Source organism: Capricornis sumatraensis, chromosome 6 (assembly GCF_032405125.1).
Source record: "Capricornis sumatraensis isolate serow.1 chromosome 6, serow.2, whole genome shotgun sequence".
In the NCBI taxonomy this organism is placed as follows: domain Eukaryota; kingdom Metazoa; phylum Chordata; class Mammalia; order Artiodactyla; family Bovidae; genus Capricornis; species Capricornis sumatraensis.
The window spans coordinates 68,705,889-68,850,067 of record NC_091074.1 but is presented as its reverse complement, the minus strand read 5'-3'; the positions used below and the strand labels follow the sequence as shown (position 1 = coordinate 68,850,067).

Here is a 144,179-nt window from a genome sequence, read left to right as displayed (position 1 = left end):
GTCTTTGACAAACCAGGATGCTTGATCACCTTGCCACCAAGTCCAAGAGTCCTCCACCCCTCTGCCTCCATCTCCTCCAAGGCCTGACCCTAAATAGGTCCCTAGAGCCAGCAGGATTCCCACAGCTGAGTCCCCTCTGAATGAGTGGCCCCTCCACTCTTTGGCACTAGGGAAGCCACCTATGTCCCCCTTCCCTTAGTGTCTGCTGTCAACAGGCAGAAGATCCAGATGTTCGCTGGACTGGCTGGGCTGTTCCCACAGCTGATGACGGCACATCTGACTGGGTTCTTGAAGCTTCACTGAAATCAAGTACCAGGCTATGTCTCCTTAATTCCCACTTCATGTTGTTATATGAATTTTGACAAGAAGCTCAATGTTTTCAGGTTCTGCGAAGGTAATAATATTAGCACATTCAGACCCAAGAAAAAGGGTCCATTCCTTTGAAAAGCCTCCTAGCCTTGCTGATCAAGGTTTCTGGAATCCATGTAAGGCCCAAGTTTGTTTAGAAGGTCAAGTTGCCCATGGGCAGAACTTCTCATTGGTGGGGGGGACCCCAATCTGAGGCGCTTATTATTGAACTGGCCAAAGAGTTTGTTCGGGGTTTTCCATACACTCCTACAGAAAAACCAAAATGAACTTTTGGGCCAACCCAATAAAATGCAGACTCCAGACCTTGGCCCAGACTTGATCAATCAGCCTCCAGGGATGGAGGCCAGATATCCGCATCTGAAATAAACCCCCCCGGTGGTTCTGATGTATGCCAAAGTTTATGAACCACACTAGAAGACAGTCTTAGAAAATCTTGTGGCCTCGTGTCACCTTACTCAGATTCTCATGCAGTTGGGCCCCCATTCAGGTGGGTCCAGACACTGGTGCCCCAACCATGGGGACGCTTGACCCGACCCTTGACCCTAGATCCTACCTTCTGGGTCTGTCACTGCTATCCCCACAGCTGGACGGGAGGTATTAAACAGCTCTGTTCCCCCTCAGGGGGTGATGGCTGCAGGACCTGGGAAGACTGCAGTCACAGATCAAGTACTCATGGGCACTGCGGCGCAGAGCCGAGTGCTTCTTTGGCATCTACGGTGCCTTCTCCCAACCAGCTTCACAGGGAACCGGGCTCCCCCTCCTCTCTGCCCCAGCCACCCCTGCCTCTGCTCACCACTTTCTTCCCTCTCCTGACCTGCTGACTCCCAGGGCTCCCCAGTGCACTTCGGGGACTCTGTTGTGGTACTGGTGGATTTTACATGAGAAATGAATACATCAATCTAGATCATCCCACCCTGACCACAGTTCCATCCATGGGGCCACTGGGTCTGGGCTTTGCCCTTGGCTCAGCCTGGCAGGTTGTAGGAACCAGTAAATAACTGGATAAATGGACTATGAATAAATCCCCACATGGCCCTATGAAGCAAGAACTATTTTTATCCCCACTTTCACGACTAAGGACCTGAGGCAGAAGTGAATGATACTGCCCAATGACTATCTGGCAGGACAGAGCTGAAACCCATTCTTTGGGTCCCAGATCCCCAAGTTCTACCTCCACTTCTGAGAGGGTCCAGGAGGAGACAGACCTGGGCTAGTCTGGCAACGGGTTTGCTGTCTGTCCTGAAACCTGGCAATGTCATTTAAAAATCTCCCCCCTTCTTTCTCCTAGATTTCAGTTCCTGCTTCTCTTTCTCCCCTCTCTCCCTTCTCAGACCTCACCTGCCCACGGTGTCCACAGCCTCGTAGAGTCACAAAGACTCAGTGATCTCTTAATGAGGGCCTTCTCTTTTTTTTTCATATTTCTTTATTTATTTGGCTACACTGGGTCTTAGCTGTGACATTTGGGATCTTTTTTAGTTGTGGCACATGGGACCCCTGACCAGGGATTGAACCCAGGCCCCCTGCATTGGGAGCGCAAAGTCTGAGCCACTGGACCACCAGGGAAGTCCCTCTTAATGGGAACTTCTCAAAATGAAGTCAGAGTCATGCTGAATACTGAGAAAGCCCATCATCAGGCTCAGGTGATTCACTAGCCACAGTGAGTTGGAGAAACAGAGGTAAATAAATATTGAAAAGAACTAGTGCTTTTTTGGTTTAAAGTCTGTCCTCAATATGAAAGAAAAATAAATTTTAAAAAAACAGCTCCTGAAGATGAAGAAAAAGAGTATTTGGAAAACTTAGAGAAACAGATATAATAATAATAATTGGAAACTGGCTTCCACCCTTTAAAACGAATCCTGATGAGATGCATCCTGAAGTGTAAACAGATTTGAACAATAAACTTATTGAACCATATACAATTATTTCTGGAGAGAAATGGATGAGCGGTTGGTTAGACAAATGGAAGAGGTGTGAATGATTCTTAACACTCTGATCTGGCAAAATGGTCCTTGGAAATTAATGGAACAAAAAATTATACCGGGGAAGAGAAGCATCATCAGGAGAAGGCACTAAGCATAGGAACCATGAAATGAAAATGCGTTCTTATGAATAAGAGAATTAATGAAATGAATTTAAGAAAAGGTCAAGTCGGGGAGAATATCGGATGGGCTGCAGTTCCACAAAGCCCCCAAATTTACTGTGGCATTTGAAGCACAGGACTTTGGAAGTTCAAAGTCCCAGAGAAAATCATCCATTCCATGCTTTTTCTTTACATGAGGACCTCAGGTCCAGAGAGGTGAATGACTTGTCCAGAGCCACACAGCAATGAGGGCTCCAGTCCTTTATGCTGCACTGATGCTACATGGATCAAGCAAAGTCATGCTTCTACTTACTCTAAACTGCAATTTAGCAACTGAAACTACACTTCAGGCGGTGCTGACAGGCATGAGACAGGCCTAGATGAGCCAGCTCAAGAGTCTCCATGCAGAGAACACGCTCTCTGGAGGCAGAGAAACCTGGGTTCAAATCCTGACTTTACCACCCAACAATTATGACCTTGCAAGTCACTCTACCTTTCTGAACCTCACTCTTCTCATCAGTAAAATGGGACCAACACTGCCTACTTTGCAGAATGAAATGAAATATCCCAGGAAAAGCACCTAGTACTTGGTAGGAACTCAAGAAACAGTGCTGATGTTATAGACATGACCAGAATCCATTGTCTTAAGATTCAGAAGTTCACCAAAAAGTGTGTGTGTGTGTGTGGGGACCTTTAATGGCAATAGAAGGAAAGTAAAGCATCATGACAGATTGTCTGATTCTGCCCCCCTCCCCAAAAAATGAGAAATGGAATGTGTCTCAAAAGCTTGCTAACTTTCCTCAGGGAAACCAAACGGCCCAGGATTGCAGAAAAAATACACTCAGTCAGTGTGCGCCACTTGGGGAAATGCTAGCATCTCTTTATATTTTGGTTCTTGAGATACTCTTGAGGATTTGGACTGCCCTACCCCAGCTCATACCCTGAGGTCCCTCTGCAGAACAGTGCCCCTATAACTAGTGGTGCCCACTCTGCAGGAAAGTAGGGTCATTTGTCAGGCCCTCCACCCCCATCACTGGGTGTGGCTCAGGGAAAAAGGCCAAGATGGGCCCTGATGAAGAGACTCCACTTACTATCACAGGAGAACACCAGGGAGGCACTATCCTCCCAGAGCTGTCTCAGGAGCAGTCAGGAAGGGGCTATCTGGTTAGGGCACAGGATTTTGCAGAGTCAACTTTGAAAAATACCCACAGAGCTCCTGAGGTCTGCAGAGCCTATATGGGACTCCACTCAGCAGCCGTATTTGCAAGGGAAATGTGTGCCTGGCTAAGAACTAACTCCTGATCTATTCCCATGAGAAACCAAGGTGTATTTAGCTAGAATTATTTTCACAAAATGCTGCTATAATGAGTTCAACAGCTTATTGCCCAGTAAACTATCATGCTTTAGCTCTGTACAGATGTGAACCAAGAACTTGCAATCCGCAGGACAGACAGACTCAGGCACTCCAAGCTAAGACCACATGCCCATAGTTCTCTAGATCCTTCAGAGTAAGCTGCCTGTTGTAACTGAATTAACTCAACAGCAATGACATCCAGTTCAAATTCCACCATATTCGTAAAGCTTCCCAGATCCCCCATCAGAATCAGCTTCTTCCTCTAGATCCTGGGGCTCTGTTTTGACCAGTGTCTTTCTGGAACTTAAGAAGACATGTCAAATGACAGCAACTGAGATCAGGACCATCTTTTCCTTCACCCCCAATGCCTTTAGCAGCATCTAGGTGGGTACCTGGCACATGGTCAGGCCTAAACAAGCATTCTAAGAATTAAATTAAATTAAATAATTGTAGAAAATGTAAGGCTGGGCCAAAAGGACTCAGAAGCCAAATTTTCCAACAGCGACTTTATTGTTTTTATTTCCCTTATTCTTGGTAGGGAAATTCAAGGTACTTTATACCAAGGGACTTATAGTAAAAGGTAATGGACTCTGCATTCAGTTATGGCTGGAGAGTTGACATCCTAGCTCAGTGAGCTGCCTAAGGGAGGGCATATATGACTGTTCTTTGGTGATGGATAGACCCAGGGTCAAACTCTGACTCTACTGCTTACTAGCTTGGGCTTCATTTTCCTAATCTGTAACTAATAGATAACAGTGTTTGCCTTGTAGGATGTAGTGAGACTTAAATGTGATAATGTGCAAAGCACTTAGCTCACAGGAGGCCGTAAGCACCATAGTCCCCTTCTCTGTTCATGTTTTAAAGAGACATGGTGGGATAGAAAAGGGTGCAGTCTCAGAGCTTCACTGCCCTGGATTAGGTTTGAAACTTCCCTTCCCCACATGTACTTGTGTGACTTTGAGCAAGTTATTTACCTTATGCAAGCCTCTGTTTTCTCATATGAGAAACACAGTATGTATTTTACGGGTTTGAGGGAAGGTTAAATGAGATTACTTAAATGCTGAGACTAGTGCCTGGAACTTATTCAGTCCTAAACAAGAGGGTGCTATTATGTTCTTAGGCTGGTTCAAGGCATTTATCAGGCCCACAGTCAGAGCTGGACTTTGTGGTGGGCTCTGTGGATTTGGTGGTCCTGGCTGAGAGGGCCTCCCGAACGGCAAAGGATCTAGTGAATGGCAGAAAGCCTCCAATCTGGTCGGGACCACGGACAGCTCCAGGCACTGCAGGCTGGACAGTGGCAGTGCCCCAGAGGTTCACAGTTCCTGACGGTGTCTTTCCAGGGGATAACTTTAAGGGAATCTATCTCCTTGTCCTCAGCTTCCACAGGAAACATTTCCTAAAACTGGTCCGCCTGTGGTGGAAGCGTCATGCCAGTTTGTGCCCCAGAGGTTCACAGTTCCTGACGGTATGTCTTTCCAGGGGATAACTTTAAGGGAATCTATTTCCTTGTCCTCAGCTTCCACAGGAAACATTTCCTAAAACTGGTCTGCCTGTAGTGGAAGCATCATGCCAGTTTTCATTTTCCACCTTCCCTTTTCTATAAAACCCCTTCTACTGTACAGACTCACGCATCTTTTCACCCTGGATCTTATTATGATGCACTGTCCACTGAGTCCCAGCTTCTGGGACATCAAAAAAGGGATAAGCCAACAAATGGTGTTCTCAATGTCACCTTTAATCAAGGCTCTACAAATATCCCTCACCAGGGCCGCCATATAGAGTTGTGCAGGTTGTCCACTGCATAATTTCTGGGGTTGCCGTCTACAGCATAGTCTATGTAAATGGCTCTCCCTGGAGACACAGATTGAGTGGCTGTATGAGGTGGTCTTCCCCGATCCATCTCATTAAGAGAAACATTTCCAGTAAAATTTAACTGTTTAATAATTATCAAAATTTGCAGTATATTCACGTTATTTTTATCATTTGTATTACTACTACTTGAAGTGATAGTTCAGATGAATTTTTTAATTCTTAGAAGCTTATGGTCACAAAAAATAAAAGAATTCAATTTATATACATCTTTTTGTTGCAGAGAAGTATGATAGGAAAATCAATAAAAGACTTTCAAGCATAAAAATACATTACATTGGAATAAAATTCTGTGGAGGAAGTGGATTGGAAATATAATTTCCTACTGTTAAATAAGAGCTCATTCGTGTATTTTTTAAAAGGATGGTCGTGGGTCTCAAATTGCTATGATATTTGTGTTTTACTGGATACATTCAAAATTGCAATGTGAGAGTTTTACCTTACAATGTCTATATTTAAAGTATACCACACATTATATCCTTTGTAATTATTTTTAATTGTTTATTTAAAAGTATTTAAAATTGCTTCAGATATTCTAGATGTCAACTTTTAAATGTTCAGGAAGGGATATAGATTTTTTAAATTATTTTAGGGAGTATTGAGGAAAAAATGGCTAATTCCATTGATGCTAACCCTATTTTAGACACTGGCCTGTCCCAGCAAGCAGATGCCTCCTCTGCACAGCAGAACAGGTAGCCCACTTTGGAAGCACTAGTTCTTTGCTTTTCTTTAGGCCAAGCTCTGGTTCAGGGGCTGGGACACTACTATGTGAAAAGGATGGTGTTTGGCTACCAGACCAGGTTTGCCTGGATGTCTGCTATCATTTCTCTCCTCACCACAGAACTTGGGTTTTCTTCTGCGATTCCAGGCAAGTGTTCACCGTCCTTTGGGTTCCAGCAATCTGGTTGTCAGGAAGGGGTCGATCAGACTCTCAAGACTCATTTGGTTTGGGACTCTGGGTTCTCTTCCACTAACACTCCCTCACTGAGTGCCTGATGCCATACCTGGTACATTGTAGGCTTACAGTTAATATGTCTACCCATGTGACAGCCTCAAATATGGAGAGATCTGCCTTTTCCCAGTAGAAAGTTCCAAAATAAAGCTTTTATTAAAAACTTTAAAAAAAAGTATTGGGGTATAGCCAATTAACAACATTGTGATAGTTTCAGGTGAACAGCAGAGGGACTTCGGCCATATTTATACATATATATGAATCCATTCACCCCTAAACTCCCCTCCCATTCAAGGCTGCCACATAGCATTGAGCAGAGTTCTATGCACTATACAGTAGGTCCTTGTGCTTATCCTTTTTAAATATAACAGTGTGTACATGTCCATCCCAAACTCCCTTACTATCCCTTCCCTGAATCCATCCCCTTACCCCAACCCTCACCAACACCCCCACCACAACCATACGTTCATTCTCTAAGTCTGTAAGGCTGTGAGTCTCTTTCTGCCAAAACAAAGCTTTTGACCTATTTGTATGTATAAACTTCTAGGAATATAGATGAGCTAGCGTGCTACTTATTTAGTAAATTTTAAAATTTAATTTCACAAACATGTAAAGTAACTTACACAAGACATATTACTATACCAATATATTAATTATAAATTAATATGTTAATTGAAAATTAGCACATTAATATAAAGTCTTACAAGTTACAAATATATTTAGAAATATTGTTTTTCCATGTTTACATTTAATTCATGAAACAATTATATTCATTCTCTTCACATACATCTTTGACATTGGTATCTTTGTCACCACTAGAACTACTTCCCAAGTCATCTGACACAGCTTTCCAGAGAACATCATCTTCACTTCCGTTCAAGTCATTTAGGATACAGGCCAGTTTGCATCTTAGGATGATGCTGTCACTGGAAATTATACTCCTAACCCCAAGTACCCATTCTCTATTCATGAGCTCTGCAAAGTAACCACTTAGAGTCTACTGTCTTTTAAAGCAATCTTTAAAAGGCTTGTTTACAACATTCAACACTTGCAATTATAAGGAAAAATGACTAAATCTACAGTTAGTGTTTTTGTCTCCATTTCTGCGCGAGTGACCTTCCTAAGGTCACTGGAAGCACAGCATTGGTTGAAGTTATCAGGAGCTAATATGTCATCCCCAAACAGTGCTTTGTGGGTTGAAATTAAGTGTTTGAGAGTGAGCCCTGTAACAAAAGAGACTTACTAAGGACTTGAATAGAAGGTAAATCTCTCTTTTCTGAGAGGTAATGGGTGAGTGACTGAGTGGTGGGTGAATAACTGGGTGTTGGAGTCTTTGGCTAAGTTCAGTACCCTCTCTCCCAGGTTTGGGCTTCACAGGGGCCCAAGGTCCCTAGAGTCCCTAGAGTCCTTAATTGGAATCTTGCCCAAGACTGCCCCAGCAGTACAATGGGTTCCAGTTTAGGCAGAGAAGCTGACAACAGCCTCATTTTAATCCAGACCCAAGCCCAAGAAAGGAAGCTATGTTTATCACATGATTCCTTGGCATAAACCGCGGCTTGGAGCCTTCTTCTCTGCTACCCTGTTAAGTCTCCCAGCCAGGGTGAGAGGTGGCTGTTTAGCCATGAGGACACTGAAGCTCTAGCCTTTTTAAATTACATGTATAGACACATGAAAACTTGGCCAATAATTAATCTCCCAAGTGGTTACAAACTTAGCCCAGTGGCTCAGAGTTAGACATCCCAGATTTAAATCCTGTTCTTCCACTGAAGAGACATATGACCAGTAATAAAACATTTAATCCTTCAAGGCTTTGCTTTTCTTACCTATAAAATGGGGATAATAATGTCTGCCTCAAAGGACTGTCATGAGGATTAAAATAATGGTACCTAGTCCAGAACCTTGTACATCTGTAAGAACCTCAAGCTTCAAGACTCAAGTTCTTAGGGCAGAGAACATAATATAAATAGAACCAGATGCTCCTTGGGACAACAGAAGTTTTCCCTGGGCAACAAGTGGCCACACTGCTTACCTTTGCATGTATGAAATGCAAAAAAGAAGATAGCAAACTGGCCACCCACCCAGACACACAGTGATTCTAGCAGGGGACTTGGTGTGTGACAACTATGTTAAAAATCATGTTTGCCACTTGATTTTCTTATGACAAAAATGATACAGTTCATTATACAATTATACAGAGGAACAAAAAGAAAATTACAATCACCTCTAATTCCCAGAGATAACATTAGGTATTATTTTGGTATCCTTCCAATTCTTTCTTGTTTGTTGGTGGTTTTTTGTTTGCTTGCTTGCTTTTCCTCTCTTAATTGCAAACAGTGCATCATACCCTCCATATTATTTTGTGACTTACTTTTCTCACTTAACACCCTGTGAACAGCTTCCTATAGGTGGCGCTAGTGGTAAAGAGCTTGCCTGCCAATGCAGGGGACACTAGAGACACAAGTTGGATCTCTGGTTTGGGAAGATTCCCTGAAGGAGGGCATGATATCCCACTTCAGATCCTTGTCTGGAGAATCCCATGGACAGAAGAGCCTGGTGGACTACAGTCCATAGGGTCACACAGAGTCGGATGTGACTCCCAGGCATGCACATCATTTTAATGATAGAAATGGCAACCCACTCCAGTGTTCTTGCCTGGAGAATCCCAGGGACGGTGGAGCCTGATGGGCTGCAGTCTATGGGGTCGCAGAGAGTCGGACACAACTGAAGCGACTTAGCAGCAGCAGCAGCAACCTACTAACTGACATGCTTTAAAAAAGAACAAAAATTTTTTGGAGGCTTTTGAGTTGTTTGTAATTTTTCCCATCACCAAGAAGTCCTCTTAGAATTTTACAGTGCATAAAGCACTTACTCCCATCACTTTAAATCTTCTCATTAACTCGAAAAGAAAACAATGTGATCATAATTCTCTCCACTTGACAGGTGAGAAAACTGAAGCTCACAAAGAAAAGAAAAAATGGCTTGCCCAAGGTCTCTCAATAACTGGTAAAGCAGCGGCCAGCCTGGTTCTTCTGGATCTCCAGCCTGGCCAACCTCCTGACCCTCCTTCCTTGCCTCGCCTCCCTGTGCAGAGTAATGAATCCTCCAAAAGATGCTATGCATCTTCAGCCTCCTCCTCTCCAGGAGCAGTGGGTTTAAAGGCACCACTTCACCCAGACCAGAAACCTTGACCCCTTAATCCAAAGGAGCTCCTCAAAATACTCTCCAGCCTCTCACCCAGCTTTTTTTTTTTTTTTTTTTAATATTTATTCATTTGTCTGTCCTGAGCCTTAGTTGCAGCATGTGGCTCTACTTCCCCGACAACAGACCAAAGCCAGGTTCCCTGCACTGGGAGCGTGGAGTCTTAGGCGCTGGACCACCAGGGAAGTGCTTTACCCAGTTTTATTTTGATTGTTGTATTTATCACTACTCATTATTTTCTTGTTTATTTACTTGCCTTTTATAGAGTTCAGCGATTTTCAACAGGGCAGAGCTAACCCTCAGTGTGTGCGAAACAAGACATGGGTTGTCTCACACCGTGATAGCATCTGAACTTTAACCAGACATCCGTGTTAGTCAAAAATCACTCAGAATTATATAAATCTAGACTCAGGCTCCCTCTTACACACAAAGGCTCGTATGCTTGGTTTAACTGATACTGACTTTCCCCATGGAAAGCAAGAGATTACCTGACTTTCTTCAACTTGGAGTTTCCTCAGTTCAGAAAATCGTGTCATCAGCGGCATTCATGGTATTTGAGTCACTGTTACTATACATGTATCAGTTTGCATTTGTAGCTGTCACATTCAAAGCAATTCTAAGTATATTTACCAGTATCTTTTTTTAGTCCTTGTTTCAAATTGTCAAAAAGAAAATGTCAACACTCAGTTAGACATTATCCCTTTTTTTTTATTCTTAAATTCAAACATTCATTATAAGTAAGTGAGCTTCATGGTGCTTTCTGGTATATCCTTATGATCAAACATTTAAATATTGAAATACATGTTAGTTTGCTTCCCTAGTGGCTCAGATGGTAAAGAATCTGCCTGCACTTCGGGAGACCTGGTTTTGATCCCTGGGTCAAGAAGATCCCTGGAGAAGGAAATGGCAATCCATTCCAGTATTCTTGCATAGACAATCCCATGGGCAGAGGAGCCTGGCGGGCTATAGTCCATGGGGTCACAAAGAGTCGGACATGACTGAGCGACTAACACTTTCACGTTAGTTTGATTAAAATTCCTTCCCTTTTATTTCTCTATTACATTACAGTGAAGTGCTATATTGATTTTTTAAATTATGTGAATAAGTAGAATGTGTTATCTGTGAATTTAATTTCAGAATGATAAAGGAGTCCTTCAAGAGATTTGAGTTCCAAAGAAGTCTTTAGGTCTGATTGCGTTGAGAACCACTGGTGTGGTCTGTCTCCCCCACTAGAAAATCAGCTGCATGAAGGCAGGACCTGGTCTGACTGAATACCCACACTGATTCCCGGCATTCAGAAGAGAAGGGTACTCAATAAACACCAGCTGAATGAACAATGGAAACATTCCAGGCATTATAAAAATTTGGGGTGGGGAAGATATTCATGGGCACAGGTCAGCCTGTGACAAGTTGATTTGGTAACATTTCTGAAATTCTTTTTCTCCAAGAATCAATCAGGGTAGGAACCCTAATCTGCCTGGATGTTGAGAAGATTCAAAGAGATCATGGATTTGCAGCCTCCTGGCAGAGGGGAGGACTGAGTAATTGATTGCTGGTGTTGTTTTTGTTGTTAGATTTCCCAAACAGTAAACCGTAATTCTTTATTCTCAGCTACCTGGCATCCCTCTCTGTTCCAAATCCGGTAGTTGTTATTAATATATTTTCCTAAGAACCTCCTCTTCCTATTCATTCCCTCCCACCTCCCCCACCGCAGGCCTGCACTACCTTCAATAATCTCACTCTAATTGGAAATTGGGGCTGTCAGGATGCCCTTCCTCTCCCCTCCCCAGTTCCCACCTTGCTCACAGATGCAAAGGTCCCTGTGGCTCCAAGCAGAAGCCACAGACCAGGAGGACGAGGAGAGAGCCAGACTCCCCGTGGGCGCCATGGCGGGACAGACCCGGTGCCCCAGACTTCAGCGGCCATGCCGGGCCTGGACCTGCTCCCTCTGCCGACTCTCGGTGATGAAATGCCGCCGCCCCCCGGGAGCCGTCTCCAGCCTTCCACAGTGGCTCGGCGGCAGGTTTATCACACTCGCTGAGAGAAGACATAATCAATTCCCCAGCTGGCACTTTGCGCTGAATACCCACTTTTTCAGCTTGATAGCAGGACTAAATTAGTTATTTAGCAACTAGGCCCTAATTTAGAGCGAGCGAGAGCCTTGACAAGGATCATTGTTCAAGGCCATCCCCCCTTTCCCTTCAGATAGGAGGCCCACAAATCCCCAGAAGGTGATAAATAGACAATTAGAAAATAGATATATTTGGTTAGATCTACAAGGCTCCCTGGTGCTGTCAGGCTCACAATGAAGGGGGCCGGGGTAAATTGGTGGCCAGTGAACGCCAGCTGCACGGCCATCCGTCCTGCAGACACTCAGCCATATGTGGCCATTTACAGGCCGTCCTGAAGAATAGATCGGACCAATAAGACCAGAGGGAACTAAAAATACTTGACAAAGTTGGCTGCTCTTCATTTAACAAGAATAAAATATCTAATGGGGTGTAATGGAGGCCATCAATCACCTACTGCCAGACCCTGCTGTAATACCACACTTTTAACTATTAATGCTACTTTTTTTTTTTTTCTCTAATAAGTGGGACAGGCACAACCACTTTGTATACAGGGTGGATGTTTGGGGAGTGGAAATGAATGGAAGATGCTGGAGAGCTGTGGCAGAGGATGAATTTTGGCTGAAAAACAGAAAGAATGGTGGGACTGGAAAGTGGCGCAGCCATCGCTGAAAACAGGATGGTGGTTCCTCAGAAACATAAATGTAGAATTACCACATAACCCAGCAATTCCACTCCTAGGTTTATACCCCAAAGAAGTGAAAGCAGGGACTCTACCGTATACTTGCACACCAATGCCCACAGCACCATATTTACAATAGCCAAAAGGTGAAAGCAACCAAGGGTCCAACAACGGATGGATGGATAAATAAAATGTAGTGTATAGATACAATGGAATATTATTCAGCCTTCAAAAGGACAGAAATCCTAACACTTGCTCCAACTTGGATAAACCTTGAAGACATGATAAATGAAGAAACCCAGACATGAAAGGGCAAATATTGTATGATTTCTTTTATATCAAGTACCTAGAATAAGCAAATTCACAGAGGTAGAAGGCAAACTGGTGGTCGCCAGGGGCCAGAGAGAGCAGGGAATGGGGTGTTGTTGATTGAGGTACAGAGTTTCAGTGAGCAATGACCAGAAAGCTTCTGAACTAGATAGAGGTGATCATTGTATTACTACAACATTGAATGTACTTAATGTCATGAATTATACACCAAAATGGTTAAAATAATAAATTTTATGTTATATATATTTTACCACAATTTTTCCTAATTTCAAATAGGAAAGGCAGAGCAGGAGAAACATTCTAATTTGCTTTAAGAACAGAAAAATCATGTGAATTCAATTAACCTAGGAGTATCTTTTAAAGTCACCCTGAAAGATTGGTCTTCTCCTAGCAAATCGTGTTTTCTTGGCAGTGGGGGAGGGGAGGTCTTAGTTTCCTTGTCAATAGATAATAGATAACAACCCTTGACACCTCTACTTCCCAGAGCTATTGTGACATCCAAATGAGATAAATGAGACATGAGCATTCTTTGTAAAGTTAAGTGCTGTTGTCTAATTTGTCACCAGTACAGCTAAGAAACACTTCAGGAAACCTACTAAGGGTACTTCATCCACAAGGACTGATCCATCAGTCTGAAAAACCCCATGGATGAGGAAGTCAGATCCCCACAGATAGAGACCAAACCCTGTCCTCAACCCACCATCCACCTGGGGAGGCTCCCCCTTGCCCACTGCTGGTTTCATGCATTATTCAGTCACCAGAGTCACCCTACAGTGGCCCTGATGGTGTCCTTCACAAAGCCTGAGAGTGTCTCCAGGCAGGGCAGACAAGTAACAAAAAGCAGAATGACTTTGAACACACCTGCAGAGAGCAGACGAGCCAGGTGCTGTGGCAGCGTGGGGCTGAGTGCTCTTTGCAGGGAAGCAGGAGAGGTCTGGGCATTAGAGGGGATGGTGACGGCTGCAGAACGGTGGCCATCAGGTATCATGGAGACGCTTGTGGTTTGGGGTTTCCATTGTCTTTTTGTCACCCTCTACCACCAGAATGCATATTTTGGTTTTATTGAAAAGATTCCTTCTGTGTCACTTTTAAAGCACCTTTACACCTTTTAACTCATTTGATCCTTGAAACCACTGTGTGCCTAAATAGATTGAATATTTCTTTCTCCTGAATCTGAGCATGCTCTGCTTGTGTCCTAGTTCACCAAGTCTGAATTCAACTCAGTCCCTCTGCTCACTGTTTTATATACACTCATGAACTCAGAAGCCCTATATCCCCTTTCTTTTTACATCTGATCCATGTTCAATAATTATTAATAATTCATTTGGCAAATTATACTATTAATATTTAGGATTCACAAGAAGCAGAAAATCAACTCAAACGAACTTAAACAAGGAAGAGGAAGTTAGTGTAAGGATTAAAGAGATTCTCATGAGCCTAGGAACAGGAATGTGCCTAGGACCCAGGAAAAAACCCAGAAGCTCAGTCTTGGTCATCACACTTTTCATCTCCCTTCTCTGGTTGGTTTTCTATGATTTTCTCTCTCTCTCTCTCAATTTCCATATCAGTTTTCTAGAATTCTCAGGTTCAAAGAGAAGGAAATATGGTTGCCAACAGTTCCTGACCTTCACCTCTTCTGTGTTTAACCACTAGAAGGAAGAAATCTGGCCTTTCTTCCATCTCAAAGTGTAAAAGCCCCAGGAGGAGGCTTACTGGCTTAGGCACCCACTCCTGGACCGACGGTCAGCAGGAACCACTATGTGAATAGAATAGGGGCAGGGAGCAATCCTAGAAGAAAAGGGTGGGGGATTAGTGCTAGGAAACAGAACACAAGGTTTCCATTACCAAAGATTTCTATGGTCCACCATGTGGGAAGAATTCGTTCATCCAAAAATAAGTACCAAGTGTCTGCTATGTGCTAGCCACTGTGGTAGGCACTGGAGACAGAGCGCTGAAAAAGAAACTACCCCTGTTCTCAGGGGTTGATCATACATAATCATACCTGGTAATTTATCGCAAGTAGGGGCTTCCCTGGTGGCTCAAAGGTTAAAGCGTCTGCCTACAATGTGGGAGACCTGGGTTCGATCCCTGGGTCTGGAAGATCCCCTGGAGAAGGAAATGGCAACCCACTCCAGTATTGTTGCCTGGAGAATCCCATGGACGGAGGAGCCTAGGGGGCTACAGTCCGCAGGGTTGCAAAGAGTTGGACACGACTGAGCGACTTCACTTTCACTTTCACTTTCAGGGGGTATAAAGGAGGAGGACAGGATATATTCATACAGGACATATACCAAAATAGATTAGGAAATATAGATAGATAAAATTTTATATCTGTATACTGCTAAGTCACTTTAGTTGTGTCTGACTCTGTGCGACCCCATAGACGGCAGCCCACCAGGCTCCCCGGTCCCTGGGATTTTCCAGGCAAGAACACTGGAGTGGGTTGCCATTTCCTTCTCCAATGCAGGAAAGTAAAAAGTCAAAGTGAAGTTGCTCAGTCGTGTCCGACCCTCAGTGACCCCATGGACTGCAGCCTACCAGGCTCCTCCATCCATGGGATTTTCCAGGCAAGAGTACTGGAGTGGGGTGCCATTGCCTTCTCCATTATATTATATCTGTATATTTATATACATATATCTTCCAACCTAGTTTGATGGATGAGACATCTTCCCTGAGGAAGTGAGACTGAAGCTATGAAGAATGAATGTCAGTTGTCTGGACAGTCTACTAAATACTCTGGGAAATTTAAAGATGAAGATCCTATCTTCAAGAAACTTCAGTCTAGCAGGGCAATGTTTCCTGAAGAGCCCCACAGAATACTGGCTGCATATTAACAACTATCTGATTTATAAGAAAAGGTGCTATGGTCAAATATATTTTGGAACTGCTGGGTTGGACAGTTAAACTGTTGTCTTTAGTGCAGAACTTGTTAGAGATTTTTATATGCCAAGGTACCCTGAGAGTCTCCAAAGAGATTCTCTTTTCCAATTAAGACAAACCTTTATAAGTAACATCTTCAAATTCAAGCAAAAGTGCTCTGTCAGAAAACTGCCAATTTATGGAGGGTAAGAGACGTGCCCAAGGACACACAGCTCATTAATGATAGAATGTGGATTCTACTGACCTTCCCACTGGGCCTTGCTCTCCCCTGCATGATAGAGGCTGCAAACGCAAGATAACCACTTCCTCAGCCTTCTTTTCAGCTGTGGATGGCCACATAACCCATTTCTGCTAATAAGATGATAGAAGAATTCTGCTTGAAGGCTTGTGAGAAAGATTTTGCTCCTGATGTAAGAGAGACTTAATAGGATGAGTCCTCTCACTGGCTTCCCTTCCTAATTTTGTATTCTGTTGATAGAAGACATGGTGCTCTGGGCTGCTGCAGCCATCTTGTGACGTTGAGGGGAGCTATCACCAATACCATGAGCGTAGAAAAGCATCAAGCAGGTGGGAATAGCCATAGCCTTTGACCACAGTGAGTTGCTATGACCATCAACCACTCCACTTCTTGCCATGACTACCTACTTTAATGAGGGAGAATGTTTTGTTACTTGCTGCCAGAAAAAAATTCTTATCAATTCAATTCTCATCCCTGCTCATCCAACTTGGACTTTTAAAATATATAATGTCTCGTTGTCTAACATTATTCTGGTAGAATGCCTCTTAGAATAAAAATACCCAAATTTCATAAAACATTCATATCTTTCAATATCTTTCAGTCGGTATTCAAAAAGGAGAAAATTTAATTAAAAATTAATCACAAAAATTCATCATGACATTATTAACAAAAGGATAAATGAGAAGTCTCCAGTTGTTGTTTTTTTAAATATAACTGGTAGATCATCAGAATCCCATACAAAATTTTAAAAAGCAGACCAGTAGACAACAAAAAGGAGGTGTGTCTCAGATGGAGTGGCCCTAATAGAAGCCTTGTCATTCTGCACAACTATTAACAACCTGATTTATCATATAATGTTGTAAGCATTTTTACATCCTAATACAATCATTTGTAACTTAAATTTAAACAGGCAGTTGACTGTGTTTTACTTATGTTTTAGTAAAATTTAGTTGAGAGGTTTGGGTTGCATATGGCACATTGAATTTTTTTCCCATTTAAAATGATGGAAAATTAAATCCCAGTTGGTGTTTGTGTGTAAAATGTCTGATTTTCAGGAATGAATTCCTGAAAGCACAGATGTGGTAAGAAAACTGAATTTGAATTGCTTTATAAATGCTTTCACTGAATTACAAATCAATACCCCTCTTGTATTAAAAATCAATATGATAATTGGTTGTATTAAGTGTTTCTGCATCTTCTGTCGAACAGTGATTACTCATTTGTTCTCCTTAAGTGTCTGCACCACAGAGCTCCAGCCTAGCTGTGCCTTAGACGCACCTGGGGATCTTCTAAAAAATATAGGTGCACATGTCCCACCCCAGTTGGATTAAACAGAATCTCTAGAGGCAGGGTTCATGCATCAGTATTTTTTTTTAACATCCCAGATCATTATTAAGTATACTCAGTTTGAGAACCACTGCTCTAAATAACAAATTCTTCCAAGAACTTAGGAATAGGAAAACACTGATATAACAAGACTTATAAAACCTACTAGGGTCCTTTTTATCCTGGCTACCAGGAAGCTCAAACAATTATAGTAACTCTCTTGTCCCTGGTTCTTACTTCAGTTAATTATCTCCTTCCTCCAGATGTTCAGAGGCTGATTCTTTTAAGTCACTTGTATTACAATAAAATCCAAAATCTTCTGTGCTCTATCATCAGAATCCACCCACTATAACCAATCATTCTAGCATATGACCACACATGAACACACACACATAGAGCAGGGCTTAGCCTACTCCAGGAAGCCACACCTCTTGCTTTTGACTTAATCTTTTTTCCCTCTCTTGAAGTTAGATTGCCTTAAACATGTTCTACAGTGGTTAAAACCTTGACTAATCCAATTTTCTATGAATCAGGGTTATCAAATATTAATATCAACCTACTTTCTGTGACTTAAAAAATATTTTACTTTGGGAACAAAATATATGGCCTCATTTATGCCTGAGTTCATCAACCAGTTAAAATTTTTTGTGTTGTTCTTTTCATCAGCTCTGACAAAATGATATGGAATTAGACACCCTGTGAACTGTTTCTTTGCTCTAATGTGTGAGCTGCACTTCACTAGAGGGAATAAAATAATCCACTGTCATTTCTGCTTTTATCATATTCATTTTTTTGGCAGAGAATTTATTCACTCTTCACTATATAGTTATTTATGTGCTACAATCTCGCATTTTTGCATTCCCCAGAGAATGCACCATTAAAACTCTTAATGTGACACCTCATATTTTTAGTAGACTAGAAAATAGTTACAATTTTAATTTAAATTGAAATGACTATGTAATAGCTGGACAAATCAGTTTGAGATCCCCAGAGCTCTTAATTGTAATTCTCCATTGTTTTCTATGCATAAATTTCTTTTCCAAAGTGTTCATTTTGAAATACTCACTCATTTTTTTTCAGCTGTTTCATGCTCATTCCAAACTCACTTATTTAATAATTTTCTATGGTTAACAACTTCACGATTAAACTTTAATGTTAAATATAAATGGTTGAAATAATAAGCTTATTAGAGTGTTTAGAAAAGAGAGAGGATTGGACATTTAAGGAATGATGAATTTAAGTATAAAGTATAAGAATAGGAGAGAAATTCAGTCTGGCCAAGAACAAAGCAGAGACATAGATTTGTTTTTTTTTTTTGGGGGGTGTATGTATACATATATACATCATACAAATATACATGCTGCTGCTGCTAAGTCGCTTCAGTCATGTCCGACTCAGTGACCCCATGGACTGCAGCCCATCAGGCTCCTCAGTCCATGGGATTTTCCAGGCAAGAGTACTGGAGTGGGGTGCCATTGCCTTCTCCGACAAATATATATACATCTTATATATATATATGACTCTTGCAACCCAACGGACTATAGCCTGCCAGGCTCCTCTGTTCATGTGATTCTCCAGGCAAGAATACTGGAGTGGGTTGCCATTCCCTTCTCTAGAGGATCCCCTTGACCCAGGGATTGAACCTGGGTCTCCTGCATTGCAGGCAGATTCTTTACCATCTGAGCCACTAGGGAAGGATATATATATATATTTATATATATATATATGCATCTCATATATATGATATGAATGTCCAAGTCTGCTCCAAGGATTGAACAGAGGAGCCTTCTCTGATGGAATTCAGGGCTAGAAGCAGCTATGAGAGTATATAGCCTAAGCTACCCATTTTACAAAAGAGGAACACAAAGTTGTAGAAAAGGGAATGATTTTTTTTTTCGAAATCAAATGATGTCTTAGCAAGACCAGGGTAAGAGAAGAATCACAAGTGAACTAAAAAAGGGGGTAAGAATTCTACTAAAGGCAGTCAGATAACCTCTTTTCTAGAATCCCCACATCTACCAACACAAGAGTCAGAGCAATAAAGGATATCACAGCCTCCCACTTGCTGTGCTGAGGATATTTCACAGCATCTGATTCTCAGTTTAAAAACACGAACAAAAGACACCACCTGTGCTCCTGTCAGATCAGATTTTATTTTCACTTGGTCTGGCAATGTTAAGAAGGTAAAAATGTCTCCAATAGAAAACTGGTGTAATGCCTCTCAAATAAGCCTTGACAGGTCTGCTCATTATTGGAAGTTAGAACATCTACACTTGTCCCTCCACGTGTGCATGCGTGCTTAGTCGTTTCAGTCGTGTCCGACTCTTTGCAACCCCATGGGCTGTATGTTGCCCGCCAGGCTCCTCTGTCCACAGGATTCCCCAGAATACTAGAGTGGGTTACCATGCCCTTCTCCAGGGGATCTTCCCCACTCAGGAATCAAGCCCATGCCTCCTGCATCTCCTACACTGCAGGCAGATTTTTTTGCCACTGAGCCACCAGAAAAGCCTTTGCCCCTCCATGCCACACCCCAAATCCCTAGGACACACACAGAGGACCTAATGAAGGTTGATTGCTAAGTTGTCCCTTTATTTAATGAAGAAAAATTAAACCACCTAGACAAGAGCCTTAGATAAATTCTGACAGATATGGAATCTAACACTGACCCTGTTACTAACTGGCCATGTGACTTTGGTCAAGTTCATTGACCACACTGGGCCTCAGTTTACTTACATAAAATGAGAAGAAAGTCTAAAGGCCTATCCATTCAGCTCTAATATTCTATGGTTCCATCTGTGTTTAGTCACTCAGTCGTGTCTAACTCTCTGTGACTCCGCGGACTATATGTAACCTGTCAGGCTCCTATGCCCCCGGAATTTTCCAGGCAAGAATACTGGAGAAGGTTGCCATTTCCTACCTACTCCAGGGGATCTTCCCAACCCAGGGGTCAAACCCAAGTCTCCTGCACCTCCTGCATTGGCAGGCAGATTCTTTACCAGTAGCAGCACCAGCTGGGAAGCCCTCATGGTCTTTACTTGACATTTATTGAGTGTGTTCGATAGGCTAGACTCTTGTTTGACACTGGGAATATCAAAGTGAAAAAGACACCATCTCCATTCTCCAGAGTCTCAGTCTACTGGAGTGAGATGAACAATAAATAATGTGGAAATTATTACTATCTAATAATTAATATTATTAAATATTATTAATATGCTAGGACAACAGATCTAAACTGAGACTGTCCCAGGCAACCTGGGATGTATGGTCACTCTGAAGATGGGGATTATAGGAGGAAATAGAGTTTGTGGAGATAATAAGTTTAGGTCTAGAAATGTTTCCTTTTAAGTGCCTATGGGATGGAGAACAATGGAAAGCTGGACATGGGCTGAGGGCTGAGGGCTGAGGAAAGAGGACTGGGCCAGAGATTTAGATGTGGGAAGCATCATGAGCCACAGGACAGAAGAGAACATCTAGAAAAGTGTGAAAAGCAGAAAGAGAAATGGCCAAGCCAGAAGCCTAGAATTAACATCTAAGGGACAGACAGAGGAAGAGGCTGGAAAGAAGACTAAGGAGTGGTAGGAAAACCAGAAGAGAATAGAATCAAAAGCAGAAGGGGTTTCCAGATGGAGGAAGTGGTCAATAGCATCAGGGAACAGGAATAAGGTAGTCATTGAATTCAGCAGTAGTGTTCAGGGGTGGTGTCCTTGGGGACTCTACCTCTGGGCAGTTTCCTCCATAGCCACACTCTAATATCCCCTTCTGACCATAGGATTTCTCTTTAAACCTCATCCCATCTGCTTGGAGTCTATTTGTGGGTATGATAAAATGGAGACGATATCCAAAGACTGTAGAATACTATTACTTAAAAGATCGAATTGCATCAAGAATTGCTATTTGTAAGGCACTTTGCAAACCAGAAATATCATACTGAAATTCTCTTTTTCTCCTACCCAACATCCTTTCTGCCTCCAAGATTCACTACGTGTCCTCATCTTCATTCCCCTTCCCTTGTGCCTTCGATCTTCATCTTCATAGGTCTTAGCTGTCTAGGCTCCACCCAATTGTTCTTGCCATCAAATCCATGAGCATGTAGTCTGAATTTCTTGCCTCTACTTCTCATCAGTGTTCCTGTGGCCCTGAGGTCAAGCTTCTGCCCCACACTCTTGAAGCTACCCTGGTTCCTCCTTGGCAAATCTAACGCCCTCTTCTCATTCCTTAGCGTCCTTGTCCTCTCTGTAGCATCAAGCACCACTGTTTTTCCCTCTTTCAAAGGTCTTCTCTCTTGACTAGAATGGAGATTGTTTCTTCTCCCATCTCTTTTCAATTCCATTACCTGTTTTTCAGAGAAGTAGTTGACAGCAGCTAGATCCAGCTGCAGTTTGCCTGGGGTGAGACAATATCACCCTGAGGCCTGGGGATATGCTGGGCCATTGAAAGGGCCATTTCTTCCTTTCTAAAGCCAGATCCCCGACTTGAACTCTCTACCAAGAAAGCCCTGGGGCTCCCATTCTGCAACATAAATATCAGATCCTAGATTCTCCTGTCAAGAACCACATAGAATTATTGCTTCTCAGGGTTACAAGGGATTCTCAAATGATGTAGTTCAAAAGTCACCAAATGTTTATAATCCTTCCTCCATAGTCCTAGCTGAGGGCTTAGTGGATAAAGAACTTGCCTGCAATGCAGGAGATGCTGGAGAGATATGGGTTTGATTCCTGGGTTGGGAAGATCCTCTGGAGGAGGGCACAACCCACTCCAGTATTCTTGTCTGCAAAAAGTCAGACACAACTGAAGCAATTGAACACAGCACATAGTTCCAGCTGAGGGACTGTCTTGTTTCTACTGGAGCACTCCAGGGATAGGGAACTGGCCATTTCTAGGCAAGCATCTTTCCTTCCCAAATAGTTAAGGAGAAAGGCCTCCCTCATAGTAAACCTATAAGGATTCCCCTGTAGTTCAGTTGGTAAGGAATCTGCCTGCAATGCAGAAGACCCAGGTTCGATTCCTGGATCAGGAAGATACCCCTGGAGAAGGAAATGGCAGCCCACTCTAGTATTCTTGCCTGGGAAATCCCATGGATGGAGAAGCCTGGTGGTCTACAGTCCATGGAGTTGCAAAGAGTTGGATATGCCTGAGCAACTAACCATACATAGCACGTAGCAACTCAAGACCAGCTTCTTATTAAACCTGTGCATTTGGTAGTATTCTTCTTTATACCCAATGGGTCCATCCATAAAAGTTCAAATCTCTCTTCCATAAATCTTCAGATTTCTGAAGATGCCTGTTACATCTCATTCTTGTCTCCATGAAGCCTGGCCATTCTTTCCCCCATTCCTCACATCACATAGCTTCAGTTCCCCTCATGACCCTGACCCACTTATCTGAAAGTAACCATTTCCAATAGTAAAGTGTGTGTGTGTGTGTGTGTGTGTGTGTGTGTGTAAGTGAATAAAAGGAATTTTTTTTAGTTTTCCTTTAAGTAGTTCATTTTTGCAAACATCAGGGAACAATTTCCAAGAGGCAGCATGACATATGATGACATAGGAACAAGGTTACCCAGAGCCCAGCACATCAGACAGTCTGGAAAACCCTTAAGTGAAGAACGCTTGTCTCCATGAAACCTTGATAATTTAAAAGGGACAATGACTATCTGAAGCAGTCAAGGTCTCCATTAAATTCTGCAAAGCTAGACGACTGGAGGGGGGGGGCTTCTCACGCAAGGGGACCCTTTGGTCTTTAGCGACATCATTATCTGTGGGTTATTACCATTACTACAAATACTAATACACTTTTATTAAGCACTGCCAATGACCCAGGGCAAGTGAGTTTAAGTTCATATTATATCCATTTTCATTATCGAGAGAAAAGAGGAGAATGAACAAAGGACTGTAATGTGAAATTCTAAAGTAGGAAAAATGAAAAAAGGTTAATTAAAAAAAAAAACCCACAGAGTAAAGAGAAAGGCTCCAACTGTTCGTGGTCAGGAGTCATGATGGATGGTGGATCTCGTCACCCTGGACTTGTCCCCTATGATTTCTTTCCATCTCTCTCTCTCTAAAAAGAGCCTTCTCTCAGCTAAGGGCATGGCAGGGACAGGGCAAGGGTGGGGAGAAGGCAGTAGACTTATCTCAAGGATCCCTGAAATCCTACAAATCAGTGTTTCCTAATTCTAATGTCTAGCCCGAAACAGAATCAAATTTAACATTTAAAAGACAGTAAAATATAAAAATAAAATGAAAAGATTAAATCCTGAGGGACACTCCCTTGCCTTTTTTTTTTTTGCACCCTTGACTCAAAGTATTCCACTCTCACCTCTGAGTATTCCACTTTCTGTATGGTTTACATTTCTTAGGAAACATATCAGAAATTTCCCACTGGACTTCCCTGGTGGTCCAGCGGTTAAGACTCCAGGCTTCCACTGCAGGGGGTTCCCTGGTCAGGGAACTAAGATCCCAAATGCTGTGTGACACAGCCAAAAAAAAAAAAAAAGGAAATTTCCCATTAACCACCAAACTTTTCTCAGTCTCCTTTCTGTTCTATAACTCTGTGTTTAGTAATTCAAAATACTTTCTGTGGAAGATATTTCTCTCCATCAAGCAAATGCCTGAGGCTTTTTAGAGTGTATAAGTCAGAATGGGAATTCAGAAAAATAAGCAGATCAGCAGAATGGACATCTAAATACAGAGTCAGCATGTTGTCTGGGTCGGAGTATCCTTATGTTTACATCACATGTTGAGATGTTTGTAGCCACTCTGTCAGAGCTACTTTTCCTGGCTAAATTTTAATCCATCATTCCAAATTACACATCAAACCTTGGTGTCAGCTAAGAGGGACCCTGAAAGAGGTCTGTACATCTTTGGAGTCTGTGTTTCCAGGTACATGTCATGTTTATAGAATCAAACCTGGAGACAGACAGTGACTTACCCAAGGTGACACCATTGTGGCAGGTCTGCTGAGTTCTCCCAGGGCCTGAGTCCTAGCATCCAGCGCTCCTCCTGCTAAAGCGCACAGTCTCATAGACAGTGGTACAAATGCCACAGCTGGGCTCAGAGAAGTCTTCACAATGCCTCAGATTTCAAATACTTGGTCATAGCCAGGCCCTTCTAACACGCCAAGAGAAACAGGTGCCTCCTGTAACGCTGACTTAGATGAGGACTGGGCAGGAAGGAGATACCAAAAAGCTGTTGTAAACTTCTATGCATCTGGGTGCTGCCCAGTGTATTTTTCACTGAGACCCTTAGCACCTTGATGGCAGGATAATACATGTATTCTTTCCCACATCCCACCTAGTACCAAGTTCAAATTCAATAAATGTTGACTGAGTAGCTGAACCAAATGAAGTTAAAAGTGAGTCAATATAGGGGGAACCATGTATACCTATGGCGGATTCATGCTGATGTATGACAAAAACCATCACAATATTATAAAGCAATTATCCTCCAATTAAATTAATTCAGTTCAGTTCAGTTCTGTTGCTCAGTCGTGTCCGACTCTTTGTGACCCAATGGACCACAGCACGCCAGGCCTCCCTGTCCATCACCAACTCCCAGAGGTTACCCAAACTCATGTCCATTGAGTCGGTGATGCCATCCAACCATCTCATCCTGTCGTCCCCTACTCCTCCTGCCCTCAATCTTTCCCAGCATCAGGGTCTTTTCAAATGAGTCAGCTCTTCGCATCAGGTGGTCAAAGTATTGGAGTTTCAGCTTCAACATCAGTCCTTCCAATGAACACCCAGGGCTGATGAAAAATTTCTTAATCAATAACGAATATTCAACAAATGGCATGAGATTAACTGGCTAATCATTTTGGGGTGTTAAATTTGGTAGAGGAACAACTAGGGCTCAGTGTATGTATCAGATCTGTTTTGGCAAGGCCACTCCACAGATTCCAGTGAGGAGGACATCGTGAAGCTTGTCTGTGGACCTTTTCGGGGGACCCTGTGCTGAGTTGTACACATATTGCAATCCCTCTTCATGGAGGGCATTGTTTCTTCTGTTTTACAATTGAGTACCAGAATCTCTCAGAGGCCAAGCAGTCGCTCAGTCTCCCAGCTAGGCCATAAACATAGCTTTTATAATGGCCATTTTAAACATCTTAAATATTTTAACATTGCCAACAACTCCAATGCTTCCACTTAATGACACACCCTTATCAGTGTGGGTGTTACTGTTGGCGTTAGCACCTCCCCGCTTTCTGGCAGTAAGAGATGATCCAGACTCATCTTCCATATTTCCAGCCTCAGTCCTAGAATCAGCCAGTCCTCCAAGGAGCCCTGGTTCTTTTTATTGGAGAATAATATTAGGAGCTAAGATTTGAGCCTTAAGTCTGCTTGCTGCTACCAGGTGTCTTTGAAACTTTCTCAGGGGACAGAAGAAATACACAAACAAATATGAACTTGTGTGTTTATATATAGGCTTATATATTTCTATATGTAACCATCCGTATCTATATTAAGGTAAACACTGCATAGATCATTCTAGTTTCCTTCCCTTGTTTATCTGTAAATTCTTACTCCAATGGTGAGAAATCTGGCTTCCACCACCCAAAATCCATTTACTTCAGTTCCAATATCAGAAGTATCAGAGTATCAGAAGGATAAAAAGTGTTAACCTGTTCCCATGAGAAACAACTTTACCATTGAGAGTAGAGTGCCTATGTTTGGTTCCTTTTGCACTGAATCTTACACACTTTCCTCATTTCCAAAGTTACTTAGGTCAGCACCTTTTCCTCCACTCCCTTTAAAGAGGTTGTTTCATACATCTGTAATACAGTTAGACCCTCTTGTCACAGTGTGCATTTCTTCCTGGGTTATCCCACCTTATAAACGATTTTTAAAAAATTCATATACAGTCATGCTGTAGAATGAAGGTTTGTGTCTGTCCCTTACTCCCCAATTCATATGTTGAAATCTAATCCCCAATGTGATGCTATGTGGGGGTGGGACCTTTAGAAGCTGATTATGTCATGAGGATGGGGCCCTTGTGAATGGAATTAGTGCCTTTACAAAAGACCCCAGAGAACTCACTCACTCCTTCCTTCATGTGAGGTCACAATGGGAAGACATTCGTCTCTGAACCAGGAAGCAAGCATCCGCCAGCACCTTGATCTTGGACTTTCCAGCCTCCAGAAGTGTGAAAAATAAATGTTTAAGCCAGCCAGTCTATGGTTCATGGCTACAGCAGCCTGAATAGATTGCAACAAATATTTACTCACTGTGCTGAAAGTTCGATAGATTTTGACAAATGCATATTATGTACCCACCATTAAAGTATCATACAGCAGATTTACCACCCTAAAAACTCCCTGTGCTTCGCCTATTCAACACTCCTTCCCATCACATTGATCTTTTTAATGTCTCCAGTTTAGCCTTTTCCAGAACAACTGCAACCACATGTAGATAGTCTCTTCAGATTGATTTCTTTCACATAGGAATCTATGTTTAATGTTCTTCCATGTCTTTTCATGGCTTGATAGCTCATTTCTTTTTATTACTGAATAATTTTACACTGTATGGGTGTACCACAATTTGTTTATCCAGTCAAATATTGAAGGACATTTTTGTGGCTTCTAATTTGGGGAAATTATGAATAAAACTATTATAAACATTCACATGCAGATCTTTTTGTGCACCTGTTTTCAAATCAATTGGGTAAAGACTTAAGAGCACAACTACTGGGTTATATAATGAGATTATGTTTAGCTTTGTAAGAAACTATCAAAACATCTTCCTGAGTGAATGTACCATTTTGCATTTTTACCAGCAATGAATAAGAGTTACTGCTGCTCCACATCTTTGTCAATATTTGATATTATCAGTTTCTGGATTTCAGCCATGCCAATAGTATCTCACTTTAATTAGAAATTCTCCAGCGATAAATGATGTTAAGCACCTTGTCATGTATTTGCCATTTATCTTTGATGAAGCATCTATTCAGATATTCCATTCATTTTTTAAATTGTGTTATTTTCTTATGATTGACTTATAAGAATTCTTTTATTTTTATTTTTTTATTTTTTCAGCTTCAGCATCATTCCCTCCAAAGAAATCCCAGGGTTGATCTCCTTGCAATCCAAGGGACTCTCAAGAGTCTTCTCCGACACCACAATTCAAAAGCATCAATTCTTCGGCGCTCAGCCTTCTTCACAGTCCAACTCTCACATCCATACATGACTACTGGAAAAACCATATCCTTGACTAGACGGACCTTAGTCGGCAAAGTAATGTCCCTGCTTTTGAATATGCTATCTAGGTTGGTCATAACTTTTCTTCCAAGGAGTAAGCGTCTTTTAACTTCATGGCTGCAGTCACTATTTGCGGTGATTTTGGAGCCCCCCAAAATAAAGTCTGACAGTGTTTCCACTGTTTCCCCGTCTATTTCCCATGAAGTGAGATAGTTAGATATTAATAGCATCCCCGGCTCAATGGACATGAACCGGAACAAACTCCGGGAGACGGTGGAGGACAGAGGAGCCTGGCACACTATAGTCCATGGGGTCGCAAAGAGACGGACACGACAGAACTGAACAACAACAAAACAAATCCAAGGTCATATTTAATCCTGTATTTTTAAAGCATTTTTATCATTTTAGCTTTCACATTTAAGTCACTGATACACTTTATTTCTTATATGGTGTGAGGTAGGATCCAACTTCATCTTTACATGTGAGTATCAAGTTATCTGAGCACTGTTTGTCAAAAATGCTGTCCTTTCCTCATCAAATTGTCTTGACTTCTTTGTCAAAAATCAGTTGACCATTGTGATAGGCAGAAGAATGCCCTCCAGTCAAAGACATCGCAATCTAATTTCTAGAATATATGAAGATGATATATTACATGTCAAAGGAGAATAAAGCTTTCAGATAAAGTTGCCAAACAGCTGGCCCTATAATAGGAAAATAATCCTGCATTGTCTGGGTAGGCCCAATGTAATCATCTTTGTTTGAAGATGGAGGATGATGGCCACAAACTGAGAATTGCAAGCAGCCGCTAGAAACTGGAAAAGGAAAGGAAGTGGATTCTACTTTTAAGAAAGGCTTTTAAATATATAATTCTACAAGCCTGTATTACACAATAGTCATAATTATAAAAATAAACTCTTTAAAAATACATGAAATCACTGTGGAATCCAGAAGCTGAAAGTCATTCAATTCTTATTCCCTTAGTAGACTGCATTCTCCTTACTCGGGAAGACTTTGCACTCGTTACTTTTACTAAAGAGAATCACGTAACACACTCAACTGTAATACACTTACTACACTGTAATGAAGTCTGAAATAGTGGTGTTTTCCTATGTCTTAACCATTTTGTGTAAAACTGCTGCTATAAGAAAGCAATATTTTAATACATAGCCTATATAATATATGCTTTTATTATATATATGTTATATATATATTTATAATATAATCATGCTTTCCTACATGGTACAATTTCATGCCTGGTTCAAATCCAATGCACTTTTAAGCTTTATACAACCTGAAAAGAGTTACTAATTTGCCTTTCTAAGCCTCAGTGTTCCCCTCTGTGAAAAGGGATACCACCTCCCTTGCAGAGTGAGTGTAAAGCTAAACGAGTTAATGTGTGTAATACATGTTACGATGATTTGAAAACATTGATCTAAATCAGGGGTCAGCAAACTTTTTCTGTAAATACTTTATGATAGTAAATACTTTCTGTTTTCTTGGTCATACATCATAAAAACCAATCAACCTGCCACTGAGAAACAAAAATAGACAATATGAGCTATTTTATATTGGCCATGCTCCCATAAAACTTTGCCAAAAAAGACTGCAGGGTGGCCCACAAGCCTGTTTGCTGACCCCTGATACAAATCATCCAGCATAGCATCTGGCATACAGTGGGCACTCAATACCTGACAGCTCTATCATCTTCACTTTGTTTCTCCCTATCAGTCAACAATCTTTTATTGCTCTTGAGATTCAGTCACCATTCTAACTTCCTAACTTCCAAAATATTCAAAACTACCTATAATGATGCTGCAAAAGCTTCTGGGGGTCTCTCTCTGCTACCAACATCCAAACAACTGACTGATTATCTTCCATGATGTTACTGGACCACAGATGCTAAGGTAGACAGGAACTTCAAGACTCTTGGTTCAGCTCATACTTAACTCCCTTCTATGACCCATCTCACAAATAGCTGTCCAACATGTCTGAATACTTCCAATGAAAGGGCAATAGTCTAAGTGTTTTTCTCTTGTCTGGTAGCTTGGAGTTTTTCTGAAAGCTCTTTATTGTGAGTTTAAGTTCAATATGGTTCAGGGACTTCCCTGGTGGTCCAGCAGTGAAGACTCTACACTTCCACTGCACAGAGAATGGGTTCAATCTTTGGTCCAGGAACTAAGATCCCACATGCCACGCAGTGTGGCCAAAAAAGAGTTCAATACCGTTAAACTTGATAAGCATATATTGAGTCCCTACTATATTCCAGAGACTACCACATGCTGGAGACACAAAGATGAATAAGATATAACCTCTACCTCCAACTCTTCACTGGACTTTCTTTGCCTGTTATTCTCACTAAAACAAGACACATATTCTCTCCCCTTGTGAGTCCTCCAGTTTTCAAACTCCCAATTCCTTCAACAATCCTTTACAAATTCCCTCACCCTCCTTTACACTGCCTTCCTCTGGACATAAAATCACACAGGCCCTACAAAGAAGCCCAGCTATGGCTGGACAATGGAGAATAAAGCCAACTTACAACTACATAGATTTAGTTTAGTGTCAACAATCTAAACCGTATTTGCCTCTTGAGAACTAACCCAGCCTTATTTACTTAACTATACCTATATCCCTTTAATTCTCCAAATGGCTCTACAGAATTAGAGCTAAGTGACAGATTTTTAGATGATATGGCAACTATTAACATTTTTTCTTAAAGAAAAGGAAGATTTTAGCCTAAATAGCAATCAGGGAACCTATTTTAACTTGATCTAGTCTGATGGGTAGCAGAACTAATAACAGCATTTCTAGACTGAATTGATCCCCCAAAAAAGATTTTAAATTTTAAAAAAATTTCAAAGGTAAACATACCAAAAACTCCAATTTAAGGATTGTAATTGTTAGACCAGATGTTTAAAAAAGAAAATAAAATATAAAATATTATTTCTTATATTAAGGTTAAGCAGTGTTTTTAAAATGTGTTTATGTGATGGACCCTAAAGCAACATGTGCTTCTTACTATGGTTCATGGTCAGAAGTTTTTGAGAATCACTGTTCTAGACCATGCCATCTGCTATAGAAACAGAAGAGTAATCCTTCTCTTATGTCTTATAAAAATATATAAATTGGGCTTTAGAAAATTAAAACTTCTGTTCTTCAAAAGACACCATCAAGAAGCACAAAGAAAGACAACCTACACAAAAATTAAAAAATTACAAATCATGTATTTGAAAAGGGACTTATATCTAGAACTATAGAATTCTGACAACAGTAAAAACAGCCCATTTAAAAATGGGCAAAGGATCTAAATAGATATTTTTCAAAAAAAAGATGTATAACTGGCCAATAGGCACATGAAAAAAATGCTCAATATCATTAGTCATTAGGGAAAAGCAAACGAAAACCACAGTGAGATACCACTTCATATTACTTTGCAGGCTAAAATAAAAAAGACAATAAGAAAGGCTAGAATATAAATGTGAAAAAATTAGAACCCTCATACATTGCTGGTGGAATCATAAAATGATTAGCAATTTGTCAGTTTCACAAAATGTTAGATGACTCAGCAATTCCAATCCTAGGTATACACACACGAGAACTGAACACCTATGTCCACACAAAAACTTGTACACAAATATCCAGAGCAGCATTATTTATAATAGTTATGAAGCAGAAACAACCAAAATATCCATCAACTGATAAAGGGATAAATATAATGTGATATATCCATACAATGGAATATTTTCCAGCAGTAAAACAGAAAGAAGTCCTAAAATATGCTACAACATGATGAATCTTAAAAATACTATGCTAAGCTGAAGGAAGCTAGACCCCAAAGGCCACATATAAGATTTCATTTATATCAAATATCCATAGTAGTCAAGTCCATAGAGGCAGAAAGTGGATTAGTGGTTGCCAGGGGCTGTGGGGGTTGGGGGAGGGGTTCAGGAATTGGGAGTTACCACTAATGGTTACAAGGGTTCTCTTTCAGGTGGTGAAAACGTTCTAAAATTAGATTATGGTGATGGTTGCACAAACAGGAATATACTAAGAACCACTGAACTGTACACTTTAAAGGGGTAATTTTATAGGATGTGAACTGTATTTCGGTAAAGCTCCTATAAAAAAATTTTAAACTCCTTGACAGCACTCCTTTATCAAAACAGTTTAGTGGAGGCTTCAAGTTCCTTCAAGTTTTTATCTCTTATTTCCAGCTGAACTTTTGAATCCTCATCCCCTGCTATCCTCCCTATAGCACCTTCCACCTGTACCTTGAACACACAAGCCATTTTATCATTCCATGCCTTTATACATACTATTCATGCTGCCAAGAATGTCATACTGTTTTCTCTTTCTATTGAACTCATGTACGTTTCAAGACCAAATACAGTTTCCTTCAAGAAGTCAACCCTTATTCCTCCAGACAAAGTTGATCATGCCCAAGTACTGGTAGATTTAAGTACTGGTTGATTTACATGCATCTGCCCTTTTAATTGGAGAAGGCAATGGCACCCCATTCTGGTACTCTTGCCTGGAAAATCCCATGGACAGGGGAGCCTGGTAGGCTGCAGTCCATGGGGTCGCTAAGAGTCAGACACGACTGAGCGACTTCACTTTCAGTTTTCACTTTCATGCATTGGAGAAGGAAATGGCAACCCAATCCAATGTTCTTGACTGGAGAATCCCAGGGAATGGGGAGCCTGGTGGGCTGTCATCTATGGGGTCGCACAGAGTCGGACACAACTGAAACGACTTAGCAGCAGCAGCCCTTTTAATGGGCTTCCCAGGTGGCCCTAGTGGTAAAGACCCCACCTGCCAACGCAGAGACATAAGAGATGGGGGTTCGATCCCTGGGTCAGAAAGATCCCCTGGAGCAGGGAAGGGCAACCCACTCTAGTATTCTTGCCTAGAGAATTCCACGGACAGAGAAACCTGCAGAGTTATAGCCCATAGGGTCACAAAGAGATGGAGACGACTGAAGTGACTTACACATACACAACCTGCTAATAGACTGAACTTGAGTTTATTAGACAGTTTGATATTCAGTCCTAGAACCTAATGCTTATAAGCACTTAGCAAATGTTTACTGAACAAATGAATGATAAAACATTTCCTCACTACTGACTAGAAACACTGCTGTTTTTTTCTCCAACTAGTTTAACTTGTAAATCCATACAAATATAACTTTAGTGTTGACCTTTAGAGACCAGTAAAACGGAATAAAAAGACAAGTTTGAGGCCAACCTTGAGACTTATGGAAAATTACTATAAAGTAACATTTCATGGGGGTTCATAGTTCAGATACTTATCATTGTTGACTGAACACACTTACTGAAGTCAACACTCTTTTATTCAACATATTAAATGTGTTGTTTAACTCTGGTAACCACAGCTGTGACTTAGTTAACGATCTCAATAAATCCTACTTAAATCAGAGACAGGAAAAAATTATGCAAATGAATTCTTATCTGTTTTTCTGCCCAAGGCATATTTGATAACAGATAAAACATACTCCAAATAGTCTCTACTTAATAGTCAAGAAGCCATTTGAGGTTTTATTTGGATCAAAATCAAATACAAAGAAGAGGAGAAGCCTGCTATGTTCACAAATGATTTTATTTCAGAAAGAAATTACACATTAAAAAGAAGATATAGTTAAGAGCTTACATTCATGTATGGAAGTGACTCTAAGAAAGTAAACAGTTATTAAATATATAAAGCACATGATTTAAAAAGACAGTAATAGATAATAACAGATGGGCTTGCCTTAGGTTCACCCACAAAATAGTGTCTTTTGTCTAAAAACAAAGATATTGGTCTTTGAGACAGCTCTTTAGACATGAGTTTGTACTTCCAGTGGACTTGAAAAAAATCAAACCAATCACACCAGGCTCCACATAGGCTGTGTCATCAAGTAGGATGGAAAACATCCATCAATTAAACCTTGCAGCTAGATAGGATGTCTTCCACTAATCTCTTGTAAACCCAGGCATCACCCTTAAGCCGCTGCCTCCTGATACCCACCACATCGGGTTTTTGAAGCTGGCACACTTCTAGTTCAAACTGCATTGTCACTTTGCCAAAATCTGACTGTGTTTGACACTTCAGTGTATAGCTGTGAAAAACAAGATAAGAAGCCAGTTAGTAGGAGAATCATGAATATTCTGTATAATACAAGAGATTTCTAAGCCTCTAGGAGGCCAGTGGGGAAAATGAACCATGATTTCATATTAAGCAAGGTAGTACTGTTTACAGTTTCCAGATGACCTAGCTATGCATTAGTGATGGAGTATGACTAGTGTTTTCCCAAAAGCTGAAACAGAATCTTAAAAAAAAAAAAAAAAAAAGCTGAAAAGGCTTTATCAGAATTCTCCCTTGCTCCAAAGAAAAGTGCTTTATTCATAGCTATACAAGCCATTCATGCTTAAGAAATCTTTTGGCATCCTTTATGCAGCTCTTTCAATGGAGTAACCTGTGAACATCAGGCCATTTCCAAAATGTTCACAACAAAAGAAAGCAGAAGGAAGATGAAGAATATTTTATTTTGTGCACTTCATCAGAACTTCTGTCTTTCATATAAATTAAGCTGAAGCCACCAACCTGTTAGTAAGAAACACGTTTTTGAGGTTTTTCTAATAGTGAATGTGAAAGTTGTTCAGTTGTGTCCAACTCTTTGCAACCCCATGGACTATATAGTCTGTGGAATTCTCCAGGAGTGGGTAGCCCTTCCCTTCTCCAGTGGGTGGACCTTCTCAACCCAGGGATAGAACCCAGGTCTCCCACTTTGCAGGCAGATTCTTTACCAGCTGAGCCACAAGGGAAGCCCGATTTTCTAACAGTAATAAGAGGTTATGATCATTATAACACTTTAGGGCAGAGTTATAAAATATATCGCTCTTTTTCTTACTTCTGTCCTTTGGGGCTTGATCTATTAAAAATAAGCAGTCGATACCAGAAATGCCATAAGGTATACGCTGTAGTTAAGGTTCCTGATGGGAAGATGAAGCACAGAGCAATGTAGTCACATCAAAGATAAAATGTGATTCTTCTTCATTGGAAAAAGATAGTAATGGAATATAACAGAGATTAGTGACACCACACCACTGAAAAGTTCGTTATTCTGCTTTGTCACAAAGAAAGTAAAAGCAGGTAAGATAAAAAGAAAAATAAGGGATCAAGGCAGACCTTTGGGTGGATCAGGAAGTTCAAGGAACAGATTATTGGTTAGTAGCCAGTTAGTGATCTGACAGATTATATGCTAAAGGAAAAATAATTGAAAGCTTTCTCATATAGATTCGTTCATGAGAGGTTCTGCAACTGTGAATAAACCCCAAGCATGAAGAGCAAGTCAGGGTTAGATGTGTTCTAATGACATCTGAAGAAAAAAGCCAGGATTCACATAAGGAGTGCTTGCCAACACTTAGAGATAGTGAAAAGTAAAATTACTGTTGCAAAAGATTCTTTCTTAAAATCTTCTCTATTGACTGTTCCATTTAAATATTTTTGTTAATTTATTAGTGGCTCTTCTTTGTCATTGTTCAGTCACTAAGTCATGTCTAACTCTTTTTGACCTACAGCACACCAGGCTTCCCTGTCCATCACTATCTCCCAGAGTTTGCTAAAATTCATGGCCATTGAGTCAGTGATGCTATCCAACCATCTCATCATCTGTTGCCCCCTTCTCCTTTTGCCTTCAGTCTTTCCCAGCATTGGAGCCTTTTCCAATAGGTCAGCTCTTTGCATCAGGTAGCCGAAGTATTGGAGCTTCAGCACCAGTTCTTCCAATGAATATTCAGGGTTGATTTTCTTTAGGATTGACTGGTTTGATCTCCTTGCAGTCCAAGGGACTCTCAAGAGTCTTCTCTAGCACCACAATTTGAATGCATCAATTCTCTGGCACTCAGCCTTCTTTATGGTCCAACTCTCACATCTGTACATGACTACTGGAAAAACCATAGCTCTGTTGGCAAAGTGATATCTCTGCTTTTTAATACACTGTCTAGGTTTATCATAGCTTTCCTTCCAAGGAGCAAGAGTCTTTTAATTTCATGGCTGCAGTCATGTCCACAGTGATTCTGGAGCTCAAGAAAACAAAACCTGTCACTGTTTCAATTTTTTCCCCCCCTTCTATTTGCCATGATTTTAGTATTTTGAATGCTGAGTTTTAAGTCAGTTTTTTCATTCTTCTAGTTTAGTGCTTTCATTCTTCTGTTAGTGCTTTAAAAATGAAATTTTAGAGAGACATAACTAAGTGGAAATGCTTAGAAATATGAACATCTTAAGTAACCAGAAGCGTTCTGGCTGTCCAAACCATGAGATCATGACCCAGGAGGTTTTGATGGCAGTTCACTCAACAGTGGGAAAGAGAAAAAGTGACATACTTTCTAAAGAACTGAAAACCAATCCTATCACATAGACATCATAAAGAGGAGTGTATATATATATATATATCCTTGATTTGTTTGAGGTATCTCATAAATTTAGATTATAATTCAGAAATATTATTGTTAAGCAGAACATTAAAGAAAAATAGAAGAAGCAAAAGAAAACTGGAAGAAATTCAGATTTTTCTATTTTGAAAAGTCTATAACTTTGAAAGCGGTGACAGTATGGTCACTTAAAAAACTTCTAAAGCCCATATAAAACAAGAGAGAATAAATTATAAACACAGACATTATCATAAAAGCTTTTTTGGAAAAAATGAGATGGAAGAAATACATATTTTTAATAAGGGGAGAGGGGACTCAACGTATATTTTCTCAAAGTTCAAAAGACATCAAGTAATAGATACAAACATGCTTCTTACCCCTTCTGTACAAAGTCAACGTGCTTCTTTGGAAGAACAGACATTATTTCATTCAAGAGTTGATCTGGATTCACTAATCTGGTTGTAGTCACATTATAGTGAGGCTTAAAAAAGAAAAAGGAGGGGTGAGAAGTAAATCCTTACATCAACACAAAGACCATCCTACCTGATTTAGAGATCCCCAACTCCTCAATATAGTACCATTTCAAGTGGAAATATTTCAAGACAAACAGAATTTACAATCAACTCTTAGTAAGTTGGACTGAGATGGTACTGGGAGAGCCTAGAGAAATCATGTTTATTAGTAATAACCTCCATATCATCAATTTTTATACTTGCATCTTCCTCTCCTACCAGGTTTTTAAATACGTAAATAAATATTGAATAATGTCTATTTCTCCGAGCTCTACCTATTTCCCCCTTCCTACACTGTGATAAAGATTCCTGCAGTGTAAACTGTGAGAAAACAAATGCCCTAGGAACTTTCACTTGTATATAGTTGGATGTGTTTCCTTAATTCTTTCTTGATTACTTAAGGAATTTTATAGAATCTCAGGACCTGATTCTACGAAAATTCTATGAAGGAATGAATATAACAGGTTTTCCTCATTCACTCACAGCATATTTCTCAGAAATAATTTCATTCCTAATTGGTAACTGTCTATCCATTCATCCAGCAACTATTTACTGAAGGCTTACTAGGTGCCAAGCACTGTTTTAATAGGTCCCAGAGACAGACAAGAATCTCTGCCTTCCTAGTACTACCTTTATTGTCAAACAAAATTATACCTTCTATGTCTTTAAGATTTCAGTTCTTTTTATAAATAACAAAATGCTGACGTTGGAAAAGACCCCACTACCTTACTTTTCAAATGAAGAACCTATGACCCAAAGAAGAAATATAAGTTTCTTAAGATGGGGTTTCCCAAAATGTGATAAAAAAAATTATAACTGGACTTATAACTCTAAGTGGCACATGTATACTTTTTTTGGGTCACACTGCATAGCATGCAGGATCTTAGTTCCCTGACAAGAGTTCAAGACTGTACCCCGTGCAGCAGAAGTACGGAGTCTGAACCACTAGACCACCAGGGAAGTCCCCAGATAAACATTTTTACATATTTGTTCCAATCTGATTTAGAAAAATATAATTAGCAAAAACTAATAACATATGATTTCCTTTTAAATAAATACAAGCTTTTAAAAAGTCATCTTGATTGTGGTGGTTTCGCAAGTGCATTCTGCATGCCAAAGTATATGAATTGTACATTTTTAATATATGCAGATTATTGCATGTCAATTATACCTCTAAATCTATTTTAATTCTGCATCATATAATGCTCACTTTGGCAGCACATATACTAAAATGCATCATATAAAGAAAGTATCAGAAAAATTACAGTGTAGATTATACACTGATATGCCGATATAAAGGTGACTGTCAAATGACTGGAGTTCAGGAACCTCAGTTTCAGGTTATAAGAGGAACAAGAGGCACAGCTATGACAAGCTCCTCTGTCTCTTGGTTTCCAACTCAGGACTTTTTCACCAAATTAACTTGGTCTTTTCAAGATAATAACAAACTACACACTTTCAAATCACAATTCAAGTTATTTCTTTTGTAAAATAAAGAAGTGATCTTATTTTATCTATTTAAAATTCAGATTTTTAAAGACTCCTTCCTAAAAGAGGGCTTAACTACATATGGTTTGTTATCTCAAAAAACTAAGGTGTTCTTCGTACCATCTTTTATCTTTTTTTTGCCCCATCTCACAGCTTGTGGGATCCTAGTTCCCCAAGGGATCAAACCTATGTTCCCTGCAGTGGCACCACTGGACCACCAGGAAAATCCCTTTGTACCATCCTTTTAATTTTCTGTAAGTTTATAATTTTTAACTTAACAACCAGGTGGAAAAATGAGGCTAATCTCTGAAAACAAGTCCTTCAGTTCTGAAAAACTTTAAACATTAGAAAGGGTTAAAGATCCAAAGTTAGATAAAGTTTCAGATGTTCAGATGTGCTAATTAGAACTGTGGTTCTGCTACACTGGGGTTAAAATGCTCAAAACTGACAAAAATAATGATACTTGACACTGGAACACCTTATATCAATAAAGCATTTCACATGCAATGTAGCATTTCATACAGTCTTGTTTACATATCCCAACTCTGTGAAGCTGCCAGAGACATCCTCTCGTTTTTACAAATAAAGACATTGAGAAAGTCAGAGATAAAATGATTTAGCCAAGCTACACTGTATGAAGCTGAGGCTATAACCCAGGTTTCTCATTCCCATCTTGTCATTTTTCTCCTACATTCTGGAAGCACTGGGAAATACCTAGAAAGCCAATATCACAGCAGCTCCTACTGAAAAATGCATTCAAGTTCCAAACAATTTACATAGGTGAACATTTCAAGGATGTTATCCATTAGTATTTGATAACTGCTTAGCATCTCAATAATGTATATAATTGGACAAGTTTCCTTAATCTTCTTTATTTACTGTTCTCATAGAAATGACATGTGATTTTCATAATCCCAGTGTCAGGGTTTGAAATATCTCACAACTGTCTCCATCTAGAGAAATCTCAGAATAAAAGGATAAAATATGCCTAATAAACAGTCATATGAAACATAAAACTCCAGTGAAGTATGTAAGTTCTACCAGGTAACAGATACTAATGGAGAAGTCCTATCTTCTCTCACTTTAAGGCAGAACATAAAGGAGATCTCAACATTCTCCCCTGAAGCACCCAGCCTCCCTTCTGGGCCTGTTGCTATTCTTCTCACACACACCACACTCAAAGTTCAAATTAACTTCCCCTGCATTCAAATATTCTGTGAGGGCCTACAAATGCACCCATGTGTCAGGGACTCTTCTGTGTACCAGAAATAGGACAGCTGAGCACAAGTTCCCACCCTTAAGACAGTTCCTCCTACACGCCCCATGCTTCCTCGTCTCCATGTTGCCTCTGAGATTAATCCCCTACCTGGACTTGAATATTTAAATTTTAGTTATTTGTCCACCCAAAAGACCAACTGTATGTAATCTACCTCTGCATTAAGCCCACTGCATAGTAACATATATACTTTAGGTGCTCAAAAAATATGTACATATTAGCTAAACAGATGAATAAGTAAATTAAAAATACTAATCAATTCACGCATTCAGTACTTTGGAAAAAAAAAATAGTACAATTAGCAGTCAGCTTCTAAAATCCATATTAAAGAATTCCAGTCCACCTACCTTTAGTCTTCTTGGCCCATCTTTGACAGAGCCTTTCCTTTTGCTCCTGGTAAGCACTGTGATAACCTTATCCAACCCCTTCTCGAGGCTCCCAAACACTTTGGTTCCTTTTCTTTTTGGAGTTTCCTCTACATGTACTTGGTTGAGATTGAGTTCTACTGAGCGACACCTAAGGGGAAAAAAACCAAAAACCTCATGAGTAGGAGCTGCACTTCCACCTGTTGGCCCCTCACAGAGGTGCTTTTGTCATGCCTGATAGGTGCCAGGTATGCCCAGGCCAGACCATCTTATTCTTCCTCAGGGAGCACGAAAGCCATCTCCCACCCAAATGCAGCCATCACCTGTCCCCCGAGCCAAATGCCAAAATTATTTTTCCCTCTATCTTTTTTATTTTTAATGTCAAATCTGTAGAATAGTTGAGCAAAATACATAACAACCACCCACATATCCTTCTAGATTAATATTATATTAATATTTTGTCACATTTGCTTTCTTTATGTATCAGTTCAGTTCAGCTGCTCAGTCGTGTCCGACTCTTTGCGACCCCATGAATTGCAGCACGCCAGGCCTCCCTGTCCATCACCATCTCTCGGAGTTCACTCAGACTCACGTCCATCGAGTCAGTGATGCGATCCAGCCATCTCATCCTCTGTCGTCCCCTTCTCCTTCTGCCCCCAATCCCTCCCAGCATCAGAGTCTTTTCCAATGAGTCAACTCTTTGCATGAGGTGGCCAAAGTACTGGAGTTTCAGCTTTAGCATCATTCCTTCCAAAGAACACCCAGGGCTGATCTCCTTTAGAATGGACTGGTTGGATCTCCTTGCAGTCCAAGGGACTCTCAAGAGTCTTCTCCAACACCACAGTTCAAAAGCATCAGTTCTTCGGCGCTCAGCTTTCTTCACAGTCCAACTCTCACATCCATACATGACCACTGGAAAAACCATAGCCTTGACTAGACGGACCTTTGTTGGCAAAGTAATGTCTCTGCTTTTGAATATGCTCTCTAGGTTGGTCATAACTTCTCTTCCAAGGAGTAAGCGTCTTTTAATATCATGGCTGCAGTCACCATCTGCAGTGATTTTGGAGCCCAAAAAGATAAAGTCTGACAGTGTTTCCACTGTTTCCCCATCTATTTGCCATGAAGTGATGGGACCGGATGCCATGATCTTCGTTTTCTGAATGTTGAGCTTTAAGCCAACTTTTTCACTCTCCTCTTTCACTTTCATCAAGAGGCTTTTTAGTTCCTCTTCACTTTCTGCCATAAGGGTGGTGTCATCTGCATATCTGAGGTTATTGATATTCCTCCCGGAAATCTTGATTCCAGCTTGTGCTTCCTCCAGCCCAGCGTTTCTCATGATGTACTCTGCATATAAGTTAAATAAGCAGGGTGACAATATACAGCCTTGATGTACTCCTTTTCCTATTTGGAACCAGTCTTTATGTATATATAATAAATATATTAAAAATAAGCCATCAAAGTAACCCATCTGAAGATATCACAACCCTTTATTCTAAAACACTTCAGTACACATCAATGTGTCAATATTTCCTACATAATCACAATCTCATTATATCAAGAAAGTGAGTAATAATGCCATGCGTGCATGCTCAATCATATCTGACTCTTTGCTTCTGTTAGTAGACATCTATACTCCATTGGCAGAAGTGCAGGGAAAGATGGGCCTCAGCACAGGAACCCCGGCCCCAGCCTCCCAGCCGGCTGTATTTTTTTTACTTTATTTATTTAGTTTTGGCTGTGCTGGGTCCGCACTGCGACACGGGCTTTTCTCTGGTTGTGGCGAGCAGGGGCTACTCTCCAGTTGCAGTGTGCGATCTTCTCATTGAGGTGGCTTCTCTTGTTGGGGAGCACAGGCTCCAGGGCACACCGGCTTCAGTAGGTCCAGTTCCCAGGATCTAGAGCACAAGCTCAACAGTTGTGGTTCACAGGCTTAGCTGCTTTGCAACATGTGGGATCACCCCAGATCAGGGATCAAATCCATGTTCCCTGCACTGGCAGGGGGATGCTTTACCACTGAGTCACCAAAGAAGCCCCTGCTGTATTTTAAGTTAAGGTGTCAATCCTACTGCTGATGAGTCTCACAACTGCCCCCTGAGGAAGGTAGTGTCAACATCCTCAGTAATGACCACAGACTATGTTTATACACACATTCCTACAGTCCCTGACAGAATTCACATGCTGGTTTACTTTAATTGGGTTTATCATATATGAAAAAAGGAAATCTGGTTACTTACACTGAAGAGCAAACGAGTCTTAAAAACTGAACACTTACCGCCTCTCAGGGCTAATGACTCCTGTTATTAACTTCTCTGTTCCTGTTGAATTTACTGGCATTTTAATTGGGGTTTCTTTCAGGAACTGGTTTCCAGCTATTAGAAAAACAACAAATACAAACCATATGTACTTTACATGCTATGGTTTCAAAATTTTTATCAATAATGCATGTATCACCTCATTCACTGGCTCAGAAAATATTGTAATCACTTGCCCAGTGATGTCAACGCGCTAATTCTTTAAAGAAGTGTTTCCATGTGATTTATAATAAAAAAAAATCATTTTGCTTTACAAGTGTGACTCTGCTTTTTCTTCACTGTAAAATTGAGGCCATGCTTATGATTTTGTTATAAATATCACATGAAAAATCTAAATAGAGTATATAAATAATACTTTATGATTACTGATTCTCCTTTCTATAAATAAAAGTCAATCTGTATTTATACCTTTAATTGATATATTACTGAGAGGTGTTAACTCAATTCATAGCCCTTTCAACTCCTGTCAGGCAAAGAGAACAGTCCCCTGTGAAAGCTGACAAGTTATTAAAGAGGTTGTGAGCTTTAGTTATTTTTATACTCCATATTCCAGAATTTGGGGTTTTATTCTAGCAGTGTATTTGTAACTGATATAGTTTGCGACAAACCTGCATTAGTAATCTGGCTACTGTTAATTAGCTAACGTTTTGCTCATGATCTAAAAGTTGTATACTGCTTAGAAATATAAGATACCAAGGTTGTAAGAGATCAGGGGTTTTGTTTTATTTATGACTATATAGCATTACTCTCACTGGTTCCCTAAGAACAAGAAAATAAGATTAATCAACAATACCTATGAAAACAATATTCATCTTTGTGTTCTGAGGGCTTCTACTACCATACATAGTTACCCTTCAACAAACTCTCATTAAATGGATTAGACAGGATTCAGAAAAATAAAACTAATTCTTAGGTCAAAAAATGACTCAGAGGGACTGCCCTTTTGATCCAGTTCCTAAGACTCCATGCTTCCAATGCAGGTGGCTCAGGTTTGATCCCTGGTCAGGGAATTAGATCCCACATGCTGCAATGAGGACCCAGAGCAGCAAAATAGTAATAAAAAATAAATATTAAAAAAATGACTCAGAGCAAAAGTAAAATGCAAAGTGCTGATGGAGGCTATCAGTTGGGGCTTTGGCCACTGCTTCTCTTGGCAGCCCTTATGTTTAAAGAAAAATGGCCAAAAATAGCTTCTGACCAATGTAATCTCTCACAGGGACAAGATATGTAAATTAATGACACTTTAAGATTATAAATTCTAAACTACCTATATTTTCAAAACTTTCAGAATTACATAAATTTTTTATTGAAAGTCAATAATAGAAGGGACTATTTTTTGTTTTTAATAATATTTTTTTAGAAAGCCCTGAATGGGTTATGATGAGTTAAAGGTCCATTCTAGTTCCCTACTCAACCTCACAACTCACAAAGGCCCTTGTAGGTATATTAAGAGAAATAAGAGAAGAGAAAGAGATACAATGCAACAGCAGCAATTACTATGTGCAAATATTATCTCATTAACACTCATAAATAACCACAGGCTTTCACACATCACACCAAACCAGCCTTATGATTTTAGGGAAAGTGTTGATTCAACTGGATAATGCTATCAACAGAACTTCCAGCAAATATTCTCACCAAGTGTTTCATAATATCTTTATGTACAAGAAGTAGACTCTAGAACTGGCTATCAGTTAGTCAGTTAGCAAACTGGAAACACAATGGCAGGATGTGGGCAGCCATTCACAAGACAATGTTTCCCAGTGTAGGTTCATTAAGATTTTAACGTAACACAGAAGTAGGTCACAATTGCTGGAAAGAAAACTAATAAAGTTTAGGTGTCATTTCTTTAAAGTGACAAAGACTAGATCACAGTAAATAAAATCCCTTCAGGCTGTCTCTAATTTATTCATTTCTTCATTCAACAGAAATGGCCCCCATTATATACCAGGCACTAGGTTTCCCCCAGGTGGCACTAGGGGTAAAGAACCTGCGTGCCAATGCAGAGACATGAAAGACACAGGTTTGATCCCTGGGTCAGGAAGATCCCCTGGAGGAGGGCATGGCAACCCACTCCAGTATTCTTGCCTGGAGAATTCCACAGAGGAGCCTGGAGGGCTACAGACCAGGGGGTCACAAAGAGTCAGGCAGACTGCAGCAACTTGGCATGCATGCAGGCACCTAGTAGGTACAAGATACCAAGTATGGCTGCAGCTAGGTACTATGCCATGTCACAGTAAAGCAAGACAGACGCTACTCTCATGACACTGTCTCACCCTGGTGATACCTCGTACTAGAAAACTGGATTCAGTTCCAGGCACTATGTTTTAAATGGAGTGACAAAGTAGAATGTGCCCAGATAAGATCAGCTTTGAAAACACTGAGATGTCACCAAGGAAACAGCTTGAATAATTGGTGATGATTAAAATGAAGAGGAAATCAAGGTAAATGAGACAGCTGTAATATGGACACAGCTCTAGGTATCCGGAAGGGCATCAGTAATAGAACAGGCAGAACAGGATCAGACACCAGAACTGGAGCTCCAGACGAGTAAGAAGGGCTCAGCAAAGACTTGAACGGAGTCATTCCATTCGGGGGCAGAGGGGCAAGCAAGGTCTCAGCCAACATGTACAACCTTGGGCAGATCCCTTCACTCATCTGAGTCTCAGCTTCCTCCGTTGTAAAAAGGGTACTAAATCGTTTCAGTCATGTCTGACTCTGTGCGACCCCATAGACGGCAGCCTACCAGGCTCCCCCATCCCTGGGATTCTCCAGGCAAGAACACTGGAGTGGGTTGCCACTTCCTTCTCCAATGCATGAAAGGGAAAAGTGAAAGTGAAGACGCTCAGTAGTGTCCAACTCTCAGCGACCCCATGGACTGCAGCCCACCAGGCTCCTCCATCTATGGGATTTTCCAGGCAAGAGTGCTGGAGTGGGTTGCCCTTGCCTTCTCCGTGCGAAAAGCGTAGGGGGATTAAATCAGCTATAACTTGCCTTTCACCTTTGATATTCTATGATGCTATGATTCAACTCTATAAATGTGGGAAAGAGAAAAACTTAATAACATTTGAGAAAAACCTGAAGTTGATTAATATGCTTTCATTCCAGCTAATGCAAATAACATATGCTTAAAAAACAGCCTGGCTTCTCCTATAATTCCTGAGGGCAATGCTAGCCATTTCTGATCTGCTATATGTTTATTTAGCATGGTAAGAAGAAGGAATTTCGAGATATTTTGCTTCTGTTTAATCTAAACAGCAAATACCTTTTGAGGGTGTACTGTAATGATTTGGTGTAGTGAGTATTTCTCTTTTATACTGGTTCTTATTAACTGGAGTCTTTGGCTCAGGAAATACAAAGCACTCTTCATTCTTTACAGCAGACTTAGGAGTATATACATTTTCTTTGTTCTTTAATTTATTGGCAGATGCCCTGCATAATACTGGAGTTAATGATGTAGATTCCAGGCCATTTGATTCTGTCCAATGCTTGGCAAACTGGAAAAAAAAAAGTTACTGGACAAAGCACACTGAAGAAGAAAAGTCAATTTCTTTACAACATGCCTTAATCATTTGCAAATTACCTTGCACCATTTTTATTAAAATGAAACACTATCAAGAGGATATTATTGGTGATACCAGGAAATTTGAAAATGTATATTCAGTTCTCTTTAGTTAGTACATGTAGATCACTTTAGGCTGTTCTATTGACAGGTAATTTTCAACATGTTTCAAGCTGTATTTAATCAAACACACCCAGATTCTAGGCAATTGAGGATGGCCACAAATAAATCCCTAAGAATTGCCTCCCATATCTAAACTGCCAGTTTGCTTCTAATATGTACCAAGAAATAAAAGTTTAGTCAATGACCAGCATAGAAAAACTGTTCAAATGTTGTAACAGAAATGTTGCATAGAAAATATGTCTTAATCCTTTTAAATTTATGGTTGAGCTTGCAGAAAAGATAGGAAAATCCTCAGAGGTCAAATAAAAAACAGGAGCATGAATGTAGAAATGTGATCAAGTCTGAAACTGTCTGCTGCCCTAAGGGCATCTACCCACTCTCTCGCATAATCTACTGCAGGAGAGGAGACCTATGCAAGGTGCTAAGTTAGAGCCAAAGCTTCCAGGTAAAGCCAGGAGGGGCCAAAACAAAAATGAAAGGGTGAATAAATTTAAACATGCCCTGTAAAGGAGTCGGCAAAAACACCTGTCTGTCCTGGTTATGGCTCTGGTTATGTTCCTTTAACAATTGCTAAGTAACCACAGGACAGTCTTCACACAGGTTTGGAGCTCAAATTCATATCCCAGAAATTTCAGCCTTAGAATTTGATTTAAAAGAGTTCTAGTCCTAAATGGTTATATTCCAGGAACATGACAAAAGGAAACACAATTCCTATCTGAAAGAAAAGCTTCAATCCAGCACAACCCAAGACCTCAACCCTTAATCCAAGCCTCAAAGCATTCCCAAAGAGTTCCAAGAAGAATGAGCCTATTAAAAAAAATCACAAATGATACAAACACCATGAGCAAAAGTCAGGAGAAAAAATAAACAAAAGAAACAGACCCAAAAAGATGTAAGATATTAAAATTATCAAGTACAGAACATAAATATGTTCATATGTTTGAAATAATAAAAAATTTAAAACATGAAAAGGAAAATGTTAAAGCAATTTTGAAAAAGAATAAAAATCCATAGAAATAATGCAATGATAAAAATGAAAAATTCAATGGACATGTCAAATAGCAGATAGATAGAAATGAAAAAAGAACATGAATGTGAAATAAATCTGAAACGATCTAGAATACAGCTTAGAGAGAAAGATATGGGATATATGAAAGAGAGTTTAAAATAAATGGAAGACGAAGCTCTATTGTCTGCTGCTGCTAAGTCACTTTAGTTGTGTCCGACTCTGTGCGACTCCTTAGATGGCAGCCCACCAGGCTCCTCCGTCCCTGGGATTCTCCAGGCAAGAATACTGGAGTGGGTTGCCATTTCCTTCTATGGTCTAACATATATCTATTATATGTTCCAGAAATAGATAATAGAGGCAATGAAAGAGCAGTACTCAAGATATTTTCTAAAATTAATTAAAGGTACAAATCCTCAAATACAGGAAACACAATGAATTGCAAACAAAAAGAAATCCATATCTATATTTGCCAAGTTGTACAACTCTAGAAGACACTACTCACCCAGACAGTACACCTAACAATGAGACTGCAGAACACCAAAAGCAAAGAGAAAATCCTAAAAAGAGCCAGGGAGAAAAGACTAACTAGAAAGCAACCTGACTGACACTGATTCAGTACAGTCGCTCAGTCGTGTCCAACTCTTTGTGACCCCATGGACTGCAGTATGCCAGGCCTCCCTGTCCCTCACCAACTCCCAGAGTTTACTCAAACTCATGTGATGCCATGTGATGGCATGCCAGTCGGTGATGCCATCCAACCACCTCATCCTCTGTATTCCCCTTCTCCTCCCACTTTCAATCTTTCCCAGCATTCAGGGTCTTTTCCAATGAGTCAGTTCACATCAGGTGACCAAAGTATTGGAGTTTCAGTTTCAGCATCAGTCCTTCCAATGAATATTCAGGACTGATTTCCTTTAGGATGGACTGGTTGGATCTCCTTGCAGTCCAAGGGACTCTCAAGAGTCTTCTCCAACACCACAGTTTAAAAGCATCAATTCTTCAGCACTCAGCTTTCTTTATAGTCCAATTCTCACATCCAGACATGACTACTGGAAAATCATAGCTTTGACTAGACAGACCTTTGTTGGCAAAGTAATGTCTCTGCTTTTTAATACGCTATCTAGGTTGGTCATAGCTTTTCTTGCAAGGAGCAGGCATCTTTTAATTTCATGGCTGCAGTCACCATCTGCAGTGATTTTGGAGTCCCCCAAAATAGTCTGTCACTGTTTCCATTGTTTCCCCATCTATCTGCCATGAAGTGATGGGACCAGATGTCATGATCTCAGTTTTCTGAATGTTGTAATGAGGAGTTGTAAGCCAACTTTTTTGCTCTCCTCTTTCACTTTCATCAAGAGACTCTTTAGTTCTTCACTTTCTGCCATAAGGGTGGTATCGTCTGCCTATCTGAGGTTACTGATATTTCTCCTGGCAATCTTGATTCCAGCTTGTGCTTCCTCCAGTCCAGCATTTCTCATTATGTACTCTGCATGTAAGTTAAATAAGCAGGGTGACAATATACAGCCTTGACATACTCCTTTCCCTATTTGAACCAGTCTGTTGTTCCATGTCCAGTTCTAACTGTTGCTTCTTGACCTGCATACAGATTTCTCAGAGGCAGGTCAGATGGTCTGGTATTCCCATCTCTTGAAGAATTTTCCAGTTTGTTGTGATCCACATAGTCAAAAGCTTTGGCATAGTCAATAAAGCAGAAGTAGATGTTTTTCTGGAACTCTCTTGCTCTTTTGATAATCCAGCAGATGTTGGCAATTTGATCTCTGGTTCCTCTGCCTTTTCTATATCCAGCTTGAACATCTGGAAGTTCATGGTTCTCCAAGCCTGGCTTGGAGAATTTTGAGCATTACTTTGCTAGCATGTGAGATGAGTGCAATTGTGCAGTAGTTTGAGTATTCTTTGTCATTGCTCTTCTTTGGGATTGGAATGAAACTGACCTTTTCCAGTTCTGTGGCCACTGCTGAGTTTTCCAAATTCGCTGGCAAATTGCTGACACTGATTACTCAATGGTAACCACAGAAGCAGGAAGACAGTGGAGGAGAAGGAAATAGCAACCCACTCCAATATTCTTGCATGGGAAATCCCATGGACAGAGGAGCCTGGTGGGAGACAGTTCACGGGGTTGGACATGACTTAGCAACTAAACAATTCTTTATTAATTAAAAAAAAAACTATCTCTAGGAGAACGGGGTGGGGGGGGGAAGAGTGGAATAATATGTTCAAAATGAAGAGTAAAATAACTGATAAACTAGAAATCAATATACAGAGAAACTACATTCCAAAAATGAAAGTGAAAAAAGACAATTTTAGCTGATTTAGAAAGAGTGTTTGCCATCAATTGTGACTTCCCCTAAAGGAAATTTTAAAGCATACACTTGAGGAAGAAAAAAAAAATAATTTTAGAATGAAGGATTTGAGAGATAAGAAGGGTAAGTAAATGAAGGGAAATGTGAGTCAATCAAAACAAATATCAATAGCATTACATTCTAAAAATGTAATTTATGAAGTTGAAAATGTATAGAACCAAAAAAAATTGTACCACAGTTATGCAAAATTAACTACTGGAGGAAAATGAGTGAAAGGTCCATGGGACCATAGTATCCAGTGATTTTTGCCAAAACATTTTAAAACTTAAATGAAATGGACACTTCTAGAAAAACAAAATTCACCAAACTGACAGAAGAAATTGAAATACTGTGTAGTCCTATAAACACAAAAGAAAACTGAATCAGTAGTTGACTAGCTTCTCACAGAAAAATTCCCGGCCCAGACAGTTACATAAGCTCCATCAAACACTCAAGGAAAATATAATTAATAGCTCTTAAATACCATTTCAGGGAATAAAAAAGACTATGTTCCAAATCATTTTAAAAGACAAACTATAATCTTAGTATCAATCAGATACAATTAATATAAGATGGGATGGGATGTAAGAACAGGGGAAGAAAGACTTTCACTCTTTATTCAAAATAGTTCCATAATGTTTGAATTTTTTTACAAGATGAATATACCCATGTATTACTTATACATAACAAAACTAAAATTTTCAAAAGGAAAAAAAATTCATTTAAGAAAGAATTGGCCAATCTCACTTAAGAACATAGAAGCAAAAATTCTAAATGAAAATTATTAGTAAACTAAGCCCAGCAACGTGTAAAAAAGATAGAAATACATCATGACAAACTGGGCTTATCCAAAGGATGCAAAACTGTTCTAAAATAAAATCTATTAATATAACATATGCTACATTAACAAACGGAAAGAACAAAGCCAGATGATTATCTCAACAGATGAATTCTGTCTAAGCTTTTTTTCTGCAACTGACATTCTTAATTTTTAAGCAAACCAGGATAGATGAGAAAATTTTCTTAGTCTGAAAAATATGGGGTGGGAGGCACAGAGAAGAGAGAGGGAAAAGGGGGATGAGAGGGAAAAGGGGGATGAGAGGGAAAAGGAGGATAACAGGAAAAGGGAAAGAAGAACAGAGAAAGGGAGGGTGAAGGGGAATGAAAGAGAAAAAACAAGCACCATATTTAATGGTAAAATATTAGAAGCATCATTCTACAGTTGGGAAGAACACAGAATGTCTGCTATATTGTTAGGACTACTAAGTACAGTAATAAAATGACACTAAAGGCATGAGAGTCCCTTGGAGTGCAAGGAGATCCAACCAGTCCATTCTGAAGGAGATCAGCCCTGGGTGTTCTCTGCAAGGAATGATGCTGAAGCTGAAACTCCAGTACTTTGGCCACCTCATGCAAAGAGTTGACTCACTAGAAAAGACTCTGATGCTGGGAGGGATTGGGGGGAGGAGGAGAAGGGGACAACAGAGGATGAGATGGCTGGATGGCATCACTGACTCGATGGACATGAGTCTGAGTGAACTCCGGGAGTTAGTGATGGACAGGGAGGCCTGGCGTGCTGCGACTCATGGGGTTGCAAAGAGTCGGACACGACTGAGCAACTGAACTGAACTGAAAGGCATGAGAATTGGAAATAAAGTGACAAAACTATCATTCACAGCTGATTTTTCATAATATGTGAAAGAATATATAAAGTATAAGAATTTAAGAGTTTATGAAAGCTGTTGAATTTAAGATCAATACACAAAAATCAATTTATCTATACACCAGTATTAGACAGTTAGAAAATGTGATAAAAAGCCTAACATTCCCAATAGCAATAAAAAATAAAAGTACTCAGGAATAAATCTAGTAAAAGATGTATAAGATCTTTTGGGAGAAATTTATAAAATTTTATCAAAAGCACTTAACTAAAACCTAATAAAAAGCAAGGTATACTATGTCTACAGATGAGGGGTTTCAGAGTACAGACTTCAATTTTTTCCCAAATTGAATCTTAGAACCAATGTAATTTCAATTTTTAAGTGTATGTAAAGTTATAAATTTATCAAAATGACTCTAATATGTACATAGAAACGCAAAGGAACAAGAAATAGCCAAGATATCCCTATAGAAGCCTAAGATGGGAGGAAACGGGCCATCCAGATAAAAGAAATATTATAAAACTGAAGAGGTAAGACAGATGGTATTGGTGCAAATAAACCAATGAAACAAAATATTTCTCAGAAGCAGACATACATATAACAACTTGATATCTGACAAAAGTGCCACTGTGAATCAGTGCAGAAAGACTGCACTTTATAATGGTGCTGGCACAACTGGTTATAAGAGGAAGAATTGATTCCCGACCTCACACCATATAAGAGAATTAATTCTCCATAGATTAAAGACTTAAATGTGAAAGGAAAAGCTTTAAAACTTGAGAAGCAATATGTGTGAATGCATTTATAACTTTTGGAGAATGATTTCTTTTAAAAGATACAAAAGTTACAAGCCATAAAGAAAAATACTGACAACTCATTAAAATTAATGTCTCCTGCCATCAAAGTAAAAAGACAAGTGACAAACTCAGATAAGATACCTGTAACACCTGCAATACACAACCAACAAAGGGTCAGAATTAAACTTAGAATTGCCTCCATACCACAAGAGAAAAGAAACAATCCAATAGAAAAATAGGCAAAAGATACAAAAAAAATCATTTCATAAAACAGGAAAAAAAGATTGGCTGATCAACATATGAAAAGATACAAACGTAATCAAAAAAGTACAAATTAAAACCACACTGAGTCTGATTTTTGAAAGATTTATCCAAATATATCATCTTTTTAACATTACTCATTTATTAGAAAGATCCTTTATCCTATGATTTGCTTAAACTCTTAAATAAATTGCACTTTAAAAGACTGTAAGTAATCCATCTAAAAAAATCAAGTTATACACATCAGTGTTGGTTACTATGCAGAGAGAATGTCATTGTGTATAGTTTCATGTAATCTGTGATAAATGTTCAGCTGTATTTTTTATTAAAATGAACTGTGTCAAGGAAAAAAAAAAACACACTGAGGTATCACTTCACATTCATCAGATTAGAAAATATTAAATACAAAAAATATCAAGTATTGATAAGTTTGTGGAACAGGGACATTTAAATTATACCTCATTCTGTATCATGCATTGAACCTGGGCTGGCGACTCGTTTCATATATGATATTACACATGTTTCAATGCCATTCTCCCAAATCATCCCACCCTCTTCCTCTCCCAGAGTCCAAAAGACTGTTCTATACATCTGTGTCTCTTTTGCTGTCTCGCATACAGGGTTATAGTTACCATCTTTCTAAATTCCATATATATGTTAGTATACTGTATTGGTGTTTTTCTTTCTGGCTTACTTCACTCTGTATAATAGGTTCCAGTTTCATCCATCTCATTAGAACTGATTCAAATGTATTCTTTTTAATGGCTGAGTAATACTCCATTGTGTGTATATACCACAGCTTTCTTATCCATTCATCTGCTGATGGACATTTAGGTTGCTTCCATGTCCTTATGGCGAAACCAATACAATATTGTAAAGTAATGAACCTCCAATTAAAATTAATATAAATAAATAAATAAATAAATAAAATACAAACAAAAATGAAAGAAAACCAATAAGATAATAAAAATGTCTTCTACCAGAAAAAATAAAAAAATTATACCTCATTCTGTAAACAGGAGGGGAGAGGAAGAAAGGAAAAAAAAGAGAAGTAAAGTACTCCAAAATGAAAAGAATTCAACTTAGAAATAACTGGCTTCCTTTGATTTATACCCCAACAATCTCCTGTTAATATTTTCAATGGTTTAGGAATTCATGAAATTTGCAAGCACAAATTAGATCTCATGTTATATAGCTTAGATATTTTTTATAATTGAGATAACATATTTTACTTTAAATAATAAAAATAACCAACCTGTGGTGTTTGTGGAGTAGCCACACCTCTTGATGAAATGTCTTCACACCAGTCATAGTTTATTAATCCAGCCACATAATTTTCATCACTGGGGATCATATCTTCTAGACTCAGATTCTTCAACTATTCAAAAACAGAAGAACTCAGAAAACAATGCCACCATGATTCAGTTTTTAAGGGTCTATTACAGGCACAGGGCAAGGCCCTGGAAGCAGAAACAAATGAGACAGTATATAGAAGGAGCTCACGTCCAAAACTGAAAACAAGAAGTCAAAAGTCTTTAATTCCAACTATTAGATAGGAGAATCTCTGACTCTCAAACAAGATGCCTTGGAATGTTCTTATGTTATATGGCTAAGTAGCTTATCATTATCAGAAAATCACTGCAACACCAGACAAATGACTCCTTTGCAAATCCACAAATAAGAAGCTCTCCGACAAAGTAGAAAATGGAAGGGACTCTGAAATAGAGGTTTCTTGGTTGAAAGAACATACTGAGTAGTTAGCAATTTCCACTAGGAATAAATTAGCCTTATGAAACATCTCCTGGAGATAAGATATTTGGGATCCTATGCTAATAATACCACCAGAGTCACTTATTTTCCTTCATTCTTCCTCCTCAATAAACTGTCTGTGCTCAGTTGCTCAGGCATGTCTGACTCTTTGCAACCCCATGGACTGCAGCCTGCCTGGTTCCTCTGTCCATGGCATTCCCCAGGCAAGAATAGTAAAGTGGGGATCAAACCTGCATCTCCTGCAGCGGTAGGCAGCTTCTTTACCACTGAGCCACTTGGGAAGCTAAATAAACTAGGAATATACTAGATATACCCTAAATTCTAAGACTATGCAGTATAGCTGGGTTTTTTATTTTTTTTTCCTTCAACATCTATTTAGCCTGGCCAGGCAACTGTACTTGAATTTCTTACACCCCAAAAATCCCTTCTTTTCTAATTCAAGGACAAATTTTCTCATATCTAAACTATTCAGGCAGACAATACAATCCCCACCACTAGTCCTTCTGCCCTCTCAACCAGGGATGACAGAGCTCTCCAGGGTTGTCAGTTACCATCAACTAGACTGAGCGATTTCACTTTCACTTTTCACTTTCATGGATTGGAGAAGGAAATGGCAACCCACTCCAGTATTCTTGCCTGGAGAATCCCAGGGACGGAGGAGCCTGGTGGGCTGCCATCTAAGGAGTCGCACAGAGTCGGACATGACTGAAGCGACTTAGCAGCAGTAGCAGCAGAACTAGTTACATGGAGTGCTAGGCTGAGAAAAACACTAAGTCTAGGCTCAGTGGGGAGAAGCACAGTATTGTATGAATGAGGGCTACAGTAGGGAGTAAAAGCACATACACATCCCTGATTGAATAATCCTATATACAAATGGATGAATTCTGAAAATCAGTCAAGTTGGTGATTTGTCATTGTCATAGCTTGCTCAAAAATCCAGTTTCCCATTACCTAGAGCATAAAGTCTAACCCTCTGATCTGGCCTTTCAAGGTTCTCTACAGTCTAGCTTTCAGCTACCCTTCCAGATCACCCATTCTCTCTCCCTCTCTTACTTTTCCCCATTGAACTCTATTTTAACCAAACAAATCTAATCATTGTCAAAAGAATACATCAAGCACATTTAGGAGACTGAGTTTTTGCTAATTCCATTTATCTTGCCCTAAATTCTGTGTTCCTTCTTTTCCACTTTCCTAAACTTAACAGTGGATCCAGTTTGAATCACCCATAGTGATCACTCCCATGCTCCATAAAGCCCCTATCACACATCTCTAGTGCCTACCTGGCACCCACCATCTGCTATGATGTTGTGTTATTTATACGTGTCTTGCCTCATCTTATCTGTTAGACAGCAAGCACTCTCCTTCATACAGACTGTTTCCTAAGAGCTAGCACAGGGCCTGAAAATGCTAATGATGTTGAAAATATGTGGCCTTTTTGTGGTTCTCAGATCAGATTGTATTATCATTTCACTGAAAGTGTCATCCATTGATTAATAGTGCAGAATTACTTTTTTTATAAAGAACACTCTAGAGGAAAAAAGAGTGATTCTATCAAGGAGGAGAATAGCAGAAAGACTATATAGCTTGCTTCAAGCCTTAGTGAATTGCATAAAAATCAGGGAGAAAAAAAAAACAAAATTTGGTTTCTACTTCATTTCTTGTCATTAAAAACTCTTTATTGGCTATAAAAATTGACTCAATAATATAAATGCCCAAATAATTAAATTATTGGGTAAATGCTCATTAGATGGAAGATTAAATACCTTCCCAGATCATTTTTCCTTGGATACTCTATGACTCATATAAGCACATCAATTGAGACCAGGCCAATCCAGATATAAAAAAATCTAACGGCTCAGGAAAATGTCTAAGACCTTTTAACTAGGGTGTCATAAACTCAAAAACCTAGGGAGTTCCCTGGCAGTCCAGTGTGGTTAGGATTCTGCACTTTCACTGCTGAGGGCCTGGGTTCAATACCTGGTCAGGGAGCTAGGATCCTGCATGCCACACACTACAGCCAAAAAATAAAAAATAAATAAAATTAAGCTGAGGTTTATTCTAAGTATGGAGGTATCTAACATCTCTCTGCAATTACCTTGATCAGAATCAAAGTTTATGTTTTTGCGTCCTCCTGAACCCAAAGGTACCAACTTGAGTGTCAGACTTTAAAGAGTTTGCTCTGTGAGCAGGATGAGGGATGGGACGGTTCATGGAGTCAGAAGGTTAAAGATCTACCTGGGCATGGGATATTCACCAACCCAGTATAACTCTCTGAGAAAAGACTAGAAAAACGGCTCACCCTTTGCTGTCCACCTGAAACTATCACAACATTGTAAATAGGCTATACTCCAATACAAAACTAAAATGTTTTTTAAAAGAAAAACAGCCCAGCAGTAAGATTATCTCACTTCAGAGATTTCTTCACACAACAGCCCCTTATACTAACACTTTTCAGTTTTTAATTTGGTCAAAAGACCAACTAGGGAGAGAAGGGAGACAAGTTAGGTCTCTCAGGGACAAAAGAACCACTATACGTGCGGTACATGATTGACAAGTGCCAAAAGAGAGATCTACATGAGTTGTTAAAGGAACTGCCAGGGCTGGGGATATGGGTGGATTCAACAAAAGATTAGGAAAGGGGTAGCATCTGAAGATTATTAAAACACAGCTTTGATATCTAAAGAAAAAAATATCTGGGACGCAGGAGGGAGACTCAAGAGGGAGGGGACATATGTACACTTACAGCTCATTCACATTGTTGTATGGCAGAAACCAACACAACATTGTAAGGCAATTATCCTCTAATTAAAAAAAAAAAAAATCGCTGCACTCACATAATCATTTGGGCTATACTGGATTCCAGGCTTCCCAGGTGGCACAGTGGTAAAGAATTTGCCTGCCAATGCAGGAGATACGAGACATGCAGGTTCAATCCCGGGGAGAAGAAGATCCCCTGGAAGAGGAAACAGCAACCCACTCCAGTATTCTTGCCCGGGAAATCCCAAGGACAGAGGAGCCTGGCAGGCTACAGTCTACAGGGTCACAAAGAGTCAAACGCAACTGAGAGGCTGAGCAAACATACTGGATTCCACAAAGAGGGCACACTCCCTCTCTCTGAGAATAAAAGAAGTATAGCTTTCTAGTACTAAAATCATTTAAACTGCAACCTGAACTAATGGAAGGAAGATTATATTACAAAGCTCCACATGCATTCAGCAAAGTATTCGGAAGGCAGAATTTTAAGCCATGAGAAATACAGAGAATCACATAGAAAACAGACTGATGTGAGCACTTAGGAATGACACAGTGCTTCCAAATAGGTAAGGCTTCTCCACCATTCTACACAATCATGACGAAGGAAAATGAGACAAAGACTACAAAATAGAAAAGAATAGTTACAAGTCATACAAGAAATTTGAGTTGCATGAGCTGTATCTAGTATTCAAAACATCCTAAACCCCTAACATAAATGAGTATCAAAATATTCACTGAAACACTTCATTTACATAAAACATATATAATTTGTCCTATAATTTGTCCTAACATAAGATATAAACAAGCATACTAAATAAAATAAAAACTATTTTATCTATAGATGGTAGTAGCTTTATAGACAAATTACATTCTCCTTTAGTTTATCTGTGGCTTAAAATTATTCTACAACAATCAGGAGTTACTTTCATGGGAAAAAAAGGAGAAAGGGAGAAATTTTTCTTTTAATGCCAGGCAGACATTCAAAATTTCAGCATTCAAGCTCAGAATTTCTCATTTCCCTTAATAAAAATATTTAAATCATAAAATGCCTTGTCTCCGTGGCCTTGACATCAGCAAAGTTAACCTTCCTGGCGTGTATTCACTCATGAACAGAGGAAGCACATGGCAAGAGCGGATGGCACTCACACAAAAGGTTCTAACATTCACCTTTATGTTTGTGACTGGCGTTGAGTTGGCCTGTCCACAGGAAGAAAGAAGCCTTAAACGAACCGGTCTCCCCCGAGCCTTCTTGGCTAGGAGCAGAAGGTAAGTAGCTGTCAGGTGATCATACTGCCACTGGAGAAAAGAAAATCGAGTTGTTTAGGAGACTAAACTTGCTTCTGACATCATCTCTATTTTAAATTAATATTTTTCCCCAATGTCATGACATTCAGTTTAGAATATTTTTTTAAGCTTTACAAAGCATATAATGAAAAACAGCAATCCCCTACACCATACCCCATACACAATTTCCACTCCCTAAAAGGTACCACTTTTTTAACACTTTCAGTTATTTTCTAAGTATTTCTAAATCAATTGATTATACAGCTTTAAATTTTGGTTTAGTGTCAGATAGTGTCTCTAGCTTTCTTACTATGGAAAAAAGAAATTAGCTCTATTTCAATTCCTTCCTTTTCCCCCAACACATATCCTTCCTGTATCCTCCTACTATAATTTTATCACAGTTTTTAGTTAAATCACATTTATGTTATTATAATCGTGTAAATAGTCCTTACAACTAAGTAAAGGTAATGTCCAAAATATTTAATTGGTACCCTGACATCAATCAGAACAGAGGCCAAAAGGTGAGTAGAGTCCTGGGGAACCCCTGCCATGCCAATTATTAAACTTTTTAATTATTGGATGAACGGGAGGTAAATTTTTTGAGATTTTACATGTCTGGTAAATGACTGTATGCTGTTCACACACTTGATTCTGGTTTGGCTGAGTATGGAATTCTAGGTTGACAATAATTTTCACAGCTTCGAAGGCACTGTCCCATGGTCTTCTCACTTTTAGTACAGTTATCAAAAAATCAAGTCTTTCTGATTCCCAAACCTTTGTGTATGACTTTTTGCTTGCTGTCTCTAGAAAATCTGGATCTCCTTTTTTCACCCCTAGTTTTCTGGAAGTTTACTAAAATAGGCTTTTGTGCAGATTTATTTTCATCCATTTTGCCAAGCCCTAGTTACTTATACTTTCACTTCTGGAATATTTTTTCTCATACTGTTTCTTTGATGGTTCCGTCCCCTCCTCTGTTTTTTCATTTTCCTGCAGCTTCTATTATGTGTATGTTGGACCTTTCTTACCTTCTCTTCTCTTTGTGCATATATTTGTCTTTAGGTTCTACCTTTGAAAGATTTCACATTAACTTCATTTTGAAATATGTCTACTGAGCTTTTCATTTCTCTGGTCATATTTTAAATCTTCAAGAGCTATCTCTTAAAATGTTCTTGTTAAGTCATCTTATTCCTATTTCGAAAAAGAAATAGCTTCTCTTATCTCAAAGAATAGTAATTATTGTTTCTTAGCCATTTTCTCCCACTCCCTGCATTATCTGATTTTTTCTGAGTATCTATACTTTTCTTCACTCTCTCCCTGACCCCATTGTTTTGATCTTTGACTTCCATGTTAGAGGCTATCCTCAAAGGTCTGGTGGTCTCTGGCTGATGGTCTCTATTTAGAAGCAAAGAGCATACTACACAGCTAAAAGAGTATGTGTAGTTTGGCGCAGTTCATTACCTTGGGGGTTTCTCTCTTTCTCCCCAGCCTTTTTCACACCAGGGACTGGTTTTGTGGAAGGCAATTTTTCCCCAGATGGGGGTGAGGGGAGGATGGTTTCTGGATGATTCAAGCAGATTACATTTATTGTGTGCTTTATTTCTATTATTATTACATTGTGATACATAATGAAATAATTATACAACTCACCATAATGCAGAATCAGATTATCAGGTATTAGATTCTAATAGGTACGCAACCTAGATTCCTCACATATGCAGTTCACAGTAGAGTTCACACTCCCATGAGAATCTAATGCTGCTGCTGATCTGACAGGAGGAGCTCGGGCAGTAATGCAAGCGATGGGGAGCAGCTGTAAATACAGATGAAGCTGCAGCCTGCTGCTCACCTCCTGCTGTGTGGGCTGGTTGCTAACAGGCTATGGACCATACCAGTCTGTGGCCCAGGGGTTGGGAAGCCCTGCTTTAAGGTTAACAGGCAGGAAGTTGAACTCCCAACCATTGGTATAATAGGTCTTTTCTCTTAGCTTTTGCCTAGAGATGAGTCTCCCAGTATTTTCCCCAACGCCACTGCATTTAGGATAAAATCCTGACCCCAGCATTCTCAGAGTTGACTAGGGAAGGGAGTTAGAGATGGTGGTTCACTGTTCAGTAAGGGGACTGTGTGTGTCAGTGCGTCCATTTCAGAATGGCTCATCACCCCCACCTGAGCTGCATCTGGTACAAGAGCACATCTTGTTCAGTGTCTCTCCAGTCTTCTGCTGGAGTGGGGGAAACGTTATCACGGAGCACAAGGTAAAGAAAGGGACCTAGAGTCTAATTGCTCCTAATAGGGACTTCCAACCAATCCTCCTGGTTGCCAACCTGCTCACTTCCCTGACTCCAGAGGTTCCTAGGACCTCTGGCTCCTGAGCCCTTCTGGAGATCCAGGGCCCTAACAATTTGCTTACTGCCTTTTCCCACTCCATGCACTTTGCTTTCAGTTTTCTCCAAAATGCTAGGTCAGCTGCCACTTAGCTATTTTATAACTTCTAAAATTTTATCGACATTTCTTTTATCTCCTCTTTCATTGTGAAATGTTTGCCTTTTTATTCCTTTATTACTATTTTAGTGAGGTTTTAGGAGGTGTTGAATATAAACATGTGTGTTCAATCCTCATGAAAAACTAAAAGTTTCTAAATAATGTACTCAAGACTATGAGACTCTCTGCCCTGTGAAAGTGTTAAAATTTAAAACTAAATAGTATTTTATGCTATGTATCTCTCAAAAAGGGGTCATGTCTCACATGTCATCTCTCACATGACCCAAAGAGGTCTACTATCACCTCTGATTTTATTAATAAGTTTTATCTGCTAACATTTGAGATAGCCACAACTGTAGTATATACTTTGAAATTCACATAATGGACGTATCAATCTAGTGGAAGAAGTATAACACTGTGATAAATTATCATGGAACAATGCCTTTCATTCAGATAGGCTGGGGAGAAGAAGGATGGGAAAGGTTTCATGGAGAAGGTACTTGGAAACTGGGTGAAAACTAACTCTCTCCTCTCCAAAGGTTATGTTAAAGGTTTTATTTATTTAACTGTTTATTCATTTATTTATTTGGTCGTGTGGCATAGCTTGTAGGATCTTAGTTCCCTGACCAGGTACTGAATTCTACACCCCAGGAATGAAGCACCAAGTCATAATCACTGGATCGCCAGATAATTCCCATGTTAAAGGTTTTTTTTGCACCTTCCACATCTATGGTCTCATGTGTGATAAATGCCTTTTTGAAACTGATGCCATAAACTGATTAGAAACAATGCCATAAACTGATTAGAAACAATGTTTCAGAAATAAGTTGCCACTTGCTTGTCAACGATGGCATAACGCAGGCATTGTAAACAACAATGGGAAAATGGTGAGTTTTAGGTGGAGTTTTCTAAACATACCTCAGAGCTTAATAATCATCCTGGAAACTATTTCCCTAGGCAAAAAAAGCATCCTTTTAATAACTTTTTTGCCACAGCTATTGCATACCATTTATTATGATAATATGCACAGGGGAGTTCTGTGCTTAATAACAGATAAATCAATGCATTAGTTACGCTTTCCAGGTGATGTCAATCCGCAAGTCTAACACAACCAATGTCTCTCTTATCTTTTAAGCAGCTCCCTCTTTAGAAAGTCAAATGTCTGAGAGTAAAGCAAAAGGTTTACCTGTTATAAAGAAGGTTCTACTTCCAGGAAATGAAAAACATTTTAAAATCCCCACTTATTGTTCAAGCAAACCAAATGTTAAAGGACTGCCTGGGCTGAAGACAGGCAGCTACTGGATCAGAGGGTTTGATAAACTGAGGAGCAGCCCAGTCTCCTTTCCCTGACCTTGCTCCTGGGGTATAGCGGTGTCGTCCTGAATTAATTCTCACAACCACACAGGATTATGAGAGACAGTGCAGGGAGAGCTCACGAAAGAGCAACTGCCCGAGAAAATCCTGAGTGCATATTTATTGAGTCTCCTTCTTGGACGAGGAAGTCATGTCGTAAGGCTTTGAAGATAAGGAAGTTTGTTCTATGTGCAGAACACCACCTGCTGAGGCTGACGTGTCAGCCAAGACATCTGTCTTAAGAGCATGAGAAAGAGCATGTAAGGAAAGGGTAAGACAGAACAGTGTCCAGAAAACAAGGTCTTGAGAAAGGAACGACATTTATATTCCCACAGTAGGGCCCTCAATCTTGAAACCTCCGTCACCAGAATACATGAGGCTTTACACCACAGGGGTGAGGGGAAAGGATCTGTCTTGGTCTGGAGGTCCTTCTGTGCACATGGGACCTTCAGTGAAGTTCCCCAACCAGACAACTGGCTGCTCCACAATCCAGAGCCACTCACAGCTGGAAGACGAGGGGGAAAGTGAGGAAAGCAATGAAGTGGAAGCTCTAGCACCACTGGAGGAAATCTCAAGAGGGTTAAAACAAGATGGCTCAAAATCATGACACACGAGAGATTCTCACTTCCAATACAAAAAACAGTTTAAGAATGCTCAGGTATGTAAGTGGTAGTTCCAAAAGTTGAATGTGAATAATATTGTTTCTCTCTCTTTACACAAAGATCAGTAGCTCCATACCCAGCATGGATCACATTAAACTGATCTCTGTCCTGTCTAGCCAGCCTGAAAAGTAACAGCAGAGTGCCCAAGACACCAGGAAAAAAAAAAAAATTAACAAACCATGGCTGATCTCAAACCTGGTTTTCCCAAGGCTCTTTAAACTGGAAAGTACCTAGAACCAATGTGAATTCTATGAGACTTCCCAGACCAGGATTCCACAACTTCAACACTATTGATAACTGACCTGGGTAATTTGTGGCCAGGGCCTACTTTGTGTACTATAGGATATATAGCAGCATCCCTGGCCTCTACCTACCAGGTGATATTGGCATATACACACACCCTAGCTGTGACAACCAAAAATGTCCCTGGAGGGGCAAAATCACTCCCAGTTGAGAGCCACTGACTCAGACCAGTGCTTCACGATGAATCACATGGGTTCTACTAAGATGCAGATTCTGATTCAGCAGGTCTGAGGTGCACAAAGTGATGCTGATGCTGCTGGTCATAGATCACACTTTGAAGAGCAAGAATCTAGAGTAGTACCTCCCAACCCCCGTCTACCTACTGCAATCATCTGGGAAGCTTTTAAAAATTCTGATGCTTAGGCCACACCCCAAATCAATGAAATAATAATCTCTGGGGTTGGGATTTAGGCATCAAGATTAAAGTTCCTAGGTGATTCCAATGTTCAGCCAAGGTTTTGAAGAGGTTGTCTACTCATCCCTAGGACTGGAAAATAAGTACAAACAGGCATTTAAGAATGAAGGGAAAGTACACAAGAAGAAAACTATTACTCTCCTCACACATTCTTGACGTTCGTCATACCCAGCTTTCAAGACAACTGAGGTATTTAGAGAGATGTAATACCAGAAAACCACCTCTATCATGCTTCGTTATATTGTTTTATAATTCCTATTTCCATTTCAGTTTCAAGTTTGAAAACCATATGTAGAGACCACATAAAGGACACTATTTTAAAGACTTTTCACCCAAAGATTCTTGAAGTTTTGAGTATGTTACTTTTCAGATTCAGGTTTTAAAGTTTGTAAATCTCCTGCCAAAGTTTTTCTGCATAAAACAACATGATACACGGGATTTGCTTTGAAATGTCTTAGCTAAAAAGGGCAGACAGAGGACAGTGCTGGGATATAGATAAAACTGGCAAAATGTTAACACCTGTTAATTAAAGCTAGAAGATGATGCACGGAAAATCATTGTTATTATACTAGTCCCTCTATAGATATTTGAACATTTCTATAATAACAGCTGAAAAAGCAATTTCTTGAATCCAAAATATAGCTTTCAAGATCATCCCAAAGAAAAAGCCATGTTTATATGAAACTCGTCTATGTGAAAACTTCAAACTTTCACTCTAACAGACGAAGGACCTGGGACTTCCCTGGTGGTCCAGCGGCTAGGACTCCTGCTCCTAATGCAGGGGGCCGGGGTTCAATCCCTGGTCAGGGAACTGGATCCCACATGCTACAACTAAGAGTTCGCATGCTGCAACTAAGACCTGGTGTAGCCAAATAAATAAATACTTAAAAAATAAAAAAGAAGGACCTGACTTATCTAGCAGCAGTTCCCAATTCTTGCCATTTCCTTTCATTCCATTGAAAAAGTAAAGTATCACTCTGTTTTCCAGATATGTTCCATTTGTCTGAAATTGTCTTTCAAAAGACTTACTGCGTCATTCAAAAGAATTCTTTCGTATCTCCTCGCTGAAAAAATTTGTGGCTTAGCAAAGCTTTGGTTAGTTCTTTAAAAAAAAATCTGCTTAAGGCCTTTACCTTTCAAGTTAGAAAAGAGGAAAAAGCAAACACAATTCATAGGTGATGAAAGACATGGTACTGAACCAGGAGGTAAGCTGGGTGCGATCCCTGCCCGTCACGTCAGACTGTACTCAGAGAGAGCCTCTGTTTCCAGGAGAAACTACATATAGGATCTAGTGATTAAGCATCTGAAACAGCTAAAAATAATCCAACACCAGAAATCACATGTATCTGGTTCATAAGGTTGGGGGTGATGTGATGCTAGTGGGATGCTCTCAAGTAAAATGAAAACTGCTTTGTGTTTACCTCATTGCTACAGCAGAATCACACTTCTGTGTTAAAGAATTTAAAGTTGTCAGAATTGGAACTCTGAAAATTCTCTGGATTCATTTGATCTGTTTCTTAATATTTTTTCCACTGTAATTCTCTTTGTTCAACCTCATTTCTAAAAAGGATATCTAGCAGACATCAGAAAAGAGTTGAAAATATACACAAACATAAACTAAGTGCAATACAGTGTTTTCACCCAGGATAAAATCTTAGGCCTGAAAAATGCTATACTATTTTTAATGTACTGATGAAACAAAAAAAAAGATGAAACAAAAGATAATACTTTCAAATTCATGCTGTATTTCTTACCAGTGAAATTAAATCCTCCATCGTTTGCCTGTTGTTTCTGTGATGTACAGAAAGTTCTGTTACGCAATCTTCATCAAGGTGAATAAGCTAGAAAAAAATTTTATCGATTTTATTAACATTAATAAAATATTTATGGTTTTAAAACCTTTAAATTATCATAATTACCTTCTAAAATCAAACACCAACATGTAAAAACAACATGAGTTTGTCAAACTCTTAGGTAAGAATAAACATCCTCCACAATTTTTAGAGATATAAGCAAATAACAATAAGCAGTTCAAGAAGGTGATGAGCTCTCTTTCCTATCTTTTCACGTCCCCATCATCATCTGATCGACTGCTACAATTCTGCTGGGCAGCCCAGGGACTCTATGCTCCTCCTCTACTACAAGACAGGGACCAACATTTGCATACAAGAGCAGTCATCTAGACATCGAAAACTAGGGGCTGCACAAGAGACTGGGTAAAGAGTGGGTCAGACTTGTAGCATACAGTCTCCCAGGTTATGTTTGGGTTTAGCACAATCCAAGGAGCCCTTCTGACGGTGCCACAGACGCTGCACAATCATCATTATGATGAAGGCACTGGCCAAGCACAATTGTTAGAAGGAAGAAGTGATACTGCTTCCACACAAACATTATTTTGATTAAGGACAGAAGTGATCCAAGTAGTCTGACCCCTGCAGGATGAGACCTCACCAGAGATGGGACCAAAAATAGGTTCTAAGAACCAAACAAGGATCACTGAGAATGAAAAGGCAGGTAGAGTCCGGCCTGTCCCTGCAACAGGAGTTCAGAAAATCACATAGGAAGAGAATTATAAGGAATGTAATTATGAAGTCATATTTCCAATGTAAGAATTCACTTCACAATAGACCCAGTAAGTGAGGTTTCACTTTCTACTTAGTCTTCATCTCCAGAACAGCTGGGATGGTTAGCTTCTTCCTCCTAAGATTTGTCCCCTGATTCCTATCCACTGTGAATCGCTACAATCCAACAGCTGACAGACTTTAGAAGTAGATGACCTTGGTTTTAATCATTATATCACAAAAGAACTATGTGATCTTGAGCATGTTATTACACCACCCTTAGTCTCAGTTTCATCATCTGTAAAATGATGATGAGATGGCACCTGCCATGTAACATATGCAAGCTATGTGGAATACCTAAACAGAGAGGCCCTCAAAAAATGGTTCACTATTTTTACTAACAGTCTTAATTCTATTTCCTCTTTGGTATAAGAGCCTTTCATAAATTTGAATATTCCTATTATCAACAACCTTTCTTCTCCAAGCATTCTCTTTTCTAGTCCCTTTAACAACTGTTTCAATGATTAACTCCTCCCACCCATTCTGGTCCTTTCTTTCGATCACATAGTTCAGGCTGTCACTGATGCTCAAGATCCAAGAGAGGTTTGCCCGGCAGAAGGCAGAGCACTATCATGACCTTCCCTTGTTCTATGATACCACAGTTGTCACAATAGACTCAAGGGAAAACCATGTTGCCACCATGAAACTACAGGGATGGTACAAACAATGACCTGTATGACTGGCTGGTACCTCACGGGCTATGGAGAACGCGGAGACCACAAAGGTTTATACTGATGGTTCTAGGAAAGTCAACCACAAAGGTTTATACTGATGGTTCTAGGAAAGTCAACAATGCCACAAGTAAGTTTTCCTTGTGATGGTTTGACCTTAGCAGTTCCCCTAACTGTAGATTCCCACTTCAGGAAGAACTCAGAAGCCCAGACACTTTACAACTCAGCTGGGTATCTTCTTGTTGATATCACTGCTCAAGCATGAAAGACAGGATTTCTGGGGTTCCCACCATGATCTTAAGTTACTCTCATAAAAACAAAAACCTCTCCCCCGTAGCCTCTTGCTCTGTACTTTTACCACAGGGTACATGGAGGAAAGCAAGGAGAGTAGGAAGGAGATGCGATCTTCTTTGCTGGGCTCTTGAACTAGAAAGAATGAAAAGAGTGGGCCAAGACACCAAAGTCTGAAAAATACGGTTTCTCAAGTTGGGTTTTTCAAAAAGGTTCAATACTTTAAGTACTCTGAATTCTCAGCCACACACGCTCCAGTTAAATTAAGTACAAAAATGTGTACCAAAAGCTAGCCAATTATTTTGGATTATCCGTGCCTACTACATTTCCTGTTCAGTAGGGCAGAAAATGGAACTGAATATAACTTCTATTTGATATAATACTTGAGTACTACAGCTATGTGTGAAAATGATAGAACATGCATACAGTTACAGAACAACATCTCTACCTTAAATATCCAAGTAAATCTGAATTATTTTTTATAGTTCACCCTTGATGAAAGACAATATTGAGGCAGACAAGTGAATACTTCAAAAAGCAATAATCCCTTATAGCTCTTCTATATGTAACTCATTTGATCCCTGCAATAGCTCAGTAAGGCAGACAAAACGGATGAATGACATTACATTCAAAGCACTCTATAAATGACAAAACAGAATCCAAACATACAGAAGAGACTGACATTAGAATACCCACATTAGAGGTGAGAAAATGAAGACTCAGAAAAATTTATGCCATTTGCCCAAGATGGGCATTTTTCACCCTAGCCTAGGGTTCTTCCTACCACACCACAATGCCACCTCTCTGAGACTCTGTTCCAATAGCTATTCCAACAGAGACCAGACAAGTAACGCTCCTCACAAAGGCTACTGCTACACAGAATACAGGACCTGAGTTTCAACTGTTGACCTGTCAGATCCATTATGTTCTGGAGCCCTTCTGTTTGGGTTAAGATCCTGGTTCTACACTTACTAGTTATTTGACCTTGGGCAAGTTATATTATGATTCTGTGTTCAACTGCTTCATCTGCAAATGGGGACAATAACAGTACCCACTTCAGAGGGTTTGTATGAGGGTTAAATGAATTAAAAGAGTTAAAAACATAAAGCCCATAAGGGTAGTATCCTAAGGGCTCTATTATTATACTACAGTACTATAACAGCACACTTTTCTATTATAGTAAGCATTCAATATATATGAGCAATTATTATACTAATATGTAAGGGAAATCATATACATTTTCAGAACACTGAAAACCTCAAAATTATGTATCCTACTTTATACAACGCCCCAATTTAAAGTAATCTTCGTGCTGTTGAAATCAAGAGATTTTCCTCATTTTGGCATCTATTCTATTGCAAACAGTAGCATATCCTCCCCTGTTAAGGATCACGGCCGAGAAGACATGCAGAGCCCTCCCACACATGGAGAAATGATGACCCCCAATGGCTGAACACAGGCATTGGCACCACACATGGTCACCATCCCACAAGGGGCACAGCATAGCTCCCCGGCCCTGCTGCCACACTGCTAGGAGAGCACACGTTCTGCTGTCTGTAGGCTCTCAGTTATTAGCATTAAGCTGCTGCTCTAATTGTGTTTGCTCAGTAGATACTGAAGATGTCTTAAAGGGTGAAAGGAAAAAGGGAGAAGAGAAATTTCAGAGACTGACAATCACAGGAGAGTCAGGAGGGATTTCAGATCAGGCTGTGTGGTCCTAATAGGGGACAGACTAGTGAGAAGGGGTGAAAAACAAATAGCCTATTTTTCCAAGTATTTATATTTATTGGTGTGATTCTTCCAGAAAGCAAATACCCTACAGCTGTATCAGGTCTACAATGTGGTGTGTTTCCAAACTATTCTGTTGACCATGCACAAACTCCACTTCACTGTAGACATTTTAGATTATCAAAAAATATCCCCAATTATCTGATAAAGCTATTAAAACACTTCTCCTTTAAAGCATTAAAATGTTTTTCTAACTACACACCTGTGTGAGGCTACATTTTCTTCAGATGCTTTAACCAAAGCAATGTATTAAAACAGAGTGTAGAAGCAGATGAATACCCAAGTGTCTTCTATTAAGCTAGACTTTAAAGAAATTTTCAAAGACATAGAGCAGTGCCACTCTTCTCACTATATTTATTTCTTAAATAGTTATGTTTAACTTATTGATTTCCTTGTCTATGAAAAGGGGATAAGAATTGTACCAACTCTGACGCCTACGCCTGCCATACTGGCTCTGGGTTTTGCCTTGTGGCTTGCTTTGGCCAGACATTAGTAAGTACAATGAAAGCAGGGGCTTGAAAAACGCCTGAGTGTTAGGGCTTGCCCACTTTCTTGCTTCTTTTGGAATCCAGCCACCATATCAAGAAGCCCAGAGTAGCCTGCTGGACACAGTGTGACCCAACAAATAACCAGCATAAACAGCTGGGGGGGTTTTTGGCCATGCTATGTCACATGCGGGATCTTAGTTCCTTGACCAGGGATCAAAACCATGCTTCCTGCAATAGAAGCATGGAGTCTTAACCACTGAAGCACCAGGGGAGTCCCAACAGCTGGTCTTTTGAGTGAATCTTACACAATCCAGCCATGTTAGAGTCACCAGTTGACTGCAGCCACACGAGTGACCTCAGGTAAGACCCACACAAGAACAGCCCAGCTGAGCCTCAAATTACTGATCCACAGAAACTGTAAACTATTATTGTTTTAAATCACTAAATTTGTTTTTGTTTAATGTAGCAATAGTTCATTAATATACAAAATGTGGCTACCCCTTACATAAAACAAACTGTAAAGATTTACTGTGTAACACAGGGAACTAACAGTCAATATCTTATAATAACCTATAATGGAAAATAATTTGAAATATATATATATTCATAACTGAATCACTTTGCTGTACATCTAAAACTAACACAATATTTTAAATTAACTATAATTTTTTTAATTACACATTTTTATCAAGTTCAAACTTCATTTGTTAAAAAATATTTTTGTAACAGTAACGTAGGAAAATTTGTTACTCTAATTGCTTAAACTTGCATAGCACTCTGTGTTAAAGTTCTTTCCTATATATATATTAAAGCAGTTCTCAGGGAGTCGTGTGGTCTGCAGACCCCGGAGGATCTCCAATCAAAACAACATAACAAAACAGACAATGCAGAAGCAGGTGAGATCCAAGTGCCTTCCTTTAAGCTAAACTTTAAAGAAACTTGCAACGATGTACAACAATGCTATTCTTCCCACCACATTTATTTTTTAAATAAAAATATTTATTTAAAGTATTTATTTGTGATAAACTGTAACAGGTATAGTACTGTTACTTTTAAGTGAATCAGTTAATAAATATTTTAATACATTAATATTAAGAGCGTAAAGGGGGCCTCAGACTTAAAAGTATGAGAACCACCACAACCTCATAACTACTCTGGGAAGTAGACAAAGAACAAGTTTAACCTACTTTTTACAGACGAACATACAGGTTTGGAAAAGTTAAGCAACCTGCCCAAGATTCTCAGAGCACTGTTCACAATCCTGAATATGTGAGAGACACCTGGGAGCTTTTTAAAATATCCATTAATTGTTGTGGGAGGAGGCACAGGCACTTTTTAAGGTCCTTGTGATTCTCATGTGCCGGCCTGGTTAGGCATCACTGTCTGAGAGATTAACAGGTGAATGTATAATTCAGTTACAGTCTCCCAAACAGCAATCTGACGAATAAGTCTACAAAATATATTTTCTTTTATACTTAGAACACATCACTGTACATCCTGAATCCACACAAAGTTTTTTGTTTGTTTTGTAATTCTACTCACAGGAGCCTTGCTTTGCCACTCAACAGGACAGTTGTAATCGTGCATGATCCAGGGGTGGTTCAAGAGATTTTTCATAGAAATCCGTTTCTTTGGGTCCACCTAGTGGCCATTGAGAGGTAGCTGGAGATTAACATTTCAAATAACATAGAACACATTTTTCTCCTGAGAACTCAAAATTCATCAGAACAGATGTAAACTTTTATCATCACAAAAATACTGTCAAAGACCTTAAAATGGCCTTGGAATAAATTCTTTTAAAAAGGGAATAGAAGCAAGAGAACTATAGCAACCTACACGGCTTAGAAGATAAATGCTTAACAAACATGAACTTCATTGGTATGGACATTATTCATGAAGTTCAGTCAATCTATTGTATGATGTAATAGTCTTTTGCTGGAAAACCTATTCACAGGAAATATCCACCAATTTAATATTCAAGCAGCCACAATGCAGGGCATTCACACTGAATATGCAATCTCTACCTCCGGTGAGTTTACAATCACATAGAACAAGTTGAAAAGCATACCTTTCTTTTCCATTTGTAATTTTCAAATGTGAGGAAAGGAAAATTAATCAACACAGATTAAGTTTTGGGGAGTTTAGAAGAAAGGATGAGGTGTTTTCAATCTCATTATGGAGATTTGGTGGTCTGGCCTACTTAATCAAGGTGGGTGAGCTTGAAGTAAATTTTGAATGAAAAGTAGAGATGGCTTAATAGATGGAAAACTGAAATACATAATCATGAAAAACATACTGCACTAATAAGGTACTCATATTTTCAAAGTGCTTCCTATTAATCTCATTTTATCCACATAACTCTATGAAGCAGTGAGGCCAAGCTCAGAATCCCCATCTTCAGGTCAGAACCAGGTTAGGTAGCATGCCTATTGATCGGTAGGGAGGATAACTAGCCTTCAGCACTCCTAGCTTTCACCTTCAGAGGTCATTACAACAAATCAGTGATTCTTAAATGTGGCCCCCCAAGACCAGCAGCATCAGGGTCATCTGGGAGCTTGTTAGAAATGCAAACTCTTAGTGCTGCTCCAGATCTATAGAATCAGACACTCTCCATTTGAAGCCCAGCAATCTGGGTTTTAATAAGCCCATCTGGCAATTCTGGGACATGCTAAAGTTTGAGAACCACAGCACTAGATCAAGGGACCACTCAGTTGTACATCAGCTCATTCAAGCATTTATTCCATATCCACTATATACCTAACATACAAAGAGTGGGAGCAAGAACACAGAAAACAGTGGAACAAGAGCTGATTAAACTGACAATTCTCAAGAAAAGGGAAGAAAAACCAAATCACCAAAGACATATATTAGCTGTCTTTAAAAAAAAAAATGCAGGTCTTCCCTGGAGGTCCAGTGGTTAAAACTCCACACTTCTACTACAGGGGATGGGGGTTCGATCCCTGATCAGGGAAGATCTCACATGCCATGTGGTATGGCCAAAAAAAAAACTGCATTTGCAAAGAAAGCACCAGTAGAGAATATGAGCAGAATAGATATAATGAATAGAATTTTTTAAAGGTGATGTATAAATGTAGTAACACCACAGACATCTTAAAATCAAATAACTGCAATAGATTTCTATTATTTAAAACTAAATAACAAAGATTACCTGTAGCATTTGCTGAAGAAGTAGAACGCTACTAGGAGAGAGCCACTTTGGAACGTCATATTTCCCTCTCTACAAAAAACAAGAAAAGCATTAAAGAGATTTAGGTTCAATCACCCTTAACAAAAATTTCTACAGTTAACAACATGCTAGAGATTTACTTCCAAGCTTGAAGACGTCACCCAACTTTAAGACATGGCAAACATGTATCTTACAGGCCTTTGGAATCTACAGTATTATTAGTGGACAGAAGTATACAGTGTAATCAATGTTCATATTGCTAAAGCAAATTTTAGTTTATAATCCCAGAAGAATTGTCAGTTGACAAAATTAGGTCACAGAACAGCATATTTGGTAATTGGACACAGGCCGTGGTTACAAACAGGTCACATATCATCTACGAGGCAGAACTCACTATCACCGAAAAACTGCCACTGAATAAAGCCATCCATTTAGGGAATGGAAGAGACTCAGGAGACATATGTTCATAACCTGTTAGACATTACAGTCACTAAGTCAACAACCAAAACAAGACTAGGGGCTCGCTAAACATTAACACATGATGGAATAGTACCTCTTCACACAACCTGTCACACACCCCTCTTTCCCAATTCAAAGGAAATGACAGAATCATTTCTCTTAGCAGAGAACAAATTGTTTAATGATGCTAGGATAACAGGTTAATTGTATGAGAAAATTAAGATTGAACTGTAATTCACAATCTACATCAAAATTAATTCTACCCAGATTAAAGAGTTAAATGCAAATACAAAACCATGAGAATACTGAAAGCATGGTGATTAGCTTTTAGAACCTGTCTAGACATGACAGCAATACCAAAAACCATAAAGATTAGCAGAGGACACAATTAGAAGCTGACATTTCTGTGTGGCAAAACACAACTAACAAAGTTAATTAACAACTGAGTAGGGGAAGAGCCTTTCCACCTAAATGACAAAAAAGTAACCCGCTTTATCAAGTAAAGAGCTCTCACAGATCACCACCAATCCTCTTCTTCCAACATTTCCCCTTCACAGCAAACGGCAACTGCCTTGCCAACTCCTCAGCTCAGAAACCTTGGGTCATGGGCTTCCTTGGAGGTCCAGTGGCTAAGACTTCACACTCCCAGTGCAAGAGGCCTGGGTTCAGTCCCCATCAGGGATCTAGATCCCACATGCTGCAATTAAGAGTTTGCATGCCACTACTAAAGATCCTGCTGGCTGCAACTAAAGAACTTCAATGCCACAGTGAAGATCAAAGATCCTGAGGGTGGCAGCGAAGACCCAGTACAGCCAAACAAATAAACAAATATTTCACAAAAACAAGAAGAAACAACCTTGGACCATCTTTAGCTCCTCCTTCCTTCACACTTCACATCCAAACCATCAGCAAATCGACTGGTTCTATGTTATATATCCAGAAACCCCTGTCACTACCTGCAGGCTCTTTCATCTGATATACTGCAAAAGGCTCCCAGCTAGTATTCCAGAGCCCTTCACTGCTCCCCACAGTCTAGTCTCTACTCATCAGCACCAATGTTCTTTCAAAACATTTGGTCAGGTCATGTTACTTCACTATCCAAAACTCTTTAAAGGCTCCCTATCTCACTCAAAATGAAATCCAAATTTCTTACTCTGGCTCCAGGTCCAACTCCTTGCTACCTCTCAAACTCACCTCCTCACTCTCTCCCTCACTCACCAAACTATGATCACGCCACAAGTCAAACACAGGCCTGCCTTAGGTCCTTTGCACACTTTGCTCCTGCCACGATCATGCTTTCCTCAATATCAGCAGAGCTTGTACCTTTACCTTCTTCAGGTCTCCCCTTAAATACCAGTGGTATCAATGAGGTCTCCCCAAACCACCATTATAAATAGCATCCTCATGCACCATCATCTCTACCACCCTTTCAAGGCACCTTCTGTACAGTCTTTATCTCCACTTGTCATACTACATATTTGTTTTCTACATACTTATTTATTTTCTATTTATTTGTTTATATGTCATACTATATATTTATTTTGTGCACAGACACACACCCAGCATATTTACTGTTTAAATATGTCATACTACATGTTTGTTTATAAGCACATATTTGTTTATAAATGTCATACTACATATTTGTTTATACATTAGAAAATATTCTAATGTATTCTATTTACATTAGAATATTAACTTTAAAAAAATCCCAGGGATTTTTGTCTGTACTGTTCACCTAGAACATCGTCTGGCCCTAACATAAAAGGTGCTCAATTAATATTTGTTGAATAAATGAAGAAATAGGATAAAAGCATATACTCCAAAAGAAAATGGACAGAGTATTCATAATTTCCAAAACAAGAGCTTTTAAATGGTCAATAAACATGATAACATGTTCAACTAAACTAGTAATAAAAAAGTAATTAATTTAAACAAAAATATGATCTAAATTGGTAAACTTCAAGAAAAATTATCCAGTATTAGAGTTCAGGGGCAAGAGCACTTACATATACGAGAGTATAAACGTTTCTGAAGAGTACTGTGGAAATATGTATAAAAAGCATTCAAGATCAAATATCCTTGATCCAGCAATTACACTTCTAGCAATTTATCCTAAGCAAATAATCTGGCATAAAAAAGTTATTATTGTTATGAATAGTAATATTTATCACACAATTGTTTGTGATAACTATGGGGACTAAGGAACATGGTCTGAGAGAATCCAGAGGGTCCCCCAAACTAATCAAAGACAAAATTACCTGAATAAGGATCCTGAGTTAGAAACCTATTACAGGTCCAGGGAGACGAGGGTGTTAGGTAGGTAGAATAGGAAAAAGTAGTCCAGAATGGCGGTGGCTAAAGGACAAAGAAGGGAAAAGCCCGGGAAAATAGAACAAAGGAAGGTCCAAGGACCGGAGAAACAAACAGGTGAAACAAACAGCCCTCCTGGCTAGCCCACTTTACACAGGGCAGGCTCAGGGGGAGGAGAAAAAACAGAAAAAGAGGAGCCAAAACTGAGCCTCTGGCCTCTCTTCTCCTTGCATCTTTTGGGTCGGCAAGCCCTCATGCCTCAAGGATGTATTTGCTTGCCAAATAAAACTGAGCTGTAACACTGGTCCCTCCGTTGCTTCAAATTTTTGCTGCGGTGAGACAGAACCAAGGAAATTACAAACTGCCCCAACAAGGGCAAGCACGCACATGCGCGGACACACACACCCAGCAGTAACTGAACTAGGCTGAACGGTAAAGGCAGGTAGGTGGGGAAGCCAGCAACTAGCAGCAGCACCGCATTCTCTGTCCTCATGAACTGTCTAGGACACAGTTCTCACAGGAACCTGTCCAGCTTCAAGGTGAGGGGAGAAACGGACAGTACAGATCACTCAGAATCTGAGACCTACACGACAGGCTGGACTTTGATTATGTTTAAGAAACAGTCAAAGTTCCAAAGAAATGTTATCAAGCAATTTATCTAAAAAGAAAAGGTGCTAATGTTAAAGCAACTCAACCTCTTACTTAGCCTCTCTGATAAGAGCAGACAGGTTGACCTACAAAGTGTTTCCTAGGAAGGGCAAGAGCTTTCATTTTACAAATGACATTTAATGTTATTAAATTTTTCATTCTCCTTTATCTAAAGCACTCACTACACCCAGAGATCCCATGCCTATTTATGCCTTGCCAGGGCACCTAAACACATGCCAATGTCAGGTGCTGACAGTTTGTTTCTGAATTGTAATGAGAAGCCTCTAATTCACTTTTCCTTACTACCCTTTATCCACCAAGCACTGACGGCTCAGTGCTGCCTAGGCTCAGGCTTATCCCTGGGAAGGGGGGATTTTTAGATGCTTCAGCCACCTTGCTGGGACTCAGCACCAAGTCACATGCAGGACAGGCAGTGACTTGACTGGCCCCACTCTCTTATCTGAGCTTTTCCTTATTTCCATATCTAGATGTTTCTCATGATTCAAACCCTGGGTACCTGACATGTTCTTTCTTGGCAAACTGATCATGTGCCTAGTACCTCAAATACCATAGCTTGCTCTTACCAGAGTCCTGTAGAAAACAGAGACAGCCTGGGGTTAGGACTCTACTATCTACTTACACTGATCGGAGAGTCATGATCTGAGTCTCCAGTCACAACCTGCACAGCCTCAAGTGTCCTTTGTCTTGCTCACGGTCAGAACCTCCATGTACTCCAGGGGGTCTCTGCTCACGCTGACTGGATGCAAAGCCATCTACCGCTTACTCTCTGGATACCAGCCTGCACAGGGTTGAATACTGTCCCCCTAAAACTTACGTCCACCTGAACCTGTGAATGCACCCTTATTTGCAAAAAGGGGCTTTTGCAGAAGTAATCAAGTTAAGATGTACTGGGTTAGGCTGGGCCCTAAATCCAAAATAACTGAGGGGTATTCTTATAAGAAGGGGGGCACTTAGACGCAGAGACACAAACACACAGGAGAGAAGGCCACACGAAAACAGAGGCAGAGACTGGAGTGACACACCTGTAAACCAAGGACTGCCAAGGATTGCAGGCAAACACAAGAAGCCAGCGAGAGGCAAAAGAGGAGTTTCTCCAGATCCTTCAGAGACCATGGCCTGCTGACACCTTGGTTTTAGACTTCTAGTCTCCAGAACTGGAAGAATAAATATCTGCCATTTTAAGCCACCACCTTGTAGTACTTTGTGCCAACAACTGTAGAAAACTAACAGACCATCTCTATGGGTTTAACTCCCTTGCATTACCTCTCTCCTATCATCACCTACCCACCCAAGGAGAATTCTGGTTCCAGATTCCAGTCCTTTCTGGTCTGTTCCAACACACAAATAACAGTTCCTAACCAGAACTATGATAATAAATGTTATGCCATTAAATCCCCAAACTACCATCCAAAACACAAGTACTCTTAACTAAAAATAGCAGAATTCTACAGAAATCAGATATTAAGATGAATTTTCAGACCAAAGAACTGAATAACAAAAGCCACCAGGCTGATTCCAAGTTTCCCTTTGCCTCTTATTTCTCACCCCTTTGTTCATCCTAACTTGAATTCATGAAGTCTCTTTTAATAGATCCCCTGTGCTGTGCTATAAGCTAGTACTTACAGAAACAATACTACCCACAGGTAGGCAAGGAGGACAAGTGAATGAGATGTATGGTGCTTGGTGCACTGGAAACAGGCAGAGCCTGGAATCATACTCTGTATTTGAATCCCAGTATGCCTCTTATCTGCTCCTTGAACCTGTACAAGTTATGTCATTTTTCTGACCCTGTTTCCTAAGAGTAAGCTCTGGAGACAAACTGTCTATATCCAAATGTAGGACCTACCACTTACTAGCTGTGTGGAGGGGCTATGTAACCTCGCTGTGCCTCAGTTTCCTCATCTGGAAAAGAAATACAATAACAGTATCAACTCTGTAAACTGCTGCTAGCATTCAATGATTTAATACATAAAAAGCACTTAGCACAGGGTTAGGCACAGAATTAAGAACTCAGTATCTGCTAGTTTGTACTATTAAGGCTGCCTTCACTACTATTACCATTACTACTGTTACTGTCTGTGAAACAAGTACAGTGATGCTACTTACAGGGCATTACTGTATGTGGGATTATTCCACTAAAAGGAATAAAAGAGAATGTATGGGAAAACACTTGGCAAAGTGGCTGGCACCAGAGGCAATAAATGTTTGTTCAATCTGAAATAAAAAGAAGTGGGAGATAGGGCTACAAAGGGCAGAGAGATAGGGCAGACCAAATATGGCATGGCAGCCAAAGCCATACATGGCAGGGTGCTAAATATTCAGTACAATAAAAACAGCTCGAGTCATTCTGAGGATGCACCTGCCCCCTCAGTAGTGCTTTGCCCCATCACAGCTGCCTCAGGATCTCAGGACTACTTGGTAAGAACAAATCAACTAGTCAAGTCCTGCTCATATCACCCACCCACTTTCCCTGCTTGGACAGAACAGCTCTGTAGAGCACCATCAACAAAGGAAGCATGAAGCCTGTGCCCCAGCACCATGACCTAACATTCTCAGCTTCATCCTCTACACTGAACTAGAGTCCAGAGCTGAGTTCTGCTGCCAGGCTTACCCCAACCACTTATTTGTACACAGTACTCAAAAACACACAAAGCACTTGTATATATATTTTACCCTGTGCGGTGGGCAGGGATTACCAACCACATCACACAGGTGAGGAAACTATGTCTCAGCCAGGGAAATCAAATACCTATTCAATATTATAAGGCACTGGTTCTCAACCGAGGGTGATGTTGTCCCCCGGGGAACATCTGGCAGTGTCAGGAGACATTTTTGATTGTCGTGATTTGGAGGCCGCTACTGGCATCTAGTGGGTGAAGGCCAGGGATACTGCTAAACACCCCACAATGCCCAGGACAGTTCCCCACTACAAAGAATTATACAGTTCAAAATGTCATTGGTGCCAAAGTTGAGAAACACTGTTACAGAGCAATAAAGGGGCAGAGATAGTAAAGAAAGATATAATACTTATTGTATGGTACTGTGCTGGAAAGTCTAAGGATACCTAGAAGTAGAGAAAAAGGTTCCATCTTTAAATATTCAAAGTATGTATCTATAAATGGTCAAACAGAAAAGGCCTTAAGGAAACAATTTCACCGGGGAAAAGCACCTCCACAAAAGGCCCTGTGTCAACCAAGCCTGTGCCCCTTAACCCTGGTTTATATCCAGTCTTTAGAGAATTCTTGTTTATTTAAGAGCTGATTACCTTGCAAATGAGAGCGAGAAACAGGTAATAGAGGGTGAAACCAGTTGGGAGGAAGGAAAAAAGATCTGTGTGCTAATAAGCAAGATAATCCTGGGAATACTGGTGAGCTTGGAATTGTTCAGTTTCCATACAGTACTAAGAAAAGCAGGTGATCTCTCCAACACATAACAGTACTGGAGTCAGCTCTATAATTGTAAAGTATTATCTCATAAAGAGATAACTCACTCATTTCCCTTAAAATTATAATCCATACTTGTTAGAAAGCAATTTTACTTTCAAGCTACTCAACTTTCATTTACTAAATTAGTTCTATTTCCTTAATGTTTGTGTACCCAGAACTGGAGTACAGTCATGCTTGTCTTTGAATGAAGTGATAGTGAATGAATAGAGGTGACATTAATAACATTAATACTCAGTCTATTAGTAACCATGCTGGAAACTGCAGTTTAGCATTTTGGTTAAAATAGTCAAAAAACACAAAAGCTAAACAAAGTCTGCCTTTTAAACAAGAGTTACATACAGTGTGTCAAATGCTGCTGGGTTTTTCAATCAAACCAAGAACTGAGGGAGTGCTATTCCCAACTGAGGAATTTTTAGAACATTCTAGGCAAAGATACACACTGCATGCAAGTGATACGACACCTTAATTAGATTCAACCAGCAGACTGCATTACACCGTGACTCGGAACAATAGTTCTGAGCCAAGATTACAATAAATTTCAAAATCTATAATGTGTGAAATTAAATTCCACAATAATGCATAAAAGTCCTAATTTGAATCAATTTTCAACTTGCAAATACATGAAAAACTAAAAAATGAAATTCAGAGTAAGAGAAACAAAGTATATACAGTATTAGTAAATAACATTAATTTAAATATTAGTATTAGTATTAATTTAAATGTTAATTTAATATTAGTAAATAATATTAATTAGGAAGGCTAAAGCTCTATTGAACAAGAATTTGACATTTTCTACTCATTGCATGGAATAAATATTTGATTTACCCTAAATATCAAAACTTGGATCTAACAGATACTATTAGGATATAACACTTTTATGTTATCTTAAGGTAAGTTCTCTCCCTCAAAGGATTCACCCAGAATCCACTAGTGCATTCAATAAATAAATAAAAGTAGAGAACACTGAAGTTTGTATGTTAGTACTAAATTTGTAGGTGTTAGATCCAAGTTTTGACTGTGTGGATCACAAAAAACTATGGAAAATTCTGAAAGAGATGGGAATATCAGACCACCTGACCTGCCTCCTGTAAAACCTGTATGCAGGTCAAGATGCAACTGTTAGAGCTGGACATGGAACAACAGACTGGTTCAAAATTGGGAAAGGAGTACGTAAAGGCTGTATATTGTCACCTTACTTATTTAACTTACATGCAGAGTACATCATGTGAAACGCCAGGCTGGATGAAGCACAAGCTGGAATCAAGATTGTAGGGAGAAATTTCAATAACCTCAGATATGCAGATGATGACACCACACTTATGGCAGAAAGCAAAGAGGAACTAAGAGCCTCTTGATGAAGGTGAAAGAGGAGAGCAAAAACACTGGTTTAAAATAAAACTCAACCTTCAAAAAACTAAGATCATGGCATCTGGTCCCATAACTTCATGGCAAATAGATGGGGAAACAATGGAAACAGTGATGTACTTTTATTTTCTCGGGCTCCATAATCACTGTGGATGGTGACTACAGCTATGAAATTAAAATATGCCTGCTCCTTGGAAGAAAAGCAATGACAAACCTAGACAGAGTATTAAAAAACAGAGACATTACTTTGCCAACAAAGGTCTGTACAGTCAAAGCTATGGTTTTTCCAGTAGTCATGTACGGATGTGAGAGCTGGACAATAAAAAGGCTTAGCACCAAAGAACTGATACCTTCGAACTGTGGTGCTGGAGAAGACTCTTGACAGTCTCTTGGACTGCAAGGAGATTAAACCAGTCAACCCTAAAGGAAATCAACCCTGAATATTCACTGGAAGGACTGATGTTGAAGCTGAAACTGCAATATTCTGGCCACCTGATGCGAAGAGCTGACTCACTGGAAAAGACCCTGATGCTGGGAAAGATTGAGGGCAGGAGGAGAAGGGGACGACAGGGGATGAGATGGTTGGATGACATCACCGACTTCAATGGACATGAGTTTGAGCAAACTTTGGGAGTTGGTAAAGGACAGAGAAGCCTGGTATGCTGTAGTCCATGTGGTCGCAAAGAGTGAGATGCGACTACACGACTGAACAACTGACCCATAACTCTTTAAGGAATTTTCTTATATGCACAATGTACAAAATGACTACTTAAAAACTACTTAAATACCCATTAACCTAGGATTGTTTAGATAAATTAAGGTATATAATTTATCTATAAAAATTTTTTAAATTTATATTTCAGATAAAGTACACAATTTAAATTAAGGTACATAAATTAAGGCTGGTTTAGATAAATTAAAGTACACTGCAATTCTAAGAATATATGGAATTTAGAAATATGGTAACGATGACCCTATATGCAAGACAGCAAAAGAGACACAAATATAAAGAACAGACTTTTGGACTCTGTGGGAGAAGGCGAGGGTGGGATGATTTGAGAGAATAGCATTGAAACATGTATATTATCATATGTGAAATAGATCGCCAGCCCAGGTTCGATGCATGAGACAGGGTGCTCAGGGCTGGTGCACCAGGATGACCCTGAGGGATGGGATGGGGAGAGAGGTGGGAGGGAGTACACCCATGGTTGATTCATATGAATGTATGGCAAAAACCACCACAATATTGTAAAGTAATTAGCCTCTAATTAAAATTTTTTTAAAAAAGAAAAAAAATTCTATGAAAAGTTCTGAGCTGGGTATGAAATGGTATGATTTCCAACACATATCGTTAGAAGACAAGATACAGAACAGTGTTTGTGTTATGCTACCATCTGTATGACAAAACTGGGAAAGGGGTAGCATAAAGAGATAAAATAAAAGATTCCTTATATAGATTAATCTGGAAAAAAATACATAAAAATCTGATATACACTTTGTAAGAGGTTAAATAAACAACATTATGCCAATAAACTGAAAAATTTAGACAAAATAGACACATTCGTTATGCTCAAAACTGAACTCCTTATCGTCGGTGCTCTACCAGGAATCTTCTCCATCTCAGTTGATGGCAATTCCAACTTTACAAGTTACTCCCCTCATCCCATCCATCAGCAAATTACACTAGCAATACCTTCAAAAGACAACAGATTAGTCTAAACATATATCCTGACTATGGAGGTGGCTACATGAATCTCTCTGTGTTAAAATCTGTAAATTGTTACACATAAAATTTTTATTTTACTCTGTGTTCATTTTAAAATAATGAAAAAAAAAAAAAAAAGACACCTAGAATCCAACCACTTCTCACTACCTCAATGGCTACCGTCTCGTCTGAAAATTACTGCCACATTCCCCTCACCCATCTCCCTGGTTCTCCTCTTTGCTCTTTATAGCCTATCTCCGCACAGTAGCCACTGTGGTCTTGATAAAATCTGAACAAGACCATGTCTGTTTTCTGCTTAGAACCCTCTGGTGGTTCCCTATTTCACTTAGAGAGAAAGCCAGAATCTTTGAAAGCTACCGAGCCCAGGGCAGTTGGAGCTCCGAGCCTCTGAGACTTCGTTTCTGTGGCTCTCCTTCTCAGCCCCACTCCGGTGGCATGGGCCCTCTGCTCTCCCTTGACTACACCAGGCACGCTTCTACCTACCAGCCTTTGCTCTGCTCTCCTGCCTGAAATATTCTCTGCCTCGATGACCACTTGACTAACATTCTCACCTCCTTCTCACCAAATCTTGCTTAAATCTCACCTCTGACTACCTTATTTAATATTTAATAATTCAACCAGGATCATGGCATCTGATCCCATCACTTCATGGCAAATAGATGGGGAAACAGTGGAAACAGTGGCTGACTTTATTTTTTTGGGTTCCAAAATCACTGCAGATGGTGATTGCAGCCATGAAAAGACACTTACTCCTTGGAAGGAAAGTTCTGACCAACCTAGACAGCATATTCAAAACCAGAGACATTACTTTGCCAACAAAGGTCCGTCTAGTCAAGGCTATGGTTTTTCCAGTAGTCATGGATGGATGTGAGAGTTGGACTATAAAGAAAGCTGAGCATTGAAGGACTGATGCTTTTGAACTGTGGTGTTGGAGAAGACTCTTGAGAGTCCCTTGGACTGCAAGGAGATCCAACCAATCCATCCTAAAGGAGATCAGACCTGGGTGTTCATTGGAAGGACTGATGTTGAAGCTGAAACTCCAATATTTTGGCCACCTGATGCGAAGAGCTTACTCATTTGAAAAGACCCTGATGCTGGGAAAGATTGAGGGCAGGAGAAGAAGGGGACGACAGAGGATGAGATGGTTGGATGGCATCACCGACTCAATGGATATGGGTTTGGGTAGACTCCGACAGTTGGTGATGGACAGGGAGGCCTGGCATGCTGTGGTTCATGGGGTCGCAAAGAGTCGGATCTGACTGAGAGACTGAACTGAACTGAATGCAACCAGCCCTTCTTTTTCCCTTCACACTTCTCCATCTATTCTCCTGATTCCTCTTTACCCTGCTCAATTTTTTCTTTTTTCTAAAGCACGTGAAAGTGAAAGTGAAATGGCTCAGTCGTGTCTGACTCTTTGCGAACCCATGGACTGTAGCCTACCAGGCTTCTCCGTCCATGGGATTTTCCAGGCAAGAGTACTGGAGTGGGTTGCTATTTCCTTCTCCAGGGGATCTTCTCGACCCAGGGATTGAACCTGTGTCTCCCGCATTATAGGCAGACGCTTTTACCGTCCAACACACCAGGGAAGTCGATCATCTTTTAATACAGTTTATTCATTATACCTATTACCTCTTTCTACCACTATCAGTATTTTTTTTCCCTGCCACTGTAATATAAACTCCATGGGGGCAGGGACTTTCCTCTGTTTTACTCACAGATACTGACATATCCCAAGCATCTAGAAAAGTGCCTGGCACAGATAGGTGTATAGAAACTGTTTAAGATTTAAGAATTACCTCCTAAGATGAGTAAGCAGTGAGGACGCTGAGATAATGGAAAGCCAGTTCACCTAGGATGATGCCTACAGCTTACACTCCGGCTTGAGTAAAGTAGGAAAGAAGCCCCTGGAGACCTTTCAGTAAAGTACTGAGATCTTACTATTTTAAAATCTTCCCATAAAGAAGTCACTGTTGGAGATGGATTTTCAAGCATATTCCATAACACCCAAAAATTTCAAGCTTAAACCGCCTCTCCACACTCACGCACACATACACAAAATAAACAGTAAAAGGAAGAATAGTCTCCAATTAACCTTATGTGGCTAGTAAAATCTTGAAGCCAAAAAAACACCAAAAGAATTCTAGAAAGGAAAACTACATATTCATCTCTGAACAAAGTTTAAGTCCTGGACAAAATATTGGCAAACCAAATTTAGAAATGCATGTCAGTCATAAAAGCTAACATTTACTGAACATTACACTAAATGAACTAACTCATTTAATCCTGACAACCATGCGTTGTGAATACTATTACCTATTTTACAGATGAAGCAGCTGACATACAGAGAGGCTGAGTAATTTGCCGAAGACCATAGGCATAAAGTAGAGATCCTAGAGTTTTAAAATATCCATGAGATTCTGATTTAACTTCTCTGGGGGCTGGACCTGATGGTTTTTAAAGCACCCCAAGTGATGCTGTTATGCTGCCAGGGTTGTAAACCAGTGCACTAAGTCCATAGCTAAGGCTTCCCCCACCCTGAGAGAGACTCCATGGACACAGCCAGGGCGAGAGATGTTTTAGTGAAAATTTAAATATGAAACAAGAAGCAGAGAGGAGAACTCTAGGACCATGTGTCCCCACACTGTCTTTCTAAAATTCTAGGAGGTTTAACATTTCAGGCTATTAACACCTAACAGATCCATTTTTCTTCATCTTTGGAGAAATTTGTCTGTCAGTTTATTTCTTTAGCATGGAGTACCCCCAACCCCCAAAAAGAGTATGGTAAAACATACTAGCAGCTTATAATACTAAGGTTATTTTCAGAACAAAAAGCAGAGTGCTACTTTAAAGAAAGAGTAGCAAAAAAAAGGGAATAACTCAAGAGGTCAACCATATATTTTTCAAAAGTATAACTGGAAAATCGTCCCTGAGCTGCCCAAAGACCAAGCCTCCTTCCCACTCCACATATGCTAACTAAAGCTGAAGCTACAAAGGGATCTTAGCACTGTTCTCCTTGTATCCTGCTGCTAACCAGGGGGCTGTGGCTCTGTGAGGCCAGGAACTGCTGTCCCAGGCAGCACTGCTAGTAGAGCCAAGGCAGTACCTGCTACCCCAGGAAGGGTGAGGTGAGGTGAGGTCACTCAGTCGTGTCCGACTCTGCGACCCCGTAAAGTTTAGAGGAGGCTCTGTAAGACGGAATGGGGAGAAACACGTGCTGTCCTGGCTACCCTGGCCGGCTCCAGCCCACTGCCCCATCCATCCCCCTCTCCAGGGAGAAGCACACATGCTCACAGTTCCCCAAAACATGAGCAGCAGCTACTGCTAACACCACTTCTCTTTGATCCTGCAGAATCAGAGCTCCTTAGCCTTCAAGAAACCAGAACTACTACAGCTCCATCACTTCCCAAACCTACTCTTGTAGTTTTGGCACTGATTTTTAAAGCATTTTCCAGGGTAGGATACAGGAAAAACTATTAAGTCTAATAAATAACTGCAGATTGAACTCTGTACCCTTAGCCTTGGTTGTTCTATAGAGCAGGCAATAAGCCAACTGCCTCTGCCACTTTCAACCCTGTGTGGTATTTCCCAGAAATAGGACCTGATGTAGGTAGCCTCCCTACAAAAGGGAGTTAGAGACCTAATGGTCCAGACACAGAAAACTTCTGATCATTTCTCCCCATGCTACTCCCATTATGCCTTTGCTGATACTGTCCACCAGACACACTCTCTCCCACATGGCTTTCTCAAGTGCTTCTTACCTTTCAAAGCCCAGCTCAAACCTCACTTCCTGTAAGATGTTCTCCCAAATCCCACATCCACTCCTGCATTAACTTCACTTACACCTGTTATAAAATGGCATCCCTCACCCTTTCCCCTTTTTATTTTTATTTTTTTGAATTTTTTATTTTGCATTGGGGTATAGCCAATTAACAATGTTTTGACAGTTTCAGGTGAACAGTGAAGGGACTCAGTCACATATACACATGTTAAGGAGTTTGGGATGGTCATGTATGTATACCCTGCTATATTTAAAATGGATAACCAACAAGGGACAGCACAGGGAATTCTGCTCAATGTTATGTGGCAGCCTGCATGGAAGGGGTTTGAAGGGAAAATGGAATACATGTATATGTATGCTGAACTACCAGGGAAGCTCTTTCCCCTTTTTAGATAGCCATATATCTGTCTCCAGCAAGAAATCTGGCCCTGGGGGAAAATGACCAAGTTTCATAGATCTTTGTTCATGCTTTTCAGTATCTCAAAGAAGACCGTCAGGAAATATTTGTTACACAGAACAGAAGTCCAGCTGCACTGAGAAGCTGCTCTGCTGGTCTGACCTTGGTTTGCTATGGACACAATGTGGTGCTCTTCCTCTTTACATGTCTTCTATTGTTAGCGTGCTTTGAATATAACTCATTAAAAAGAATTCTACTACTTTCCTTCCCATGTGATTTCTTATTTTTTTAATTGAATATAGTTCATATAACATAAAATTCACTTTTAAAGGATACACTTTAGTGGTCCTTAATATATTCACCAAGTTGTGTAATCATCACCACTGTCTAATTCTATAATGTTTTCCTCAAAACAAAGATGTTTCCCAAAAAGAAACCCTTTACCCTTAAGTAGTCACCCCCCACTGCCCCATAATCTCAGATCTACTATCTCTAATATATATGATTTTAACAAAACTTACAATGCTCTTCATTGTGGTTGTATTATAACTTAAAGCTAATTCTACCTTCAAAAAAAAAAGCTTCTCTCGTTTTAACATAACTCAAAAGAAAAATGTGATTTAACATAGCAACTTGCTAAGGCATCATTTCAGGATACAAAATAAAAATTCTTACCAGGAAAATCAGCTTACATGTTTACTTTCCCATTTGTTTTTGTTTTGTTAAGCTTCTTATTGAAGAAGTATAATATACATATAGAAAAGGACATCTATCATAGGGTATATCTTGATAAGTTTTCAAAAACTGAATACATAAGTATAATCAGCATTCAGATCAAAAACCAAACATGTCTCTCAGTCACTACCCACCTCCAAAGAGTGACCACTATCCTTACTTCTAACAGCATAGATTACTTCTGCCTGTTTCTGTATTTTTATAAATAGAAGCATATAATTTGCAGTATAATAAACTCTCACAATGAAATTCTATGCCTTGTAATACTCACCATAATCTTTTTGTACAAAGCCATGACATTATCGTCATCAAATGGTAGAAAGCCACACATAAGTACATATAAGAGTATGCCCATGCTCCAAACATCTGCCTGAGGAGAAAAAAATCAAAAGACAAAAAATCAGAACACATTTCAAAACAGCAGTACACAGAATCTTTACAGAGCTGGAAAAGAACTCAGAGATCATCCAGTTCAACCAGCTCATTCTACAATGTGAAGCCCAAAAAAGGAAGGCTCATCCAAAGTCACCCAGCCAATGGCAGGCCACCCGGGCAGGTCTCTCGACTTCCAGTTCAGTGTACTCCCTGCCAATGCTTAATAGAAAATCTTTTCCAGTTGGCTGGATTGGGCATGATAAGGAAGAAGATGAGGCTAAGTCTCTGATTCTGAAAGAGAAAATATAGTGCTACTGAGGGTTTATTACATATGAGGATTATGTAAACATGCATGAGAAAATCAAAACAAGTTTTAAAATTTACAACTGATAATCTGCAAATGTGACTAAGCTGCACTGTAAAGTCCTCTCTATGTAGAGAAACCTTAATAAAGTTCAACAAATGACTTTTCAAGGATCACGGCTAGAAATTAGCCTGCCAGTACAAACAGCCCTACAAATCTCAAAATCCCAGAAATGAGTTAACCTTTACGTAAGATAGCCATTTGACTACTGGCTGAGAAGTCACAGTTCCCACCCTCATTTGAGCCTTGGAAAAACTTTAGTTTTTATACTAAATAACACCAATCTCACACTGAATCCTGCCTACCAAATCACATCATATTATTAGGACTCAACAAGGAAACCCTGGGTGAACAGTGTACTTTCAAGTGAACAACTGATTCTTCTTCCAAGTTGCAGGAGGTCAGAAATTAACCATTTATGCCTGAAAGATGTCAAATGCTTCATCTATACATTGAGTCTTGGTGGCATGGCACTCCTGACTGGGGTGTTAAAGTTAAGGCAGAGAGGCTACACAGGAGAGCACAGGTGGGAAAACTGTATCGGGTACCGTACTATGAGCAGAAGTGGAGAAAGTGCTGAAGCTCTACTACGTGGGGGAGGGGGAGACAGACAGCTGTTCTGCCAGGTGGTAACAGTGCTAAGGAGAAAAATCAAGCAGGCCAAGAGGACAGGAAAGAAGATTCGTGGCAGAAGGAGCAACAGGGATAGAGGTGGAACAGCAGAGGCCAGTGGGGCTGGAGCAGAGTGACCAGGAAGGAAGAAGAAGGAAAGGAAGAGATCAAGCCCTGAGGCTTTGGAGTGGGAGCACTGACCTCAAGACCCTAGACTACCAGAGAACTAACCCTAGGGAGTATCGAATAGTAAGAATGCACACAAAGGAAACCACTTGAATTTAAGAATACAAGACCCGGCATCACCCAAACACCGGTAGAACATCTAAACAACAAACAAAACAAAAATACAAACCCAGTCATCAGCAGACAGGATTACCACCTCACTCAGCCTTGCCCATCAGAGAAAAAACAAACAAAAAACCTCAGCACAAATCTCACCCTATACGAAGCTTACACAAACCAGTGGACCAACCTTAGGAGGGCAGAAACCAAAAGGAAGAAAGAATTCAACCTTGCAGCCTGGGAAGAAGAGACCTCAAACACAGTAAGTTTAAATAAATAATGAAAAGGCAGAGAAATACTATACAAATGAAGGAACAAACCAGAAACATCTAAGTCCAAATAAATGAAGAGGAACTAGGCGAATTCCCTGAAAAAGAATTCAGAATGATAGTAAAGATGATCAAAACCCTTGAAAACAAAATGGAGAAAATGCAAGACTCAATTAACCAAGGCCTAGAAGAATTAAAGAATAAACATACAGAGACAAACAACACAATTACTGTAATTAAAAATACTCTGCTGCTGCTGCTAAGTCGCTTCAGTCGTGTCCGACTCTGTGCCACCCCAGAGATGGCAGCCCACCAGGCTCCCCTGTCCCTGGGATTCTCCAGGCAAGAACACTGGAGTGGATTGCCATTTCCTTCTCCAGTGCATGAAAGTCAAAAGGGAAAGTGAAGTCACTCAGTTGTGTCCGACTCTTAGCGACCCCATGGACTGCAGTCCACCAGAAAAATACTCTAGAAGGAATCAATAGCAGAATATCTGAAGCATAAGAATGAATCAGTAAACTGGAAGACAAAATGGTGGAAATAACTTCTGAAGAGCAGAATAAAGTAAAAAGAATGAAAAGAACTGAGGATAGTCTCAGAGACCTCTGTGACAATATCAAACGCACCAACATTTGAATTATAGGGGTCCCAGAAGAAGAGAAAAACAAAGGGTATGAGAAATTTTTTGAATTGATTATAGTTGAAATTTTCCCCAGCATGGAAAAGGAAATAGTCAATCAAGTCCAAGAGGTGTAAAGAGTCCCATGCAGGATAAACCCAAGGAGAAACACACCCAGACACATACTAATCTAACAAAGACTAAACACAAAGAAAGTGGCTACACAGGAAAGAGTGGGCTAATATGGCCTCATCAAATGCCATAAGAAGAGGTTAACAGAGAGACTTCCTCTGAGAAATTACAAAAGGAATTAGAGATGTTTACCATGGAACATTCCATAAAGCATGATCTGAACCATGAGCAACAGAATAATCTAAATTACTTATTTAAGAAAGAAGATTCCAAAACAACAACAACAAAAAAGAAGATTCCTAGAGCCCCACCTTAGAAAACAAAACTAAAATCTCTAAATATACTGCCCTGAGTTCTGCATATTTTAATAAGTGCCCCTAGACAATACCTTGGTACACTGTCCTTAAGAAGTTATCCTAGAAGGATGGAAAACTGAACTAAAATGGGTAAGAAAGCAAGATCCTGTAGGAAAACCTTGATGCATTCAAACCAGCAGAGCCTCATCACCAGACCTCTAGGACTCTTGTGAGCATCAGGCATGTGATTACCACTCCTAGGAGACTAGAAAGAGTACGGGTGTGAGGTAGAGCCTCACTCAGTTCAAATCTTGACCCACAGCTGCTAGTTGTGATCCTGCAAAGGCACTTAATTTCTGAGCCCCAGTATCTTCATCATCTTTATCTTATGAAACAGAGTAACAGCATTCACTCCAAGGGATTTTTGTGCAGATTAAATGAAAATTATAAAAAGGATCTACCATGTGGAATCCTTGTGCATTATTACAGGAATGTAAAATGCTGCTGCCACTATGGAAAATAGTATGGCAGTTCCTCAAAAAATTAAAAATAGAACTACCATATGATCTAGCAATTCCACATTCGGGTATATATCCGTAAGAACTGAAAGCAAGGTCTCAAAGAGATATTTGTGTCTACCAGCATTATTCACAATAACCAAAAGATAAAAGTAACCCTAAATGTCCATGGATAAATGCATAAATAAAATATGGTGTATACATGTAATGGTATATTACTCAGACTTAAAAAGGAGGGAAATTCTGATACATGCTCCACAATATGGATGAACCTTGAAACTATTACACTAATAAAAGCAGTCACACAAAAAAACAAATACTGTATGAGTCCATAATACAAGGTCCCTAGCCTAGTCAAACTGACACAGATAGAAAGTAAAAGGATAGCTGCCAGCGGAGCAGGGAGTGGCTAACAGAGTTATTATTTAATAGATATAGTCTCAGTTTTGCAAGATTAAAAGAGCTCTGGAGATTGACTGCACCATAATATGAATGTACCTAACACTACTGAATTGTACATTTAAACGTAGTTCAAATAGGAACTGTATCCTTAAAAATGGTAAGATGGCAAATATTATGTCATGTGTATTTTACCACAATTGAAAGAAAAAAAAAAACATCTACCATGATTCCAGGACTATGATAAATATTCAGTAAAAGTTCGTCCATTTCTTATGATGCCCCGAGAAGGCCACAATATCACCTCTGTGGTATTTCTGCCAAAAGTGCATAACCCAAAACTAATCAAACAAATTCAACTTGATGGCCATTTTATAAAATAACCGGCTTCCCCCAAAATTTCAAGGTCATGAAGATGAAAAAAGCCTAAGGAAGTCTTCCAGATTAAAGAACAAAGAAATGCAACAGTGCAACGCATGATCCTGAATGGAATCCTGGACTGGAGGGAAAATACAGCTGTAAAAGACATGACTGGTACAATCAACACCATCTGAACATGAATTGTGGGTTAAATATATTGTACCAATGTTAAACTCTCTGATTTTGATAACTAAAGTGAACTTATTTTGATAACTAAAAGAGGGACATCTTGGGAATTTCCCAGCAGTCCAGTGGTTAGGATTCAGCACTTTCACCACTGCGGCCCAAGTTCAATCAATCCCTGGTGAGTGAACTAAGATCATCCCACAAGCCACACAGCATGGCCAAAAAATAAATAAATAAATAAATAAGAGAGCCCTTCTTTTAGGAAATATATACATAGCATTTAATGATAAAGGGGTATGATGTCTCCAACTTACTCTCAATTGGTTCAAAACATAATTCACATGTATATAAACATAGAGAATACTAAAACAAATAGGGAAAAATGTAAACAGTTGTAAACTTGGCAAAATATATATAGAAGTTTCTCATTCCATATTTGTACCTATTCTGTAAGTTTGAGAATACATCCAAATAAAAGGTCACCAAAAACAAGTTAGTCCTCATCTTCTCATGTTACAAATTAAGTAAACTGGCATATCTCAAAGTTTCTCCCACATAACACCAGTTCCAAAAGATGCTCCACATAAAAAGTGGATTCTGTAGGCGCATGAAACTGAGACCAGCTGCTCTCTGCAATGGTCTCCTCCCAGAGGACATTGTACAGAACATATTAAGATTCAGAAACATCCTGAACTAAAGGAAACTGTCCAACCCAGTATTTCCAGAGCTTTTGACAACTAAACCTTTTCCATTTTACAACAATATCAGCAAAATCGGTACTCCAAAGAGTGTAAGGGGCTAACTAGCATGCGGTAGCCAATAGTTAAGCGGCAATGCCCAGGGCTTTCTGAGCCTAGGCCTCTTACACAGGACTGCAGGCCTTGGATAGCTGGCTGTGGATAAAGTACAGCCAGCTATCCGAGGTCTTCTCTGTGCTAAACACCATCTCTGCAAACTAAGCCTATAATCCTGGCCTCATACTCTACCTGGCTGGACTAATCAGTCTAAATTATGGCACCGTTAAACACAAAACACCAGAAATATATCTTTGTTTCACAAGAATATTATGCATTATTATATTTATTGCAAGCTGTTCATTTCCCTTATTACTGTACATATCTCACTCTCTGACTAGACAACTCTTTGATTAACAAGTTTATTTCTTACCTCATTACATCCTCAACACACAGTGCCTGACTCACTACAGATCACCAGTAAACATATATGGATCATATATTGAATTAATCACTGAACAATTACCTCTGATCCCAGATATGATTTGCCTTGTATTAATTCAGGTGCTGCATAAGCAAGACTCCCACAGCAGGTCTGCAGGTGATAATCCTTGTTACCCTGCCAATAAGATAAAAATGAAACACTTATTAACTACAGCCCTTAAGAGAATTAAAACCCTGATAAACATTCTTCCAATATAAGCAGAGATGCTAGATAAGAGTTACCGCAAATGATAAGAGACATTCTGCCACCGACTCAATACTCAGCCCATGTGCGTGCATGCACGTGTGGCTTCCTCTTCTCTGGATTTCCAACACCACCAAGACCTGGCATGAAAAAAATCCTTCTCCCCTTAGCTCAGTCAAGCTCGTACTTCCCTAGGCATCCATTTGCAGAATAATCAGTTTAGCATACATCCAAGCACCCAAGTCCTCCCACTCCCAAGTACTCAAGAAAAAAGGATTATTTCTCTGAAGGACCCTATCTCCAATAGCAAATCTTTACCAATATATAAGTGTCTTTTCCCCAAGAGGGAAGAGAGCAAACACTACACAAAACAAACCCTTGGGAGTCTGTTTCCTAGACTTGGTTATAACACAGATCATGACCTCAGCCTCCAGATCTGTTCAAATAAGGATCCTCTGGTCTCCCACAGAAATATGGAGACATAATGCAAATGATATCACCGCCTAACACTTCTACAGAGTTCCCCAAATGGCAAATGACTTATGAAATTATAAGATTTCATTTACAACTGCAACAGCACACCCAGAAGTTAGCTCCTCAGCAGAAAGCTGAGGCCACCTTCTCCCAGTCAAGTCTTGCTTTGTGAGATGGAGGCTGTGTGGGTTGAATCCGTGGCAGCCATAAATAAAGGCTGCCAGAGTCTGTCACAAACATTCTCCACTGCCTCCTGTGATGAACATGACTTAAACCAGCTTAACGGCTCAAAGTAAGCTTTATCTTTATTGCTTGTCGATCAGAAAAATGCCTTCTTGCATTTGGTTCCCAGACACAAGACTCGAGTGACAATCTCTGAAGAGCCAAGGGAAGGAGAGGAAAATCAGAAAGAATCAGACATTCAGCCAAAGGGGCAAAATCTGCCTCCCTGTGCACCCAGGTAGTTCTGATTGGGGCAGGAAATAATCATGGGACTCCAAGGGGCTGAGACAAGTCTGAAATTTCAACATTCTTAATGAGGGTAGACAGTTCATTTTAGAGACTGTAAGTACCATCATTAGAGGACTCAAGAGGAAGCCTCCAACAGCAGCCACACAGGAGAAAGTTCAAAGTCACCTCAAAGAGAAGGTATTAACTATGGAGTGCAAATTAAGGAAATAATTCATGGTATAAATTTTAAAGTACATATGGACTTTTTCCTTCTGCTTTTATAAGGAAAAGGGATTGTCTCTCAAAATGTAACTGTCAGTTATATAAACATTTGGATAATAAAGAACAGATTTTCACTAGATTTCCTGAAATGCATATCTAAACAAAGAAAGGCATCATCTAACAGAAACATACTCCAGCTGCAAACACGTGGTCAATTCAGCATTCACACTGTGATGGCTTCCTGACACTTCAGTCCTGCAAATTCCCTCACAGCATACCCATGGGATTTTCAGCAGGACCAACCCTGGACCTAGAGCAGTGGTTTTCAACCTTGGCTACATGTTAAAATCATCAAGAGAACTTATAAAAAGCATGAAATTTAGCATTTTTCTCAATGGATGCAACCAGGCTCACTAAATACTAAATGGAAGTTAGTGTAAGATCACAGGCAAGAGGTGCACTGGCAAAGGAAATAAACTCATTTTTATCTCTGCGCTTACCTTGGGTTTTGCACAGAGACCAAAGTCAATCAGCTTTAATTTATGATATTCGTCAAACAACAAATTTTCCTGAAAAAAAAAAAAAAGACATATTCGTAACTATATAGTTTTCCTTATGTTACATCCCACCTCTAGCTATTCCTAAAAGCACTTTAAGGTTGGGTAAAGAGTAAAAAAATCAATTAAAAAAAAAAAAAAAGAATGAAGTGACAAGAATAGAAGGAAAGAGAAGAGGAGAGGAATGTTGATAACTATCCTGCTTCCCCTCAAGGCACATTAGCATAAACCACTTTCTCCTTGGTACTCTGAGGTTCAACTACAAGCAAACATGATATATGCCAAAGGCAAGTTTGAACACAAAGAGTGAACTCAAATCAAAGAGTTGGATAAAAACAAAGAGAAAAGGACAGAAACCGCCATATCTTGTTAGGGCAATTCTAGATCTCAAACCCTAGTATCAAATTACATTGAAATTCATGTTCACCAGCATGCATATTAGTCAAAGCCTACACATTTAAGGGTATCAAATTTTTATTCTGCCCTTGAAAAGCAGAGTCTGCACATTTTATTGAACTATTCATTTCTGAAGCATAATGGAATTAAAATTAAAGGAAGATGATGTCAGGAAAAGAGTATCAAGAGGAAGATACTCAAAGACAATATTCTCAAAGAAAATACTCAAAACTCTTCTTTCCTAGGAATAAAACCTGAGGTTTATATTCTACAGCTAATTACAAAGACATTTATAATGTCACACAAAATTGGCAAAGAAATAGAATGCCAATAGTAAGTCCATCCAGAAGAGCCCAGCAGGAGTCAAAAGTCAAAAAGGAAAAAGAAAGATACATTAGGAATGGAACAAAAAAATAAGCAAAAGCCCTAATAAATTCTAAACAGAAAGAACATTTGGAAATTGAGTGATGACAGTCAGATGTCAAATTCTCAGGTGAGCATCTGTAATGCAGTCACTTACTGGTTTGAGGTCCCTGTGAGCGTAGCCCTGGCTGTGCACGTAAGCAACTGCAGACACTATCTGACGGAAGACAACGCGGGTCTCCTCCTCTGACAGGCGATCGTGGGAAATTATATAGTCAAACAGCTCTCCTCCAGGGCAATACTGCAAGAGCAGCAGAGTCACATAAATATCATTATTACTTGCAAAAATCAGAGGAATTTAAAATAAAAAATCATACTTAACTCAGAGATGTTGTTAATTCGATTTCTAAGCAAAGGAATGAACTAATTTAGGTATGTTCAAAAATACACTCTCAGTATTCTAGCTTTTGGAATACTTTTGGTCTTGAGCTATTTTTTTAATTAATTTATTTATTATTTTTTAGTTGCACTGGGTCTTTGTTGCTTCACGTGAGTTCTCTCCAGGAACAAATTCTAACCTATTCTGTCCACTAGGAACAAATTCTAACCTATTCTGTCCACTAAAGCACACCATCACATGAGGAGGGTATTACAAAGGATATATTTACAATGTGTCTCCAATTTATTATACATGTCTACTTGGTCTAAATTGTTACAGTTAGAACTTAAACAGGTAAGCCACTTAGCATTTAATCTTGCAAGTGAAATGAATTTAATACCTCTCTCATATAACTATCATAAAATGAAAGAGAATGGCCTGAATAAACGTTTGTGTCCCAAAAAAATTCCTATGTGGAAACTCTAAGCCCTTAAGACGGTGATTTTAGAAGGTGGAACCTTTGGGAGGTGATTAGGACATGAGGGCAGAGTCCTCGTGAATGAAAGCAGTGATCTCATAAAAGAGGCTCCAGAGAGATCCCTAGCCTTTTCTATCATGTAAGCACAAAGCAATAAGGTTCCAGCTATGAACCAGAAAGAGGACCCTCACCCGACCATGCTGGTGCCTTGATCTTGGGATTCCCAGCCTCCAGAACTGTGAGAAATAAATTGCTGTTGTTCATAAGCTACTCAGTCTGTGATACTTATTACAGCAGCCCAAAGAGACTAAGACAGTGACAAAAAACTTAAGGTCTCTGCAACTTACTACTGACCTCGAGAACCATGAATATTTTGTTGGCTGTCTCTATCACATGGTAGAGTTGACATATATGCTGATGTCTCAGGTTCTTCAAGGCATCAATTTCTGTTTTGACCCGAGGCAAATCACTCTGTGACAAAACATTTTATTAAATGAGCAATAAACTTATTTGGAAACTATTCCATGCCCCAATATCAACAACTCTAATACTAAGTAGCAAAAGCAGTCAATGGCCTCAAAACAATTTGCTCAATAATACAGAAATAGAGAAAAAAACTTATCTCTGCGTACATTTTCAAAAGGCCCTGAGGGTTTTACAAAAGAAAAGTTCAATCTGAGGCAAGAGTACAACATGCCCCAAAAATAAAATAATCTCACTCCCTTTAGAAAGTTAGCATTCCAAACAAGGAAAATGACAGGAACACTATCCAGCGTGCATGTCTAGGCTACCACTTCAGTCTCTGCATTAAGAAGCATGATGAAACCTATGGCTGATCCATGTTAATGTTTGATAGAAACCAATGCAATACTGTAAAGCAATTATCCTTCAATCAAAAATAAATTTTTTAAAAAAGAAGCCTGCTGAGCTAAAAATTGGTGAATGTAGATAAAAGGTATTCACTATTTCAGTCTTCCAACTTTTCAAGGAGCTTGAAATTTTTCAAAATAAGAAGTTGGCTGGGAGGAGGATAACCAAGTTGAAAAAATTTTTAAGTTCATAGTAAAGATAAAAATCCAGATATCCATGTAGTAAACAAGTAATATTTTATTATAAAAAGGGACTCAGTCTAATGATCAGTGGTTTAAGATCCAATTAACTTAGGGCCATGCAACCTGATATTAGATCTTAACCCAGAAGTTGTAACTTTAACTATTCTGATATGATGATCTTTTTTTCTTCTTTTTGGGGGGGATGTGGGAATCTGATGACTAAAACCCTATAAGTAATCAAAATATTTTTAAAGTCCAAGAAGTAATTAAAATAAGCGTAATAACAATAGGAAATACAAAAACCAGTTTAGAATTAATGAATTAATACCATCATAATGATGCTTTAGAATAAGTTTTGAGTACTAGTATGTTACATCTTATAATAACAATTCACATTTTATCTGCCATTAAGGTATTTGCTGGGTCAAGTAAATAAGGTACACTAAAGTTATAACAGAAGTTTAAATTGCTTAAGGGAATTAAATTAATTCATTTTGTAACCAATGTTTAAATGATCAGGAAAAATTATTCTTAATATCTTTTTATTAGTTTAATAAACATAATATTGAGCACTGAAAACAAAAATACTGAAGGAGAGCTGAATTATCAGTTGACAGGTTATTTAAAATAATTCTGATATAGATCACTTCGTGATTTTGGCATGTATTTCAGAAGGAGTTCAGAGAACTGAGTGATACTACTGTAACACAACATTCTCTTCAACTTATTTATATATGTTAATCAGCACTTACATCCTTAAAAATAAAATAACAAGTCATATTAAACTCTGCCAGGCTCCTCTATCCATGGAATTTTTCAGGCAAGAGTACTGGAGTGGGTTGCCATTTCCTTCTCCAGGGGATCTTCCCAACCCAGGGATTGAACTTGCATCTCCTGGGTCTCCTGCAGATAAAGAATCTGCCTGCCAATATTCTTTATCTGAGATATTCTTTATCTCAGTGGAGCCACCAGGGAAGCCCTTTTCAAACCACAGATTTATTCATAACTGGCTGTGGAAATGTTATTTTAATAAAAGAGCAATAACTAGAACATTAGAGAAAATTCAGGTTGTAATTCACAAAACTGATCTATAAATATTTTTAAAATAATGTTAAACTTACCCCTAGTGCAATTTTATCCATGATTTTTATAGCTACCATTTCTCCAGTGAGGATATGGCAGGCAAGTTTGACCTTTGCAAAGCCACCTAAGTATAGGAAAATGTATTATGAAGAGATAAGCACACTAACTTAAATATCATCAGCAGAGCAAACTGAGAACTCAAGCACAAATACCTTTCCAAGTACTTTATAAAGCTCTTGAGCTATATTTTCCTGAAGTTTGTGATCCTTTTTTTCTTATTGCTTCCAAAGCATTAGCCATGATCCTAACCTCTCCTTATCCAATGACTGGCTAAAGATTCCCTTTCGCCATTATAGGATATCTTTAATTTTGCAATTAGGAAGTAGAAATTTGTTTTATAATTAACGTTGCAATTAAACCTTTTAATTGACATTGTCAAAAGACAATATAAAGTTGCAGAGACAAAAGACAAATAATATGAAACTTCCATTCAGTTTTAAAACTGAAAAAATAAGCAATTATGTTTCAAAATTGGCTCAAAAGCTGGGTAAATATCTACATTCAGGTATCTGAAAGAAACAAACTTAGTACCTCTAAAAAGAAGTTCCCAAAAGTCCCTCCCATGGTATTCCCCATCTCAGTAAATGGCAAACTCATCTTCTCAGATCATGTCAAAAGCCTGGAGGCCATCTCTAGCCCTTCCCTTTTGTCTCACACCCCATACCCAACGCATCAACATAGCCCATTGGCTCTGTCTTCAAAAATTTTATCAATGTTTATCTTGGGGGAAAGGAGACAGGCACTGAATGGAAACATTTTATGTCCTGATCTGAACATATGGGCATATGTGAGCCAAAACGCCACCAAATGTATTACACTTTGCTTATTTTACTATGTATTATGCCGCAATAAACTATATTTATATATACATACATGTGTGCCTGTATACAGAAGCCCACCGCCTTGTATACACAGAATCCCACTACCTTCAGTTCTATCACCATCCATGTCACCATCATCTCCAGTACCACTCACAAAAAGTATTGCAGTGACTTCCTAACATCTGTCTGCTTCTGCCTTTGCCCTCTCCCAGCCATTGTTTTCACAATCAAGTAGCCAGAGTGACCCTTAAAAGCAAAAGGTCAGATCACTCCTTGGCTCAAAACTCTCGAGTGACTTTTATCCTTAATAAAATGAACTATACGACCTTTCCTACAACTCACCTCTCTCTTGCTCCACTTTTTCCTACTAAAATAAGTTCAAAAAATTTTAAACTATATAAGCTAGGCTAAAAAGCTCATGGTTTGGCAGAAACCAACCCAATATTGTAAAGCAATTATCCTTCAACTAAAACTAAGTAAATTTTTTTTTTCATTTTTAGAGTCTTCACTGATTTTTTTATAATATTGCTTCTGTGTTTTTTTTTTTTTTATTGAAGGATAATTGTTTTACAGAATTTTGTTGTTTGCTGGAGAGGGTGTGGAGAAAAAGAAACACTCCTGCACTGCTGGTGGGAATGTAAATTGATACAGCCACTATAGAAGATGGTATGGAGAGTCCTTAAAAATAAGTAAATTCTAAAAAAAGTAAAAATAGCTCATGGCTGCCCCCATTTCACTCTACTGTCAAATGGATGACCTATTCTCTTCAGGAAAAAATTAATTACCTGTCCCAATAGTTTCATATAATTCATAGTATTTGAGAAGTTCATCATAATCTTTCATAGTCCTTCTGGAACTTTACTCAAAACTATAAAAAGAACCTGTAAGACAAAAACAGTACACAATCAAAAAGGAAACTACGAAGAGATTATCTCCTTCGCTCTTTTAACTACAAATATAAGTAAGTCTCAGGCATATAAATCATATTGAGAAAACTGATTAGCCATAGGAAAAAACAAAACAAGATTCCTCTCACTCCATACATAAAAATCAATTCCAGATCAAATAAAGAAAATATGAAAGGTAAATCTTTGAAAACTTTTAATAGAATACTGTTATTTCAGGATAGAAAAGGGTCCTTTAAATAGACAAAGAAATCATTAATCATAAAAATAATCAGACTGAGATGTTCTCATCAAAACTTGAACGTTTCCCACAGGGCCTGTCCATAACCATGTAAAGAATGTTTCTATGTGAAGCAGTTAAAATTATTTTCTTTTAACATTAATTTTTATTTATTTATTTGGCTGCTCTGGGTCTTAGTTGCTTGCAGGATTTTAAGTTGTTGCAGCATGCCAATTCTTAGTTGCAGCATGTGGGATCTAGTTTCCTGACCAGGGATCAAACCCAGGTCCCCTGCATTGGTAGCAAAGTCTTAACCACTGGACCACCAGCAAAGTTCCTGAAGCAGTTAAAATGATAATGTTCCTTTATTTGACAGACTGCTGTTTTCTCACCAATGACACCCTTAGCGCTACCTCATTGCTCCCACTTCTTCCTCAGATAGACAAAAGCTGAAATGCTCCTGCTCTTTGATAGAATCCATTCCAAAAGTGGTCCTCATTTCCCCAGCACAAGCCCAAACCATATAAGCCTCTTTCAATTCACTCTTATTGAGATGCCCAAGATCCTAGGGAGCAGGGTTCCTCTTGCTGCAGCAAGCTAAGGACACCTAATGTTTTTAAATTACAGATGTGTTCCTAATGGTTTGTGGTTCATAAAGTTAGTTAGTTAAGTCACTCAGTCATCTCCAACTCTTTGCGACCCTGTGGACTGGAGTGGGTTGCCATTTCCTTCTCCAGGGGATCTTCCCAACCCAGGGATCAAACCCAGGTCTCCCGCATTGCAGGCAGACACTTCAACCTCTGAGCCACCGGGGAAGCCTACTTCTATCCATTTCCCTTGTTTTCTACAGAACCGGTCTAATTGTAAAACAGTATTATACTTAAGAAACCCTCCAACCAGCCACCGTTCGCCATCTTCCAATGGATACCGTGGCCATGCAGTATCACATAGGAAGACCATGTGTGTCTTCTTTAAGCCCTGGGGATCAAATCTATCCCAGTTTTTCAGGATACAGTTCAAAGGGGTGAGGCTGGAATTGTTAGCTCCCATCTTGTCCTGAAGAATCCCGGACGAGCCCCCAAGATCAAAGGTTGTTGCTGAACCATGCAAAGACGCCGGGATTCTTGGCCTCCGGAGGAGAAGAATTCAATCTGGGGCCAGAGACAAGGCTTGATCACTCAGAGCTTTTGTGTAATAAAATTTTATTAAAGTATAAAGGAGATAGAGAAAGCTTCTGACATAGACATCAGAAGGGGGTAGAAAAAGTACCGTGAGTCATTTTACTTGGAGATAAAAGGTAGGTTATTTAGCAAGTAAAAAGCCTTCAAAAATTTGGTCAGTAAAATGAACCCTAGAGCAGAAGTTTTCGAGGGAAAAATATCAAAACTCAAGAAAACAATCAGCTTAAAAAATGGTTTTAGTAGCAATGTCAAAATTGAAATAGCAAGAAAGATAAAGATAATGGAAAAAAGACCAAGATCCAATAAACAATATTAGTCATTTTCTAGGAAAAACTGGAGAAAGCAATGGCACCCCACTCCAGTACTCTTGCCTGGAAAATCCCACAGACGGAGGAGCCTGGTGGGCTGCAGTCCATGGAGTCACTAAGAGTCGGACACAACTGAGCAACTTCACTTTCACTTTTCACTTTCTTGCACTGGAGAAGGAAATGGCAACCCACTCCAGTATTCTTGCCTGGAGAATCCCAGGGACTGGGGAGCCTGGTGGGCTGCCGTCTATGGGGTCACAGAGTCAGACATGACTGAAGTGACTTAGCAGCAGCAGCAGGAAGAACTGGCATAGGACCAACTTAATAAGCAGCTGAATCTAGCTGAATCTGCACGAATAGCGTAGGCAAACAAAAGAAGGAAAGTCAGGTTCTGACGCTAATAGAAAGCTGGTGACGTAAAATGAAATATTGCTGCTTCCATTTGAGTGGTAAAAGTTGTTCTAGGCAAGGAGACAGTACAGAGGACATATTTATTCTTCCTGGGCACCTGAGATACAGGATGAGAAATATCCTTAACAGCAGTACTAATTTAGAAACCTTTTAAACAGCAGTTGTCACTGGAGCAAATTGGGAATAAAGTGGAACCACACCCCCAAAGACAGGAATTACAGGACTAAGAATTTTTTAAACAGGTAAAAACAGCAGTAAAATAGAGGTCAATACAAGGCTAAGAAATCTTTGGGATCCTAATGAGGGAGAAGAGAGTGAGCAGGATACTGGAAATGGAGGGGTGTCAGGCTATAAATCTGTTCAGAAAGTTGTCTGATATAAAAGTAGGCTAACACATTCCTTAGAGAGCAGAGCCCCAACTAATGCAATATTGGGGTATTCAGAACACAGGGATTAAAGAGGAAACACAAACAGACATTATGAAGCTTAAAAACCATGAAATGGAAAAAGTTCCCCAGTGGCCTAGTGGTAAGGATTCCAGCCTTTCACTGCTGTGGTCCAGGTTCAATCTCTGATGGGCAACTGAGATCCTGCAAGCCGCGTGGCACAGCCGAAAAACAGACTAACAAAAGACCATGAGATGCAAATAGACAAAGGAAAAGAAACAGGTCTTAGGAAATATAAGACTCTAATTGCCACCATGCACATGCCTAAATTCCATACCAAAGACTGGGCTATTTTAAATTGCCACACTCAGAAAAAGAAAGCAATTGGTATGATGTTGGAAATGATTTTCCCAGATAAGGGATATAAGAGCATCTTAATCAATGTCTTGACGGATTTTTCCCAAATGAGTTTTGAACTTTCAGGCTATGGCCTCCAGTCAACTAGCAGAGATCAACCTGTATCGGTGTAAGACTGAATCACATACCTCCCCTTTTTTCCTTCCTTCCATTTTCTTATCTACTCCCTTCCCTCTGATCATACCATGTCTTCAGAGAAGTAAAACTAATGTGGGCCTAAATTATATCTATTTAATCCAGGTAACATTATTTTTGCTACTGCATAAGAAAACTAGTGTTTATACTGCAAACTGCTATAATGATAGCAGATTTTACTTGGCTTGGGGAAGTACAACTGTTTCTAAATATTGTTAAGTCTCCTCTCTGTTTATCCTCTAGAGTCTGGAAAAATAGAATAAGGACATGCGACTGGAGTTATCCAGCTGCTGCTAAAGGAGGTATATGATTAGTTAAATGTGGAAGGGAACCTCCCATCTGTGGATAAAGAAGAAGGAAACTAGACCCCAATCAGACACCTGATTGTCCTTCTGAATGTGACTAAATAGAACTGGGGCTGTATCAAATTGTGGTCCTGAACTTTTCTGAGGAAACAAGGAATTGCCTAGATAGTGGGAGGAAGTTTATCAGTAAATTTTATAGGATAGCAACAAATTGGGGGCATTTTCTTCCCAACATAGTCTTCTTTGGGCTATGCTATTTCCCGCTGTGTAGTACATTTACGTTATCTAGTGACCTTATCTAGTGACCTTGGTAAGACATTGATGCTGACGATATTTCAAATGAGAAGCAGAATACAGAATGTCTTACAATGTGACCTTCTAATACATTTAATTAACATCCAGTTCCGCTCCCTTGTAGAGGCTTCTGGGAGTACCAACAGAGAGACATTCATTCCCAAAGGCAGTAAGAGATTGATCTGATCATCTCCTTGGTCCACAGTAGATATACTGAAAGGACAGATCCACTGGTGAGACAAGCCCACGAAGGTGCAGTGGGGGCGTTTCTGATTTATCCCACACAGCACAGAAATAGAAACCAAGATATGAACAAAAAAGTAAGGAACACTAATCTCTAAGCAAAACTCCAAGCACCTGTGAGGCTGCCCTACCTTCCCCCTTTCCCTTTCCATTACCAAAGAGAAGCAGCACTGGTGAAGCTCGGTAGTGACTCATCCTAGGAATGAGAGAGGCCGCATCACTCCCCTGGGGCGCCCTCCGTTGGCGTCTCCCTTTCCCTCCTGGTCTTTCGGTGAGGGCCACTTCTTCTACTGCTATAGCATTCGGTGTACCCTCCCTTTTTAGTGTAAGTCTCTTAAGCCACTACTTGGAGAAGGTGAAGGAAGAGGAAGCCTTTGGACTCTGAAAGAGGGGTGATAAGACATAACACGTTTCCTTGTTCACTGAACTGCCCCCAAGAAATTGAGTTGTAGGAACAGAAACAACTTGAAATCCTTCTTTGAATGTTTTTCTCGGAGACCGTCAAGGTCGTGCAAACGCGGAATGGGAATTCACATTTATCTCAGCCTCCCAGGGGGCAAGCGCTTCCACTGCACACCTCATCGATAACCCGGAGGCGGGTACGATCACTCTCCCCACTTACAGCGGAGAAAAACGGGGGTCGGAAAGGCTAATTATCTCATCCAGGGAACCGAACTCGTAAGGCGGGGCCTCCAGGAAGTTCCTCAAAACGCCAGTGAGCCAGCAGCACCCTGGGCTCAAGCCGCTGTCCCCCGCGCTGCGCACTGCCGAGACCTCGGCCCTCACCCACGCGGGACAGACTGACCTGAGGGCGGAGGGCTGGGAGGGACTGAACCAGGCAGAAAGACAGACGCACTGGACTGCAATCCCGAAGAAAGCGACGAGTGCAGAAAGTTCCTAAGAAACTTTGGGATGGTCAGGTTCTGGCCGCTTCCGCCCGCCAAGGCAATCAAACCTCGCGCGCCGGAAGGGGCGGGGGTGCGGCGGGGGCGGGGCTCATCGGGGAGGGTGCGGTCCCTGCGAAGAGGGGCTGGGGTCGCTCGCCGGCCGAGAGGGGGCTTCAAGTCTCGGTAGTCAATCTGGAGTGTGACTCGGGGCACGGAAAGATTTGCCTCGTGGCGTGGACGTACAGAGTTTCCACATACTTCTTAAGTTCTCTTTCCTAAAATTAATCTGCAGAGACGTCACTAGTAGTGAAGGTTCTCATTTTCGTCCTCCTCTTGCCTTATGGCCCTTCTGTCATCCAGCGGAAAAACAAGTATACCTCTGCTCTCTCCACATCTAAAACTGTGTTGTCCGGAGGAATGAAATCCCCAGGAGCCATTAGATAACTCAAGGTACCAGAAACACCAACCTAGCATCACTGTAAAGTCCTTCTAATACGTTTTACCGTTTGGTCGTTATTTATGTGACTTTCACCCGATGTATGAATTACAATTGTAATGATAACTCGATCCTGACGTAAAAAAAATTATAGCAAGAGGAAAGAAAAAGTATTAAGTATAAATTTATACACGTATTTTTAGGGCCTTCCCTGGTGGCTCAGACAGTAAAGAATCCGTCTGCAATGCGGGAGATCCCTGGGTTGGAAAGATCCCCTGAAGGAGGGTATGGCAACCCACTCCAGTATTCTTGCTTGCCAAATCCCATGGACAGAGGAGCCTGGTGGGCTGCAGTCCACAGGGTCACAAAGAGTCGGACACGGAGCGACTAACAGCACAGCATATTACAGTAAAAGATTTTCAAGCAAAAAAAAAAATACACTAAGATAACATGTGTGGAACTGAAATATGAGTTAAAGGAAAAAAAGGGAAAATAAGCAAGTTAAAAAAGAAATCACATATTTTATTTTTTTAATAGTAGGTATCAAATCATCTGGTATTTCTAATCTTGGATATCTCCAAAGGAGTTATTGCTTCACTTTCTGAGGTTTACAGTGAACAGCTGTTCTAAAATACATAAATACAATTAATCCAAAAATTAAAATTTTTGTGGACTATGCAAAATCATGAGGAGAGCATGAGCTTTTCGGTGTTTGCAGCCGAATGACAATACAGTTGAAACCTAAAGGGCTAGGTTTTAAAGATGACACAGCTCTAAAAAGTTTGGAAGCCTTGTAAAGGCAGCTTTACGCAACTTTCGCCAGGAGTTAGGGTTAGCAAGATCGCAGCGATTTAGCGCTGCTAAGAAGGTACAGACGGTCCTGGTCATCCAGCCAAGAGCCAGAACAGACGTTTCTATGGTCCAGTAAACACAGAGCAATGTCACCCCACTCCAGTACTCTTGCCTGGAAAATCCATGGACAGAGGAGCCTGGTAGGCTGCAGTCCATGGGGTCTCGATGAGTCGGACACGACTGAGCGACTTCACTTTCACTTTCATGCATTGGAGAAGGAAATAGCAACCCACTCCAGTGTTCTTGCCTGGAGAATCCCAGGGACGGGGCAGCCTGGTGGGCTGCTGTCTATGGGGTCGCACAGAGTCGGACGCGACTGAAGCGACTTAGCAGCGGCAAACACAGAGCGGTGCCTCGCTTCCCCCACCTGCGCATGAGCAGTAGTCGCAGACTCGGAAAGATGGCAGAAGAGGAGCTAAGAGAGGAGATCCCTTTGGTTCTAGAAAACCTCCTGAAAACGTGGAAGTTTTATCAGGTCCTGAGAGTCATCCAGGCAAAGCTTTTGCAAAAGAAGGAACAGAGGAATGGGAAAGAGGTCAAGTTTTAGCGACTAAAATGGTTCCTCCATGATTCCTGGCCGAAACTGTGTGACAGGGTGCACCGACCACAGACAACTTAAAGTGAAACCTCTTGGCTTGAAAGTGCCGCGTAAACATTCTTTGGCCTTTGTTGTAGTCATCTAGAGAATTAATGGGGTGAGTTTACTGGTGGAGTGGACCATTGCAAGACAGCCTGAATGAGATTTTCAGTGATGTCTTTGTGAAAGTAACCCCTCAAACCATAAAAACTCTTCCTATTGTGGAACCTCATGTGACCTGCTGCTGCTGCTAAGTCGCTTCAGTAGTGTCCGATTCCTAGCGACCCCATGGACTGCAGCCTACCAGGCTCCTCCGTCCATGGTATTTTCCAGGCAAGAGTACTGGAGTGAGTTGCCATTGCCATGTAACCTGGGGATTTCCAAATCTGAAGTCTGTTCAGAAACTCATCTATGGAAGTGAACGCATCAGTCAGCTGAACCAGCAGCTGAACTAAACCCAGAATATCTGAAAGCACAGTGCATTTGGAAGCATGTGTTTTTGTTTTCTGAAATTGTTACCCAATATCTTCAGAGTTTATTTTCTCCTCTATCTTCAGAAACTGGAGGGGGAAAGTTCAGGGAAAAGATGGTGATATTGGCACCCCAGTTCCAAGGAAAAATTCCTGTGTGTTTTCTGAGTTGGTCACTTTCCACCTCTGAGACCAGCCAAAGACTCATGCCATGGAGGAGGGATCCTTTGTCACATTTTCTATCCTGGGGTTAATGAATGAATACCTAAGCATGAATACAAGACAGCAGTGGACCAACCCCAGGGGGCGTACTTGAACCTGTTAAGAATGCCATGGTAGATTACTGAGTCCCTGTGCCATCTATGACTCAGGGAAATGCCCACCGTTTAGTTCTGCTGGGCTTCAAGATGGAATTTTCTGGTTTTCCTGATGGTTTCTTAAAACCCAAGTCAGGAAAGAGTGAGTCATTTTCTTGGTTTGGCATGGATGACATTAGCACCATTTCATCTTTCAGGCCCCAGTCAAGCAGCACAATTGGACCCTTTCCTTATATATTCTAGAATCCAGAAGTATTGCCCTCTACCCTGAAGGTAGACCAACACTCGCGGAGATGTTAGACCTAAAAAGGGGGTCTGATCGTGCTTGTGTTTGTCACTGGTGTCCATCCCTAAATGGGCCTTGCTTCTGCTCCTGTCACACAGTTGCTTCAACTTGCCATCTGAGTAGGTGGCAAGGCTGTGCCAGGCCAAGCTTAAGAGCTAAAAACATGCTTAACTACTGTGTCCCCTGGTCCTTGAAGATTAGCTCTGCTGCAGTTTGGGTTCATGGAGCGCTCAAACGTGTTAGTCATAAGTCATACTGCTAGCTACCTGACAGGTCAATAAATAGATGAGTCGTTGGGACAAGGAATGGGGACTTTATTTAGAAAGCCAATAAACCAAGAAGATGGTGAGCTTGTACCCAAAAAAAACTGTCTTGCCTGAGTTAGAATTCAGGTTTCTTTTATACTGATAGGCAAGGGAGTAAAGTCAAGTATTTTTGGGTTCCTATCAGCCTCCAGAGGGGCTGTGTTAGTTGTTCACAGGTGGGCCTGGTCAGCAAACAAAGGTTTCTTAGCTTAATGCTCATTACCTGGGAGCAGATTCCCAGACATGGGCCATTATGTATAATTTAAGTTTATAGGCAACATCCCTTTAGTGATGAACTTATAATAGAATACAAAATGTTCTTCCCTGTTACACACATAGCTGTGAGATTGAGTTGGAGGTAATAACAGTGCTTTAAAATGTGTCCAATTATGAGGTAATTATGTTGGTTGCCCCAAGAGTTAACCGCCAGGATTACATGTTATAGATGTTACTCTTATACTGTGAAGCATTGTGAAATCAGATTACTTTAAAAATGATGTATCAAAAAGTCATGGGGAAAGAGTAGTTGCGAGTGTGGAAGTCCAGGGTTTATATCCTGGATCTTATACTAAATATGAGAATGTTCCCATTCTTACCTGTAAAATGGGGTTAATATAGTCTAGCCTGTGTCATATGGTTACAAGTACTAAGGGAAATAACCATTTTTAACTTAAAATTCTATATAAGTAAAGGAGGTTATAATTAAAAGTATGGTGTGAGAAATTAGATATCTACTTAAAAGTTTTTCAAAATCATGTTGAGCGTGCATATTCAAAAGCATTTGAGTGTTGCTGAATTAAGGAGAGTAATTATGCTGCAAGAGGAAAGGGTTCAGTGCAGGAAGGCAGGGCCTGAGCTGTGGGACCTGGCCTGAAAGAAGTGCCTGCCCCTCTGTCAACCTGTTTCCTCAAGTGGACAGTAAGAGATTGGATATGATTTTCTGCTCCCTGTTTCTTGAGCCACTAAATGGGTGGGTCAGGCTGTTTGGAGTATAACATCTCTACCAATAATAACACCATTAGCAGCAATAATAAAACCCTCTACAATTTTTTGAATGATTAATATGCATTTATATGCATCATCTCTATAACCAAGTGTCTGTCCTTCCCACATAGGGTAATTCATGCTGTTCATTCTATAATCAGTCACCAGAGTCTACCCTATGCATCACCCTGTACAGGGCAATGCCTGAGGAAAGAAGAAAAGAGAGATGGCTTCTGCACAAGGAAGCTCAAACACAGAATTGCCAGATCCATAGAGCAACCAACTCTAACAAAGGACCAGACAGAAACACTATTAATACAAGTGCACTCGTTCGTGCTGGTTCAAACTCAAAATGGGGAGCAATTATTTCTAACCAAGGGACTGAAATATTTTGTACTGGAATTAGGCCTTGGGGGAAAAAATAGACAATTTTGACGAGGGAAGAGCATTCCCCAGATGGGGAATTCTGTGTGCAGAAGCACAGAGGCAAGAAAACAGAAGTCTCCTGGGAGAAAGTTATGTTGGATGGAGTACAGGAAACGGGTGTGGCAGGAGAGGAAGAGCCAGTAATCAGGGAACTCTTGGTGAAGGGCCAGCCTTGTGTGCTATGCTTGAGTAGGGAGGGGTGCTAACCAGGAAAGAGAGATGAGCAGTTGTGCATTTCAGAGAAAGCCCAGGCAACCACTCTGCCCACATAAGAGTATCCGTAAGGCACAGCAAGAGCTGTGCTTCCCTGGTGGTGGCATGAATGCTTGAATGTCAGCACCATTTGTGGCTGAGTCATCAGTGGGGACGGGAAGCAAAGATCCATTCATTACAGTGCTGTTTCTCTCCTGAAGCGGTTGAGGTTAGCACACCTCAGGCTACAAATCATGCCTTGATTCTTATATCCAATCCAAGAGAAAATGGGAAACCACACAAAATTCAGTTTGGGGCCATCATTCTGCTGGAAGAGGAGGTAGCTCCAAAAAACCTAGTAAAAATTCAGGAATTTGAATGTGAAAACTACTTCTGGAGTTTGTTAAATTTCCTAATTTTGATAAATGTAGGTGTGTATGAGAATGTCTTTGTTCATAGGAAATCATGGTGGGAAGATGATAGTGGTGATAGGACAAAGTGTAGAATTAGTGAATCTGGGGAAAGGGTATATGGGAATTCCTTGCTCTGTTCTATTCTTGCAACTTTCTAATAACTTTAAAATTATTTCAAAATTAAAAGTAACCCCAAAATGTCAACAATGTTTCTTTTTTTTCTTATTGTACCTTTATTTATTTGGCTGCACCAGGTCCTAGTTGCAGCACTCCAGATCTTCAACCTTCATCTGCAGCATGCAGGCTCTTTTTTTTCCCCATGCAGGATCTTTAGTCACAGCATGCAAACTCTTAGTTGCAGCATATAGGATCTGGTTTCCTGACCAAGGATCAAACCTGGGCCCCCTCTGCATTGGCAGTACAGGGTCTTAGCCACTGGACCACCAGGAAAATCCCAGGAATATGTTTCTTAATTATGTGTATCCCTTAGCACTTACCACAGGGTCTTAAAATTACTGTAATTAAAAATGTTTTATCACTTTCTTTTAATATTAAAAAAAATTTAATGTATATATTTATTGATTGATTTGGCTGCATTGAGTCTCCATTGCTGCACAAGGCTTTCTCTAGTTGTGGCAAGTGGGAGTTACTCTTCTTTGTGGTGCTCCAGCTTCTCAACGGAGTGGCTTCTCCTGTAGAACCCGAGTTCTAGGGCACAGGCTTCAGTAGCTATGGCGCATGGGCTTAGCTGCTTTCTGGCATGTGGGATCTTCCTGGACCAGGGATCAAACTTGTGTCCCCTGCATTAGCAGGCAAATTCTTAACCACTGGACTGGACTACCAAGGAACTCCCTACAATGTTTTTAGCTCTTGAATTCCATTCTCTGCTAGACAGTGTACTATAGGTTGTATATACATTATTTCTAATCCTGCAGAATAGGTATTCTTATTCCCATTTTACAAATGAGGACACTAAGGTTCAAGAAGTTTAGATATCTGATAAGAATGAGTCAGGAATCCAAAGCCCAGGATTTTTCGGCTATAATTCTCAGTTAATTTTTGCTGAATGAAATTTGAGAGAAGTTTGAACAATTTCAGGTACCATACAAATACAAGAGACTTTATGAATTACTGAGAATGATAATGAACTCTCTGAACTAAAGAGCACCTTCATCAATAGGCAAAGGCTAAGTATTAGTGGGATACTACATAACCAGTTTTTCAAAAGAATTAGGTAAGTATATTGCAGCCCACTCCAGTTTTCTTGCCTGGAGAATCCCAGGGGAGCCTGGTGGGCTGCCATCTATGGGGTCGCACAGAGTTGGACATGACTGACGTGACTTAGCAGCAGCAGTAGAAGCGTTGCCATTAGGGTCACTAGGTAAAATTGCAACATACTGAAGACATATTTACACTTTAAAAAATCCATTATTTATCCAGAATTCAAATTTAATTGAGCATTTTGTATTTTTATTGGCTCTATCTGGCAACCCTAAATGCCAAGAAATGATGTCTGTTTTTTAAGTAAACAAAACAACCTGCTTACTTAAACAAATTGTACAGTGCCATTTGTGTTTAGAGACATGTGTAAGTATAGGAAAATGTCTGGAAGGTTATACATTATAGTGTTAATGTTCTCTCCAGAAAACAGACTTAGTTTTTCTTTCCATACTACTATATTGAGGCTTACTATATTGCATGTATTTTAATTGAAATCTTTATTGAGATAATTGTAGATTCATATGCAGTAGTAAGAAATAATGCAGCGTTCTTCTTGTATGCTTTGCTCCATTTCTCTCTAAATTGGGAAAAAATCCCTCTTTTTTTTTAGACTGCTACTTATTCTGAACACTTTTGACACCTATTGAGTATCTACAATTCAATTCCATTTTGACACTCTCTACCTGAAATTAGAATTAGCATAAGAGCTTAGTCCCATAAAACTGGTCCCACTTCAGATGCCAGTCCAGAGTTGAGGACTCCTGTATTTCTGACCAAACAGTTGTAAAGGAGGGGTTCCCATGACCCCTTTCTTGAGTTGGATAATCTGATAAAGCAGCTCGCAGAACTCAGAAAAATAGTTTATCTACTACATTACTGACTTATTATTAAAGGATAAAACTCAGGAACAGCCGAACAGAAGACATACATGGAGCAAGATGTGTGGGAAGAGGCATGGAGCTTCCATGCCCCCTCTAGGACCATCAGCCTCCTGGCACCTTGATGTGTTCAGCAGCTTCTGTGAATGCTTCAGCTAGGGTTTTTGATAGAGGATTTTCTATGTAGACATGATTGATTAAATTATTGACCACTAATGATTAGCCCAACCTCCAGCTTCTCGTCCCCTCCCTGGGTGTTAGGAGAGTGGGTCTCAAACTTCCAACCCTCTAATCATGCGGTTGATTTTCCAAGTGGAAACCAGTCCCCTATCCTTAAGAGCTTTTTAGGTGCCTCCACCCACAAGTCTTCTTATTAACATACAAAAATACACTTACCACTTCAGAGATTACAAGGCTTTTAAGAGCTGTGTGCCAGGAAAAGAGGAAATGAGGAAGGCAGACACCAAATATGTATTTCTTATTATGTCACAAACATTGCCCCAGTGGTAATATTTTGCAAAACAAATTCATCCAAGCTGTCACATGTTTCAATGGTACATTCCTTTTTACTGCCAGGTAGCATTCCATGATTGGATGTGCCACAATCTAGTTAACAATTCACCTGTTGAAGGACATCTGGGATGATCACAGTTTGGGGCTATTAGCTCCCTGGTGGCTCAGTGGTAAAGAATAGCTCCCTGGTGGCTCAGCGGTAAAGAATCTGCCTACCAGTGTAGAAGATACAGGTTTGATCCTTGGTCCAGGAAGATCCCACATGCCACAGAACAGCTAAGTCCATGCACCACAACTATTGAAGCCTGTGCACCTACAGCCCATGCTCTGCAACAAGAGAAGCCACTGCAATGAGAAGTCTGTGCCCTGCAACTGGAGAGTAATCCCTCCCCCCGACCAATGACCTCAACTAGAGAAAAGCCAGAGAAGCAGCAAAGACCCAGCACAGCCAAAAATAAAGAAAATTATTTTTTAAATAATTTTATTTTAAAAAATTACAGGGGCTTCCCAGGCGGTGCTAATGGTAAAGAACCTGCATGTCAAGGCAGGAGACATAAGAGACATGGCTCAGCCCCTAGGTCAGGAAGGTCCCTTAGAGGAGGGCATGGCAACCCACTCCAGCAGAGAATCCCATGTACAGAGGAGCCTGGTGGTCTACAGTCCATAGGGTCGTGACTGAAGCGACTTAGTACATATTTTTTTTAAAAAAATTTTAATGTTTATGAATAATCTTCTGTATGAAATAACAGAAAAGTCCCTGTATGTGGACAGTGGTTTCAGAGCTAGATTATCCTCTCTGAATGGTCTGCACTCCCAGAACCTGAGAACCTGGGCAGGAACTGTTGCTCTGATTGGAATTAATAGAATTTATGAAAATCACCAAAATTTAGAAATCTTATCCACTCAAGGCATTAAACTGTGTGTGTTGCCAACAAAATAAAGATGGTTTCCTCAAATCTTTACCAGGAGAACAGAAACCAGCCAACTAAGACGGTCACAATGATCAGAGAAACACTAATCCAGGAAACATAAGTTATCAGTGACAAAAGTGGGAGAGGAGAAACAAAAGTAAAAATAAATGAATGAGACCTAATTAAAATTAAAATCTTTGCACAGCCGAAAAAAAAAAAAAAAAGAATCTATCAACAAAACAAAAAAACAGCTTTTCGAATGGGGGAAAATATTTGTAAATGATATGATCAATAAAGGGTTAAGATCCAAAATATATAAATTACTCATACAACTCAGTATCAAAAAAAACCAACCTGGTTAAAAACATAGGCAGAACACTTGAACAGACATTTTTTCAAAGAAGACATACAGATGGTCCATAAGCACATGAAAAAATGTTCAACATCGGTAATCATCAGAGAAATGAAAATCAAAACTGCAATGAGATATCACCTCACACCTGTGAGAATGGCTATCATCAAAAAAAAAAACAAAAAAACCCACACAAATAGCAAGTGTTGGTGAGGATGCAGAAAAAAGGAAACCCTTGTACACTGTTGGTGGGAGTGTAACTTGGTACAGCCATTGTGGAAAATAGTTTGGAGGCTCCTCAAAAAACTAAAAGTAGAACTACATATGATCTAGCATTTCCACTCCTGGGTAAATATCCAGAGAAAATTAAAACATTACTTCAAAAAGTCACATGAACCCCAATGTTCATAGCAGCATTATTTACAATAGCCAGTATATGGAAGCAACCTAGATGTCCATCAACAGATGAATGGATAAAGATGTGATATATATATATGGTAGAATATTACTGAGCCATAAAAAAGAATGAAAAGTTGCCATTTGCAACAACATAATGGACCTAGAGAGTATTATACTCAGTGAAATGTCAGACAGAGAAGGGCAAATACTGTATAATGTTACCTGTATATGGAATCTAAAAAATAAAATCAGTGGATATAACAAAAAAGAAGCAAACTCACAGATAAAAAGAGCAAACTAGTGGTTACCAGTGAGGAGATGGAAGATAGGGGTAGGGGATTAACAGATACAAACTACTCTATAAAATAGGCTACAAGGGTATATTGTGTAGCAACATGGAATATAGGTAATATTTTCTAATAACTTAAAATGGAGTAGGATCTATGAAAATTTTGAATCACTACATTGCATACCTAAAACTATATAATATTGTAAATAACACATCAATTTTCTTTTAAAAGTGGAGAAGGAAAGGGACCTGAGTGTAGCATCAAGGAAAGAAAACCAACTTTTAAGAAATAAAGACTGTGTATCCAGTCCCTGTGGTTGGAAGACTTGTCACCGGAGGAGAGACTGAGCAGGGCAGCTGGGAGAATTCTGAGCCCTTTCAGAGCCGGAAGGGACCACCCCACAGCAGCCTCCTGTCCCCTTGCCTCTCTCAAAACCTGCACTCTCTGAGCAGTTTCCTGGCAGCTGAGAGTGGTCAGTCCTCAGATACCTACTGTCCTGTGAAGGAATCTGCAAGCTCTGGCTTTCTCTAGTAGTCTTCTAGGAGTTTGGTGACTGCTGTCAGTACCCCAAAACTGGGGTCTTCTGAGTCTGTGGAGTCAGAGTTGTAGTTCCCAGGAGAATGCACACTCTTGTCTCCGTGGTCATACAGCCTTATGCACACATCTCCAGTAGTGCACTTAGCGGCAACGCTCAAGGTCAGCCGGTTGAATGGTGCTCCCCCAGAGAGACTGTCTAACTCTAGAGACCAGGATCCATGTCTGTGTGGCTTATGCATCTTGATACACGGTAGAAGCTTAGTAAACTTTCTTTTTTAAATAGTGTATGTGTGTGTGAAAGAGAACTTAGCTTAATTTTGAATTTAAATCTCCATTCTGCCAAAGTAGCAGAAACATAGTCTTTTAGAATCCACCCTTCAGTTTCTCCCCATCCCATCAAGATGATGGAGGTGAGCATCTGACCTTTGGTCACCAGGACAGCCCTGGTCATCATAGTGACAGCCCATGCCAGTGACTGTCACTACTGCTCTCCTTCCTGAGAGCCAGGACCTTCACCCCAGAAGCTCTTTTCCCCTCTGTGCCATCTAACAGTATGGGAATCAGGCTGCTCCCTCCTCCCAGACTTCAGCTTTGCCTCTTGGGGCTCTGTCCAGAAGGCAGGTCTTGTCTCTTGGAATGCCACCAAGATCTGAGTCATCAGGACTTCCCCTTTGTCTTTTCTTCCTTCCAGCCTTAGGGAAACCTCTTCTCTGCTTGAGGGAGGGTTTTGCAAAGCCCTGCTGTCTCCTGCAGAGGTTTTAATCAATTCTTGAAGTCTTCTTTATGGAAAGGCACACATTTTTGGACACAAAAGCAAGAGACTCCTTTGATTTTTCTTTCATATCTATCACATTCCTTCCCTAGGGACATAAACAACAAAAAGGGGCAGCACTTTGAATGAAGGAGGGTGTTGGGGGGATGAGTTAAGGGGAGAATAGTAAACCACATGGAGAAAGGAATATTGTTGAACATCACAAAAATGTTCAGTTCAGCTGCTCAGTCGTGTCCGACTCTTTGCGACCCCATGGACTGCAGCACACTAAGCTTCCCTGTCTATCACCAATTCCCAGAGCTTACTCAAACTCATGTCCATCATGTCGGTGATACCATCCAACCATCTCATCCTCTGTAACCCCCTTCTCCTCCCGCCTCCAGTCTTTCCCAGCATCAGGGTCTTTTCAAATGAGTCGGTTCTTCGCATCCAGTAGCCAAAGTATTGGAGTATCAGCTTCAGCATCAGTCCTTCCAATGAATATTCAGGACTGATTTCCTTTAGGATGGACTGGTTGGATCTCCTTGCTGTCCAAGGAACTCTCAAGAGTCTTCTCCAACACCACAGTTCAAAAGCATCAATTCTTTGGCGCTCAGCTTTCTTTTTAATCCAACTTTCACATCCACACACAACTACTGGAAAAACCATAGCTTTGACCAGATGGACCTTTATTGGTAAAGTAATGTCTCTGCTTTTTAATATGCTGTCTCAGTTGGCCATAGCTTTTCTCCTAAAAGGAGAAAGAATCTTTTAATTTCATGGCTGCAGTCATCATCTGCAGTGTTAGCTCGTAACAATTCAATACATAAATCATAATGGAAGAGAATATAAGAAGAATATATATATGTGTATACCTGAAGTCACTTTGCTGTACAATAGAAATTAAGTCGACATTGTAAAACAACTGTACTTCAATTTTTTAAATAATTTTTTAAAAAACCTCAATGCATTTTAAATGACATGGAAATGAGTGAACATCCACACCTACCAAGGAAAGCGTGATCTTGCATTGCCTCCCAGCTCCAGTTCAGCTGCAGTACTGTGTGTGCCTGCGATCGTGACCATCAGAAGAACAGATCACCTGGAGGGTCATCTTCAGTAACCAGAGCCCACAGAGCAGCCTTCTCAAAAGAGCTTTAACTCTCCATTCAGAAACTATTCATGCCAGCCAAGATTCCCAGAATGCCTGAAACTGGGCTATAGTGTGGAAAGCCCAACCTGTTCATCCCGAGGAATATTTCCAGGTTCAGGCGAGGCAGCAGGTCCAAGGGCAGAAAGATTCCGACCAGAACACTGGGACCAGATGGGCTGCAGCTGGGGCACTTAGGCCTGCCTTCTTGGCCTCTATTGTGCACTCAGTCCTCTGCAACAGTTACTGTGGACCCTCCTTGTCATGAGTTCAGCACAGCAGAGCTTCCTTCACTCTGCCTCCTCTGGGATGTATGTAGATCTGAACCGAAGGACAGAGAGAAGGGCTGTGACTAAGAAATTGCCATGGCTGCACCAAGAAGGCTCATTGACAGTCTTTTTAAACCTCCAATCCCGTAGTCATGATACTCACCCTGCCTTTGAGAAGGCCATGCAGAGCCCTCAGGGGATCCTAGTGAGCTCACACACCATCAACCCCCAAGTCCAGAAGGGGCTGCACCAGGCCTGCAGCCTTCCAAATCAGGGCCTGGACTCTAAGACTCTGCAGTGGGCCAGGCATGTGCCGAGTGCTCGCTGTGTACAGAGACAGAGGTGGAAGTGCAACTGCTCACTCATTAACACACTCAGCAAATACTGCAGAGAACACATAAATAAGTGATTTCATTTCAGATTGTGACATTCGGTGACTAAGAAGACTAAGTAGGGAGAGGGAATAGAAAGTGATGCAAAGAGAGATGATGCTCTTTTCTTTTTATTGAGATATAGTTGATTTACAATGTTAGTTTCAGGTGTTCAACATAGTGATTTAGTATTTTCACAGATTATACTCCATTAAAAGTCATTATAAGATAGCGGCTCTAATTCCCTGTGCTATACAGTATATCCTTGTTGCTCATCTGTTTTATACCTAGTAGTTTGTGTCTCTTCATCTCACATCCCTATCTTGCCCCTCCCTCCTTCCTGCTCTTCATTGGTAGTCACTGGTTTACTTTCTGTATCTTGAACCTATTTCTGTTTTGCCACATGTTGCAGCACTGTTTGCTATAGCCAAGGAATGGAAGCAACCCAAGCGTCCATCAACAGACAAATGGATAAAGAAGATATGGTGGCGACTTACCTGGTGGTCTAGTGGTTAAGATTCCAAGCTTCCAGTACTAGGGGTGCAGCTGTGATCCCTGGTCAGGGAACTAAGATCCTACATGCCTCACAGTGTGGCTGAAAAAATAAGATGTGCTATATACATATACAATGGAATATTAGCTGTAAAGTAATAATGAAATGTTGCCATTTGCAGCAGTGTGGATAGACCCAGAAAATAGTATCCTTAGTTAAATAAGTCAGAGAAACACTGTGTGGTATCACATGTGGAATCTAAAAAATAAAAGAAACGAATGTGTTTAGCGAAACAGAGAGCTGCTGCTTTTGATAAGGCCATCCAGAAAGTCCCCTCTGAGGAGATGGCAAGAGAGTGGAGATGAGAAGGGGAAGAAATAGAGAGAGCCATGTGAAGATGGGAAAGAACATTCCACACAGAGGGAACAACAGAGACAGGCTCCGAGCAGGACCAGGCTCAGCACGTTCAAAGGCCCGTGCGGCTGGAGTCAACAAGAGCAGAGAGGCTGGCAGTTAGGTGGTGAGGTGGGGCCACCAGGTTGCATAAGGCCCTGAAGCCCAGTGAAGTACTTCAGACTTCACTGCAAGTGTGATGTAAAGTCATGCTTGGGGAGTGATCTGACCTGATTTACATTTTTTTAAAAATCAGAAGGCAGCTGTGCAGGCAATCAACTGGATATATTTTTAATATATCCAGCGTCCCAAAAGCTTTTCACCGTCCATTAATGTCGCTCAGATCCAAGCCACTATCATCCACTTGGACAGCAGCAGTGGTGTTTCTTGCTTGGTCTTACTCTTAAACTCTTACCCCTTCCAGTTGATCGCCTGCACAGCTGCCTTCTGATTTGGGGATGCTGGCTGTATTTTGAAGGACTTCCCTAGTGGCTCAGACAATAAAGTGTCTGCCTACAATGCGGGAGACCTGGGTTCGGGTCTCCCTGGATCGGGAAGATCTCCTGGAGAAGGAAACGGCAACCCACTCCAGTATTCCTGGAAAATCCCATGGACGGAAGAGCCTGGTAGGCTATAGTCCATGGGATTGCAAAGAGTCGGACACGACTGAGTGACTTCACTTTCACTTCCTATATTTTGAAAGAGGAAACTTTTTGAAGAATGAGGAAATAAGAAGAATCAAGGATAACTCCGAGGTTTTTGAGCTGAGCAACTGGGTGAATCGTGATACCATCAACTGAGATGGTTATATATAGGGGCGGGGTGGGAGGAGGTCTGGAATCAAGAATTCTATCTGAGGCTTGTTAATTTTGGAACGACAAGTAGGCAGCTAGATACGTGATTCTGGAGCTCGGGAGATAGGTTGAGACTACACACAGGCTGGAGTCATTGTGCAGAGGTGGTATTTAAGCTCCAGGGCTAGGTGAGATGAGTAGGAAGACTGTGGGGATGGAGAAGAGGCTTGTGGATTGCACACCAGGACATGCCACCACGATGTGGTCAGAAAGACAAGAAGTGGCTGAGAAGGTACCAGGACAAGCATATGGTGACCGGGAAGCCTGGGGAGGAAGTGCTTCAAGGAGTGCATCAAAAGCTGCTAGGAGATAAAAATAAGATGGGAATGGAGAGTTAACCATTCACTAGGGAAGGTGGAAACGGTGGTAACCTTTCAGAGAAGCGCTAGGGAGCTTGCCTCACTGAAGTGAACTGAGAAGAAAACGAAAGGTGAGGGTGTCAATGAGTATGATAGAGTCCCAGCAGGAAGCACAGTCCCACCAGCTGGGGGGGTTGTAATGAAGATGCTCTTTACTGAGGCAGGTGGAGTAAGCGTATTAAAGGGGAGGCTGGGACTCCCAGCAAATAGAATAGTGAGAAGCGGAAGCCTAAGGAGCAGGAGAAGACTGCACTAACTGAAGGTGGGTGAAGAGCCATGGAAGAGGGGCCACCTGGCGCAGAAGCTGTAGCTGAGGGCAGCAGCCCTTGGAACCCATGAGGTGGGGGAGGAGCACGAAGAATAAGTTGGGGTGAGTTCAGTTGGAAGCCATTGGAAGCCAGCCTGGTGACCAAATCCACAGAAACCAGCTTCCTGGGGCAGGGATGGGCAGAGAGAGAATGGAGGAGAGGGTGGGAGGGGAGCTGGAAAAGAATTAGCAGAGGGGTAAGTTGGGGGGGGAGGACAGCAAGTACAGGTGACTCCAGCACAAACCAAAAGAGACTGTAGCAAAGCACAGAAGTGTTAAAGAGAACAGTGTAGACATCAAATCCCAGCCTCGCCACTGTTCTGCTACTGACACAGTGATGGACTTTCCTGGCCGTTGTGAAAAGTAAATGAGATCGTAGATGTAAGGTTCTTGGGTTGAATGAAGTGTAGCTATTATGACATGCTATAAACATGCTACAAAGATAAAGCATTAGTGTCATGTTTTAAAATCACAGTGATTTAATGTAGGTTCAAAAGGAGGAAGTCGTGCACTGCCTCAGGGATCGCTGCCTAAAGGTGTCTCTTGTTCTGCGGCTATGTGTGCTGCGACCACCTGGTGGCAGCATGCCCCAACCGTGGTTGCATTATTTGAAGAGCCGACTCCTTTTAAAAGGTTTGAAACCGGACAGCCAGGCTTTATGGATCTCCTGATGCAGTGCACAGCGCCACCTCTGAAGCAGCCTTGCCAAAAAAGCAAACCTGAGTCCAAATCAGGCTCTAGATCCAACTACCAATTTCACAGAAAATACAGGAAAGAAAGAGCCATGTCAATCAACCTCATGAGGATGCAGAGCAGCAAAACGAGAGTATGGAAATCTCTTTGGGACAAACACCTTGGTTTCCTTAAAGGGAAAACAAGTGAGGAAAGAGCAAGACTGGAAGAGGAATCTGCCAATTAAAATAGACTGAAGAGACAAACTTAACATGTCACAATAAAGAAGCACTAAGGCAGATATGAATGCTGACTGGATTTTGGGTGATATTCAGTAATCACTGTTAATTTTTTTGGGAGGGAGAGTGTTGATTTGGTAGTTATATTTTTTTAAAGGGAGTATTTTCATCTCTCTCTCTTTTTAGAGATACATAATGAAATATAGGTGTAATGATAGAATGTCTGTATATACTTCAGAATAATCTGTAGAGGGCAAGGGGAAGAAGAGATGGATGGGAAAGTGAAAACAAAATTGGCCATGAGTTAATTGCTGTTGAAGTTAAGCAGTGTACCTGGGGGTTCATTATATCCTTGTGTAATGGACTGTATGTCTGTGTCTCCCCAATATTCTTATGTTGAAGCCCTAAGCTTTATGATATAATAATTAAGAAGTATTAGGGCATCATGAGGATGGAGCTCCTATGATGGTATTAGTGCTCTTACAAGAACAGGAAGAAATACCAGATCTCCCTCTAGTGAGGGTACACAAAGAAGACAGCCGTCTGCAAGCCAGGAAGAGGGCTTTCACCATAGCCTAACGATGCTGGTGCCCTGATCTGCCAGACTAGCCTCCAAAACTAAATGTCTGTTGTCTACGCCACCCAGTCTATGGTGTTTTGTTAGGGCAGTGCAAACAGGCGGTAGTTGCAGTCAGCAACATGTCAGTTACAGGGAAGCTTTGTAAAATGCAGAGTCTTAGGCCCCACTCCAGACCGCTGAATCAGAATTGCAGTTTAACAAGCTCCCCAGGTGAATCATAGGGACACTTAATGCTTAAGAAGCATCAAATTACATTCTTCTTTCTACTCTGTGTATGTTTGAGATTTCCAGGTAAAAATATAAAAACTAAGAAATTATAAGAAAATGTGTACTGTATAGCAAGTATTACATCAAAGATGCTCATTAAATATTGGTTGGGGCGAGCCAGATGCTGCTCATATTTCTAATTTTCTTATAAAAAATAAATATGTCACAATTTCAGTGTGTTATGGTTAAAAATACAGCACATATCAGTATATTTAACCTGTGCAAAAAACCTCTAAAGTAACCTTTTTGCTACAGATTTCAGCTGTGAGTAAAATAAAATTTAGAGAGATCAAGTGACTCATCCAAGATCTCACAGGTTCTAAGTGGGAAAAACCAGGACTTCTAACTCCAAAACCCTTTCTCTTTCTACCACTACACCATAATTCTAGGAATTGAAATGTTTCCGGGGCTTTTGTAGTTTGTTTTTATATAATTTGATTTGGGTTTTGGTCTTTTATATGTCTGTTTTTGAAGTTTTCTCTTATAATAGGGCTTGTTGGGCCACAGTTATTTTTACTCCCCCCCCCCCCCCTTTGCTTTCTACTGACACTCTGCTGGGAATATAATGCAGCTCTGGCTTTTCAATCTTTCTTTATTCAAGAGACAATTACCTCAATCCTTAAATTTATCTCATTCACTTTAGGATTAAAATGACTAAGTTATGAGAATAACATCAATGTTTCATGAATTTCTCTGTGTGTTGAAATCCCTTGGGGAACTTTAAAAATTCCCGATGGAATTAGTCTCTGAGGGAAGGACTCAAGCATAAGTTCCCCAGGCAATCCCAGTGGGCAGTCTAGTTTGAGAACCAGTGACCTAGCTATTCTCATTTGAACCAGTGCTACCTAAGAAACATCTCAGAAATTTGTGGAGAAATTTTGACTGCCAAAATATTAAAAATGGCTAAAATTTAAAGTAAGTGATGGTGAGGATACAGAGAAAATGGATCACTCACTCATACATTGCTGGTGAGAATGTAAAATGTTGCAGCTGCTCTGAAAAATAGTTGGACAGTGTCTTTTAAAATAAAAAATAGACTTAACATGTGACCCAGCAATTTCACTCTTAGGCATTTATCTCAGAGAAATGATTATTTATTTTCACACAAAATCATGTCCGTGAATGTTCAAATGTTCATAGCAGCTTTATTCACAATAGCCCTAAATTGGAAACTGCCCAAGTGTCTTTCAACAGATGAATGGTTAAATAAACTGTGGTACATCCATACCATGTGGGATGGCTAATTTTATGTGTCAACTTGATGAGCCACAGGGTGCCCAGATTAAATGTTATTTCTGGATGTGTCTGGATGAGTTAGCATTTGAATTGGTGGACTCAAAGCAGATTACACCTCCCCCCAAACTCCCCTGATTTGGGTGGGCATCATCCAATCCACTGAAAGCCTAGACAGAACAAAGGCTGCAGGAAAACAAATTTGCCCTTTTTTCCTGCCTCACTGCTTGAACTGCTGAGCTGTCTCATCTCATCTTCCACCCCTGGACTAGGATTTACACCACCAGCTCACTTCTCAGGCTTTGGGCCTCTGACTGAATTACACCTCTGGCTTTCCTGGGTCTCCAGTTTGCAGACTGCAGATTATGTGCCTTCTCAGCCATCATAATTGCATGAGCCAATTCCTCAGAATAAATCACTCTCTTTCCATACATATATCTTTTTTTTTTTTCTTTCTGTATCTCTCTGCTGCTAAGTCACTTCAGTCGTGTCTGACACTGTGCGACCCCATAGAAGGAAGCCCACCAGGCTCCCCTGTCCCTGGGATTCTCCAGGCAAGAACACTGGAGTGGGTTGCCATTTCCTTCTCCAATGCATGGAAGTGAAAAGTGAAAGTGAAGTCGCTCAGTCGTGTCCGACTCATCAAGACCCCATGGACTGCAGCCTACCAGGCTCCTCCGTCCATGGGATTTTCCGGACAAGAGTACTGGAGTGGGGTGCCATTGCCTTCTCCGCTGTATCTCTCTATCTGTATGTATAGAGAGAGAGAATGAGAGAGAGTGTGTTCTGGGGGATCTGGAGATGTGTGTCCTGGCTGGATTTCAGGATTGATGTGAACCAGCAACTGCTATGTACTGATCCCTGGCTCTATGAAGGATGGGGTCTAATGTGGTTATCTTATCCCTCTTATCCCCACCTCACCACTCCGTGTTTCACATCTCACAGCTAGACCTGATTTAAAGGATAACCTCCTAGACTTCAAACCGAAGTCTTAATGGAATGAGACTTCGGGGAGGGTGTGAGTCTGTTTTACGTGTGGGAGAGATATGAATTGTTGTGATCAGAGGAGTGACTGGTAGATTCTCTCTGAACATGGCTTTCATTCATTCTTTTCCTCCCTGTCCATGCATGCCATTCCTCTATCAAGAGGTAAATTCTGCTTCCTCACCCCTTTAATCTAGGCTGGTCTTCAGACTTGCTTTGGCCAAAAGAATATGGCAGAAGTGTGTCACTGGGCCAATACTTTAACAGAACTGGCTTGATGCCCTCTTATAAGCCAGCCACCATGTAAGAATGAGATTCACCTGAGACCACCATCCTGTGAAGAAACTTTTTCTCACAGGAAACCCAAGGAAACCTGGAGAAAGACTGTGTGGAGGAACACTGAAGCTGCTTCAGCTGCCCAACTGCCAACTATTGTCATGCAAAACAGAAGCACCACCCAGCCAAGCCTGGACTTAATTCCCGACCCATAGACTCATGAGAATAATTTTTTTTTTTTACTTTTTAATGTAATAAACTGGAAGTCTTACAATTGGAAGCAGAGTGGGTTTTTCTTCCCCTCCAAGAGTCTCTTGGAGGGAGATCTCCACTCACACTCACTCATACCCTCACACACTGACACTGACTCACTCACAGTTTCTGGCCAGAACCCAGGGACGGGAGGTGGAGACCTGTTCACTCGCCACCTCGAGGTGGCCTTGAGTAGGTCCCTATAGTGTCTTCCACTTCCTCGACGCCACCTCGCCCAGCCCTTGGCGATATTCAGAGCATGTCCTCATCCTCATGGACCATCACTATGAAATGGGTAGGGATTAATGTGTCCATTTTGTAGATAAATAAAACTGAGTCTCTGAGAGTCACCTGCTCAAAGCAGCTGAGGATAGAAAAGAGAGTCTGGACAAAGCAAGATGGGGATGGGAAGATTTAGAAGTGTAAAGGTGAGGAAAGGAGTGGGAGAGTGTCATTGCTAATCCTCTGGTGGACTGTGATCTCAGACCTCAGAATAATATATTATTGTTTTAATCATTGTGTTTTGGAGTGTTAGGTAGCAAGACATAGCTATTCTCAATGGCTTGAGGCCTCCCCTGCTGAAAAGCAAGTACTATTACTTTAATAAAAAAGAGACGGGTAAAAATTTTCCAACATACAATATATATGTGATAATATAATATATATACATTATTGGGAGGCATATAATATATTGGGAGGCTTCCAGGTCAAGATTGAACTCCGTATCAACAGATTCATTCCAGAGTGGGAAACCAGGAACACAACTGGAATTCTTGAGAAAAACCTGCCAGGGCGATTTGTTCCACCTTATGAAATTCTTTTGGCCACTTTGTACCAGACCACCCATGTGGATATGCGCATCTCTTTGCAAGCCTGCTTGGAGACTGGAGACAAGCCACCGCCACATCAAAAGTATTAAGAGCTCTTAAGTGCCACAGCCACATCAAAAAGCTCTGAAAACTAAGTACTCCTGAGTCCTCTCCAAATCACTGTACCATCCAGGACTATGATAACCAGAAAGGGAATTCCTCAGTTTTCACTCCTCTGTGGTAGCTTTCACCTGGAAAGAGAAGTGACATCCATAACTAACTAAGAAATAGCCACTGTGAAGTGTTCTTGGAGGATATGCAGATAAATAACCCAAGGATTAGCTGTGTGAACTGGGAGACCTCAGAGAGAATCCTGCCTATAGGATTCTTTGCAGTCTTTACCTTACTTGTGATGGTAGTTTGCTGCTGCCTACGTGGAAGGTCTTCCTTCCCCCTCACTCACCTTCTCCATCATACAGTGATAGTGAACAGCAGTTATCCCTAGAAAGGCACACCCACAGCCCAGTGAATGCACAGATACGAATTCGTGGATTGATCTATTCCAAGAGGGGAGAAAATGATGAGGAAAGCAGCCCTTCCCTAATGAAACGTTGGAAAATATAAGGCTGGCAAAACTCGTGTCAAAAATATCTCTAATGTTTTACTCACCTGCACAATTACTGTAATGCTTTTATAGAAATTCTAAATATTTTTGGGGGGGCAAATGACTGTGACTTCTTTCAAGTTAATGTTATTGCTACTCTTTCAAAAATGATTTTAAGAAAACAAAGCTAGACTATTTATATTGGAAAATTTGAAATCTATGCAACAATGGACCAGAATAGTATAATGAACCCATACACTCATCAACAAGCTACAACACTTACCAGCTTGTGGTCAGTCTGGTTTCGTCTGTACACCTGCCTAGTACCCTTGCCTGGATATTATATCTTTTCATATAAATATTTTAGATGTCTCTAAAAATGAGAATTATTTTTAAACCATAACCACAATGCTATTCTCACATGTAAAAAAGTTTATAAAACTTACTTAATATAATCAAATATTCAGAGTATTCCCTCAATTGTCTTATTTTTACCAATTTGTTCAGATCAGGATTCAAAGTATAAAGATCTATACTTTGTAATTGGTGGCAAGTTTCTTAAATCTCTTTTAATATATAGGATCTTTCTTATTATTTTTCTCTTGTGATTTTTTATAAGAAATAGGACCAATTATCTATAGTGTTTGTAATCAAATAGTCTTTTTGAAATTGGCTAACTTATGACGATTTTTGAAATGGGCTGACTTTTGGCTATATGTTCACCACGGAGAGTCATAATGCCTCATCTGCCCTGCTTATGTCACAAGGGTCCTCCTGCAGTTCGATACTACAGTCACAAGGTGCTTTTTGGAGGAGAATCTGAGGTTTTACTGATGGATAAAAGAGAAGTCTCTATTTTGGTGGGTTAGGGAATTAAAACTTCATAGTCCTAACCTTTGTCTGGTAAGCATTCCCTTCTTCCCTCCCTTCTTGCAGTGTAGGTGCTACAAATAGCAAGGTCTTGGTTTTCAATTCAGAGTCTGGGATCCGAGTTCCAAAACAGTTCACTACCAGCCAACTGCATAGGATCTTGAACTTTCCCCCAGAGTTGTCCTCATATCCCCACATTTCCCCTAAACAACCAAACAACATTTATTAAGGAGAGGGCAAGAAGAAACCTCAGTTCTCAAATTTACGTTTCAAGAAGTGAAACTTTATTCCAAAGAAGACATACAAAGGGCTAATAGGTCAATGAAAAGGTATTCAACGTCACTAATCGTCAGGGAAATGCAAGTCAAAACCTCAGTGAGATACCACCTCACACCTGTTAGGATGGCAACAGGGAGGCCTGGCATGCTGCAGTCCATGGGGTTGCAAAGAGTCAGACACGACTGAGTGACTGAACTGAAAGTGAAGTGAGGGTGTGGAGAAAAGAGAAAACTTATATACTGTTAGTGGGAATGTAAATTAGCACAGTCATTAAGAAGTTCCCTAAAGCATTAAAAATTGAGAATTCTCTGTGGGTCCAGTTGTTGGGACTCGGCACTTTCACTGCAGGGGCCCAGGTTCAATCAATAATGGGGAACTAAGATCCTTCAAGCTGTGTAGGATGGCCAAAAAAATAATTAATTAAAAATAGAATTACCATATGATCCATAATCCCACTTCTGAGTATATAGTCAAAAAATTGAAATCAGGATCTAAAAGTGATATCTACAGTCCTATGTTCATTGTAGCATTATTCACAATACGCAAGATATGGGACCAATTTTAATATTTAGGATTTTTCTTATTCTTTTTCTCTTGTGATTTTTAAAAAGAAACAGGTCAACAGACAAATGAATAAAGAAAATGTGAGATATATACATATATGTTTAGTTATACATATAAGTTAACCCTTAAACTTAGATTATTTTTTTTAATAAATATGTTCCACAGTACTGGACTTTCCTGGTGGCTCAGTGGTAAAGAATCCACCTGCCAATGCAGGAGAGGTGGGTTCAATCCCTGGGTTGGGAAGGAAATGGCAACACACTCTATTATTCTTGCCTGGGAAATTCCAAGGACAGAGGAGCCTGGTGGGCTCCGGTCAATGGGGTCACTAAAGAGGGGTTGCTAAAGAGTTGGACAGAACTGAGCGACTAAGCAACAGCAGTCACAGTACTACCTGATATGTGGTGGTTTGAATCCGAATGGACTCACAAGGAGGGCTGACTGTAAAGCTATATGCATGTTCTCAACAGCAAGAGGGTTGGTGTCCTTAATATATGCATGGTTCAAGTCCACTCTATAAAAGGAAGTATTATTCATCCATGAAAAGAAAGAAATCCTGCCGTTTGTGACAACATGGATGAACCTGGGAAGACATATGCCTAGTGAAGAGAGCCAGACACAGAAAGACAAGTACTATATGACCTCATTTCTACTGAAATCTAAAAAGTTCAACTCAGAGAAGCAGAGAGTTGAATGGCTGCTGTCAGGGACTAGGGGTAGAGAAAATGGGGAGTTATTGGTCAAAGGGTACTAACTTTCATAACTGATGAGTAAGATGAGTAAGTTATGGCAGTCTACTCTACAGCATGGTGACTATAGCTAATAATACTGTAATACTATGAGGAGGGCTTGGCAACCAACTCCACTATTCTTGCCTGGAGAATCCTGTTGGGCTACAGTTCACAGGGTTGCAAAAAGTTGGACACGACTGAAGCAACTTAGCACGCACACACGCACTATATTACTATATTGTATATTTGAAATTTGTTGAGTAGCTCTTAAGTGTTCTTACCAGAACAAAAAAAGCTAACTATGTGAGGTGATGAATGGGTTAATTAGCTTAATTGTGGTAAGTGTTTTACAATGAATACATAAATCAAATTATCACATTATATACCTTAAATATATATAATTTTAATTTGTCAGTTATACCTCAGCAAGGCTTAGAGAAGAGAAGGAATTTATTTTTTCTGGATATAAGTTCTGTTTTTTTCTGTTGTTTGGCAAAAGCCACTCTGTCACCTGGGAATCCTGCATCTTTCCTTTTCTAAATGTTGCCATCACTGAGATGTGTTTCTCCCCAGCTGAGCTTCAGTCCTTGTCCCATGTTTGCTATCACATCTTCCTTTGATCCCAATCATGTGACTTTGAACTCAACTCTCCTTCAGCTACCTCTGTGCCCCTCTCAGATCCATGGGGATCAGTCAGCATCTCAAGGCCATGCAGAGTCACAGGTACATTGAGCTGCTGGCTGAAGCCCTGCCTACCTAGCTTCTCAAATTCTTTGGTGCTTTAGTACCACCAAAAGGGCTTCTGAGTCAGTGGGTCTAGAGTAAGGCTTTACAGTAAGAATTTACAGTTCGAACAAGCTTCCAGGGGATGTTGATGCTATACATATGAAGATAAGGCTTTGAGAACCAGGGGCCTGGACTTACTATGCAGTGACTTATTCTCTAATTTTACCCCTTTCTGGGGCTCTAACCTGTAATGGGGTCAACCCTCTGCATTCAGATTACCCAAACTGAAAGTTCTGTTATTTGCTACTCTTTAGTCCTTACCTCCCCGGGTTTGGTCTAGCAGGGAGGTAGGGAGACTCGGGTCACTCTTTGTGAAAGACCCAAAAGTCTACACTTTTCTCACTTCTCCAGCTGTCCTCCTCTCTCATCCAGAGAATCTTTATCTAGACCAAGAATCAGTAGATTTCTTCTGTAAAAGGCCAGATAATAAATATTTAGGCTCTGTGGGCTACACAGTTTCTGTTGTAATTACTCAATTCTGCTATTGGAGGGCAAAAGCAGCCATTAAGACTACGTAGATGAACAGTTGTGATTTTACATTTCAAAAAACTCTATGGAGCATGATTAATTCTTTTAAATATAATTTTATTTATTTTTGGCTGCACTGGGTCTTCGTTACTGCACAGGCTTTTCTCTAGTTGCGAGACCAGGGGCTATGCTCTAGTTCTACTACCCAGGTTTTTCACTGCACTGGCCTCTCTTGTTGCAGAGCACGGACTCCAGGGTACGCGAGCTTCGGTAGTTGCTGCACCATGTGGGCTCAGTAGTTGCAGCTCCTGGGGTCTGGAGCACAAGCTCAGTAGTTGTGGCGCCCGGGCTTAGTTGCTCTGCAGCATGTAGGATCTTCCTGGATCAGAAATCAAAGTCATGTCTCCTTAGTAGTCTCATTTTGAGTTTTTTTAATAATTTAAAGTTGTAAAAATCATTCTTAGCTCACAGACTTTACAAAAACAGGCATTGGATTGGATTTAGGCCACGAGAAGAACTTGGCCTACTGGACATAATTTGCTGACCACTAACCTTGGATCGTAACTTCTGCACAACATTTCCCAAATTTGAAATCTGGCTTTTTTAGGGATGGAACTTGAACTTGATAGTAAGTTACAAATACATGGGATTGTTGCAGAGAAGAAGCCAGTTCTGACTTCATGTCCAAAATTGTTTCTTTGGCTTGCTTTTCATTGTTTTTGTTATTATAATCATATATAATAGCCTGCTTCAGAGGACCCTGCCCCTCTGCCTGACTGTAAAGTGTCTTTGTTCTGCTCATAGAGAGATAATCTGACCCTGCTCACCTGTGACCATCTACAACAGAAAGAATAGATTAACACCCCCTTCCAAAGCCTGGCCATTCCCAGAGAAACTTTAGAAGACTGAAGATCCTTTCACTTTACTTCCCCACTGCCCCTCCCTCTCTATTCTACCTTTTGACTTTAGTTCTTCATTGCTTTTATCTCTCTGACTGTATAAAAGAACCTGGCCTCCAGACCCTGACAAGATGGTTAGTTACTCTGAGACATTAGTCTGCTATCTTCTTGGTCAGCCAGTTTTCCGAATAAAGTCATATTCCTTGCCTCAACACTTCATCTCTTGGATTCATTGGCCTGTTGTGCGACGAGCAGAGTGAGCTTGGACTCAGTAACAGGATGTGTCCACTTGAGCTTTATTGTTGTCCAGTTGCTCAGTCATATCCAACTGTTTGCGACCCCGTAGACTGCAGCACGCCAGGCTTCCCCCTCGTTCACCAGCTTAGGACAGGAAATAAAGCTGACTCTTTCATTTCACTTTAACTGTTGGGTGGAGAATGTATCTAGAACTGAGGGCTAAATCCTCACTTTATTCCAAGCATGATTATTATAGATGAGATGCATTTTTGAGAGAATTACGAAGCGAGGAAAGAAAAGTAACTGACCATGATCTGCAGTTTGATACTTGACATTTATAAACGAATAGACATCTCCAGCTTCTCTGAATAACTTACCTATGTGAAAAAGACACCTAATAGACTGTTTAAATGAGCTTGATGGTTTAACAAAGTAACATATAAGATGTCCCATAGTGAATGAATGTCATTCCTCTTAGAGAAGCGATTCTCAACCTTAGCTGCATTTTAGTCACCTAGAAAAAGTTTACAGCTCCAAATTCCATGGCTACACCACCATCATTGAACCAGAATCTTGAGATGAAGACTCATCAGAATTTTGGAGAATTTGTATCCAATGTTGGGAACCATTACTGTAGCATAATATTGAGAATTTCTTCTCTTTTACCAGGTGCACTGTGTCATGTCTAATATCAAAAGACACAATTTGCAATGCTTACACGATCCTGTGTAGTCTAACTCCTAAGTAGACTCAGATTCTTTGATTATAAACACTTACCTTTCTGCCCTTGAACCTGTGTTCCAGCTCCCGGTGAACTTCAGGCGGGCTTCTGGATTATGCGTAACCTTGGCAACAAAGAATTCTGCATGTACAAATCAATTTAAAAAATAGCAGAAGACTTGAACAGACACTTCACAAAAAAGGGTATATGAATAAGTACATAAGAAGTTTCCCAACATTTTTAGTCATCAGGGAAATACATTTTAAAGCCAAAATGAGATATACTTTCACAACTACTGACAATACCAAAAGACTAACATTGCTAATTATTGGCAAGGACAGAGCAACTGGAACTCTCGTACAATGGTGATGAGAGTATAAAATGGTACAACTACTTAGATAAACTGCTTAGCAGTTCCTTATAAACTTAAACCCTCACTTATCCCATAACCCAGCAATTCCACTCCTAAGAAATCAAAACAAATATTCACTAGAAATATTTAAGAATGTTCATAGTAATTTTATTCATGATAGTCCAAAACTGCAAGCAACTCTGATATCCCCCAACAGGGAAATGGAGAAACAAATTGTGCTATATTTGTACAATGGAATACTACACAGCAATAAGAAAGAATGAAAAATTAATGCAAGCAAAAACACAGGTGAAACTCAGAAACATTATGTTGAGTGAAAGAAGCATGACACAGAATATGTACTGTGTGATTCTATTTATATGAGGTTCAAAGAAAGGAAAAACTAATCTATGGTAACAGAAACCAAAACAGTTGTTTTCTGGGAGATGGGAGGTGCACAAGATTGACTGGAAAGGAGCAGGAGAATGAGGGAAATTTTTGGAGTGATAGAAAAATTCTAAAGCTTCATTGGACTGGTAGTTACCATGTGAATACAATTGTCAAAACTCATAGAACTGTACACTTGAGATACATGCATTTTATTGTATATACATTGTACCTCAAGTGAAAAATCATGTAAGAAGAAGGCTGGAGTCCCTAAGACCACATATCATTGATTCCTCTCTTCAGGAGGCTTCTAGACCTTAGCTGAGGTGAGGATGGGCACAGGCTCTGAACAACACTCTGGGCAAGGCTGGGGTCCCAAGTCTTCCTCCACATAAGGGCAAGAGCCCAGAGGTGGCACAGTGAAGGGGCAATCAGAATATCAAGTAGTGCCATTCTGCAGTTCTGCTGGAGGTTGGGGTGTGCAAAGGAGAGGCTGGGAAACAGAAATGGCCGTTGAATGCCAGGCTGGAGAACTTGATCTTAACCATAGGTGATGGAGTCTGCTGGAGATTTTGAGCAGAGAGCTTCTCAAATAAGTGCCTTCTTCTTGAAGGTTTCACTGATTCACCTTTCATTTCTTCTTAATGACTTTTTGAATTCAGAGGAATTCATGAAACTTATTAGCTAAAGTTCCTCCTCCTGGATTCTATCAAACTCAACTTTAGTCTTCTGATGATGAGCAAAAGCATGAAGGTTTTTGTTTACTTTGGATTCAGACTTGTTTAATCCTTTCTTAGTACCAGGGAGATGCTTTCATGGAAATTTTCCTGAGAAGCTGATGCTCTGACTCCATTTTCCTCATCTCCAATTCATTCCGCACACTCTGCAATCTTATTTCTCTTTCCACTATTCTTAAACCACTCTCATAGAATGCTAACCCTGTTAATTAGGACTCTGTAATAGTTTATCTAGCACAGCAGAACAAATTACCCCAAATTCAGTTTCATTAAAACTATGATCATCATTTATTATCTTTCATGTTTTTTGTGGGTCAGGATATCAGACAGGGCACCACCAGAGTGGCTTGTCTCTGCCCTTTGATGTCTCGAGTTGCAGCTAGAAGACTTGAAGACTAGAGGCTGGAATCAGTTGAAGGCGCATTCACTCATGTCTAGTGATTCAGTCTGACTGTCAGCTGAGAACTTAGCTGGGATTGTTGGCAAGAATATCTACACATGGCCTCTCCAAGTGGCTTAGGTTCTCTTACGATATAGTTAGGTGAGTTGCAGAGGCAAACAGAGAAAGAGAGGGGGAATCTTTTCCTTTTCATACTTTACTATAGGATTTCACATAGCATCACCATGCCCGACTCCACTGGTTGGGGCAGTTACAAGCCCCACCCAGACTCAAGGGATGGGAACACAGACACAGCCACATTGCATGTAGGGAATGTACAGTAAGCTATAAATACACTGATGCAGCCATCTCTGAGAAAACAATCTGCTACACTCTTTAGCTTTTGTGTTGTAGAAAATCCAAGACTAACTGGCTTAAGCAATGTAAAAATGTATTGAGTCACATATGTGAAAACCCCAGGGGTGGGCCTGACTCCAGATAAGGCTTGACTAAATCTTAAGCTGTCATCTGAACCTGGTTTCTCTTTCTTCATCTCTGGGCTCAGCATCTTCTGTACTAGCTTTTGTCTCAGAATCTCTCCACATAATGACAAGATGCTGCCACATATCCTCCATCCACATATCCTCTCTTGCTCACCTACTTCAGGAAAAGAAAAGTCTGCTTTTCCGATATTTCACACAAATACCCAGGAAATTGCATTTCTTTGGCTCTAATTGTCCTGAGGACTTGGCTTGTGCCCATCCCTGAACAATTTACTGTTGTCAAGGAAATGTTCTGTATGAACCAGCTCAGACTTGAGTCACACATCCACCTCTGGAGCTAGGGGCAAGGTCAGCATCACCCAAAGTCACAAGTCTTCTACAGAGATTAAATCATCCCTACCCCTGGAGTTTTCACATATGTGAGTCAATACATTTCTTCTTTGTTTAAGCCAGTTAATCTTGGGGTTTTTGTAACATGAAACTGATAGAGTCTGCAGCAGACTGGTTTTTTTCCAAAGATGGCTGCATCCATCTATTTATCTCATTGCACACTTTCCTCTTCCAATGTGACTGATATTGATACACCACCCACTGAAAAGTGAGGTTATACTTCTCAGACATCAGGAGTTTATATTTCTCACGTCATAAAAAGCCTAGAGTCACGACTTCCCTGGTGCTCTAGTGGCTAAGACTCTGTACTGCCAGTGCAGGGGGGCATGGGTTTGAGACTTGATTGGGGAACTAAGATCCTGTAAGCCATGCGGCATGACCCAAAGATTAAAAATAAAAAGCCTAGAGTCATACAGCTACTGGTGTCCATCCAGTGGGTAATAATTCAGGGCTGGTAGAGCTGTGACTCTCTTGATCTTTCTATGTTTTCTCAAAAGATAGATGCCCCAGCTCTAGTCATCATGTCTGACTAGACATTATGACTCCTTTGTGTCTCACATCACATTGGCACTGCTTGCTGTAAAAGTAATCAGGAAAGTGAGTATAGGGTAGGGGGTAGGTAAGGGAGAAGAGGGACGGGAATGATGTTAGATTATCCAACCCACATCAGTCCCAGACATGTCACCTTCATCTGAATCACAGGGCTCCAATAAGAAGGGCTGTGTCATCTGTAACAAAATTGGAGTCCACTTACTGTAAGAAGGCTAATAAAATGCTGGATGGCTAGTGTGAAAAATGACCACTAACTCCATATCTTTTTAAATTCCTCAAGTCTTTTATTTCTGTGAGAAACTCGATGAAACTCTCACAGACTCTTACTGGTAATTGCCAAATTCTGTAGGTTTAAGTAATTTTATTATTGGATCTCTTTTTCGTGTTTGATGCTGCTGGTTTCTCTCCTTCTTGTAACTCATTGCTTCTTCACTAAAGCTATGTTTCCCTTGCTTTTGTGACACTGAGCTCTTTCGGTTGTCTTGAACCCCTCTGGTCATATGATTTTATGCATTTGAGTGGCCCTTATTCCTTTTCCTGCCCCTTTCCATGGACCTGACTGCAGTCAAACACCTTTCTTATTCCATCTATTCCCTTCTCTTTGTCGAGTTTCTTAACTTGATTGCTCAGTTCAGCTATCTCCTTATTTCTATAATAAGGAAATTTAAGATTGTTAATCTTCCTGTAAGTAGAGATTTGGCCCATTCTCATAAGCTTTGCTATGTAGTGCTCTCCTTTTGGTAAATATCTAAATAGATTTTGCTTTCCTTGAATTTATTTTGTAATATGAATTATGCATATTCTGCTTTCTTTTTTGTTTGCACTTGCCTGTTGTCTTTTCCTAAAGGTTATGTTTAATGTTTCTGCTCATTCATATGTTGCACACACTTGACTTAAACACACACTTAACTTTCATCTAGCACACATATGGACCCTGTTTATCCTCTATGTTGATTAATTCAAATGCCACTGGCACATGCCCAGGGATTTCTGAACCTATGGCCCACTATTGAAAGCACTTTGGACATCCTTGATATACTTCATGGAAGAAATGTTGAGAGAGCTGAACCAGGCAGGATTTTTTGGTTGCCAACAACAGAAATCAGTTCCGGCTAACTTAAGAAAAAAATTATATGGGCTAGCTCACAGCAGAAAAGGAAAGGCTGAAGAATTGAACTCACCCATCATCCACAGGCCAGGTGGCACTAAGTGGTAAAGAACCATTTGCTAACGCAGGAAATCAGGAGACACAGGTTTGATTGATCCCTGGTTCAGGAAGATCTCCTGGAGAAGAGAATGGCTACCCACTCCAGTATTCTTGCGTAGAGAATCCCATGGACAGAGGAGCCTGGCTGGGCTGTAGTCCATAGGGTCACAGAGTAGGACACAACTGAAACGACTTAGCACAGCACACAGCACGTCATCCACAGGGAACGTTTCCCACCACCTCTTATGGAAATACTCAAATTCATTAAACATAGGAGAAAACAATCTTTATTCCTTCCCCTGAGCAGACACTGCTCTAGGCAGCAGTCAGTCAATGGAGAATATGATGATGGCCTGCTTTCAAGACACAGATGTTTAGCATTGATCTAGACCCAATACGATGGCTCAACAGCCTCATTTCCTGACACTTTTCAGCATACACCCTAAATTACCTGCCATGCACTTCCCTGACGCACCAGGTTCTTTAATGCTTCCAAAACTTTGATTATGCTTCTTCCTCTATTAATACCTGTAATGCCCTCTCCCACATCTTTACTTGGCAATTTTCTATTCAGTCTTCAAAAATCAACAAAATGTCACTACTATTGGGAAGTCAATAAATGACTCTCCCCTTTCCCCTGCACAGTTCAGAACTATTTGAGATGTAGACAGAGGGACTGGCTGATTGAGATTAAAATGTCATTTTTATTATTAATAAAGTCTAGGTTGGAGAATATAGCTTATGTTTGAGGTCAAATGACTTTGTTAATATCTGGCCATGGAATTAGTCAGACATTTAAAAAAAATTTTATCTGTTAAAAGTACTATTCCAAACATTATTTTAAAAATGAGTTTTACCTTATTTTATCTATTAGGTATATTAAAAAGTATTTTTTTACCAATGATAATATTTTAGTGAATATCTTATGATTGAATGTATTTTAGTGTTTTAAAAATAATTTATGATATAGAAATTTGAAGATCTATGCTCATGTCAGCTTTTTTAAATGTTTGTTTTGAAGCTGTCCTAGCTGAAAAAGATGCCTCACAGTGATATGTAGATCCAAGACTCTGTTATGTATATCAAAACCTGATTTCCTCTTTTAACTATACACTCCTATTGCTTTTTCTTAAACTTTGAAGTGAAGCGAAGTTGCTCAGTCGTGTCCGAGTCTTTGCGACCCCATGGACTGTAGCCTACAAGGCTTCTCTGTCCATCCCCATGGACTATAGCCTACAAGCCTTCTCTGTCCATGGAATTTTCCAGGCAAGATTACTGGAGTGGGTTGCCATTTCCTTCTCCAGGGGATCTTCCCAACCCAGGGATCGAACCCAAGTCTCCCACATTGCAGGCAGACGCTTTATCATCTGAGCCACCAGGGAAGTCCCTTAAACTTTAGCTAGTAAATTTCCATTTTCCTTTATGTTAATCAATTTTTTCCTGCAAACTACTTGCAAGATGTAGCATTATAATAATTTTAACAAATGAGTTTTTAAAAAATCCACTGATGCTCTTTATCTTGAAGATTTTCAAACTGGTTAATAATTTTTTTCCATTTGCTATCTGTGCATACATAAATTTTATAGGTGACTCTCACTGATTTTTTACAATATAATCATGTTATTATAGAAAATGCTTTTTCACAATTCCCCCTGCATTTACTATTTAGTTTTTCCCCAGCTTTATTGAGATATAATAAACTGTACATATTTAGAGTGTACAGTCTGACATTCCTGTACACCTATGAAACTATCAACAAAATCAAGGCAATGAACATATCCATCACCTCTGAAAGCATTCTATACTCTTTTCTAACACGTCCCCTGGCCCTCTCCTCATTCATCTCCCAGCAGTCATTGACTTCCTGTAATACATGAGGTATAAAGGAACAGTTCAGAATGTCTGGCAGCTCCCTGTCGTCTTGTCCCAGAGAAAAAGCCCTGTATGCGCTGTTGCTTCCTCTAGATTCATCAGACACCGCTCATAAGCCACTACGTCTCCATTTAAGGTGTTCCTTCCATGAGAATGCATGAAACCTGGCATGAGGAGGTTCCTTCCTCAACAATCCCTGCGGTGCTTTATTCTCACGTTCATACAGAGTTCAAAACTCTTCTGGACTCCCACCTTATAAACACCTCTGTAAGAAGATGTCAATAATTATACTCAGAATTCCTGGAAGATTAGGAAAGGATATGTTAAGACTGCTCTGTGCTTGTAGAAGGTGGTGGGATGTCAGATGGAGTTTCAGAGACAGATTAAAATTGCATTTTATGTGTTAGCATCTGTCTCCATTTCCTAATCCAGGAATCAAACTCCTGGATTACAGGAGATCCTTCTGGATTACAGGCAGATTCTTTGCCATCTGAGGCACCAGGTAAGCCCTTCATTTCCATTTCCTCTATGACAATGTCTAAATGAATTTTTAAAAACATTCTATTTATTTGGCTCCATCAGGTCTTGGCTGTGGCACGGGGCTCTTTGCTGCCGGACCCAGGCTTCTCCCTAGTAGTGGCATGCAGACTCCAGAGAGTCTGCAGTTGTGGCTCATAGGCTGAGTTGCCCCATGGCACGTGGAATCTTAGTTGCCCAACCAGAGATAGAACCCATGTCCCCTTCATTGGAAGGCGGATTCTTAACCACTGGACCACCTGAGAAGTCCCAGCCCTAACTGGATTTTTATATATGTGTAAAAATGGTGACGGCCAGCGAGCCAAGATCAGGTTTGATGAGGAGCAGAATAGAGGCAGTGTACCAATGCTGAGAGAACACACAAATTTAGATATCCAAAGGTTTTTCCAAGGGGCATTGTGGTAATTAGCCTCCAAGATGGTCCCCAGTGATTCTCCTCTCCCGGCCTTCACTCCCTTCTACAAAGAATAGCAACCTGTGTAATCCATAGGATGTTATGCTAGTGATGGAGAGTGACTTCCAAGATGAAGTCATAAAAGATAGTGTGACTTTTGCCCTGCTCTTTCTTGGATCACTCTCTCCAGAGAAAGCCAGCTACCATGCTGTGAGGACACTCAAGCAGCGCTATAAAGAGGTCTACATGGTGAGAAGCTAAAGCCTTCTGAGTCCATTTTGGAAGTGGATCCTCCAGCCTCCAGACCAACATCTTGACTGCCATTTCACAAAAAATCTAATACCATTGACCTTATCTCATGCATTGCAGGCTGTCTGGTTACTCAGCTGCCTCTCTGATGGGCTGTGAGCTCCTAGAATCCTGAGCCTTGAACTTGGTCATTTAACTCTGTCCCAACACAGCAGACAGATGAAAGACTCAAAGAGAGTGCGTTGGATGAATGATGACTGCCTTCTACCCAAATGAATGAATGCTGGAGTGAAAGTGTGAGGGAGATTCCCAGGGTTCTTAAGTCAAAAAGCAGAGACTTCATCTAAGGGTCTTTCTGAAAAACCAGACCTAGGTCTCATAATAGCAACATCCAAGGGACAGACTACTTTCACTTGGACAGACTGCCAACACCGCCTCCCCCCCTCCACCTCCACCAACCTCCGCCCCAAATAATGGACAGAGGGGAGGAGTCTTCAAGTGTCACTGCAAGAAGAAATGTCACTTTGGGTAACTGTGTGTGGCAAAGCAGGATTAGAGCAAGGAGATAATAACTACCCTATTAACACCTCACTTCATATCTTACTCTTCCAACCGTTTTCTGAGGGATTCAGAGATAGGACTGTAGTTTCATTTTGTTGAAGAGAAAACTGAGAATTAGAGAAAGAGAGCAATGAGCCCAAATTCACATGGAAAGGAAATAATCCTTGTATTTCAAACAGAATTGTTACAAGACTCTCCAATGTCCTTCTCAAAAGACTCTTGTTTCCTGAGACTCACTCACCGAAGACTCCTAGGCAGAGATAAAGTAAAAAGTAGTTTCTTTCTTGCTGAGAACACTTTCAGCCTATTTGCAAAGAAATCCCAACAAACCAAGTGTGAAGGGAGAGGGGTGCAAGACTTGTGAAATGGAAGGGAAAGGATTGAAGAAGTTTCTGGATGGCAGAATTCAGCTGTAGTTCATTAGAGTCCCTTCCTCCTCTTGGAAGCCAGCTTGGGATGATGTTCTGAGCCTGAAATCCCTATCCTTTTCGCTGAGCTCATTATGAACGTTGGGGAGTGATGTGTTGGGGGAGCAGTGTTGTGGGAGGGAGGAGGACATTGTCTGGATTTCGCCAGTTGACATCACTTATGCCCCCTTCTCTATGCTTGTGATGCACTTTATACAGGCTTCTATCATGTGTCTTTAACAACCCACCTCTGTCTAAATCTTAAGAACTCTTTTCTGGGATATTTGACAAAGAATGAATGATTTCTGCAGTTTCTCAGGAACCATCTGATAAACATTAATAATTGAGATGAGGATGAAAGAAGAGAATATTGAATGTCAGTATTTACAAATGCTTCTGCCTCCTCTCTTTACCCTCTCACCAGGAGAGTAACAAAAGCTGAGAGGAGACTGGACTGCTTTTCAGGAAAAAGAATGGGAGCAGGGAAGGAGGAGGAGGGAAATCAGTAGAGGTTGAGGATGTAAAGAGATGGAGACTGTCAAATGAACTGTCACCCTAAAGAGTGGAACTGTAGGAGCAGAGCTTTGTAAGAAGGATTTTCAGAAAATAGCTGTATGTTTTGTGATATAATTCCTCTCTGTTTTCAAGGATATTTCGCAAAGATTTATACTACTTTTCAATGCTTTTCAGAAGTTGCATTTCTTTAACGCATCACTAACCTAATTTCGTCCTCAAAGCAATAAGATACATTTAAGTATTAATACTCTTTTTTTCTTTTTTCGGTGACACCACACTGCTTGCAGGATCTTAGTTCCTTGACAAGGGATTGGATCCAGGTCACAGCACTGTAAGCACCAAGTCCTAACCTCTGAACCACCAGGGATGTCTCATAACACTTTTGATATTATTACTACTAATTGCAACTACTCTTTATTGAATGCCTAGAATATGCCAGGTCTAGACATTCTGTAGAATGATCTGCAGAATGATCACAGAGAATCACTCATTCACTGCCTTTAAATTTTTTTCTAATTGACTGCAAATAATTTCATATGATTATTGATTCAGACATAGAGAATTGCGGTTATACTCTATTCCTGGAGTCATAAACTCACATGTCTACGGGGACCAGAATTGATATTGGCCATGGGAGTCAAGCGATCTAAAGGAGGAACAGAGACTGATCAGATGGAGATTTCATGCCCCTAGGAGGGAACTTCTGCTTAGTCTTAGTCAATTTTATCCTGAGAAAATGTGGTCTCATTGTTACTGGACTTTGTGTAATTTTTCCCAGAGAAGCTAGAAATGCCTTTTGTATATTCCTGATTTTTAAATGTTGTGTTCTTTGAAACATTTAAATATAAATCTTTAGGGTAACTACCTTATGTCCCCTATTAAAATAGGCCAAAGAACAAAATAAAATTAGTGTCATTGATAAGAAAAGCTTAAGCCACTTGGCTCTTGAGGAAAAATGGAGACCAGAATGAGGACAGGGTTTATGCAAAGTTTCCGTAGAAACTACGTTTCTTTATTACACAGTTTGTGTACTTTAAGTCTGTACTTTTATAACTGAACCCTGGTTTTCTTACAGGAACTGTGATTCAAGATAAGAATAATATAGTGAAATCATGAAGCAGAGCACTCAAATTTAAAAGAGGCTATATTCCTGCTGCTGCTAAGCTGCTACTAAGTCACTTCAGTCGTGTCCGACTCTTCGCGACCCCATGGACTGCAGCCTACCAGGCTCCTCCGTCCACAGGATTTTCCAGGCAAGAGTACTGGAGTGGGTTGCCATTGCCTTCTCCTAAATCAAGTGCTACATACCATCATTATCAACAAAGGGAGAATAAGGTTTAAATTAACTGACTCTTGCGATCCCATGGACTGCAGCCTGTCAGGATCCTCTGTCCATGGGATTTTCTAGGCAAGAATACTGGAGTGGTTTGCCGCTTCCTTCTCCAGCTAGGGGAGACAATCAGATCTGTTCTAGGCTTCTCTCCACTTCCAACTACAGTGATTTCTGGGACTAGATCCTATCGGTAGTCCAGAGGCGAAATCCGTTTCTTAATCCTTCCACCTGCATGGTGCACTCTAGCTGAGTTCTGTGTCCTCAAGCTAGAGAAAAGAGTAAGAATGGATAAAAAGAGTGGGGGTGGGAGAAAGAGAGGGAGGTGTAGATTCTCAGGCTCAAATGATGTCAGAGCAATGAGGAACCTTAGATAGCAGTCCAGTCCAATTTTCAAAAATCCTTTATTTTTTTTAATATTGTGAAATTAAGATATTCTGTTCTGCCTTCATTTATAGATGAAAGAACAAGCTCATAAAGCGGCTATGAATGTCATAGTGAAGTGCAGGGACAGCTTTCACAGAGACAGATGCTAGGATTGAACCAGATTATTACCAATAGAAAGGGAAGGGGCTGGAATGTTGGGAAGTTTCATTCAATTATCTCTTTTTATGTCTGGTAAGAGACTGGAAAGAAAAAGACAAGGACTGTGTTTAAGTATATGTGTGTGCTCAGGCTCAGCCACTTCAGTTTTGTCTGACTCTTGGTAACCCTATGGACTATAGCCCACCAGGCTCCTCTCTCCACATGGTTCTCCAGGCAAGAATATTAGAGTGAGTTGCCACGCCCTCCTCCAGGGGATCTTCCAGACTTACTATGATTCTGTGCTCAGAGTTCTATATTGCTATTTTACTTAAGTATTACCACTCCCCTGGGGAGGCGGTATAGTTATTCTCATATTAGAAATAAGGAAATTGGGGGTCAGAGGGGTAATTAACTTATCCAGTGTCACACTACTAGAAATGTGGAGTAAGTATCAATAGAACTCAGGTCTCTCTGACCCTCAAGTTTCAATCCCATGTCCACTTAAGCTCTATGCAATAATAGTTTATGAAAAGAATGATGATATTTTCATTATGACGGCTGTATTTTTTCTTTTTTTTTTTTTTTACAACTTTGCAAGCTTGCTTTCTATTTACAACTACTACAAAATATTGGCTATATTCCCTGTGTTGTACCTTACATCCTTGAGCCTATTTTACATTCAGTACTTTGTACCTCCCACTCTCTTACCCCTATATTGCCCCTTTCTACCCATCTCCATGGGCTTCCCAGGTGGCCCTAGTGGTGAAGAACCCATTTGCCAATTCAGGAAATGCAAGGGATTCAGTTCCATCCCTGGGTCGGGAAGATCCCCTGCAGGAGGGCAACACACTCCAGTATTCTTGCCTGGAGAATCCCATGGACAGAGGAGCCTGGCAGGATATGGTCCATAGGGTCGCAAAGAGTTGGACACATCTAAACCGACTTAGCACGCATCCCTCCCCATGCTAACCACTAGTTTGCTCTCCATGTCTGTGAATCTGCTTCTTTTTTGTTATATTCACTAGTTTGCTGTATTTTTTTAAATTCCATATTTAAGTGATATCATATAGCATTTGTCTTTGTCTTATTTCAGGTTAAGTGTGTATTAATTACGTAATTTTCCAATCTTTATTCTGAAGTGGGAGAATGGGAAATAAGTACCTACCGTGCTGCAGCCCATGGAGTCACAGAGTCAGACACAACTGAGCAACTGAACAACAACAACAACCCACTGACGAACTACAAGGAAAGAGAAAAGAGTCCTACTGCTCAGACACAGTGGCACCATATTTTGGTAACCAATGAAGAAAACCCAACAGAATTGGGTTCTAAGGCTATCTTCCACCATAATCTAGTCGTTTGACTTGGTCTTGGTTTTCTCATATGTGGAATGGTACAAAAAAAGGATTAGGTCAAATGAATTATGAGTTTCCTTCCAACCCTACGGTCTATATTTCTAAGGCTAGATAGAGGTGCCCAGTGGGAAGATGTTTTTAAATCAGCAAGAACGCTAACAAGCAAAAAAAAAAAAAAGAGAGAGTAGAAGACAGGTAGACTACAGAGAATATCTAATCCAGTATCTAAAACATTGAAAAGAGGTATCTAGTCTGTAGAAATGAGCCCTTGCTCCAGTGAGATAAGCCATGGCATTTTTGGCCAGTTCTGATGGCTAGAATTCCTTATAATGAGTCGAGGTTGCTTTCTTAGTCCTAGCTGTGCCATCGGGACCACACAGCCTATTTCAAATACAGTTCCCCGAGTTAGTGCTACAAATATTGGAAAATAATGAGTATATCCCCTGAGTTATCTCTTCTCCAGGTTAAATATCCTCTGGGCTGCCATTTATCTTTCAACACACAAGGTGTCAAGTCCCTTGACCCAGGCTTATTCATTCAACAAACGTTAGTCAAGCAATACACATGTGCCAGATTCTATGGGTTGTTGCTGTTGCTGAGTCACTAAGTTGTGTCCAGACTCTTTGCAGCTGCATGGACTTTAGCCCGCCA

The 144,179-nt window shown here is 40.3% G+C and overlaps 1 protein-coding gene and 1 pseudogene across 7 annotated transcripts; one reads left to right on the top strand and one right to left on the bottom strand.

The window, feature by feature from the left end:
• Positions 1 to 33,469: 33,469 nt before the first annotated feature.
• Positions 33,470 to 99,656, bottom strand: MELK (maternal embryonic leucine zipper kinase). Of its 7 annotated transcripts, XM_068974055.1 has the most exons (17): positions 99,592 to 99,656; positions 97,964 to 98,049; positions 96,145 to 96,261; positions 95,091 to 95,234; positions 94,118 to 94,186; positions 92,310 to 92,402; positions 86,906 to 87,004; positions 71,732 to 71,800; positions 70,105 to 70,203; positions 64,458 to 64,544; positions 57,370 to 57,504; positions 52,940 to 53,056; positions 45,180 to 45,411; positions 41,875 to 41,971; positions 39,585 to 39,753; positions 36,339 to 36,442; positions 33,470 to 33,647 (listed from the first exon to the last, which is right to left on the bottom strand). In XM_068974055.1, the coding sequence occupies exons 1-17, from the start codon at positions 99,647 to 99,649 to the stop codon at positions 33,470 to 33,472; spliced, it is 1,953 nt and encodes a 650-aa protein (XP_068830156.1). In that variant the 5' UTR covers positions 99,650 to 99,656. The 7 variants fall into 7 exon arrangements, with proteins under 7 accessions (XP_068830156.1, XP_068830158.1, XP_068830159.1 ...); XM_068974057.1 differs by lacking the exon at positions 52,940 to 53,056 and having other exon boundaries at positions 57,376 to 57,504; XM_068974058.1 differs by lacking the exon at positions 95,091 to 95,234.
• Positions 99,657 to 106,186: 6,530 nt separating this feature from the next.
• Positions 106,187 to 106,818, top strand: LOC138080735 (large ribosomal subunit protein uL30-like; annotated as a pseudogene).
• Positions 106,819 to 144,179: the final 37,361 nt, after the last annotated feature.

Coding starts and splice junctions, on each gene's coding strand:
- MELK (XM_068974055.1), bottom strand. CDS start 99,649: ATGAAAGATTATGATGAACTTCTCAAATACTATGAATTATATGAAACT. Junction 95,235..96,144: donor AAATATTCATGGTTCTCGAG/GTCAGTAGTAAG, acceptor CTGCTCTTGCAG/TATTGCCCTGGAGGAGAGCT. Junction 71,801..86,905: donor CTTTGTACAAAAAGATTATG/GTGAGTATTACA, acceptor TGTTTTTTGTAG/AGAGGGAAATATGACGTTCC.